The 144,179-nt window shown below is 40.1% G+C and overlaps 3 protein-coding genes and 7 long non-coding RNA genes across 12 annotated transcripts in view; all 10 read right to left on the bottom strand.

Moving 5' to 3' along the window:
• Positions 1–1,900, bottom strand: part of LOC109503730 (uncharacterized) — a 3,768-nt gene extending 1,868 nt beyond the window's left edge. The window contains exons 1-2 of the long non-coding RNA XR_003113865.1: positions 1,009–1,900; positions 1–139 (exon numbers count right to left, since the gene is read on the bottom strand). The exon at positions 1–139 is cut by the window's left edge and continues 1,868 nt beyond it. This is a non-coding gene — a long non-coding RNA (uncharacterized LOC109503730). The remainder of the gene's footprint in view (positions 140–1,008) is intronic.
• A 4,215-nt stretch (positions 1,901–6,115) lies between these two features.
• On the bottom strand, positions 6,116–6,885 carry LOC112589918 (uncharacterized). The gene is made up of 2 exons (XR_003113866.1): positions 6,505–6,885; positions 6,116–6,396 (listed from the first exon to the last, which is right to left on the bottom strand). It is a non-coding gene; the product is annotated as an uncharacterized LOC112589918 (long non-coding RNA).
• A 675-nt stretch (positions 6,886–7,560) lies between these two features.
• On the bottom strand, positions 7,561–10,291 carry LOC105181923 (uncharacterized). Its single transcript, XR_849666.3, has 3 exons — positions 9,450–10,291; positions 7,954–9,339; positions 7,561–7,842 (listed from the first exon to the last, which is right to left on the bottom strand). It is a non-coding gene; the product is annotated as an uncharacterized LOC105181923 (long non-coding RNA).
• A 9,071-nt stretch (positions 10,292–19,362) lies between these two features.
• Positions 19,363–21,016, bottom strand: LOC105181924 (uncharacterized). The gene is made up of 2 exons (XM_011139010.3): positions 20,091–21,016; positions 19,363–19,975 (listed from the first exon to the last, which is right to left on the bottom strand). Exons 1-2 carry the CDS (start codon positions 20,157–20,159, stop codon positions 19,706–19,708), a joined length of 339 nt encoding a protein of 112 aa, XP_011137312.2. The 5' UTR covers positions 20,160–21,016; the 3' UTR covers positions 19,363–19,705.
• A 1,306-nt stretch (positions 21,017–22,322) lies between these two features.
• Positions 22,323–31,447, bottom strand: LOC105185098 (uncharacterized). Of its 3 annotated transcripts, XR_002162841.2 has the most exons (5): positions 31,027–31,447; positions 29,469–30,001; positions 22,940–23,025; positions 22,478–22,701; positions 22,323–22,359 (listed from the first exon to the last, which is right to left on the bottom strand). It is a non-coding gene; the product is annotated as an uncharacterized LOC105185098 (long non-coding RNA). The 3 variants fall into 3 exon arrangements; XR_003113851.1 differs by lacking the exons at positions 22,323–22,359; positions 22,478–22,701; positions 22,940–23,025 and adding an exon at positions 29,108–29,355 and having other exon boundaries at positions 31,027–31,445; XR_003113852.1 differs by lacking the exons at positions 22,323–22,359; positions 22,478–22,701; positions 22,940–23,025; positions 29,469–30,001 and adding an exon at positions 30,660–30,914 and having other exon boundaries at positions 31,027–31,445.
• Positions 31,448–38,492: 7,045 nt separating this feature from the next.
• LOC112589911 (uncharacterized) lies at positions 38,493–40,447 on the bottom strand. The gene is made up of 2 exons (XR_003113854.1): positions 38,851–40,447; positions 38,493–38,740 (listed from the first exon to the last, which is right to left on the bottom strand). It is a non-coding gene; the product is annotated as an uncharacterized LOC112589911 (long non-coding RNA).
• Positions 40,448–44,227: 3,780 nt separating this feature from the next.
• LOC112589910 (uncharacterized) lies at positions 44,228–45,163 on the bottom strand. Its single transcript, XR_003113853.1, has 2 exons — positions 44,586–45,163; positions 44,228–44,472 (listed from the first exon to the last, which is right to left on the bottom strand). It is a non-coding gene; the product is annotated as an uncharacterized LOC112589910 (long non-coding RNA).
• A 465-nt stretch (positions 45,164–45,628) lies between these two features.
• On the bottom strand, positions 45,629–46,589 carry LOC112589912 (uncharacterized). Its single transcript, XR_003113855.1, has 2 exons — positions 46,204–46,589; positions 45,629–46,090 (listed from the first exon to the last, which is right to left on the bottom strand). It is a non-coding gene; the product is annotated as an uncharacterized LOC112589912 (long non-coding RNA).
• A 6,166-nt stretch (positions 46,590–52,755) lies between these two features.
• On the bottom strand, positions 52,756–72,540 carry LOC105185196 (L-lactate dehydrogenase A-like 6A). The gene is made up of 7 exons (XM_025304922.1): positions 72,388–72,540; positions 67,519–67,707; positions 63,732–63,855; positions 63,172–63,345; positions 57,048–57,221; positions 56,681–56,922; positions 52,756–53,037 (listed from the first exon to the last, which is right to left on the bottom strand). The coding sequence occupies exons 1-7, from the start codon at positions 72,538–72,540 to the stop codon at positions 52,861–52,863; spliced, it is 1,233 nt and encodes a 410-aa protein (XP_025160707.1). The 3' UTR covers positions 52,756–52,860.
• Positions 72,541–74,023: 1,483 nt separating this feature from the next.
• Positions 74,024–140,674, bottom strand: LOC105185198 (L-lactate dehydrogenase). Its single transcript, XM_025304981.1, has 9 exons — positions 140,335–140,674; positions 86,552–86,690; positions 86,251–86,375; positions 85,976–86,128; positions 85,784–85,901; positions 80,566–80,904; positions 79,459–79,576; positions 79,253–79,385; positions 74,024–74,923 (listed from the first exon to the last, which is right to left on the bottom strand). Exons 3-9 carry the CDS (start codon positions 86,341–86,343, stop codon positions 74,738–74,740), a joined length of 1,140 nt encoding a protein of 379 aa, XP_025160766.1. The 5' UTR covers positions 86,344–86,375; positions 86,552–86,690; positions 140,335–140,674; the 3' UTR covers positions 74,024–74,737.
• Between the last annotated feature and the right edge of the window lie 3,505 nt (positions 140,675–144,179).

Raw genomic sequence — 144,179 nt, 5'->3', positions numbered from 1 at the left:
TCACCGTGGATACTGTTGCTCGTGAAACTCTAAGCAGTTCAGCTGTTTTCGTCACAGACGCTCTCGTTAACCGAGCACTCACGATTTGCCCTCTTTCGAAGTCTGACAGGTTGCCCATTTCAGCGTCCGATTGTTGAGACTGTCGCAGAATAAAACATGTAATACATTAAAATATAAACTAGAAAGGTTAGCACGTGAACTGCGCTATCGCACCGTTTATATCTTAGCAGAGTTGCCAATACAAACAAATGTGAAATATTTAGCATGGTGTCCACATTATTTTGTCCAACATTTTATACATCTCCTACTTTTCTGTCATTAGAAAAACGAATTCCTTCAGGTAAATGCAGTGGCGGCACTTTTTGTTTATTGTATTCTTTCACACAACTAACTTAATTTTATGAAAATTGTATAAAACGTTTATCACGTTTATACAATTTTCGTGATAAACATTTTACAAAATATCTATTTTAATAGAAAAGTACTTGATAAATACAATGTGCATACGTCTTTGTGTCGTCTAAAGTTGACATTCGTCGAGTATTGGCATCGGCTAATTTAACGAAGGTAGAATTTTAGAAAAATGTGGTCTGACATTCATGTAAGACGTACATGAGCAGCTTTTTTATAAAAGAATGTAACATGATTCTTATGCGACACTTTGAATTGATATACTTCACCGCAATTTGCCAAATATTGATATACACAACTAACAGTAAACCTGACGGTTTAAAAAGTGAACAATGTCTTCCACATACGCACAATAAATTATAATCTAATAATATTGCTATCGTTGCATTGTTGGACATTATTAATATTCGTCTCATTTTACTAGTCATTCTTCTCGATTTATCCTTGAATAGTTTAGCGATTTACGCTTAGCGACTTTCGTACCTCTTAAAATAAAAATTATATTCCACCAATAAAATAATCAAAGTATTTATGTCTCATTGTTAAGCTGTCATTATCTTTAACAATTATTTATGAAAATAACGAAAACTTAATTACCTTAGTGAATGAAATTATTCTGCTACATCTCTCATCTTTCTCTTGCCGTTGATTTTCTGGGCTTTTAATAGATCTGTCAATTTTGATATATCTGAATATCTGGAGATTTTGATAGATCTGGTAAACTTATGATTTGAGTACGAGTTATATTCGGTAAACCAGAATGTGTACTATTCCATACACCACCCCGTGGATCTTTATGGTCTTCATCTTTACAAATGGTTGGCGATAAAACGATCAAGATTAATAACGCCAGCGCGAACTCCATTTTCATGAAAAACTTCATTTTAATGTCGACATCTCGATGAAGCGTTCGATCAGCAGAATCGACACGTCATTTTCTTAATCGAAAATCACAAATGGATGTTACAAGATCAACAATTCACTGAAGTTCGTTACATACTGCCACCGACGAATCTGCTATTTATATCTTTCTTCAGACGATTACGCAAGCAGTTTTTTTATCGTAGCTATTGTATGTGAAGCAATTTACAATATTTGTGTGTGTGTTCTGAGATATGAGCAATGATCGACGAAAAAGACGTTTCCCTTGAAGATTATATCGCGAATAAGAAAGTTATAAAAAAATGGTGTCCTTAAAATCTTGTAAGAAATAACGCAATGGTCTTATTTATGACGTAAATTAATGTCGTCAATCATGGCATCATCTTCTCGAAATTGTATGGATATGCACTGTAATTTCGCACGTCTTTCGTGGTCCGCAATAAAACGTTTGGTTTTTAATATGGAATTTAAAGTTTTCTTTTGTCGGGAGAGTATAATTATATTTTAAACACCTCCTACTTTCTTGTTAAAAAAATGAGATCGTCAAGAGAGATGCGGTGATGGCATTTTTTATTTATTGTATTCTTACGCACAACTAATTTAATTTTATAAAAATTTTATAAAACATGTTATAAACATTCCGCAAAATATTTATTTTAATAGAAAAATATCTGATATAAAGAATGCATACGTTCTTCTGTCGTCCAAGGTTGACATTCGTCGAGAACCGACATCGGATAAATTAACGAATGTAAGATTTTAGGAAGATATCGTTTGATATACGTATAAGACGCATGAATCTTGAAGGACAGCTTTTTTATAAAATAATGCAACAACATGATTCTCATGCGACACGTTGAATTATACGTTGAACAAATAATGTAATAATATTATTGTTTATTATGTAAGTTAACGATGACAATTATAGCATCATCTTTCCGAAATTGTATAGAAACTGACTATAATTTAGTAACATTTTCTTTAATTCGCAATAAAACGTTTAGTTTCTAATATAAAATTGAAAATATAATTAAACGTTGTTTCTTGGGGTATAATTATATATTTTAAACATCTCCTACTTTCTTGTCATTAGATAGAAAAACGAGTTTGTCCGAGAGGAATGTGGTGACGGCACTTTTTATTTATAGTACTTATACACAACTAATTTAATTTTATAAAAATCTTGCAAAACGTATTATAAACATTTTGTGAAATATCTATTTTAATAGAAAAATGATAAAGAAACTTGATAAAGATAATATGCACATGTCCTTATGTCGTCCGAAATTGACACTCGTCTAGTATCAGCATCGGGTAACTTAACAAACGTAGGATTTTAAGAAGATATCGTCTGATATATATATGTAAGACACATGTGGGCGATTTTGCTTGTCATCCTTTATCTCTGAATAGACAATTATAGTCTCTTAGCGATTTTCGCTTAGCGCTCTTACTGCTCTTAAAAAAATATATATGTATTATTATATTTTATGAACAAAATAATCAAAGTATTTGTGTCTTACCATTCAACTTATCTTTAACAATTATTCGTGAAAGTAATGAAAACGGAATTACCTTAGTAAGTGAAATTATTCCATCACTCGACATTTTCCATCTGGGCCCACCCGTTGATTCTCTGGACATGGTGGTATATATGGAAAAGTTATGACATAAGGATAACCACTACCACCACCCGAATATGGCTGATCTTTGGTGTTTTGACAATCTGCCGGTCTGTGCGGTTTTGATAAAACGATCGTTAATAATGCCATCGCGAATAATATTTTCACGAGAAACTTCATTTTTAATGTCGTTTCGATGTTTCGAATTAATGGTGTTTCGATGAAGCGTTTGGTTGGCGGAATCGACGCGTTATTTTCCCGGTTGAAAATCACGAATGCGTTACGGATGTTAAAATCTCAACGACTCATTGAAGTTCGTTACTTTCTGCCGCGTTCCTCTGACATACCCGTTACTTATAATCATCCTCAGGTGATTATGTAAACAATCTTTCTATTGTAACTTGGGGCAATTCACATGTTTATGCAGTTTAGAATACGACATAGAAAACCGACTTAATTATCTTTGAAGATAAGATCGCGAATAAAAATCAATCCTATCAATTAAGGAAAGGAATTACAAAAGAATCGGACATTTAAAGTCTTGTAAAAAGTGACGGTATATTCTTATTTCCTTGAAAATTACATTGCGGATAAAAATCTATCATATAGGTCAGGGAAAAAAGTGATAGAATAATCACGTCTTTAAAGTCTTGGGAAAAGTAACGTAATAATATTCTCGTTTGTTATGTAAGTTAACGACATCAATCTTAGCATCATCTTTCCGAAATTATATGGAAACTGACTATAATTTCCTAATATCTTTTATGATTCACAATAAAACGTTTAGTTTTCAGTATAAAATTGAAAGTCTTTTCTTGGGGTATAATTATATATTTTAGCCCTTTTAGTGCCGATTGAAAGAATTGTACCTAAGCGAAGAATACTGAACCTAGTTGATGTAATTTAGAAAGTTCGAGGAAAAAAGTAAGTAAAACATAAAAGTAAGAATGATATTTACCAAATTCCAAAAGGAACATATTACAAAATAAAGGGAGAATAAATTAATGCCAACAAATATTTCAATATTTGTTGAAAATCATACTAATAATGTTTGTTCAAAATCATTAGGAAAAATGGAAAAATCAGTTATTTTTTATAAACAGTATCTGCAAATAAAAAGAATCGTCGTTTGGTCATAGTTTAATGTAGAACACGTAGTATAAAACATAAATATTGCATTATCAATTATTTATAACAAAATTATTAATATCAAAACACAAAACTAAATGATAATCCCATAATGCGCAGCAAGCATCACAGGAGCATCGCGGAATATAACAGAAAGTTAAACCCATAAACAATTTTTTCAATTCGTGGAACATCTTACATAGGACTTCTGAAGAGAAATTTAACCATTTATAATGTTTTATAAATTTATTTTGAGACAGAGTTCTCTCACGATGCGAATAGTAAAGCACCATCGCATGCGCAACGATATATCGTTGGTTCTTTTCGCAAGTGTTATTAACAACGATATATCGTTGGTCGGCGCTATAAGATTTAAACATCTTTTGTTACTTTCTTATCATTAGAAAAACGAGTTCGTCAAGAGGATGGCGGCACTTTATATCTATGGTATTCTTACACAACTATTTTAGTTTATTTTATTTTATTTTGTTTTATTTTATTTTATTTTATAAAAATCTTGTAAAACATTTTATAAACACTTCGTAAGATATCTATTTTAATAGAAAAATATTTGATAAAGATAATGTGCATATGTCCTTGTGTCGTCCGAAGTTGACACTCGTCTAGTATCAGCATCGGATAACTTAACGAACGTAGGATTTTAAGAAAGTATCGTCTGATTATGTATTAGGTGTGTGAATTAATTCGATCCATCTAGCAGTCAATTGCTGTACTATGTAATTTTCTAACCTCTAATGTCTGCAACAGGCTTTATTTTTTTAGTTTTGATACCTAGCAATAATATTCAGTTGATAAACGTTTGGATTTGTAACAATAACATCGTGTTTATCTGATTCGAAAATGTCGAAATTCGAGCCAAAAAGGTATCATTTCCGGGAAGTTCTCATTTTCTGTTTTCATTTGAAGAAAACAGCCGCTGAAGCTCATCGAATGCTCGTAGAAGCTTATAGTGAAAGTGCTCCCACCGATAAATCATGTAGAGAATGATTTCGACGTTTCAAAAGTGATGATTTCTGTGTCGATGACAAATCTCGTCCAGGCCAGCCGAAGAAGTTCGAGGATGAGGAATTGCAGGCGCTAATCGATGAAGATTCGTGTCAATCGCAACATGAACTCGCGCAATTGTTGAATGTTGATCGATCAACAATTTCTGTGTGTTTGGCAGCCATGGGAAAGATTTACAAAGAAGGAAGATGGGTGCCATACGAAAATACTGAAAGAAAGAAACATCGAGAGGCGAAAAGCCATGTCTGAAATCTTGCTTGTCAGGCAAAAAAGAAAAGGGTTTTTGCATCGTATTGTGACTGTAGACAAAAAGTGGATATATTTCGATAATCCCAAACGAAGGAAATCCATTAGCGACCTAGGAAAACCATCCACATCGATACCAAAGCGGAATATTCACGGCAAGAAAATAATACTCTGTATATTTATACATTAATTAATTACATTTATACATTATAATTATAATTATACATTAATTAACTGTATAATATGATGGGACCAGAAGAGTGTAGTGTATCATGTACTATTAAAACAGAGCCAAACCATCACTGCCGAACTTTGCCAACAACAATTGATCCATTTAAACAACACATTGAAGAATAAGCGGCCGGAATATGCAAAGAGACACGACAAAGTGATCTTCCAGCACGATAACGCTCGGCCACATGTTGGAAAGATTGTGAAGGCTACCTTGAAAGCACTTGGCTGGGACGTTTTACCTCACCCGCCGTATTCACCAGACATTGCTCCATCCGTTTATCACTTGTTCAGATCGATGGCATACGGGCTTTCGGACCAACACTTCAACAATTATGAAAAAATAGAGAAATGGCTTATTGAATAGATTGCTTCGAAGGACGAGTCGTTTTTCCGTCACGGAATGCAACAACTGCCAGACAAATGGGAAAACATAATAGCAAGCGATGGCAAATACTTTGATTAGTGTACGTTTTCATGTTATTTTATACTAAAGTCTTTTTTTGGAAGGAAAAAACGGACCGAATTAATTTGCGCACGTGGGCTTGTAAAATAATGCAACAACACGATTCACCTACGACACTTTAAGTCGATATATTTCACCGCAATTCGTCAAACATTCATACGTATAATTGTGAGGTTGACAGCTTAAAAAGTGAACAATAACTTCTATGTACATAAAAAAAATAAAGTATAACTATAAAATAAAATATAAAGTATAACCTCATAAAATTGCCATCGTAATATCGACATGAGTAATATTTGTCCCGTTTTGCTCGTTATCCTCTCAATTTATCCTTGAATAGCCAGTCATTGCTTCTTCGCAATTTTTGTCAAACAGATTCTGATCCTTTCAAAAACAATTATATTTTAAGGAATGAAATAACCAAAGTAATCATGTCACGCTATTAAACCTATCTTTAGCTATTACTCGTGAAAATAATGAAAACGGAGTTACCTTAATGAGTGAAATTATTCCATCACTCGACAATTTCCATTTTGGTCCTGCCGTTGATTCTCTGGACATGGTGATTTATATGGAACATTTATGAGATAAGGATAACCACCACCGTATTGGTTCGACGTGGATGGTTGATCGGTGCTTTGATAATCCGCCGGTGGGGTCGATTTTGACAAAACGATCGTAAATAACGCCATCGTGAATAACATTTTCACGAAAAACTTCATTTTTAATGTCGATGTTTCGATGAAGCGTTTGATTGGCGGAATCAACGCGTTATTTTCTCAATTGAAAATCACGAATGCGTGACGGATGTTAAAATCACAACGACTCATTGAAGCTTGATACTTTCTGTCGCGTTTCTCCGACGTACCCGCTTATTTATAATCATCCTCAGATGATTATGCAGGCGATCTTTCCGTAGCTTGAGGCGATTTACTTGTTTGCGCGGTTTAAAATACGACGTAGTAACTTAACCAAGTTATCCTTGAAGACTACATCACGAATAAAAATCAATCGTATTAGTTAAGAAAAGGAATAACAGAAGAATCATGCATTTAAAGTCTTATAAAAAGTAGCGAAAAATAATATTCTTGTTTATAATATAAGTTAAGGATATCAATGGTCGCATTATCTTTCCGAAATTGTATGGGAACCGACGGTAATTTCGTAACATCTTTTATGATTCGCTATAAAACGTTTAGTTTTTAGTATAAAATAGGAAATGAAAATGAAAGTTTTTTCTCGGAATATAATTATATAATATTTTAAATATCTGCTACTTTCTTGTCATTAAGAAAACGAGTTTGTTAAGAGGAATGCGGTGGCGGCACTTTTTATTTATTATACACAACTAATTTAATTTTATAAAAATTTTATAAAACGTATTATAAACATTTTGTAAAATATCTATTTTAATGGAAAAGTATCTTATAAAAACAGTGTATACGTTCGAAATCGACATTCGTCGAGTACCGACATTGGCCAACTTGGCGGACGTAGGATTTTAGAAGGATATCGTCTGATAAAAATGTAAAACGCATATAAGTGCGCAAGCTTTTTTAATAAAAAAATATAACAATAACATATAACATGATTCTCATGCGACACTTTGAATCAATATATTTCATTGCAGTCTGCCAAATATTGCTATACATAACTGACGGTGAATCTGATGGTTCAAAACGTGAACAATGTCTCCCACATAGACACAGTAAATTATAATCTAATAAAATTGCTATCGTAGCGTTGTTAGACATTATTATCACTTGTCCTGTTTTGCTTATCATTCTCCTCGATTTATCCTTGGCAATTTATGCTTAGCCAGTTTCGCACCTATTAAAAAAAGTTATATTACACTAATAAAATGATCAAAGTATTATATCACACTGTTAAACTATCGTTTTCTTTAACAAATATTTATGAAAATAACAAAAACGTAATTACCTTAATGAATGAAATTATTCTACTTCTCGATATTTCCCATTTTTGTATAGCCTTTGATTTTCGTGATATTTTGCCATAATGGAATATTTAATACGACATGACTAGGTCCATTCCCAAAATCATCATCTGTTCTATTCCATATACCACCCCATGGATCATTGTAGTCTTCATCTTCCGCGTCTTCACAAATCGCTGGTGATAAAACGATCAAGATTAATAACGCCAGCGCAAGCAACACTTCCATGAAAAACTTCATTTTTAATGTCGATATTTCGATGAAGCACGTGATCGGCGGAACTGACACGTTATTTTTTTAATCGAAAATCACACATGGATCGCAGACGTTACAATACAACAACTCGTTGAAGTTTGTTACATTCTGCCGCATTCCACCGATATACCTGTTATTTATAATCTTTTTCAAACAATTAACGTGCAGTGCTTTTTGTCGTAGTTGACGTATATGAAGCAATTTCCTCGTATGTATTCTAAAATATGAGGGAAAATCGATGAGGAAGGAGACGTTTCCTTGAAAATTATATCGCGGATAAAAATTTATCATATGGGACAGGGAAAAAATGATAAAAGAATCGCATCCTTAAAATCTTGAAAAAAGTAACGTAATAAGATTCTTTTTCATTATGTAAGTTAACAACAATCAATCTTAGCATCATTTTTCCGAAATTGTATGGAAACCGACTATAATTCCCTAATGTCTTTTATTATTCGCAATAAAACATTTAGTTCTTAATATAAAATTGAAAGTACAGATTTTCTTTTGGTGAAAGGGTATAATTATATTTTAAACATCTTCTACTATCTTGTCATTAGAAAAACGAGTACGTCAAGAGGAATACGGTAGCGGCATTTTTTATTTATTATACTTCTATACACTACTAATTTAATTTATAACAATTGTATGAAACATGTTATGAACATTTTATAGAATGTCTATTTTAATAGAAAAATTGGTAAAAACAATGCATATGTCCGAAGTTGACATTTGTCGAGTACCGGCATCGGCTAATTTAACGAACGTAGGATTCCGGGAAAATATCGTTTGATATAAGTGCAAAGTGCAAGTGAGCAGCTTTTTTATAAAAGAATGCAACATGATTCTTATGCGACACTTTGAATTGATATATTTCATCTCACTTCGCCAAATATTACTATACACAGTTATACACAGTACTATACATAATTAACGGTGAACCTGACGGTTTAAAAAGTGGACAATGTCTTCCACATACGCACAATAAATTATAATCTAATAAAATTGCTATCGTTACATTGTTGGACATTATTAATATTCGTCTTGTTTTGCTCGTCATTTTTCTCGATTTATCCTTGAATAGCTTAGCGAATTACGCTTAGCGACTTTCGCACCTGTTAAAAAATTATATTCCATCAATAAAATAATCAAAGTATTTATGTCTCACTGTTAAGCTGTCGTTATCTTTAACAATTATTTATGAAAATAACGAAAACTTAATTACCTTAGTGAATGAAATTATTCTGCTACTCGACGTTTCTCATCTTTCTCTTGCCGTTGATTTTCTGGGCTTTTATTAGATCTGGCAATTTTGATATATCTGGAGATTTTGATAGATCTGGCGAACTTATGATTTGATAACGAGTTATATTCAGTAAACCAGAATGTGTACTATTCCATACACCATCCCGTGGGTCTTTATGGTCTTCATCTTTACAAATGGTTGGCGATAAAACGATCAAGATTAATAACGCCAGCGCGAACAACATTTTCATGAAAAACTTCATTTTAATGTCGATATCTCGATGAAGCGTTCGATTAGCGGAATCGACGCGTTATTTTCTTAATCGAAAATCACAAATGGATCACGGACGTTACAAGATCAACAACTCACTGAAGTTCGTTACATACTGCCGTATTTCACCGACAGACCTGCTAATTATACTTTTCTTCAGACGATTAGCAAGCAGTGTTTTTTATCATAGCTATTATATGTTAAGCAATTTACAATACTTGTGTCTGTGATCTGAGATATGAGCAATGATCGACGAAAGAGACGTTTTCCTTGAAGATTATATCGCGAATAAAAAAGTTATAAAAAAGTTGCGTCCATGAAATCTTGTAAGAAATAACGCAATGTTCTTATTTATGATGTAAATTAATGTCGTCAATCATGGCATTATTTTCTCGAAATTGTGTGGAAATCCACTGTAATTTCGCACGTTTTTCGTGATCCGCAATAAAATATTTAGTTTTTAGTATGGAATTGAAAGTTTTCTTTTGTCGGGAGGGTATAATTATATTTTAAACATCTCTTACTTTCTTGTTAAAGAAACGAGATCATCAAGAAAGATGCGATGATGGCATTTTTTATTTATGTTATTCTTACGCACAACTAATTTAATTTTATAAAAATTTTATAAAATACGTCATAAACATTCTGTAAAATATTTATTTTAATAGAAAAATATCTGATATAAGGAATATATACGTTCTTCTATCGTCCACGGTTAACATTCGTCGAGTACCGGCATCGGATAAATTGACGGATGAAAGATTTTAGGAACATATCGTTTGATATACGTGTAAGACGCATGAATCTTGAAGGACAGCTTTTTTATAAAATAATGCAACAACATAATTCTCATGCGATACGTTGAATTAATGTATTTCATTACGATTCGTCAAATATTTACACATATAACTTTGAGGTTGACAGTTTAAAAGGTGGACAATGTCAACCGTGCACATGCAATAAAGTATAATATGATAAACTTGCCTTTGTAACATTGATATGATTAATATTTGTTCCGTTTTGCTCGTCATCTTTCTCCATTTATTCTTGAATAGTCAGTTATTGTCTCTTGGCGCTTTTCGTTTAGCGAATACTGTTCTTTAAAATAAGTAAAAATATATATTTTATGAACAAAATAAACAAAGTATTTATGTCTCACCATTAAACTTATCTTTAGCAGTTACTCGTGAAAATAATGAAGACGCAGTTACCTTAGTGAATGAAATTATTCCATCACTCGACATTTTCCTTCTTACTCTGACCGTTGATTGTTTGGACATGGTGATCTGCATGAGACACTTAAGAGATAACCAGTGTCTTCGGTCAACGAAGAACAGTCTTTAGTGTTTTGACAAATCGCCGGTGACAAAACAATCGTTAATAACACAATCGCGAGCAACATTTACTCGAAAAGCTTCATTTTTAATTGTCGATATTTCGATGAAGCGTTTGTTCGTTGGAATCGATGAGTTGTTTTCTCAATCGAAAATTACTAATGTGTTATGAACGTTACAATCTCAACGACTCATTAAAATTCATTACTTTTTGCCGCGTTCTTCCGGTGTATCGGCTTTATAATTATCTTCAGGTGATTATGCAAGCAAGATTTTTATCATAGCTTGAGGCAATTCACTGGTTTGTGCGGTTGAGAATATGACGTAGAAAACCGACCAAGGTGTCTTTGAAGATTACATCGCAATTAAATATGAATCATATCGGTCAAGAAGAATGACAAAGAATCGTGCATTTAAATTTTTTTAAAAGTAACATAAAAGTAATAACGTTCTTGTTTATGATATAAGTTAAAAACGATAATCGTAGCATCATCTTTCCGAAATTGTATAGAAACCGATTATAATTTCGTAACATCTTTTATGATTCGCGATAAAACGTTTAGTATAAAATTGAAAATAAAATTGGAAGTCTTTTCTTGAGGTATAATTATATAATATATTTTATGCATCTCCTGCTCCTTTGTCATTAAAAAAATGAGTTCGTCAAGAGGAATGTGGTGGGGGCACTTTTTATTTTTTTTTATAATACTTTTTATATTATTTTATATTATGTATATATTAGGTGCTTGAATTAATGCTCGCTGTTGACTAATAGAGGTCAGTAGTTGTGTTATTTCAACATGGCCGAAAGTGACCGTTGGTGTATATGAAAGTGCTGTCAGTAGGCTTTAATAATAATCAGTGTATGACATTAGATCGGAATGCAAAGAACACAATTTTGTCTTGCATTGAATATGTCGGGTTTCCTACCAAAAAAGAGTATTTGCGGGTACTTTTCTGCTTTCATCTCAAGAAATCTGCTGCTGAAAGTCATCGTTTGCTAGTGGAGGCTTATGAGGAGCATGCTCTATCTGAAAAAACTTACAGATATTGGTTTAGACGACTCAAAGACAACGATTTTGACATGAACGACGAAAAGCGCCCTGGTCAGCCGAAAAAGTTCGAAGATGGAGAATTGGAGGCATTACTGGAAGAAGATTCATATCAGACGCTCAAACAGTCGTTGGAAACATTAAATGTCGATGAGTCAATCGTTAGCAAACATTTAAAAGCAATGGAAATGATCCAGAAGCTAAGAAACTGGATCCCACATGAATTGTGAGAAAGAGATATTGCGAAATGTTTAACCATTTGTGGATTGCTGCTTCAAAGACCAAAAGGGAAGTCGTTTTGCCATCGAATTGTGATTGGCAATGGAAAATGGATTCGTTACAACAATCCTAAGCGCAAGAAATCATGGGTGCGTCCCGGCGAACCATCAACATCAACGCCACAACAGGATATTCATGGGAAGAAGGTCATGCTGTGCATTTAGTGTCGGTAGTGTATTATGAGCTGCTGCAACCGAGTCAAACCATTAATACTGAACGCTACCGACGACAATTATTCAATTTAAATCGAGCATTCAAAGAAAAACGCCCGCAATATGCTGAAAGACATGACAAATTTATTCTTCTTCATGACAATACTAAACTGCATGCTGCAAAACTAGTGAAAGAAATTTTGAAGGCACTTGGATGTCTTATCCACCCGCCTTATTCATCAGACGTTGCTTCTTCAAATTACCATTTGTTTCGGTTGATGCAGCATGGCCTTTCTAAACAGCATTTCAAATCTTTCAAAGATATCAAAAAATGGCTCGATGACTGAATCGCCTCAAAAGAACCTGAATTTTTCTACCGCGGAATCCATATGTTACCTGAAAAGTAGGAAAAGTATATAGCTTCCGAAGAACAATACTTTGAATAAAATATAATGTACTGTTCTGTTGAAACAAACATGAATTTTTGTTGCAAAAAACAGCGAAAATTAATTCAAGCACGTAATATTATTTTACATTATTCATAGTACTCTAACACAATTAATCTAATTTTATAAAAATTTTATAAAATATGTTATAAACATTTCGTATATCTATTTTAATAGAAAAATACTTGATGAAAGCAATGTGCATATGTCGTCCGAAATTGACATTCGTCGAGTATTGACATCGGCTAACTTAACGAAGGTAGGATTTTAAGAAGATATCGTCTGACATGCTTATATGGGCAGTTTTTTTATAAAAGAATGCAACAACATGATCTTCATGCGACACTTTGAATCGATGTATTTCACTGCAATTCCAAATATTGCTATACACAATGTGAGTCTGACAGTTTAAAATGTCTTTCACATACAATAACTTATAATCTAATAAAATTGCTATCGTTGCATTGTTGGACACTATTAATATTTGCCTCATTTTGTTCGTCATTCCTTTTGATTTATCCTTGAATAGCCAGCCTCTTAGCAATTTAGCGTTTGGCAAGTTTCGCATCTTTAAAAAAAAATTATATTCCACTAATAAAGTAATCAAAGTATTTATGCCTTACCATCAAACTACCGTTATCTTTAACAATTATTTATGAAAATAACGAAAACGTAATTACCTTCGTAAATGAAATTATTCTAGTACTCGACATCTTCCATCTTTGTCTAGCCGCTGATTTTCTGGGCATTGTGGTATGTGTGGAAAAATTATGATGGTACTGTCAATAAAACCTACCTTCCCGGAAATAATATTTAATTTTCGATATGTTCTGTTCCGTACAACAACCGATTGATCGTCGTAGTTTTCGTAGTCTTCAATTATTATGTCTTCACAAATTGCTGGTGGTAAAACGATCAAGATTAACAACGCCAGCGCGAACAACATTTTCATGAAAAACTTCATTTTTAATGTCGATATTTCAATGAAATGTTCGATCAGCGGAATCGACACATTATTTTTTTAACCGAAAATCACAAATGGGTCACGGACGTTACAAGATCAACAACTCACCGAAGTTCGTTACATACTGCCATATTCCACCGACGAACCTACTATTTATAACCTTCTTCAGACGATTACGCAAACAGTGCTTTTCATCGTAGCTATTGTTTCTGAAGCAATTTACAATACTTATGTGTGTGTGTATGTTCTGAGATATAAGCAATGATCGACTAAGAAGATATTTTCCTTAAGGATTAAGTCACGAATAAAAATCAATCATGAATCAGGGGAGAAAGTGATTAAAGAATCGCGTCCTTAAAGTCTTGTAAAAAGTAATAATATTCTTGCTCATTACGTAAGCTAACGACATCAATCGTAGTATCATTTTCCGAAATTGGAAACTGACTGTAATTTCTTAATATCTTTTATTATTTGCAATAAAACGTTTAGTTTTTAGTATGAAATTGAAAGTCTATAATATTGGAAGTCTTCTCTTAGGGTATAATTATGTAGGGTGATTTAAAAGTCTGGAAACGGCTAATTATCTTTGAAAGTAGCGATCCTGTAGGAAAATGTTTCAGACAAAAGTTGTGGGGTTTTAAATAACGCATTACATAGTAATATTATTACGACCTTGAAGTGTGTTGTCATAGTCACATAAAAATCACTTTGAATTTTTTAATCAGAAATCTCCATTTTTTATTACATACTCTTATAACTTACTTCAAGAGCTTTCCAAAACACTATATTTAAGTCATTTTTCATGAAGTACTTTCCGAATTATGAGGCTTGAATGTTACAGTACCGCCGCGGTATACCTTGGATAATTAACATTATCCAAGGTATACCGCGTGGAGGTTGCACGATCGGATTTACACCTCTGTTGTGTGTATTGTGTATGTGTGTATGCGTACGTGTTGTATATGCTACGGTTAAAATGATAAATTGGTTATTATGCATAATAACCGGTTATTATATATAATAACCAACAGCTTTGGTTAATGTGATAAAATACATGCAATTTATTACTTTAACCAGTTATTTTACATAACCAAACTTTATTGGTTAAAGTGATAAATGATACTTAGAAAATGATTTTGGAGAAACTTTTGAAAACCGTTTATGTCCAATTGTCATGAATATTGACAGAAATGCTCCAAACGATATCAAAATGTTACAAAATTATGAACAATTAAACCTACGCGTAAGTTGCAAGTGCATTTTGCATTGCGCGCTACGAGCACGATTGTTGAAACCTACGCGTAAGTTAAAAGCGCGTAAGCTGCACGCGCGGTTATTAAAACTCACACGTAATTGGGTGTGCGCAGCGCGCGATGCAAAACGCACTTGCAACTTATGTGTGGATTTTAATAACCGCGCGTGCAGTTTACGCGCTTTTAACTTACGCGTAGATTTCAACAACCGCGCGCGCAGCGAAACATTTTTTTCGAGTAGTTTACTCTTGTAGCCAGCACACGTCTATAGGCTATTTCCCCGGCTATTTTTAACATACCGATTTTTGGCGAAACGTCTGGCGCATTAAAATCAGGAATAAAGCAACAAATTAGCAACAACATCATAGTATAAAAATATGTATTCGTTTTTAGCTTTTTATTCTATTTTTCGAATGGCTGTGCTAACTTTAATGTTAAGCTAGCACAGCCATTGTTTTCTTCGAAATGGCTGGAGCAATAAAATCGGGAATAGAGCAACAAATTAGCAACAGAAAAGCACTAAATTTCTGTGCTAGTCCTATGCGATTGTGCTGAAATGGCTGTGCCAGCTTAATAGACGTAAATGTGTATTCGATTTGTACGATAGCGCTGAGGAAAGAAAAGCGAATTCACATGAAACTTACACTGAAACAAAAATCAGAATTTATTTGTCAACCCAATATATCAAGGTTAATGTCATTGGTGTATAGGCCCGTCTTTCAAAATATTAAATTCGAACTTGCGGAAACATGAGATTTATCACTTTAACCTAGAGCATGTTGGTTATTATTCATAATCACCGGTTAATGTGATAAATTTTACAAAAATATGAATAATTTATCAAATTAACCAAAGCTGTTGGTTATTATGCAGTAACTGGATTTATCACATTAAACGTAACATATTAGGTGTATAGTACAAATGAATAATTCAAATTATTTTAAGCAGTTATGAAATCAATTTTAAATTGAATAGATTTTCCCGCTCTTTTGTGATTATATAATGTTGACATATAGCTATTAAAAAGAACATATAGTTTGGCGAAAGACCCAATATAACCTTCAAAAGCATTCAGTTCAGTACAGTCGAAAATGGCAACAGATAAGGTGCATATCCGACACTGCATTCTTTACGAATTCCAACAAGGAAAAAATACTGCAAGAGCATGCGAATCGATTTGTTCGTTTCTCGGCGAAGGTGTTGTATCGTATGATGTGTGCGCATTTTGGTTTAAGCGGTTTAAAAGCGGTAATTTCAGTCTAATCAACAAATAACGCCCTGGAGGCCCTCCGAAGTGCGATAATGATGATTTGGAACAACTGCTCGCTGAGAATTCGGCACAAACACAAAATGAGCTTGCAGAACAGTTGGGAGTAACACAACAAACGATTTCCAAAGGCCTACATGAGATGGGAAAGATCCAGAAAGAAGGAAAATGGGTTCCGCATGAACTCACTGAAACCAACAAAAATCAACGAGTGGCAGCGTGTCTTTCTCTTCTCAATAAGCAACGTCGAAAGTCTTTCTTGTGGAAAATCGTTACGGGCGATGAGAAATGGATATTCTATGACAATCCGAAACGCAGAAAGTTATGGGTAAATCCCGGCGAATCATCAAAATCGGTCGCAAAACCCAATCGCTTCAGAAAAAAGGTTCTTCTCTGCATTTGGTGGGATATCAAGGGCATGCTTTATTATGAGTTGTTGGAACCGGGTGAAACAATTACTGCGGACTGCTACCAACATCAATTAATCTGCTTGAGTCAAGAATTGGAACGAAAACGCCTGTGTTCTGGCAAAGGAGAACGTCCAGTGAAATTGTTGCATGACAACGCCAGGCCACACATTGCTTCCAATACAAAGCACCATAATGAGTTTTGGCTGGGACGTCTTGCAGCACCCGGCGTATTCACCAGACATTGCTCCTTCCGATTATCACTTGTTCCGGTCGATGCAACACTCCTTGTCCGATATACACTTCCAATCAGTGGATGAGATCCGAAAATGGCTTTATGGAAAATTGACGACTTTATCGTGTCCAAAGACGTAACATTTTTTCGAGATGGAATTCATCAGCTGCCTGAAAGATGGCTTAAAGTTATAGAAAGCAATGGCGAATACTTTGATTGAACAATTTAAGTTGCTTTCTTTTAAAATAAACCTTGAATGTAGCTGAAAAAATTGGATTATTCATTTGTACACCTAATACATACCGATTGTTAAGATTTCATGAATCTTTTAAAAGAAATGAAGATTATTTGATACTTCGTATTATTACACGAAAATATAATTCTTGTGAGAATTTCCAATTACTGACAAAACGTTTAAGAAAGAAGAAGGTTTGTCATGATAATATTGGGTGAGTGCAAAAGTTCGTGAGGAGTTTGTGAGTAAAAGTCACACAGTGATTAGGCAAACAAAAATCTTTATTCAATCAATGATATATTCTCCATCGTTTTCTATAATCTTTTCCCAACGTTCTGGTAGCATACGGATGCTTTGATCATAAAAACTGCGCGGTTTAGATTCGAAGAACGAAGAGACGCCGTTTTTTAAGGCCTCCAAAGAGTCAAAGTTTTTTCCATTTAAATAATTTTGCAATGACCGGAACAAGTGATAGTCAGATGGTGCGAAATCAGGAGAATACGGTGGATGCGTTAAGACATCCCATTTCAGGCTCTTCAGTTTGCGCAGCGTCTTTTTCGAAACGTGTGGTCTGGCGTTGTCGTGATGAAAGACGACTTCCTTGCGATTTGACAAAATCGGACGTTTCTCTTTTATTTCTCGATTCAGATTAGTTAATTGGCGACAGTACTTGTCCGAATCAATCGTTTCGCCAGCGGGGAGAAGCTCGAAATAGATTATGCCCTTGCAATCCCACCAAACAGAGAGCATCACCTTCATCGGGTGCAAACTGGCCTTTGGCATTGCGTCACCATGCTCACCTGATTGTTTCCATGTCCGTTTGCGCTGAACATTGTTGTAGAGGACCCATTTCTCATCGCCCGTCACTAGTCGATCCAAAAACGACTCGTTATTGAGCCGCCCGAGTAAAGAAACGGCTGCAGAAATTCGCTTGATTTTGTTCTTCTCGGTCAGCAAATGGGGCACCCATATATCGAGCTTCAAATCGAATCCCATCTTTTTTAAACGCCGAAAAGCGGTTGATCGGTTAACGTTTAGTGCTGTAGCAACTTCTTCTGTTGAAATTCGTGGATTATTGAGCACTAAAGTACGCAAAACATCGTCATCAATGTCAGAAGGTCGACCAGAGCGTGGCTCGTCTTCAAGGTTAAATTCTCCGCGCCGAAATTTAGCAAACCATTTTTCCACAGTTCGTTTAGCTGGTGCTTCATCCTGATAAACATCCTGAATGTTTTTTACGGCTGCGGCAACGTTTATTCCCTTCCGAAACTCGTAAAGCATAACATGCCGTAAATGCACCTTATCGATACTCATTTTTAAAGTGATATTTCTCGAAGCAGTTTGTATGAAAACAAATGATCTTTTTTTTAATAACAGCTGAAGACGTCACCTTTCCAACGTTATATAATATGTAGATGGAAGTATTAATGACAACACTTTACGACGCTTATAACTCCATCTATTGAAACTCCGCACGAACTTTTGCACTCACCCAATATAATTCATATAATCGATACGCTAAGCTCAATTGGGACAACTCAGGATAACAGATGAGATGTTTTGCTATTTTAATACAGAGTTCGCACTTCGCTGCTGCTTTCCCCTCTCCAGGCTCCGGGCTAGGTTTTGGGGTCCGCCCCTCAAAACGTACGCACACACACACATAATACACACACGGAGGTGTAAATCCGACCGTGCAACCTCTACATGGTACACTTTGGGTAATGCTAATGCTGGTGGTACTGTAACATTCAAGCCTCATAACTCGAAAAGTACTTCATGAAAAATAACTTAAATATAATAACTTAAATGTTTTGGAAAACTCTCGAGGTAAGTTATAAGAGTATGTAATATAAATGGAGATTTTTAATTAAAAGATTCAAAATGATTTTTATGTGACCTTGACAACATTCTTCAAGATCATAATAATATTGCTATGTAATTGGTTACTTAAAACCCTACAACTTTTGTCTGAAATATTTTCCTACAGGACTGCTACTTTCAGAAATAATTAGCCGTTCTCAGACTTTTAAATCACCTTGTATATTTTATACATTTCCTACTTTTCTGCCATTAGAAGAACGAGTTTGTCCAGAAAAATGCGGTGGCGGCACTTTCTATTTATCGCATTATTACACACAACTAATTTAATTTAATAAAAATTCTATAAAACATGTTATAAACATTTTGTAAAATGTCTATTTTAATAGAAAAATACTTGATAAATATAATGCGCATACGTCCGAAGTTGACATTCGTTCAATATCGGCTAACTTAGCGACCGTAGGATTTTAGGAAGATATCTCTGATATATGTGAAAAGTACATGTAGGCAACTTTTCTTATGAAAGAATGCAACAACATAATTCTCCTGCGACACTTTGAATCGATATATTTCGCTCTAATTCGCCAAATATTGTTATACACAACTGTGAATCAGATGGTTTAAAAAGTGAACAATGTCTTCCACATAGACACAATAAATTAAAATCTAATAAAATTGTTATCGTACCATTGTTAGACATTACTGATATTTGTCCCGTTTTGCTCGTCATCTTTTTCCATTTATTCTTGAATAGCCAGTTTCTTAGATATTTACGCGAGTTTCGCACCTTTAAAAAAAAATTATATTTCACTAATAAAATAAACAAAGTATTTATGTCTCACTGTCGTCAAAATATCGTTATCTTTAACAATTATTTATGAAAATAACGAGAATGTAATTACCTTAGGAAATGAAATTATTCTACTACTCGACATCTCCCATCTTTGTCTAGTCGTTGATTTCCTGGGCATTGTGGTATATTGAGTCGACGAAATATTATCATACGACGATTGCTAGGAGGAATTTTAGTTGCTGGTAAATATATTACTAGTTTACGTGTTCTATTATTCACACCATCCCATGCATCTATGTAGATTTTATTTTCACAAATCACTTGTGATAAAAGGATCAAGATTAACACCAGTACGAGCAACATTTTTATGAAAAACTTCATTTTTAATGTCGATATTTCGATGAAGTGTTCGATCAGCGGAACGGATACGTTACTTTCTTAATTGAAAATTACAAATGGATCACTGACGTTATAATTATAATATCAACACCTCATGGAAGTTTATTACATTCTGCCGCGTTCCACTGACGCACTTACTACTTATATTCTCCTTTAGACGATTATGCAAACCGTACTTTTTATCATAGTTATCGTAAGTGAAGCAATTATTTACTTGTATATGTGTCCTGAAATGAATCACGGGAAAAGATCGACTAAGGAAACATTTCCTTGAAGTTTATATCGCGATAGAAACTTATCATATGAGTCAGGGAAGAAAATGATAAAAGAGTCACGTCTTTAAAGTCTCGTAAAAAGTATCTTAATAATGTTCTTGTTCATGACATAAATTAACCATGTCAATAGTAGCATTTCTTTCCGAAATCGTACGGAAACCGATTACAATTTCGTAACATATTTTATTATTCTCAATAGAATACTAAGTTTTTAGTATAAAATTGAAAGTAATATTGAAAGTCTTCTCTTGCGGTATAATATAATTATATTTTTTAAACACCTCCTACTTTATTCTCATTAAAAAAACGAGTTCGCCAAGGAGAATGCGGTGGTGACACTTTTTATTTATTGCACTCTTACACACAACTAATTTAATTTTATAAAAATTACGTATAACATGTTATAAATATTTTGTAAATAATATCTCTTAGTAGCAAAATATTTGATAAAAACAATGTGTATATATCGTCCGAAGTTGACATTCGTCAAGTATTGTCATCGGCTAACTTAATGAAAGTAGAATTTTAGGAAGATATTGTTTGATATACATTTAAGGTGTGTGTAAGTAAACAAGCTTTTTTTATAAAAAAATTCAATAACATGATTCTCATGCGTCACTTTGAGCCGATATATTTCACTACCATTCGCAAAATATTGTTATACACAACTGTGAATCTGACAATTTGATAAGTGTTCAATGTCTTCCACATACAATAAATTATAATCTAATAAAATTGCTATCGCAGCGTTGTTAGACATTATTAATGTTTATCGCATTTCGCTAGTCATATTTCCCGATTTATCCTTAAGTAACCAGTCTCTTAGCGATTTACACAGTCTGTCCCAGATCCAATGAGACTGGTCTAAAAAAAATACAAAGCGTTTATTATTTTGATTTTTTATTCTTGTTTATTCAAAATAGTCTCCTTCTGAGTCAATACAGCGCTGGAAACGTTCAACAAATTTTTCGAAACATTTTTTATACTCATCGGCTGGAATGGCTTTTAGTATGGCGGTCGAAGTCTTTTGGATGACCAGGATGGTATCGAAACGATTTCCTTTCATCGCCAATTTCAGTTTGGGAAATAGCCAGAAGTAGCACGGAGCCAAATCAGGTGAATACGGTGGATAATCGATAACAATGATGCCTTTTTTGGTCAAAAATTCACGTACCATGATGGCTTTGTGCGATGGTGCATTATCGTGCAATAAAAATCAACTGCCTGGCTCTCGATATTCCGGTCGAACTCGTCGAATTTTGGCCCACAATCGTTGTAGAACTCCCAGATAATATCTGGATGGCTTCGAAGCGGTCGCTTCGAAGAATTTCTTTGACTTTCTCGATGTTTTCTTCATTGCGAGTGGTTTTTGGCGGCGGTGCTCGGTTATCGTCTGCAAGGTACCCGTACACATTTTTTAGCGTTTCGTACGTTTCGTACCACTTTTACCCAATTTAAAAGTTCGTTTTTCGACCGACGTACACAAAGTGACTTTACATAAAATGTTAAACCACAATAAAATATCAACCGAATTCACTCAAATTTTGAGGTTAAGTAGATGAAGGGTAGAACATTCACCTATCATCATTCACTCATAGATATCGCTGCGCTAAGAACTTTGATGGAACCAGCCTCATCGTATCTGGGACAGATTGTGTACGCTTAGCGTACACAGTCTGTCCCAGTCTGTTTAAGTTTCGTGTCCTTAAAAAAAAATTATATTCCACTAATAAAATAATGAAAATATTTATATCTCACTGTTAACCTATCGTTATCTTTAACAATTATTTATAAAAATAACGAGAACTTTTACCTTAATTACCTTAGCAAATGCAATTATTCTACTCGACATCTCCCATCTTTGTCTGATTTTATTGGTAAAATAGACCTGGAAATATAGCAGAGAATTGCCAAGCCAACCAATTTTCCACAAACTACTCTGGGAATTTAGAGTAATCGGTGGATATTCATCTGTAATATTCAATATACAATTCCATTCATCTTGGTCTTCTTCATAGTCTCCAGCATTCACGTCTTCAAAAATCGCTGGTGAAAAACACCAAAATTAATAACGTGTGATCAAAAACGATGATCAAAATTAATAACGGCGCGAGCAACACTTTTATGGAAAACTTCATTGTTAATGTCGATATTTCGATGAAGCGTTCGATCAGCGGAATCGACACGTTATTTTCTTAATCGAAAATCACAAACGGATCACGGGCGTTACAATATCAACAACTCGTGGAAGTTCGATACATTCTGTTGCGTTCTACCGACGTACCTGCTACTTATAATCTCCTTCGATTATGCAAGCAGTGCTTTTCATCGTAGCTATCATATATGAAGCAATTTTCTTGTTTATGCGTTCTGAAATATAGGGAAAAACCGATCAGTGAGTCGTTTCCCTTGAAGATTATGTCATGAATGAAAATCAGTTATATGAGTCAGAGAAGAGAATGGTAAAAGAATAGTATCCTTAAAGTCTTCTAAGAAGTAACAAAATAATGTTCTTGTTTATGATATAAGTTTATGTTAATAACGACAATCGTAACATCATCTTTGCGAAATTGTATGGAAACCGACTGTAATTTCGTAACATCTTTTATTATTCGCAATAAAACGTTTAGTTTTTAGTATAAAATTGAAAGTACAAGTTTTCTTTCAGGGGAAAAGTATAATTATGTTTTGAACACATCTTACTTTCCTCTCATAGAAAAACGAGTTTGTCAAGAGAAATGCGATGGCGGCGTTTTTATTAATTGTACTCTTACATATAACTAATCCAATTTTATAAAAATTTTATAAAGCATGTTATAAACATTTTGTTTAATGTGGGTCATTCTCTGTCAAATCAGACACCTCCCCTGTCCCAAAATTAAGGTCACCTGGAAAATTGCCTCGGGATTTGTAGCTATACATATATAGTTTTATTTGAGCTGTGGCCTTTTGAAAAATCAACATGGCGTACTTCAGTATGGTGGCCGAAGTCTGTAGGTAACGAGGTACAACAGATAGAATCATTATTTAGAAGTTATAAAACAGTTTCGATTTTCATAGAAATATGTGTTAATGGGTTTATTTAATAGGTAGCATTGAATCCATAAAAAAAATGAATTTTTAGTTTGTCCAAAATCAATAGCGGCCAAATTTTCCGTGAAATGCTAAAAAAAAAACTGTTTCGTTTTTTAAAAATTACAGAATTGCGTTTAATTTTCATGAAAATTTATCATGATATATTTTGAGACGTGTTCATAAATTAGCAATCGGGACATTGTATTTAAGTATGACGAAAACCAATATGGCGGCTGTATATTCGAAAAAATGCTAAAAAATAATGAAGCCGATATTCAAATCATACAGACTCATTCTAATTATTATTAATTTGTGTGTTACGATATTTTTCAGTTGCTGTTCATCAACATGAATGTTTAATTTTAATAAGTCGAAACCAACATAACGCTCAGTTTATAAATAAAATGCTGAAAAATGATTATCATATAAAATGAAACTCACGAACTTTGTTAAATTTTCATTAAAAAATTTTCATTAAAAAATTTCGTGTCCCTACAATCTTTTGGTCAGTAGTCACAAATTAATTATTTTTTCAAATATGGCCGGACACAACATAGTGACCAAATATAAATAATCTTTTATTATTCGCAATAAAAGGTTTAGTTTTTAGTTGACAAAATTAAAAATAATATTGAAAGTCTTCTCTTAGGGTATAGTTATATATTTTATACATCTCCTACTTTTCTGTCATTAGAAGAATGAGTTTGTCCAGAGACAGGAGGTGGCGGCACTTTTTATTTATTGTACTCTTACATATAACTAACTTAATTTTATGAAAATTTTCATGAAAACATGTGATAAATATTTTGTAAAATATTAAGTGTGTGAATTACTTCGGTTCGTTTTTTTTCCAAAAAAAGACTTTAGTATGAGAAACATGAAAAAGTACACTAATCAAAGTATTTGCCATCGCTTGCTATTATGTTTTTCCATCTGTCTGGTAATTGTTGCATTCCGTGACGGAAAAACGACTCGTCCTTCGAAGCGATCCATTCATTGAGCCATTTCTCTATTTCTTCATAATTGTTGAAGCTGGTCCAAAAGCCCGTATGCCCATCAATCTGAACAAGTGATAATCGGATGGAGCAATGTCTAGTGAATACGGCGGGTGAGGTAATACGTCCTAGCCAAGTAGTTCCAAGTTGGCCCTCACAATCTTTCCAACATGTGGCCGAGCGTTATCGTGCTGGAAGATCACTTTGTCGTGTTTCTTTGCATATTCTCGGCCGCTTATTCTTCATTGCGTTGTTTAAACGGATCAATTGTTGTTGGTAAACTTCGGCAGTGATGGTTTGGCTCTGTTTTAATATTAGGTTGTTGCAGATGAAATGGCCATTTTTTAATTTTTAATTTAAATTTTTATTCAACACACTTTATATATATCTCATCAATCAAAATGGTCTCTCTCCACCTCAATACACTTCCCCCAACGTGATACAAGCGCATCAATGCCTTTCACGTAGAAATTAGAAGAGTGAGTTGCAAGAAATTAGTTGAACGCATTTTTCACGTCGCTTTCTGTTTGGAATACCTTTTCACTTAAAAAGTTATCCAGATGCTTAAATAAATGGTAATCAGTTGGAGAAAGGTCAGGAGAATAAGGAGGGTGAGGGAGAACTTCGCATTTGTATTCTGTTAATGTTTTTACAGTTATTTTTTGCAATATGCGGTCTAGCATTATCATGGAGCAATAACATACCGCGTCTATTTAATAACGTCGGCTGTTCAATATGCAGTTTTTCCATCACAATGTCAATTTCTTGGCAATATTTGTCAGCATTTATAGTTTCACCCTATTTCAAAAACGAAAATGCACAATACCCTTGGCAGACCACCATACAGATACCATAACTTTACGTGGATGAAGGCTCGGTTTCGGCATGTATTTCGGAGCTTGATCAGCATCTAACCACTGGGCAGAACGTCGACGATTGTCATAAAGAACACATTTTTCATCACACGTTACTATTCGATTCAATATTTCTTCATTATTGTGTCGGGAAAGCAAAGATGAACTGATTTCCATACGGCGAAGCTTGTCTCTCTCAGTCAGTTCATGTGGTACCCACTTGTCAAGCTTTTTCACTTTCCCCATGGCCTTTAGATGTCGGGAAACAGTGGAATAGTGAACGTTGATGCTGTGTGCAATATCCCGAACTGATAAACGCGAATCTGCTTCAACCATGTCTTTCAAAACATTATCATCAATCATTGATGGTGCATGGCCGCGAGGCAAATTGTCGAAATTTGTATCACCAGACCGAAACTTTTCAAACCAACGTCTAATGCTTCGATCACTTACAGAACCTTCCCCAAAAGCAGTGTTTATGTTTCGCGTTGCCTCGGCCACACTATGACCAAGTTTGTATTCGTACAAGAATATTATCCGCATTTCCTTACTTTTCATGTCGAAGAGACAGCGATTTTCAACAATATAAACAATGTGATAAAAGTAAGGTTATGCGTGCGAATTTACGTGTGGGGCATATACTTTTCAAATATCACGCATGCAACAACAGCTGCATGAAAAGAGCAGAACTACTCGGCCGGGAAATTTGAATTTTGAAAAACGGCCATTTCATCTGTAACAACCTAATAGTTCATGATACACTACATCCTTCTGGTCCCACCATATACAGAGTATTACTTTCTTGCCGTGAATATTCCGCTTTGGTATCGATGTGGATGGTTTTCCTGGGTCGCTAATGGATTTCCTTCCTTTGGGATTATCGAAATATATCCACTTTTTGTCTACAGTCACAATACGATGCAAAAAACCTTTTCTTTTTTGCCTGGCAAGCAAGATTTCAGACATGGCTTCCGCCTCTCGATGTTTCTTTCTTTCAGTTTTTTCGTATGGCACCCATCTTCCTTCTTTGTAAATCTTTCCCATGGCTGCTAAACACACAGAAATTGTTGATCGATCAACATTCAACAATTGCGCGAGTTCATGTTACGATTGACACGAATCTTCATCGATTAGCGCCTGCAATTCCTCATCCTCAAACTTCTTCGGCTGACCTGGACGAGGTTTGTCATCGACACAGAAATCATCACTTTTGAAACGTCGAAATCATTCTCTACATGATTTATCGGTGGGAGTACTTTCACTATAAGCTTCTACGAGCATTCGATGAGCTTCAGCGGCTGTTTTCTTCAAATGAAAACAGAAAATGAGAACTTCCCGGAAATGATGCTTTTTTGGACGACGTTGAAGTTTGGAACGTTCTTCGAGCGAAAACTGAAATTAGCCTTTATTTAAAAAAAACTACTTCATATAAATATAAATACATATAAAAGATAAATTTGTGTTAAATATGAGAGAGTGAAAATTGTCAGTTTTTGACACAGAGCGCTGTGAGTGCCGAAAGTAATTATAATTGGTTTGAGTGTGGCGGTATGCACACAATTTTCGGGGAGAACGAAAATATTCCAAGACGCGATTGCTATTAAACTATTTTTTTTCTATTTTCCCACATACCGGAGAGTGAAAGTGCACTGTCAGTTTTTGGCACAATGTATTTGGATATCCTGTGGAAATTATCATGTGTATGAATGATTATATGTGCATAATTTTCGGGGAGAACAACTTTCTTATAATGTTATGTCATATTTAACACAAATTTATCTTTTATATGTATTTACATTTATATGAAGTGGCTTTTTTTTAAATAAAGGCTATTTTCAATTTTCGCTTGAAGAACGTTCCAAACTTCAACGTCGTCTTTTTGGCTCGAATTTCGACATTTTCGAATCAGATAAACACGATGTTATTGTTACAAATCCAAACATTTATCAACTGAATATTGTTGCCAGATATCAAAATTAAAAAATAAAGCCTTTTGCAGACATTAGAGGTTAGAATATTACAGAATATTAGAATAGTATAGCAATTGACCGCCAGATGGACCGAATTAATTCACACACCTAATATCTATTTTAATAGAAAAGTATCTGATAAGTACAATGTGCATACGTCGGCCGAAATTGACATTCGCCGAATATTGGCATCGACTGAGTTAACGGACGTACGATTCCAGGAAGATATCGTCTGAGATGCGTATAAGACGTACATGTACAGTTTTTTTTATAAAAGAATGAATTTTATAAAATGAATTAGAGAAGAAGAACAACATTCTCACGCGACTTTGAATCGATGTATTTCATTGCAATTCGCTAAATATTGTGCTATACATAATTCTGAGTCTAACAGTTTAAAATATTTTCCACATACACACAAAAAATTATAATTTAATAAAAATGCTATCGTTGCATTATTGGATACTATCAATATTCATTCCATTTTGCTCGTTTGCCGTCATTCTTAAATAGCTTAACGATTTACGCTTAGCGAGTTTATACCTTTGAACAAAAACTATCCAATAAAATTAAATCGTTGGTGATAAAACGATCAAGATTAATAACGCTAGCGCGAGCAACACTTTCATGAAAAACTTCATTTTTAATGTCGATATTTCGATGGAGCATGCAATCGACGGAACTGACACATTATTTTCTTAATCAAAAAATAACAAATGGGTCATGAACGTTATATTATATTAACAACTCGTGGAAATTCGTTATATTTTGCCGCTTTCCACCGACGTACCTGCTATTTATATTCTCCTTTAGACGATTTTTATTGTTCTATATCGTAGCTACGGTATGAGAGACAATTATTTACTTGTATATGTGTCCTGAAATGAATCATGGGGAATGATCGACCAAGGAAACACTGTCTTGAAGATTATATCGCGAATAAAAACTTATCATATGAGGGAAGAAAATGATGAAAGAATTGCGTCTTTAAAGTCTCTTAAAAAGTAACGTAATAATGTTCTTGTTCATGACATAAGTTAACCATGATATACATGGTAAGTTTACCAGTTAACATAATATTAGTAGCATCATCTTTTCGAAATTGTACGGGAACCGATTATAATTTCGTAACATATTTTATTATTCGCAATAGAATACTAAGTTTTTAGTATAAAATTGAAAGTAATATTGAAAGTCTTCTCTTGCGATATAATATAATTATATTTTTTAAACACCTCCTACTTTATTCTGATTAAAAAAACGAGTTCGTCAAGGAGAATGCGGTGGCGGCACTTTTTATTTATTGTACTCTTACACACAACTAATTTAATTTTATAAAATTCACGTATAACATGTTATAAATATTTTGTAAAAAATATCTTTTAATAGAAAAATATTTGATAAAAACAATATGTATATATCGTCCGAAGTTGACATTCGTCGAGTATTGTCATCTGCTAACTTAATGAAGGCAGAATTTTAGGAAGGTATTGTTTGATATACATATAAGGTGTGTGTAAGTAAGCAAGCTTTTTTATAAAAAAATGCAACAACATGATTCTCATGCATCACTTTGAGTCGATATATTTCACTGCTATTCGTAAAATATTGTTATGCACAACTGTGAATCTGATAGTTTGAAAAGTGTTCAATGTCTTCCACATACAATAAATTATAATCTAATAAAATTGCTATCGCAGCGTTGTTAGACATTATTAATATTTATCCCATTTCGCTCGTCATATTTCCCAATTTATCCTTAAATAACCAGTCTCTTAGCGATTTACGCTTAGCAAGTTTCGCGTCCTTAAAAAGAAATTATATTCCACTAATAAAATAATGAAAGTATTTATGTTTTACTGTCAAAATATATCGTCATCTTTAACAATTATTTATAAAAATAACAAGAATCTAATTACCTTAGCGAATTATTCTACTACTCGACATTTTCCATCTTTGTCTAGCCGTTGATTTTCTGGGCATGATGGTAGATTTGGAAAACTTATGATACCATCACCAACACAACAATTTTTCGACAGTGTATTCTCGTATTTTGAATATATTGTATTCGACACATCAGCCGATGGATCTTGATCTGTATGTATACAATCCCATTCATCTTCGTAGTCTTCGTAGTCTCCATCTTTTATGTCTTCACAAATCGCTGGTGATAAAACGATCAAGATTAACAACACGAACGCGAGCAATACTTTTAAGAAAAGCTTCATTTTTAATATCGATATTTCGATGAAGCATCGGCAGAACTGACACCTTATTTTCTTAATCGAAAATCAACAATGGATCACGGACGTTATAATATCAACAACTCGTGGAAGTTTAGTACATTCTGTCGCGTTCCACCGACGTACCTGCTATTTATATTCTCCTTTAGACGATTATTACTCTTTCTCGTAGCTACCGTATGTAAGACAATTATTTACTTGTATGTGTCCTGAAATGAATCATGGGGAATGACCGACCAAGGAAACACTTCCTTGAAGATCATATCGCGAATAGAAACTTATCATATGAGTCAGGGAAGAAAATGATAAAAGAATCGTGTCTTTAAAGTCTCGTAAAAAGTAACATAATAATGTTCTTGTTCATGACATAAGTTAACCATGTCAATAGTAGCATCAACTTTCTGAAATTGTACAGAAACCGATTATAATTTCGTAACATATTTTATTATTTGCAGTAGAATACTAAGTTTTTAGTATAAAATTGAGAATAAAATTTTTGTAAGCCTTTCTTGGAGTATAATTATATATTTTATATATCTCTTACTTCCTTGTCATTAAAAAAACAAGTTCGTCCGGAGGGATTTGGCAATAGCACTTTATATTTATTGTACTTTTACACACAAGTAATTTAATTTTATAAAAATCTTATGTAACATGTTATAAAAATTTTGTAAAGTATATCTATTTTAATAGAAAAATAGTTGATAAAAACAATGTGCATACATCGTCCGAAGTTGACATTCGTCGAGTATTATCATCGGCTAACTTAACAAAAGTAAGATTTTAGGAAGATATCATCTGATACACATGTAAGACGTGTGTAAGTACGTAAACATTTTTTTATAAAAAAAGTTCAATGAACTATGATTCTCATGCGACACTTTGAACCGATATATTTCACTGTTGGCAAAATACAAAATAATTATACACAACTGACGGCTAATCTACTAGTTTGAAAAGTGAACAATATCTTCTACGTAGACACAATAAATCATAATCTAATAAAATTGCTATCGCAGCGTTGTTAAATAGTTATTAATATTTGTCCCATTTTGCTCGTCATTCTTCCCAATTTATCCTTCAATAAGTGTCTTCACAATTTACGCTTAACAAGATTCGTACCTTTTAAAAAAAATTATATTCCACTAATATAATAATCAAAGTATTTATATCTTACTGTCAAACTACTGTTATATTTAATAATTATTTATGAAAATGACGAGAACGTAATTACCTTAGTAAACGAAATTATTCTGCTACTCGACATCTCCCATCTTTGTCTGGCCGTTGATTTTCTGGGCATTTCTGTGATATATCTGGAAAACTTATGATATGACCGTCAGTATAAGTTATATTAGGTACACCAGAATCTGTACTGTTCCATACACCACCCCATGGATCATCGTAGTCTTTGTAGTCTTCATCTTCCACGTCTTCACAAATCGCTGGTGATAAAACGATCAAAATTAATAACGCCGGCGCGAGCAACACTTTCATGGAAAACTTCATTTTTAATGTCAAATTTAATATTTCGATGAAGCGTTCGATCAGCGGAATCGACACGTTATTTCCTTAATCGAAAATCACAAACGGATCACGGGCGTTACAATATCAACAACTCGTGGAAGTTCGTTACATTCTGCTGCGTTCTACCGACGTACCTGCTACTTATAATCTCCTTCGATTATGCAAGCAGTGCTTTTCATCGTAGCTATCATATATGAAGCAATTTTCTTGTTTATGCGTTCTGAAATATAGGGAAAAACCGATCAGTGAGTCATTTCCCTTGAAGATTATGTCATGAATAAAAATCAGTTATATGAGTCAGAGAAGAGAATGGTAAAAGAATAGTATCCTTAAAGTCTTCTAAGAAGTAACAAAATAATGTTCTTGTTTATGATATAAGTTTATGTTAATAACGACAATCGTAACATCATCTTTACGAAATTGTATGGAAACCGGCTGTAATTTCGTAACATCTTTTATTATTCGCAATAAAACGTTTAGTTTTTAGTATAAAATTGAAAGTACAAGTTTTCTTTCGGGGGAAGAGTATAATTATGTTTTGAACACATCCTACTTTTCTGTCATAAGAAAAACGTGTTTGTCAAGAGTGGCGACATTTTTTATTAATTGTGCTCTTACACACAACTAATCCAATTTCATAAAAATTGTATAAAGCATGTTATAAACATTTTGTTTAATATATATTTTAATAGAGAAATATCTGTTATAAAGACAATGCATATGTTTCTGTGTCATTTAAAGTTGACATTCGTCAAGGTCTCGCATTGAATAAATTACGAACGAAGGATTTTAGGAAGATATCGTCTGATATCTTACAGGACGTATAGGATGAAGCTTGAAGGACAGCTTTTTTACAAAAGATTATAACAACATGATTCCCATGTGATATTTTTAATTAGTGTATTTCACTACAATTCGCCAAACATTCATACATATAACTGTGAAGTTAACAGTTTAAAAGGTAAACAATGTCTACCATGCACACACAATAAAATATAATCTAATAAACATGTCATTGTAACATTGACATGATTAATATTAGGTGTACAAATGAATAATTCAAATTATCTTAAGCAGTAATGATATCAATTTTAAATTGAATAGATTTTCCCTCTCTTTTGTGATTATGCAATGTTGACATATAGCTATTAAAAAGAACATATAGTCTGGCGAAAGGTCCAATATAACCTTCAAAAGTATTCAGTTCAGTACAGTCGAAGATGGCAACAGATAAAAGGTGCATATCCGACACTGCATTCTTTACGAATTCCAACAAGGAAAAAATGCTGCAAGAGCGTGCGAATCGATTTGTTCGTTTCTCGGCGAAGGTGTTGTATCGTACGAAGTGTGCGCATTTTGGTTTAAGCGGTTTAAAAGCGGTAATTTTAGTCTAATCTACAAACAACGCCCTGGAGGCTCTCCGAAGTGCGATAATGATGATTTGGAACAACTGCTCGCTGAAAATTCGGCACAAACCCAAATTGAGCTTGCAGAACAGTTGGGAGTAACGCAACAAACGATTTCCAAAGGCCTACATGAGATGGGAAAGATCCAGAAAGAAGGAAAATGGGTTCCACATGAACTCACTGAAACCAACAAAAATCAACGAGTGGCAGCGTGTCTTTCTCTTCTCAATAAGCAACGTCGAAAGTCTTTCTTGTGGAAAATCGTTACGGGCGATGAGAAATGGATACTCTATGACAATCCGAAACGCAGAAAGTTATGGGTAAATCCCGGCGAATCATCAAAATCGGTCGCAAAACCCAATCGCTTCAGAAAAAAGGTTCTTCTCTGCATTTGATGGGATATCAAGGGCGTGGTTTATTATGAGTTGTTGGAACCGGGTGAAACAATTACTGCGGACTGCTACCAACATCAATTAATTTGCTTGAGTCAAGAATTGGAACGAAAACGCCCGTATACTGGCAAAGGAGAACGTCCAGTGAAATTGTTGCATGACAACGCAAGGCCACACGTTGCTTCCAATATAAAAGACACCATAATGAGTCTTAGCTGGGACGTCTTGCAGCATCCGGCGTATTCACCAGACATTGCTCCTTCCGATTATCACTTGTTCCAGTCGATGCAACACGCCTTGTCCGATATTCACTTCCAATCAGTGGATGAGATCCGAAAATGGCTTGACGACTTTATCGTGTCTAAAGACGTAACATTTTTCCGAGATGGAATTCATCAGCTGCCTGAAAGATGGCTTAAAGTTATAGAAAGCAACGGCGAATACTTTGATTGAACAATTTAATTTACTTTTTTTTCAAATAAACCTTGAATGTAACTGAAAAAATTGGATTATTCATTTGTACACCTAATATTTATCCCGTTCCGCTCGTCATCTTCCTTGATTTATCTTTAAATAGTCAGTTATTGTCTCTTAGTGATTTTCATTCAACGGATACTGTTCTTTAAAAACGATATCAGGTGTAGTAAAAAGAAATCCATTATTTTTGCATGAAATTGAAGGCTTTAATTACCATAGTTAGAATGATCCGATTTAGATCAAATATGCGCCGTTTTGTTCGATAACTTGTTGCCATTTTGAAGGTAATTTCATTATGCCTCTCTCATAGAAGCCCTCGTCCCTATTGGCAAAAAATTGAGACAGTCGATTTTCACAAGCCTCTCTTGAAGCGAATTTTTCACCAGCAAAATTGTTCGCCGTGGACAGGAACAGATGGTAATCACTTGGTGCCAGGTCCGGACTATAAGGTGGATGCATAAGAACCTCCCAACCAAGCTCCCGGAGCTTCTGTCACTATCGATGTGTGTGGCCTGGCGTTGTCCTGATGGAACACAATTCCTCTCCTATTGGCCAAAGCTGGCCGCTTCTGGGCGATTGCTTCCTTCAGACGGTCCAATTGTTGACAGTACAGTTCCGAGTTAAGAGTTTTGCCGCAGGGGAGCAGCTCATAGTAGATAATTCCCTGCCAATCCCACCAAACACACAGCAAAACCTTCCTCTGGCCGTCAATCCTGGCTTGGCCACCGTTTCCGCCGGCTCACCGCGATTCGACCACGACCGTTTTCGCTTGACGTTGTCGTAAGTGATCCACTTTTCATCACCAGTGACCAACCGCTTCAGAAATGGGTCGATTTTGTTGCGATTCAGCAGCGATTCGCAGATGGAAATTCGGTCCATGAGGTTTTTTTGCGTTAACTCGTGTGACATCCATACATCGAGCTTCTTTTTGTATCCAGCCTTATTCAAATGGTTCCAAACGGTTTTTTGTGCAATCTTTAGCTCTTGGGCAATCGAAACAGTGCTTACATGACGGTCGGACTCGACAATGTCCATGATTTTATCGATATTTTCGACAATTGGCCTTCCAGTGCGTGGTGCATCTTTGACATCGAAATTACCGGAACGGAATCAACGAAACCAAAATTGCGCGTGATTGGCTGTTACAATATCAGGACCATAAACACTATTCACATTTTCAGCCGCCTGGCTTGCGTTTTCGCCTTTATCGAAGAAAAACTGTAAAATATAGCATATTTTCTCTTTGCTAGTGTCCATCTTTGACGCGTGCTTAAACAAAACTGAGTCAACTAATCACAAAACTGTCAGAAAAGTTTTTTTAGTACGAAATCTCATCTTTCTAACGCCATCTAGTGGAACCCGATCGGACTTATACAACGCGAGATACAGATAACTAAAGCCATCTATTGGAAAAATAATGGATTTCTTTTTACTACACCTGATATATTAGGTAAATCGGAAAGTTCCGTCCATTTAACGACAAGTAGCTATAGCTAGAACTGTCGTTAACCTCTAATGTCTAAACGAAGCTTAATAGTTTATTTTGACATCTGTCAATAACATTCAGTACATAGAAATATACGTTTGCATCAATAACATTGATTTTCACTGCATCGAAAATGTTGAAATTTGAGCCAACTAAGCGTCATTTGCGCGAAGTGTTAATCTTTTGCTTCAATTGGAAGAAAGCTGCAGCTGAAGCTCATCGAATGCTTGTAGAAGTTTATGGTGATAATGCTCCTTCCGATAAAACATGCAGAGAATGGTTTCGACGCTTTAAAATTGGTGATTTTGATGTAGAGGACAAAGAGCATCTTGGACGGCCAAGAGTATTCGAAGACGAAGAATTGCAGGCATTGGTGGACGAAGACCCATGTCAAACGCAAAAGCAATTTACAGAAGCATTAGATTGTGCTCAATCTGTCATTTCCGATCGTTTTAAAGCCTAGGAAAGGTTTACAAGGAAGGAAAATGGGTCCCATATGAACTGAAGCCAAGAGACATTGAAAGGCGAAAAATCACCTGCGAAATTCTGCTTACTAGGCAACAAAGAAAGGGGTTTTCACATCGTATCATCACTGGGGATGAAAAATGGATTTATTTTGACAAACCCAAACGTCGAAAAACTATTTGCAATCCCGGTCAACTCTCAACATAGACACCAAAGCGGAATATCCATGGAAAGAAGGCAATGTTCTGTATTTAGTGGGATCAGAAGGATGTGCTGTACCATAAGCTGTTGAAAAGTGGTCAAACAGTCATAGGGAATCTCTACAGAGAACAAATGATCTGTTTCAGTCGAGCATTACACGAAAAACGACGAGAATATGAAACGAGACAGCATAAGGTGATTTTGCTTCATGACAACGCTCGGCCTTACGTCACAAAATCTGTCAAGGAAGCGTTAGAAGCACTTCGCTGGGAAGTGTTACCCCATGCGGCTTATTCACCAGACTGTGTCCCTTCCGACTACCACTTGTGTCGGTCGATGGCATACGCACTTGTTGAGGAATGCTTCAATTCTTATGAAAACGTCGAAAAATGGGTCTCTAACTGGATAGCCTCCAAATATGATTCTGTCATTCTTTCACCGTGGAATTCGCTTGCTGACCGAAAAATGGGAAAAAGTCATCGCTAACAATGAACAATGGTCCATCGTTAAATCGTCGTTAAATGATACTTTGATTGATGTACTTTTTCATTTTGTTTCTTAAATAAAACCATACGTTTTGCAAGAAAATGGACGGAACTTTCCGATTGACCTAATATATATATATGGGACATTCTCTGTCAAATCAGACACCTCTCTTGTCCAAAAATTAAGGTCACCTGGAAAATTGATTCGCGCCTCATTTTATAGCTATACATATATAGTTTTATTTCAGCTGTAGCCTTTTGAAAAATCAACATGACGGACCCCAATATGGTGGCCGAAGTCAGTAGGGAATGAGGCAAGACAGATGAAATTGTTACTTATATGTTTTGTACATCTCCTACTTTTCTGTCATTAGAAGAACGAGTTTTCAAAGAGGGATGCTGTGGTGGCACTTCTTGTTTATTGTTATGTATCTTACACACAACTAATTTAATTTTATAAAAAGCATATATAACATGTTATAAACATTTTGTAAAAAACATCTATTTTAATAGATAAATATTTGATAAAAACAATGTGTATATGTCGTCTGAAGTTGACATTCGTCGAGTATTGTCATCGGCTCACTTAACAAAGGTAGGATTTTAGGAAGATATCGTCTGATATACATAAGGCGTGTGTAAGTGCACAAGCTTTTTATAAAAAAATGCAACAACATGATTCTCATGCAACACTTTCAATCGACACATTTCACTACCATTTTCAACATATTGTTATACACAACTGTGAATCTGACAGTTTGAAAAGTGCTCAATGTCTGTCACATACAATAACATACAATAAATTATAAAATTATAAAATAATAAAATTGCTATTGGGGCGTTGTTAGACATTATTAATATATGTCCCATTTTGCTCGTCATTCTTCCCGATTTATCCTTAAATAATCAGTCTCTTAGCGATTTACACTTAGCAAGTTTCGCATCTGTAAAAAAAGATTATATTCCACCAATAAAATAATGAAAGTATTTATGTTTCACCCTCAAACCATCGTTATCTTTAACAATTATTTATGAAAATAACGAAAACGCAATTACCTTAGTAAATGAAATTATTCTACTACTCGACATTTTCCATCTTTGTCTAGCCGTTGATTCTCTGGGCATGATGGTAGATTTGGAAAACTTATGATACCCCAACCACTAACATAATCATTTTTCAACAAACTATTCTCATATTTTCGATATGTTGTATTCGATACATTAGCCGGTGGACATTGATCTGTCTTATTCCATATACGATCACACTCATCTTCGTCGTCTTTGCAGCCTCCGGCCTTCACGTCTTCACAATTCGTTGGTGATAAAACGAAGATTAACAACGCCAACGCGAGCAACACTTTCATAAAAAACTTCATTTTTAATGTCGGTAGTTCGATGGGGCATGCGATCGGCGGAACTGACACGTTATTTTCTTAATCAAAAATCACAAATGGATCACGGACGTTATAATATCAACAACTCGTGGAAGTTCGTTACATTCTGCTGCGTTCCACTGACGTACGTGCTATTTATATTCTCCTTTAGACGATTATTGCTCTTTCTCGTAGCTACCGTATGTGAGACAATTATTTACTTGTATGTGTCCTGAAATGAATCATGGGGAATGACCGACCAAGGAAACACTTCCTTGAAGATCATATCGCGAATAGAAACTTATCATATGAGTCAGGGAAGAAAATGATGAATGAATCGTGTCTTTAAAGTCTCATAAAAAGTAACATAATAATGTTCTTGTTCATGACATAAGTTAACCATGTCAATAGTAGCATCATCTTTCCGAAATTGTACGGAAACTGATTATAATTTCGTAACATATTTTATTATTCTCAATAGAATACTAAGTTTTTAATACAAAATTGAAAGTAATATTGAAAGTCTTCTCTTGAGGTATAATATAATTATATTTTTTAAACATCTCCTACTTTATTCTCATTAAAAAAACGAGTTCGCCAAGGAGAATGCGGTGGTGACACTTTTTATTTATTGCACTCTTACACACAACTAATTTAATTTTATAAAAATTACGTATAACATGTTATAAATATTTTGTAAAAAATATCTTTTAATAGAAAAATATTTGAAAAAAACAATATGTATATATCGTTCGAAGTTGACATTCGTCAAGTATTGTCATCTGCTAACTTAATGAAGGCAGAATTTTAGGAAGATATTGTTTGAAATACATTTAAGGTGTGTGTAAGTAAACAAGCTTTTTTTTATAAAAAAATGCAACAACATGATTCTCATGCGTCACTTTGAGTCGATATATTTCACTGCCATTCGCAAAATATTGTTATACACAACTGTGAATCTGACAGTTTGAAAAGTGTTCAATGTCTTCCACGTACAATAAATTATAATCTAATAAAATTTCTATCGCAGCGTTGTTAGACATTATTAATATTTATCCCATTTCACTCGTCATATTTCCCGATTTTTCCTTAAATAACCAGTCTCTTAGCGATTTACGCTTAGCAAGTTTCGCGTCCTTAAAAAAAAATATATTCCACTAATAAAATAATGAAAGTATTTATATCTCACTGTTAACCTATCGTTATCTTTAACAATTATTTATAAGAATAACGAGAACGTAATTACCTTAGTAAATACAATTATTCTACTACTCGACATTTCCCATCTTTGTCTCGCCGTTGATTTCCTGGGCATGTTGGTAGATCTTGGAAAATTAGGATAGAACCGTCAAAGAGACCACTTCTCGGCAAACTATTCTGGGGTCTTGGAGTAGTCGGTGGATTTTTATCTGTAGTATTCAATATACGATCCCATTCATCTTGGTCTTCTTCATAGTCTCCAGCATTCACGTCTTTACAAATCGCTGGTGATAAAACGATCACGATTAACAACACCAGCGCGAGCAACACTTTCATGAAAAACTTCATTGTTAATGTCGACGTTTCGATGAAGCAAGCGATCGTCGAAACTGGCACGTTATTTTCGAAAGTTTCGAAAGTTATAATCGAAGTCACAAATGGATCACGATTATAATATCAATAACTCGTGGACGTTCGTTACATTCTGCCGCGTTCTATCGACGTACTTGCTACTTATAATCTCCTTCGATTATGTAAGCAGTGCTTTTCATCGTAGCTATATATATGAAGCAATTTTCTTGTTTATGCATTCTGAAATATAAGGATAACCGATCAGTGAGTCGTTTCCCTTGAAGATTATATCACGAGTAAAAATCAGTTATATGAGTCAGAGAAGAGAATGGTAAGAGAATAGTATCCTTAAAGTCTTCTAAGAAGTAACTCAATAATGTTCTTGTTTATGATATAAGTTTATGTTAACAACGACAATCGTAACATCATCTTTCCGAAATTGTATGAAAACCGACTGTAATTTCGTAACATCTTTTATTATTCGCAATAAAACGTTTAGTTTTTAGTATAAAATTGAAAGTACAAGTTTTCTTTCGGGGGAAGAGTATAATTATGTTTTGAACACATCTTACTTTCCTCTCATAGAAAAACGAGTTTGTCAAGAGGGATGCGATGGCGGCGTTTTTATTAATTGTACTCTTACATATAACTAATCCAATTTTATAAAAATTTTATAAAGCATGTTATAAACATTTTGTTTAATATCTGTTTTAATAGTGAAATATCTGGTATAAAGACAATACATACGTTCTTGTGTCGTTTAAAATTGACATTCATCGAGTACCGGCATTGGATAACTTACGAACGAAGGATTTTAGGAAGATATCGTTTCATATCTAATAGGATGAATCTTGAAGGACAAGTTTTTACAAACGAATGCAACAATATGATTTTCATGCGATACTTTTAATTAGTGTATTTTACTACAGTTCGCCAAACATTCATACATATAACTGTCAGGTTGACAGTTTAAAAAGATGACGGTTTAAAAAGAAAAAAGATAAACAATGTTTACCATGCACACGCAATAAAATATAATCTGAAAAACTTACCATTGTAACATTGACGTAATTAATATTTGTCCTGTTTTGCTCATCATCCTTCTTGATTTATCTTTAAATAGTCAATTATTGTCTCTTAGCGATTTTGGTTCAGCGGATACTGCTCTTTAAAAAAAAAAAAATATATATATATATATGGGTCATTCTCTGTCAATCAGACACTTCCCCTGTCCCAAAATTGAGGTTACCTGGAAAATTGCCTCGGGGTTTGTAGCTATACGAGGGTGGTCCGATAAGTACTTAGCCTACAAAAGAAAAACGAAAATTTTGGAAAAGTGGCGATTTATTTCTCAACATAGTCTCCTTTTAGCTCGATACACTTGACCCAGCGATGCTCCAACTTTTTTAACCCGTCTGAAAAATAGGTTTTCCCGAGGTCTGCAAAGTAGGCCTTCGTGGCGGCGATGACCTCCTCATTCGACTCAAATTTCTGCCCGGCGAGTGACTTTTTCAAGTTTGGAAACAAAAAGAAGTCGCACGGGGCCAAATCTGGAGAATACGGTGGATGGGGCAGCAGTTCGTAGCCCAATTCGACCAATTTGACCGTGGCGAGGGCGGAGGTGTGAACCGGTGCATTGTCATGGTGGAAGAGCACTTTTTTCTTCGCCAAATGGGGCCGTTTTTTCTGCTATTCGGCGTCGAATCGGCCCAATAATTCGGCATAGTACAGCCCTGTGACCGTTTTGCCCTTCTCCAGGTAGTCGATGTAGATCACACCTTGTGAATCCCAGAAAACGGTGGCCATCACCTTTCCGGCCGATAGGACAGTCTTCGCCTTCTTCGGAGCACGTTCGCCGGGTGAAGTCCACTGTTTCGACTGTTCCTTGGTCCCTGGTGTGTACCAGTGGATCCATGTTTCGTCGACGGTCACGAAACGACGCAGAAACTCCTTCGGATTGCGCTTAAACAGCGTCAAACACTGCTCTGGAGTGGTCTCACGGTTGCGCTTGTTGTCCGGAGTGAGCAAACGCGGCACCTATCGCGCCGACAGCTTTCTCATGCCCAAAATTTCATGCAGGATATGACCCACGCGGTCTTTTGAGATGCCTACTGTCTCAGCTATCTCGCGCACCTTCAATCGGCGGTCTGCCAATACGAGATCGTGGATTTTTGTCATGTTATCCTCCGTGGTAGTCGTTTTCGGGGCACCTGGGCGTGGTTCATCAAAAGCCGACGTGCGACCACGTTGAAACTCGTTAAACCAATTTTTGACGGTCGCCATCGAAGGAGAAGAGTCACCGTACATAGCATCCAAGCGCTCTTTGATTTCGCTGCGCGATTTCCCTTCCCAAAACAAGAATCAAATCCGATCGACCGATATTGCTCTTTTTCCATTTTTCTAAAATCCGCGGACACGCCCGCTTCCACACGCGGTCAAAACAAAACTACGAATCCGATTCGGCTGAAATTTCGACAGTAGCCGTCTACGAGAATGTACTACACGATAGTAAATTTCTCTTGCGATAGTGGCGCCATCGGGCGGTGAGGCTAAGTACTTATCGGACCGCCCTCGTACATATATAGTTTTATTTGAGCTGTGGCCTTTTAAAAAATCAACATGGCGTACTTCAGTATGGTGGCCGAAGTCTGTAGGTAACGAGGTACAACAGATGAAATCATTATTTAGAAGTTATAAAACAGTTTCGATTTTCATAGAAATATGTGTTAATGGGTTTATTTAATAGCTAGCATTGAATCCATAAAAAAAATGAATTTTTAGTTGGTCCAAAATCAATAGCGGCCAAATTTTCTGTGAAATGCTAAAAAAATAACTGTTTCGTTTTTTAAAAATTACAGAATTGCGTTTAATTTTCATGAAAATTTATCATGATATATTTTGAGACGTGTTCATAAATTAGCAATCGGGACATTGTATTTAAGTATGACGAAAACCAATATGGCGGCTGTATATTCGAAAAAATGCTAAAAAATAATGAAGCCGATATTCAAATCATACAGACTCATTTTAATTATTATTAATTTGAGTGTTACGACATTTTTCAGTTGCTGTTCATCAACACGAATGTTTAATTTCAATAAGTCGAAACCAACATAACGCCCAGTTTATAAATAAAATGCTGAAAAATGATTATCATATAAAATGAAACTCACGAACTTTGATAAATTTTCATTAAAAAATTTCGTGTCCCTACAATCTTTTGGTCAGTAGTCACAAATTAATTATTTTTTCAAATATAGCCGGACACAACATAGTGACCAAATATAAATAATCTTTTATTATTCGCAATAAAAGGTTTACTTTTTAGTTGAAAAAATTAAAAATAATATTGAAAGTCTTCTCTTAGGGTATAGTTATATATTTTATATATAACTATACCCTAATATATTTTATATATTTTATACATCTCCTACTTTCTGTCATTAGAAGAATTAGTTTGTCCAGAGGCAGGAGGCGGCACTTTTTATTTATTGTACTCTTACACATAACTAACTTAATTTTATGAAAATTTTGTGTTATGAAAACATGTGATAAATATTTTGTAAAATATTAAGTGTCTGAATTAATTCGGTCCGTTTTTTTCCCAAAGAAAAGACTTTAGTGTGAAAAACATGAAAAAGTACACTAATCAAAGTATTTGCCATCGCTTGCTATTATGTTTTCCCATCTGTCTGGCAGTTGTTGCATTCCGTAATGGAAAAACGATTCGTCCTTCGAAGCGATCCATTCATTGAGCCATTTCTCTATTTCTTTATAATTGATGAAGTGCTGGTCCGAAAGTCCATGTGCCATTGATCTGAACAAGTGATAATCGGATGGAGCAATGTCTGGTGAATACGGCGGGTGAGGTAAAACGTCCCAGCCAAGTGCCTCCAAGGTGGCCTTCACAATCTTTCCAACATGTGGCCGAGCGTTATCGTGCTGAAAGATCACTTTGTCGTGTCTCTTTGCATATTCCGGCCGCTTATTCTTCAATGCGTTGTTTAAACGGATCAATTGTTGTTGGTAAAGTTCGGCAGTGATGGTTTGACTCTGTTTTAATAATTCATGATACACTACACCCTTCTGGTCTCACCATATACAGAGCATTACTTTCTTGCTGTGAATATTCCGCTTTGGTATCGATGTGGGTGGTTTTTCGGGGTCACTAATGGATTTCCTTCGTTTGGGATTATCGAAATATATCCACTTTTCGTCTCCAGTCACAATACGATGCAAAAAACCTTTTCTTTTTTGTCTGGCAAGCAAGATTTCAGACATGGCTTTTCGCCTCTCGATGTTTCTTTCTTTCAGTTCTTTTGGCACCCATCTTCCTTCTTTGTAAATCTTTTCCATGGCTGCCAAACACACAGAAATTGTTGATCGATCAACATTCAACAATTGCGCGAGCTCATGTTGCGATTGACACGGATCTTCATCGATTAGCGCCTGCAATCCCTCATCCTCGAACTTCTTCGGCTGACCTGGACGAGGTTTGTCATCGACACTGAAATCATCACTTTTGAAACATCGAAACCATTCTCTGCATGATTTATCGGTAGGAGCACTTTCACCATAAGCTTCTACGAGCATTCGATGAGCTTCAGCGGCTATTTTCTTCAAATGAAAACAGAAAATGAGAACTTCCCGGAAATGATGCTTTTTTTGGCTCGAATTTCGACATTTTCGAATCAGATAAACACGATGTTATTATTACAAAACCAAACGTTGATGAACTGAATATTATTGCCAGATATTAAAACTAAAAAATAAAGCCTATTGCAGACATTAGAGGTTAGAATATTACAGAATATTAGAATAGTACAGCAATTGACCGCCAGATGGACCGAATTAATTCACACACCTAATATCTATTTTAATAGAAAAGTATCTGATAAGTACAATGTGCATACGTCGGCCGAAATTGACATTCGCCGAATATTGGCATCGACTGAGTTAACGAACGTACGATTCCAGGAAGATATTGTCTGAGATGCGTATAAGACGTACATGTGCAGTTTTTTTTATAAAAGAATGAATTTTATAAAATGAATTAGAGAAGAAAAACAACATTCTCACGCGACTTTGAATCGATGTATTTCACTGCAATTCGCCAAACATTGCTATACATAATTGCGAGTTTGACAGTTTAAAACGTTTCTCACATAGACACAGAAAATTATAATCTAATAATAATAAAATTGCTATCGTTGCATTATTGGACACTATCAATATTCGTCCCATTTTGCTCGTTTGCCGTCATTCTTCTCGATTATCCTTGAATAGCTTAACGATTTACGCTTAGCGAGTTTTACACCTTTTAACAAAAATTATATTTCATCAATGAAATAATCAAAGTATTTATATCTCACAGTTAACCTATCGTTATCTTTAACATATTATTTATAAAAATAACGAAAACGTAATTACCTTAGCGAATAAAATTATTCTACTATTCGACATTTTCCATTTTTATCTAGCCGTTGATTTTCTGGGCATTGTGATAGATCTGGAAAATTTATGATATGACCATCAGTATGAGTTATATTCGGTAAACCAGAATCTGTACTGTTCCATGCACCACCCCATGGATCATCGTAGTCTTCATAGTCTCCATCTTCCGCGTCTTCACAAATCGCTGGTGATAAAACGATCAAGATTAACAACGCCGGCGCGAGTAGCACTTTCATGGAAAACTTCACCATTTTCAATGTCGTTATGTTCAATGAAGCGTTCGATCAGCGTTCGATCAGCGGAATCGACACGTTATTTTCTTAATCGAAAATCACAAACGGATCACGAATGTTACAATATCAACAACTCATTGAAGTTCGGCGACGTTCTGCTGCGTCCTACCGACGTACCTGCTACTTATATTCTCCTTCAGATGATTATGCAAGCAGTGCTCTTTATCGTAGCTATCTTATGTGAAGCAATTTACTTGTTTATGTGTCCCGAAATGAATCATGAGAAAAGATCGACCAAGGAGACGTATCTCTTGAAGATTATGTCGCGAATAAAAATTAATTATATGAATCAGGGAAGAAAGTAATAAAAGAATCGCGTCCTTAAAGTAAAAAATAAAAAATAACGTAATAATATTCTTGTAAAAAATAACGTAATAATATTCTTGTTTATTATGTAAGCTAACGACATCAATCGCATCATCTTTCCAAAATTGTATGGAAACTGACTGTAATTTCGTAACACATATAATTTCATAATGTATAATTTCGTAACTTTTATTATTCGCGATAAAACATTTAGTTTTTAATATAAAATTGAAAGTAAAATTGAAAGTCTTCCCTTGAGGTATAATTATTTATTTTATAGATCTCCTACTTTTCTGTCATTAGAAGAACGAGACTGCCCAGAGAAATGCAGTAGCGGTATTTTTCATTAATTCTACTCTTACACACAACTAGTCCAATTTTATAATCCAGTTTTATAAAAATTTTAGAAAACATGTTATAAACGTTTTGTTTAATATGTATTTTAATAGGGAAATATCTGGTATAAAGATAATGCATACGTCCTTATGTCATTTGAAATTGTCTCGAGTGTCTCGTCGAGTACCAGCATCAGATAACTTAACGAATGTAGGATTTTAGGAAGATATCGTCTTATATACATATAAGATGTGTGTAAGTGCGCAAACTTTTTTTTTAAATATGTAACATGATTCTCATGCGGTACTTTAAATCGGGATATTTCACTGCAATTCGCCAAATATTACTATATATAACTGTGAATCTGATGGTTTCAAAAAAGAACAATGTCTTTTACATAGACACAATAAATTATAATCTAATAAAATCGCTATTACAGCGTTGTTATCACAGTTATTAATATTTTTCCCATTTTGTCCGTCATTCTTCTCGATTTATCCTTGAATAACCAGTCTTTTAGCGACCTAGGCTTAACGAGATTCGCACCTGTCAAAAAAATTATATTCCACCAGTAAAATAATCAAAGTATTTGTCTCAATATTAAGCTATTATAAGTTATCGTTAACAATTATTTATGAAAATAACGGGGACATAATTACTTTAGCGAATAAAATTATTCTACTACTCGACATTTCCCATCTTTGTCTGGCCGTTGATTTTCTGGGCATTTTTGTGATATATCTGGAAAACTTATGATATGACCGTCAGTATGAGTTATATTCGGTAAACCAGAATGTGTACTGTTCCATACACCACCCCATGGATCATCGTAGTTTTCGTAGTCTTCATTTTCCGCGTCTTCACAAATCGCTGGTGATAAAACGATCAAGATTAACAACGCCGACGCGAGCAACACTTTCATGGAAAACTTCATTTTTAATGTCGATATTTCGATGAAGCGTTCGATCAGCGGAATCGACACGTTATTTTCTTAATCAAAAGTCGCAAACAGATCACGGGCGTTACAATATCGACAACTCGTTGAAGTTCGTTACAGTATGCCTTTCTCCATCGACGTACCCGCTATTTATAATCTCCTTCAGACGATTATGCATGCAATGCTTTTTATCGTAGCTATCGTATATGAAGCAACTTACAATACTTGTTTGTATATACTTGTATATACTTGTTTTAAGATATAGGTAAATAAGTCGACTAATGAGTCGTTTTCCTTGAAGATTATATCGTAAATAAAAATCAGTCATATAAAACAGAGAAGAGAATGGCATAAAAAGTCCTTAAAGTCTTCTAAAAAGTGATGTATACGTAATAATGTTCTTGTTTATGATGTAAGTTAACAACGTCAATCATCATCATCATCATTAGCATCATTTTTCCGAAATTGTATAGAAACCGACTATAATTTCTTAACATCTTTTATTATTCGCAATAAAACATTTAGTTTTTCGTATAAAATTGAAAGTACAAGTTTTTTCTTGAGGGAAAAGTATAATTGTATTTTAAACACCTTCTACTTTTCTTGTCAATAGAAAAACGAGTTTGTCAAGAAGGACGCGGTGGCGGCACTTTTTATTTATTGCACTCTTACACACAACTAATCTAATTTTATAAAAATTTTATAAAACATGTTATAAACATTTTATTTTATATCTATTTTAATAGAAAAATATCTGATATAAAGACAATGCATACGTCCTTGTGCCGTCCGAAATTGACATTCGTCGAGTACTGGCATCGTATAACTTAACGAACGAAGTATTTTAAGAAGATATCGTTTGATATACGTGTTGGATGCAAATAAATGAAGAACAGTTTTTTTTATAAAAGAATGCGATAACATGATTCTCATGCGATATGTTGAATTAATGTATTTCACTACGATTTGTCAATTATTTACACATATAACTGTGAGGTTGACAATTTAAAAGGTGAACAATGTTTACCATGCATGCGCAATAAAGTATAATCTGATAAACTTTTCATTATAACATTGATATGATTAATATTTGTCCCATTTTGTTTGTCATCCTTCTCGATTTATCCTTGAATAGTCAGTTATTGTTTCTTAGCGATTTTCGTTTAGCGGATTTCGAAAACGAAAAAAAGTTGTATTTTATGCAACAAAATAATCAAAGTATTTATGTCACACTATTAAGTTATCGTTATTTTCAGCAATTACTCATGAAAATAATGAAAACGTATTTACTTTAGTGAGTGAGTTTATTCCACTGCTCGACATCTCCCATCCTTGTCTGGTCGTTGATTCTCTAAGCATGATGGCTTATATGCAAGTCTTACGATATGAGAGTCAACCGAAATATTATTAATTGCTGGTAGAGCAATTAAAAATTTAATTAGTGGAATCGTGTGATTTTCGATGTTTTCACAAATCGCTAGTAGTAAAACGATCAAAATCAACAATGCTATCGCGAGCAATATTTTCAAGAAAAACTTCATTGTTGATGATGATATTTCGATGAAGCATTTGATTGACGAACGAACAGAATCGACACGTTGATTTCTTAATTGGAAAGCACGAATGGATCGCGGACGTTCCAATCTCAACGACTGATTGAGGTTTGTTACATTCTGCAGCGTCTTTCCGATGTATAACCATTATTTATAATCATTTTCAGAAGATTATGCAGGCAATATTTTTATCGTAGGAACAATTTATTTGGTTATGTGCTTGAAAACACGAGGTAAGACCGACCAAGGAGAGGTTATCCTTGACGATTACATAGAAAGGAATGAATCACATCGATTAAGTAGAGGGAGGGGATAAAGGAATTGCGCATTCGAAGTCTGACAAAAAGTGACATAGTCACTCGTTGTTGACATTAATTAATATCGTCATTCGTTTCATCATTTTCCTCAAATTGTGTAAGAATCAACTGTAATCTCGCACATTTTTTATAACCCGCAATAAAATGTTTAATTTTCAATATAAAGTTGGAAATACGAGAGCTGTTTAATATGTCAGTGACTGAAATGAAAGATTTTGAAATGAAAGGATTTTTTTTTACCGAAATTCGGTTTATCTTTCGACATAGTCCTCTTTTAGTTCGACACACTTTGCCCAATTGTTTCCCAATTTCTTTAAACCTTCCAAAAAATACGATTTCTCAAACTCTACAAAATAGGCGTTTGTTTCAGTGATGGTCTCCTCGTTCAATGAGAATCTTTCTTCATTGAGCTGGTCCATTATCGTGAAAGAGAATTGGTTTCTTTGTCAAATCGGGCTGCTTTTCCACCAATTCAGCGTAAAATCGATCCAATAAAGAGGCATAATACTGTCCTGCGATCGTTCTTCTTTTTTCCAAGTAATTGATAAAGATCATGTCATATAAATTCCAGAGAATTATAGCCGTGACCTTTCCAGCCGATGGAACCTATTGTGTGTTTGGAGCACGTTCGCCAGCAGAAATCTATTGTTTTGATCAATCTCATTTCTGAAACGTAGTGATGAATCCATATTTCATCAACGGTTACATATCGCCGCAAAAACTCACTTGGATCGCTCTTGAACACGTTTAAACTGCTGTTTCGAAATGATCGCGCGATTCTGTGTTTAGTCAACTATGAGCAAACACGTTTTAATGATGGCTTTCTTATATCCAAATGTTTATATGCAGTTTATGTGAAAAATACGTTCGTCTGAGGTAGTTGCTCATCTACGCGATATCTCGCATATCTTTACTCGATGATCGTCCAACATAACCAAGGAACAGAGTCCTCAGAATTCTTTTTTAGCTTTTCTTCAGTTTCTTCAATGGTTTCTTCACACAAAAAATAGTGCTTTATCAGCACACAGAATCCACTTTTTTCTATTGCAGCAAAGAGACACAAATTTATCCGCTTTCGACAATGTCAAAAGTTTCTATTTGACAGATCTATTAGAGATATGCAAAAGTTCCCATTGTTCATGTATAAATGGCATTCTGAAATATTTACATGAAAATTGCGACGCGTTTTTATTACATTATATCAGTATTGGCCAATCTGCATAGAAACTGATGCAATAAGTCATATTTATTGACATAAATATCTTTAATTCATATGAAGATAAAAGTCGATAAGTCGATAAGTCGCATATTCGCCATTGTATGTATTTTTATTTCATCAGCGCAAAACAGTTGCCGGAGCAATCAGAATTATTTGCGAAATTTATGGTGAAGGAACGATAGCTGAAAGTTCATGTCGTGAGTAATTCCGGCCCTTTAAAAGTAGCGATTTTGACTTGAAAGAAAAGAACCGTGCCGGGCGACCGCAAGAGATGAATTTGGATGACTCGGAAGCGTTATTTCAAGAAGATTCGACTCAATCGAGTGTAGAACTTACGAAAAAGTTACATGTTAATCAGAGCACTGTAATTCGATTTTTGCATGAGATGGGGAAAATTCTGAAGGAAGGAAAATGGGTTTTCCGTGAATTATTCCAAGAACGCTATTGCCAGTCGAGTCATCATTTGCCTTTCACTGCTCAATAGACACAAATACAAATCTTTTTTGTATCGAATAGTGATCGGAGACAAAAAATAGATTTATCATGACAATCCCACTCACTAAAATCCCGGAGTGGGTAAATCCCGGACAACCTTTCACGTCACTACCAAAACGAAATATCCATAGTCATAAGGTTCTCCTGTGTATTTTGTGGGACATGCAAGGAATACTATATTGTAAGTTATTAAAGCCATCTCAGACTATCACCGCGGAATTATACAGTCGACAATTGAGGCAGTTGAATGAGCAATTGATCAAGAAACGGCCATATTTTGCGACAAAGCAAAGTGGTTCTTCCGCACGACAATGCCATGTTGCATTATTGACGAACCGGGAAACTTTAATGGAATTGTAGTGGGAAGTTCTACCACATCCGGCATATTCTCCAGATATTATCTCATCGGATTTTCACTTATTTCCTTTTATATAGCACAGTCTTCCTAGTATACGATTTTGCGATGTTGCGGAAATGCAATGATTCATCGATAACTTCATTCATTCCAAGAGCAAAGACTTCGTGATATCCATCTTTTGCGCGAAAGATGGCAAAAAGTAGTAGATAATGCCGGAAAATATTTCGATTAAAGATACTGTGTCATTTATAATAATATTGATAAAAAATATTGTCTTAAAAACGACGGAAACTTTTGCATACCCCTAAAATATGAAATTTTATATATACTATTGTGATCAAAAAGTATTCGAACTTTATTTTTTAAAAATCGCGGGTAAATTGCAAATCAAATCCGTTTGCTTTCTCAAGTTGGTACACATGTCCTTCACATTTGGTGAAAAAATCATGGCATTTCTTCAAGCCGTTTGAAAGTGTTGTTTATGTCAGTGAAGATTGTTATGCACGGCAATTTTTACGATGTCGAAAAATATGGAGCAAAGAATTTGTTTGAAATTTGTTGTGTTGCGAGCGAAATTTCGTTCACAAACGCATTCAAAATGTTGCAAAAAGCTTATGGTGATGATTGTTTATCGAAAACAAGTACGTTTGGGTGGTTTACGAAGTTTCAAGAAGAACGAGAATCCGTTGAAGATGACCCACGCTTTGGAAGACTTTCAACGTCAACGGATGACGCTCACATTAAGAAAGTGAAAGAATTGTTGCTCCAAAATCGTCGATTGACTGTGCGAGAGATAGCAGATGAAGTTGGAATATCATTTGGATCGTGCCAGCACATTTTGTCCAATGTACTGAACATGAAATGCATCGCGCTTGATTCTGAAAAACTTGAATTTTCTGCAAAATTTTCTCTAAAATCTCAATGAATGTCGCTTCGCAAGCACCGTATTCACCAGACATGGCCCCCGGCAATTTTTTCTTGTTTTCCCTACTGAAAAAACCATTTCGCGGACAGCGTTTCGAATCGATTGAGGAGATCAAAGAAAAATCGCTGCGTCAATTGAAGGCCATACCGTCTGCCGCGTATGAACGATGTTTCCAGGACTGGATCAAACGCCGGCATATGTGCGTTGCAAGCAATGGGGACTACTTTGGAGGAGACTATAAGAATTTTCATGATTGAATTATAATTTTGATTTTTAAAAATAAAGTTCGGATATTTTTTCATCACAGTATGTATACTTAATGTTAAAAATAAAATTAGACTTGCAATTTAAACGCCATCTCTTGTCAAAGTCATTGACTTATCAAACAGTCCTTGTACAAGGTTTCTTGAGATATAATTATATCTTATGCATTTATGCATTTATCAAAAAAACAAGTTCGCCAAGAGCGAATCAATGGTGGCACTTTTTATTTATTGTACTCTTACATTCAACTAATCTAATTTTACAGGAATCTTATAAAATGCTTTATAAAATTTTGTAACATATTTTTAATAAAAAGATCCCGTTCTTGAAAAGTACAGTTCGCGGGAATATTATTTCGAAATGAGAAGATGTTAGAGACTCTCTGATAAGAAAGGATAACAAGAGGAGGACGTTTATATAACGCTCGTACGGCGGAAGGCCGTGAGTCATGAGAATATTCGCAGCTGACAAATGAATTTTTTCCTGCTAAATAGCACGTCCGATCTCGCGAGTATCTCGGGAATGCTTCGTTACGCCGGCAGTTGTAGTGGCGAACGGAACATCTTAACTAATGTAGTGGATGGCAGAGACGAAAAGCGCGATATCAGCATACGTGAATTTTGTAACAAATTGGCGTATCGTTGACCGGTAAGGCCGCGCGAGACCGCCTCTCTTTATATTTATAATAGCGAGCCTTTTATCATCCTGATCGTTTTTCGCGGCACGGCTAACTGCTCCATACGCAGGGCAATTAATTATGAGTAGTCTGCATTAATCTTTGCAAATTGGAGCCGAAATCCTCGGAGTACGCCCCGCAATTTATAGCACTCCCTATACATCAGATCTCGTAACAAAACCAAACCGTCCTATAAAACAAACGCGCTTTTCTCCTTTTTCAGCCTTTTGCCTCCCGACTCAACCGGACGAGCCGGACAGAGAAGAGTAGGGTCTTTTGTCACAGGAGTGAGTATTACGTCCGCCTTGATCGTCTTCCTATGGAATTTCTTAACTGATGCAAACCTGCGCGAAACGGAACAAAATTCTGCTCACACGTGAACACTTCGAGAGCGAATAAGCAAGACGCGAATTACTCGTCACCTTTTTATTTCGCCACTTTACGGACACAGGACTGATACGACTGCTTTGTTTTTCAACGCTCGAGAGAACATCTAAGTCTTTGAATCTCACGGCCGAGTATCGCGATGCTACAAAAGCGTGTGCGACGAGTATTGCGGTCGCGTCTGTCGGTCACTCGATCTGGTCGAGAATCGACTTCTGCGTCTCGTAAATCCTCTGGCAAGATACCGTCATCAGTTCCTGCTCCCTGAGTGTGTACGGCAGACGAATGACCGATTGCACGCCGTTTCTGCCTACTACGCACGGTAATGACATGAAGATATCTTTCTCCATTCCGTGTCGGCAACCCTGAAATATGTTTCACGTTTCTTCACAAACGGAAAGTGCTTGCTTTACCTATGAAACTCAGGTTTGCACGAACGATACTAATTTACTAAGGTAAACGGCTCATTTTCTCACCCTGATCCATTTATTGACCCTCTCGATATATTTTAATTTTAGCTATTTCAGACATTTTGAATGAATAATTATCATTAAGTCTCTTGACTGAAACAGAGAGCCACGCTTTGAAACTGTTTTTCCGTTTTTTTTATGTAACCAGTGTCATGTGAGCCGTGTTATATTTTTACAGACTTTTATAAACATATGAGTATAAAATATTATAAAAGTTGTATGATTAAGTTCAAAAAAAGCAAAATGTTTGTTCTGTGTGTGACACGAAAACTTTTCTTTCGACATTGATTTTCCGACTAAAGACGAATTAATTAGTGGGTCATACCTTCGGGGCTATGTCTTATTCATTGACTATGAAGTTACTACGCATTAAAATCTGTCCCCATATCGATTATATATCTCAATATTCGAATATTATGAATTATTAAATGTAATTATTTAAATACAGTTTTACTTGATATTATATAATATGATATAATAATACAGAAATATTTTCTCACGTTCATATATTAGGTGTGTGAATTAATTCGGTCCGTTTTTTTCCAAAAAAAGACTTTAGTATGAGAAACATGAAAAAGTACACTAATCAAAGTATTTGCCATCGCTTGCTATTATGTTTTTCCATCTGTCTGGCAATTGTTGCATTCCGTGATGGAAAAACGACTCGTCCTTCGAAGCGATCCATTCATTGAGCCATTTCTCTATTTCTTCATAATTGTTGAAGCTGGTTCAAAAGCCCGTATACCCATCGATCTGAACAAGTGATAATCGGATGGAGCAATGTCTGGTGAATACGGCGGGTGAGGTAAAACGTCCCAGCCAAGTGCCTCCAAGGTGGCCTTCACAATCTTTCCAACATGTGGCCGAGCGTTATCGTGCTGAAAGATCACTTTGTCGTGTCTCTTTGCATATTCCGGCCGCTTATTCTTCAATGCGTTGTTTAAACGGATCAATTGTTGTTGATAAAGTTCGGCAGTGATGATTTGACTCTGTTTTAATAATTCATGATACACTACACCCTTCTGGTCTCACCATATATGGTACAGAGCATTACTTTCTTGCCGTGAATATTCCGCTTTGGTATTGTTGTGGGTGGTTTTTCAGGGTCACTAATGGATTTCCTTCGTTTGGGATTATCGAAATATATCCACGTCTCTAGTCATAATACGATGCAAAAACCTTTTCTTTTTTGTCTGGCAAGCAAGATTTCAGACATGGCTTTTCGCCTCTCAATGTTTCTTTCTTTCAGTTCTATCGCATCGTTCAGTTCAGTCGTATGGCACCCATCTTCCTTCTTTGTAAATCTTTTCCATGGCTGCCAAACACACAGAAATTGTTGATCGATCAACATTCAACAATTACGCGAGCTCATGTTGCGATTGACACGGATCTTCATCGATTAGCGCCTGCAATTCCTCGTCCTCGAACTTCTTCGGCTGACCTGGACGAGGTTTGTTATCGACACTGAAATCATCACTTTTGAAACGTCGAAACCATTCTCTGCATGATTTATCGGTGGGAGCACTTTCACTATAAGCTTCTACGAGCATTCGATGAGCTTCAGCGGCTATTTTCTTCAAATGAAAACAGAAAATGAGGACTTCCCGGAAATGATGCTTTTTTTGGCTCGAATTTCGACATTTTCGAATCAGATAAACACGATGTTATTGTTACAAACCCAAACGTTGATAAACTGAATATTATTGCCAGATATCAAAACTAAAGAATAAAGCCTATTGCAGACATTAGAGGTTAGAATATTACAGAATATTAGAATAGTACAGCAATTGACCGCCAGATGGACCGAATTAATTCACACACCTAATACATGAAATTGTGGGAATTTGTTTGTAAAATTACATCGTGACAGCATGAAGACTTAAAAATTGGGTCGGCAATGAGGTCAGAAAATGCGGTATCAGTGCTCTCAGAGAGTTAGGAACATCGACAGCGAGCTGGTATTTTTAAATAAATAATTTTATTGTAATTTCTATATCTATTTACTTGCAAAATAGATGTATCTTCTGCAGAAAACTTTGATTCACAGGACAAAACTATTAGAGGTATGCAAAAAAATTTCCATTGTTTTTAAGGCAATGTTTTTTATAAATGACATAGCATCTCTAATTAAAATATATTCCGGTATTATTTACTACTTTATGCCATCTTTCAAGCAAAAGATGGATACGATAAAAGAAGTCTTCGCTCTTGGGATGAATGAAGTTATCGATGAATCATTGCACTTCCGCCACATCGTGAAATCGTGTACCACGAAGATTGTGCTGCGTAAAATAAGTGAAAATCCGATAAGGCAATATCTGAAGAATATGCCGCATGTGGCAGGACTTTTCATTGCAATTCCATTAAAGTTTCCCGGGTCGTCAATGCAACATGGGTTCTAGCATTGTCGTACGGAAGAATCACTTTGTTTTGCTTTGTCGCAAAATATGGTCGTTTCTCGATCAATTGCTCATTCAACTGCCTCAAATGTCAACTGTATAATTCTGCGGTGATAGTCTGAGATGGCTTTAATAACTCACAATATAGTACTCCTTGCATGTCCCACCAAATACACAGGAGAACCTTATGACTATGGATATTTCGTCTTGGTTATGATGTGGAAGATTCTCCGAGATTTATCCACGATCTTTAGTGATTGGGATTGTTATGATAAATCCATTTTTTGTCTCCGATCACTATTCGATACAAAAAAGACTTTGTGTTTGTGTCTATTAAGCAGCGAAAGGCAAATGATGACTCGACTGGCAATAGTGTTCTTGGATAATTCACGGAATGATTAACATGTAACTTTTTCATAAGTTCTACACTCGATTGAGTCGAATCTTCTTGAAATAATGCTTCCGAGTCATCCGAATTCATCTCTTGCGGTCGCTCGACACGCTCCTTTCCTTTCAAGTCAAAATCGCCACTTTTAAAACGCCACTCACGACATGAACTTTCAATATTCGTTCCTTCACCATCAATTTCGCAAACGATTCTGATTGCTACAGCAGCTGTTTTGCGCTGATGAAATAAAAAAACATACAATGGCGAATATGCGTTTTATCGTCTTATTCCTTCTTCATACGAATTAAAGATGTTTATGTCAATAAATATAACTTATTAAGCATCAGTTTCTATGAAGGTTAACCAGTACTGACATAATATAAGAAAAATGCGTTGCAACTTTGATGTAAATATTTCACGATGCCATTTGTATATGAACGATGGGAACTTTTGCATACCCCTAATATTTATGATCAATTTCATCTTACCTTGCTTCCATAAATAAACAATAACTATCTTTGCTATTCTTAATGAATCAATAAGTGGGCCGTTTACCTCACACTTGCATATCGAAAAAGACTTCATCTCTCAGCAATCTGCGAAGGCAATATTCAAAAATCTCTAGTATCTCTACTTTCGTATTTCTTTCGGGCTCTTTTTCCGTTATGCAAGTCTCTCTGTCCCAAGCAAGATGGATTGGTATATCGCTAAACAAAAGCGTAGTAATTTTCAACAAATCTCATCGTTAAACCTTCATGTACGTCGAGACGGTGAAACAGGCGCAAGTATTGCGCACGATGGCGTCGACTACCTCGCTCGCGCAGATGCCCATCCCCCAGCTATGATAACCCTTTCTGGCGATCAGGTTGTTGTCAGTATCGATGACTTTCGTATGCAGATCGCCCCACGATTCCGGGTCCTCCTTCGTACCGATCTTTTTGTTTATTTCCTTCAACGGCAAGCCCATGCACGCAACGGTCGACCAAACTGGCACTGGTGCGTATTCGAATGCAAATGAAAGCGCAGACATTAGTGAGTAACGAAAAGACTAATTGAGAGAAAGATAATACTATACGAGGCAAAACGCTGCGATCAATTTTTGTCAACGCGTTCATTACCAGAAGCTGGTCCGCTCTCTCCGATGATCAACGCTTGAATCATGCTCGCTGAAATGCCAAGTTTCTGTGCGACAAAATATTGAAACCTGCAGCTATCCTGAAACGTTCCTATTCCGATCACGCGATTCGGTGGGAATCCCGACAGCTTCATGGCGACGTACGACAAGATGTCGACTAAACGAGGAAATCGGAAACGATTATTCCACATAAGAAGAACAAACGCGTTCATTACTGACTTGCGTACTTTTGTATGTGTAATATCTGTCTGTGATATAAATATTTTTTTAACGCAGGATTGGGAAATAACTCGTTACTCGTAACGAAGTTACAGTTATTTTTTTTGTGACTGTAAACTAACTTTGTTCCTTTTCTTCTATCCATAATTGTAACTTAACTTAGTTACATTTGTTTGATAATTAGTAAAAACTAATTTAATAATTACTTTAATAGTTACTTTATATATATCAAACCTAAGTTTCTGGCAGACCAGCACAATAATGCGACTTGCGATACTTGATATCCAATAAGCATATAGTTATTTTGGCTGCACTTGGAAAACGCTATTGCGTCATCTATCTTTATCGTTCATTAGATGTAAAACAAGAGTAAAATGACATAATAGCGCTGATAGTCTCCCCTCCAAACGCAACCTGTATTCCTTTCAAAAAAGTTGTATGCCTATTGGACATTTCTGTCGCGTGTTGCCAGTCTTTATTCGTTAACATAACCTGCTTTCAGCATGAAGTGCGCTATGTGGTTTCAGTTATATAAAAAATTCAAGCAATAAATAAAACATTCAATCTTCGGAGAAGGATTATAAAATGCCTTGGCCAGTATATGCAGAAATATTCGAGTTACAACTTCGAGTTAAAACTTGGAAACGAGAACAACTGGGCATTTCCTTGCCTAGTTGTTGTTAATAGTCTTAAAGAACAAATATGAATTGTTTACTTAAATTGCTTATTTAAATTAATGAATCTAATTTGTATAAATTATATACAATATGAGGAATATATAATAACACAGGCCTGCAAAATTTCAGAAACTTTATGCGTTTTGGATTTCAAAGGTCATTTCCTACGTAATTTTGTCCGCTGAATACGAATCCGGCCTTAGGATTTTTCTATCACGTCAGGTTTTCGAGATAATTACGTTTAAATAGCCAAAAAATGCTGTTTTTCACAATATTCAACCGATCACACCGATTAGGTTTGTATGATTTTGTGTTTTGGATGTCAAAGGTAATTTCCTATGTAATTTTGTCCGCTGAATACGAATCTGGCTTTAGAATTTTTCTATTACGTCAGGTTTTCGAAATTTTAGGTTGGCAAATAAGCTCGTTCGGTTTTTGTTGCAATGTAAGTTTCATGCGGATTCGCTTTTATTTTCTCACCGCTATTGTGCAAATCGAATACACATTTGAAAGATTATGTTTCACTGTTTATGTCGTGCTGTGTTTGGTTTGGCTAACATCAGTATTGTTTGCTGCGTAGCTGTGAACATGGAAATAAATAACGTGCATTACCGTCATATTTTGCTCTATTATTCTGAAAAAGGCAAACGAGCTGCGGATACTCATAAAAAGATATGCCGTGTATATGGAGATGATGCCTTAACAGAACGCGTATGCCAAAAGTGGTATGTCAATTTCCGTTCTGGGGATTTCGACGTCAATGATGCGCCCCGCTCCGGTCGCCCGACCGAGATTAATTCAAGTGACATTAAGGTTATAATCGAAGTAAATTCATCCCAATCGGTACGAGAGATTGCTACGACATTGCATATATCCCACATAAGCGTAGAAAAGCATTTGCGCCAACTGGGATACGTTTCTCGGCTTAATGTTTGGGTGCCGCATCAATTAACCGAGGCTAACTTGAGCACACGCATATCCATCTGCGATTCGCTACGGAAACGCCAAGAAAACGACCCATTTTTTAAACGAATGGTGACGAAAAATGGGTCATCTACGATAATGTAACGCGTAAAAGATCATAGGGGCTCATCAGCGAGCCACCGCAAACCACCTCCAAAGTGGGATTGCATCCGAAGAAAATAATGCTCTCCGTATGGTGGGATTTCAAGGGTGTCATCTATTACGAACTGTTACCGTCAGGTGAAACGATTGATTTAACTGTATACTGTTCGCAATTGACGAAATTGAACCTGGCAATTCGCACAAAACGTCCAGAATTGGCAAATCGCAAGGGTGTCGTCTTCCACCACGACAACGCCAGACCTCATACACGTCATTGACCATTCGGAACAAATTGCTTCAGCTTAGCTGAGATGTTTTGCCTCATCCTCCGTATTCACCAGATCTTGCCCCTTCCGATTATCATTTATTCCGGTCGCTGCAGAACTCTGTGAACGGAAAAACCTTCAAGGATGAAGAGACCGTTAAAAACTACTTGGATTGGTTTTTCGCCGATAAGTCCCAGACGTTTTACGCGGTATAATGAAGTTGAAGGTGGAAAGATGGTTAGAGGTCATCGATAAAGATGGCTAATATATAATTGATTAAAATTTATCTTGTGTATCAAAAAATTGTGTTTTATTCTACTCTAAAAAACCGAACGAACTTATTTCCCAACCCAATAATTAGGTTTAAATAGTCAAAAAATGCCGTTTTTCACTAGACTACCCAGCCACTGAAGACAAGGCTAAATGATCCAGCCATTGAAGGCAAGATTAAAAGGGTGCCCAGCCATTGAAGGCAAGATTAAAAGGCTGCCCAGTCATTGAAAGCAAGGCTAGATGATCCAATTACTGAAGACAAAAGCGAAAATGTTAATAAAAAAAGATTTTATTTATCCTTCACAATGGGGAGAAATAGAGTCAAAAGAGCATTTCTTGGACTTTTTACTATGAACCACATCAGGAATGTCTCGCTTAATACTCCAACAGTAATCTGCTAACATATGAATATCCCATTGACCCTGATATCTTTTTTCCATCTCTTTAATATCCTGATAAAATGTTTTCCTTTGTTCCTCGCTTACGCTTCCTAAGCTACATTTAGGGAAGTAGTCAAGATGGCTTTTCAAAAACTGTATCTTTAGATTCATATTGCATTCTAATTTCATAAACTTTTCAAGCATGTTATTCACCAATTCTTCATAGTTAGGATCCTTTTTGTTTTCCAAGAAACCCAGAATCACTTTCTTCAATGAAACCCAAGCTTCTCTTTCTAAACAAGTCATTATTTTTTCAAATTTCTCGTCTTTAGTAAGTAATCTAATTTGAGGTCCAATAAAAATACCTTCCTCAATCTTTGCATCACTAAGATGAAGAAACTTTGTACAGAGGTATTTAAAACAATTTCCTTCCTTATGCAGAGCCTTCACGAATTGCTTCATTAAACCCAATTTTATGTGCAACGGAGGTAACAAAATTTTATTAAGATCAACTAACGTTTCATTTATTACATTTTTCACGCCAAGTTCCAAGCTTTTTCTTACTTTCCATTTTTTTCTGTCCAATGAAGTTCTCTGGCTCTATTATCCCATTCGCAAAGAAAACATGGGAATTTGGTGAAACCTTTCTCTTGTCCTAGAAGCATACATAAAATTTTCAAATCACCGCAAATTAACCAATTGTGTTGTTCATAGTTAATATATCCCAACAGTGTTTCTATGTTTTCATATGTTTCTTTTAAATGAATTGAGTGTCCAATAGGTACAGACGCATATATTCCCCTATTGTGAAGGAGAACAGCTTTTAGGCTTCGTCTTGAGGAATCAATGAAAAGTCTCCATTCATTAGCATTATAAGATTTTAATCCCAAAAAATGCATCAAGTCAGATACATTATTGCAGAAAACTAATGAATCTACCATAGAAAAAAGAGGAATAAATTCTTTTCCACGATGTCTGTACCAAGAAAACGTTGTTTCTGATTCTAACAAATGCCTTTCATTCAATCTGAATCCCAGTAACTTTGCACTTTCTTTAGATAGACCTAAATAAATCTCTCACAAGATCATTTAAAGCAGACTGATTGAAAGGCTTTGGACTATTGTCATCAACCGGATCGATTTCAAAATCTACATTGTTCTCATCAACAGGATCGTCGTTGTCTAAAGATGGTAAAGAAAGGTTCATTGGTGGAGAAGGAATAGGAATATCAGGTCCATGAAAAACAGGTCTTATAGCGCATGAAAGTGTTGTATAAGAGATGTTCTTCTTATTGCGAACATTATAGCCCGTGATTTGGCATGAGCAAAAGTAACAGTTAGTTATATGATCAATTGGTTCACGCCAAAGCATTGGAATACCAAATCGCATGCTACTTCTTTTTCCTTTCAATCAATATCTCAATTCTTGATAGCAAGTTGTACAAATTGTATAAGGAACCCATGGTTTATCAAGATTTTTTATTTCAATATTAAAATATTGAAAATAACATGTTTTGATATTTTGAGTTATAGGACTTTTTGCTTTTGCGGAACGTATTCACCAGATGTAGCAAAATTTATCAGGATCGTTTTTACACTTTCGCGAAGCCATTTCATTAAAAAAAAATGTATGTATTAAAGAGAACAAATGAAATATGTAAATATTTTACACACTTTAAATGATATGTTATAATAAGGAGGATATGTTATAAACAGGATATATGAAGTTATTATTGCAGCATAGTGTTACAAACCTAATACTGCATTAATTTCACGTCAGTTCTGTGAAGTTCCTACTTTTATCAATGAAATAGCATTAATTATGCAAGCAGTTCAGAATAATCAAGAGCCTATTGTCATAATTTCCTAAAAAATTTTCACCGTGTTAACGATGTTTTTAGTTGGTATATAATATTATAAAAATAACTTCCAAAGAATCCTATCTTTTTATTTTCACTTTTTTCTTACTGTGTACAATAGAGTATTATACTTTCTTTCATTTTATGATTTTAATTTTTTTAAATTTTAAGTTATAATTATCTCGAAAACCTGACGTGATAGAGAAATTCTAAGGCCAGATTCGTATTCAGTGGACAAAATTACGTAGGAAATTAGGACTAAAAAAAATAGGACTATTGAAATTTAGAACGCAAAATCATGCAGACCTGTGTAATCAATAAACTGCTTTCATTTAAAATTGAAGGAATTTACACAATTACGAAATTTAAAATAATAGCACAATTGTTGTGAAAGAGTAACTAAAAAGTCATGTCTCGTCACTTTTTAAATAACTATAACTTAGAAATATGCGAACTATTCGAATTCGAATCAAATCAAATCGAATCTAATGTAATTCGATTCGATTCGAAATCGAATAATTCGAATAGGAATCAAATATATTATCGTTTGCGTGCATCAGCTACAAAACGGGCCATCTGGGCCTGTATGTTTGAACTCTTAATTTGTAATTAACTTAACTTATAATTAATAACTTAATTATAAATTACTTTAAATATTTAAATATATATTTTACTTTAAGATGATATTATAATATCAATATTCCCTTTCATATCTTCCATCATTATTTGCATGTTTAATAGTCATGTTAAATTTTTTAATGATTCGATTCGATTTTATTCGATTCGATTCGAATTCGAGTGAAATTTCATAGATTCGATTCGATTCGAATTTAAAAAATGAGATTCGGTTCGATTCGACTCGACATAAAAATTCTTGATTCGCACATCTCTACTATAACTGCAACATGTTATTTTTGAAGGTCAGTAACTTGTAGTTGTAACCAGTTACTTTTTCAGTGAAAAAACTGTAACCAGACACTTTTACAAAGTAACTTTCCCAACCCTGTTTTAACGTATATATAAAACAGCTTGTTAGTTTTATTGAGTTGGCTAATAAGTAATGTCATATTTTTCTGTAAGAGATTGTTTCTATTGTTTTTAAAACAAAAGACTATTTCTAATCCATAAAAAACGCATATGTAGTATAAAAGCTGAAATCTTTTAATGTACCTTAAAAAAAAAACGTTCATTATATTTGGTTAGATCTTTCGGTTTATTTAAAAATGAATAAATAAATGGAATAAATGAAATTAAAGAGTTCTATGTGATATCGAATTTACTAATTGAAACATTTGGCACAAATGTCCCGATCGTCAATTTTACGAAAGGTTGGTTAACCCAGGGTCAAACGCGCGGTAACACGAAATACCTGGCCTGGAGAGGACCAGAAGAACGCTGTTCGGCGCGTACTTGCAGACATTCGGGATGATGTCCTTGAAAATTCGCAGATTGTGATCTAGATGATCCACCGGCTGCTGATGCTCATGAGACTGATTCCCAACGGTGATCACGCACACCGCGGCGTCTCGGGCGCAAGCGTAATCTATCGAAGAGTAATATAGCGCCGGGTGATTGATCATTCGGTGTAAAATAGTCGGTCTTAAACGGGAGTTGGTTTTTCCCTCTAGCGCAACGGTACCCAAAGGAAAGGCGCGCCCAAGCGCGATTGCGGAGACACTCGGTCAAAGGTCAAGGCACCGACCGAGGCGAAACTGGATTTTATTATCCAAGTAGACGTCGCGCGCGCGCAAGGACAGCGACCTGCGTGAACGTCGCCTTCACTACGATCTTATCACTAATCACGGCCGCGCGATATACTTATCCGGGCATTAAAGCGTCACTCGTTGCGAGATAATTGCTCGTTACCGGTGGCGAGCGTAATGACGGCCTCACCGTTTCCCTTCTTCCCTCCCTCTCTGCAGCCCTCACCTTTGGTGCCAATAATCTTCGGATCGCCGAGGTACACCGCCGCGTGGCTGATGTCTTCTGCTTCCGCCTTGGCGAGGTCCTCATTCGCGTCTATCAGGATGAGCTCGGAGGCGAGGCGCTGCGGAAAATCACACGGGGGATGAACGGGTAAGGGGAGACAGAGAGACGGAGAGAAAGTGAGAGAGAGAGGGAGGGGGGAGAGTAATTAGCGGCAGCCGTTGGCGTTGGCCAGCGGGCAGCGTTATTACGCACTTGAGATCGTTACGCAACGGACATCAGGCCCCCCCGGGAATCGCATTAAGGCACGCGAACGAGCGCGCGATCGATCGCGCCACTCGCGAGATCCCCTAATGCGAGAAATCGTTAGGATCCGACACGGCGTCTGTCAAGAAGCGCCGGCTGGGCGGACGAGTCATTTTCGGAAATCGTTTGCCGATCTCCGTCAACCAAGTCGTCGTCGTCGTTGTCATCGTCGTCGTCGTCGTCGTTGCTGATGACACTAACGGCGCTTTACGTAAGACGATAACTCATTCGTGAATAATTATGGGACCGGTGGCCGGCTTCTTCTCCGCCCGTTTCCCGGCCGAGGGACTTCTGTCCCTTCGGCAGCCGCCACAGGATTTAACCGTGGCCCTCTCCGATTCGTCACGGAATGCCAAACTGGCATGAAAGAACGCCTCGGCGACCGTTTGTCCGCAGATGCTTCATTTTTCTTCGACAATCGTAGCTTCCTGGTAAATTCTTTCTACTTTCTATACGACTTTATTATCATCGCTTGCCGCTTGACGTTTTTGTCCCTCGAAGAAGTTTATTTATATTGATATATTTATTTATATATATATATATATTTATTTATATTGATATATTTAGTTTATTGATATATATTAAGAGTGTGATTTAGTTTTTTTTTAAACAAATTTACTTAAACAAGATAATGAACGAATATCTTAATCAAAATATTTTCCTTCGTTTTCTACAACGTTTTTTCCCATCTCTCTGGCAAGAGATGGATTCCGCGACAATAAAAATATTCTTCTTTGGAGTTGATTCACTTTTCAACAAATTTTCATACTTGTTCGAAGTTATGAAAGTGTATATTCTCTTGAGCAGAGGTTCCCAATCGAGGATGCGAGAAAATATTTTTAGGAGTGCGAGGAAAAGTGATTGTAATTAATAATGATTAAGATGAATTCTGGAATAGTCTGGCATTTTTATCATCAAATTAAAAACAATGTTATTAAAATTATGTATGTTTTACGTATCTGTACGTATATATTCATTACGTAACACTATGCGAAGCTTGATACCATGGATAATAATTCAATATAATATTAAATTTTATAATATTAATATTATAATATTTTATAATATTAATTATAATATTAAAATGATAGTTAATTTCTATAGAACAGTACTATGTATATAAATTATTATAAAGTAACTTCTTACTTTAAAATCCTAACAATTAATTTGTACCATAAAACATATGAATAATTTCTTTTGTAGGGACGTTATTAACATTAATAAATTTTTAGGAGTGCGATTTATTATTATTATATTATTTATATTACTATTATTATTTATATTACTATTATATACGACACTCGTCGTATATAATATTTTCTTTATATCTGATTTAATCTTTCCTTAGCGAGAAGCTCCCCACACACTGTGTTGTATCGAAATAATTTTTCTCGAGTAAACTTTACCGAGTAATAAATTCAAACGCACGCTCAGGAGACAACCGTGAGCGCCTAAATCGAGATTACTTTCCAAGGTGGTTTCGAATCCCGTGATAGCCTTTGCCGCTTAAATATACTCACGCAGAACTGTCGTCCCACCGACGATCTCTCGGTGGGAGCCGGACTTAAATGCCTGCGTATTAAATATCGACACAGATTTGGCCCGAGAGATACGCAGATGACGTATCTCTCTTTCTTTCTCTCTCTCTCTCTCTCTCTCTCTCTCTCTCTCTCTCTCTCGCTTACTCTCGGCCGAGGGTTTTGTCCGCTATAATTTGCACAGCTTGATACGAGCGGCCCAGCGCTGCGCGTAGTGTCGCAGCGAGCGGCAACGGTAAGGGGAGAGAAAACAAGAGGAAGACGAATGTCTCGCGCGTGTAGGAACCGCTCGAGAGGAACGTGGAGAACGGTAGATCCGCGAGGTGGACAGTGGGCAAGCTTTAGTAGTCGTACGCGCTCGTACTCGGCGATCATCTCGTTGATGCGATCTGCCGAGTTACGACGCGAGGTGCAACAGCACGGCACGACCGTATCTTTTCGCTCTCTTCCTGCTCTCCTGCTCTCGCTGTCGGACTTTACGACGACGATCGCGGTCACGTTGGACAAGCGCCAGTGAGATTTCGGCTCTCGCGGTGATCCCGAACAAACGTTGGGAAGGTTCCACGCATCGCGCGCGTCGGCTTTAATGAAGGCCGACTGTCGCGCCGGAGGAAGCCATTCGTCAGCGTCGAAGAGGCCGAGGCAGCTCCGAGGAAATCCACGGCATTAATATGACGCGAGACACGCGCAATTTCCTTTAAAAACTGTTATCGTCCGCGGTAATGAGCTCTCTAATATCCTAGTTATCCTCGATACCCCTGTGACCTCAAGTCTCTCTCTCCCTCTCTCTCTCTCCCTCTCTCTCTCTCCCTCTCTCTCTCTCTCTCCCTCTCTCTCTCTCTCTCTCTCTCTCTCTCTCTCTCTCTCTCTCTCCCTCTCTTTCTCTCTCTCGCTCTCTCTCTCTCTTTCTCTCTTTCTCTCGTAACATCATCCGACAAGGAGGCTCTCGTCTCTGCCAGATACGCCCTCCGCGCACCAACGTATGCGAGCTCCATTGTTTGCCCTCGTAAATTTGCGGAAACCGAAACATGGAATTAGTCCCCCACGTTTATTACCTTCTACCGGAATATAACGAGTGTATGGATCGGTCGACGCTGCTGCGCACCCCCTTGTAACCTTATAACTTCACGCTCCGTCCATTTTGCCACATTGCACCTTGATAAAGCTAGTTAAGGTCATTAAGTATGAGATGTCCGATTTCGAATCAAAAGTTTGGTTTATTATACCTCAAACTAGAAATAGTACAATTAATCAGTATGCGCCTAAACTATCGACACAGTTCTGCCATCTTAACGGTAGCTTATTTATGCCAGCAGCGAAGAAGCCTGAAAAGTGGATGACGATGAAATTGCGGAAGGCGTTTTATACAGCTTGTTGAGAATTGAATATTTTTCCCTGCAAGAAGTGGTCCAGTATCTGGAAGAAGTGATAGTCAATTGGTGCAAGGTCTGGTGAATACAGTGGGTGACAGAGAGTTTCCAAGTCCAGCTTCTGTAGTTTGAGCAACGTTGTTTGTGCGACATGTGGTCGAGCGTTGTCTTGCTAGAGGATTGGCCTGTCTCCATTGACCAATCTCGGTTGCTTAATTGCAAGCATCCTCATTTCGTCCAGTTGGTTACAGTAGATATCCGTTGTAATCGATTAACCAGGTTTCATGAAGCTATAGTGGGTAATACCAGCGCTGGACCACCAAACAGACACCATTAGCTTTCTTTTGTGAATATTCAGTTTCGAACTGTGTTTCGATTTCGAATTTCATCCATGTCTAACTATTGTGCCGAACGCTTGCAATTGTCGAAAAGAATCCAAATTTCATCACACGTAACAATACGATGTAAAAATAGTTCGCCTTTATATCGTGATATTAAAGAAAGGCAAACTTCGAAACGATTTCTCTTCTGACGTTCGTTTAATTCATGCGGAACCCATCTATCCAGCTTCTTTACCTTGCCGATTTGTTTCAAATGATCCAATATTATTGGATTAGTAACGTTGAATCTTGCTACTAATTTATACGTAATTTGAGATATATCCGCTTCCACTACAGCTTCCAGTTCATCATTATCCACTTTGGTCTCGGGTCGCCCACGTGATTCATTTTCAAGATTAAAATCGCCAGAACGAAACTTCTCAAACTATCGACATATTCTGCGTTCATTAGCCACATCTTCACCAAACACTTCGTTGGTATTTCGAGTTGCCTGCACTGCATTCCACGACGGAACTCATGTTCGAAAATAACACGAACTTTTGACTTATCCATGGTTACACAAAAATTGCTTTAATAAAGACAGCTCGAAAGATAATCACAAACTAAAACATGCGTTTGGAAGAATGATAATATACCTTCGTAACAAAAAAAACCAAGAGCTGTAAAAATGAAATGTCAGAGATATCGACTGTCGAACTTGATACTTGAGAAAACTGAACATCTCATATTTAACGACCTAATAATACAAGAATGCGTGACCCCATTCGGGACGTAATGGAGAGCCCGGAATTTCCCCGCGTTTCGCATTACTCTCGGCTCGCAAGTAGGGTTGCCAGATGGCCGAGATTTCTGGGAATGTCCCAGAATTCTTAAGCCTGTCCCGTGTACAGGAATTTAAGTCTTCTCTCCCGGAAAGTGAGAATTTCAACAAAATCATAATCATAATATTCATGTTTCTAACTGGTACTAGATAGAAACCTGAGAGCGGTCACCGCGATTTATAGGATCGAATTTTTCGATCGGGTCACCTAAGAAAATTGATGTCAACTAAGCCATTCGCGTAGTGAAAAATAGAATCGCACGGTTTATGTCCAAACTTCTGTCTGCTGGTACCTAATTCACGCGTTAGTTTATCGCAAGTACACAGCGGCATCTCTTAGCCGTCTTACCCCTCCATCTCTCAAAGAACATTCGCAAAAAATGCTCGTTTTTCAGTTCCCGATTTCTTAATTGAATTTTATGCGAAATGATAGCCTATGATGAGATATTAATCATAAAAAAGTTTTACATTGAGCATATGATTGGTTTCGGAGATATGGAGGGTCAAAGTGGTCACTACCTACTAAGAAAGTATGATATTAATAACGCTTTATCGTACAAATTTTTGCGAAATCGGGTATCTATGAGTAAATTGGGTATTCTTTGAATTGCTGATTACGAATCTAATGTCAGATTTTTTAAATTCAAAATGGCGGATGTAACATGGCGGACACAAATAGTGAAACAATCATCTATCCCAAGTTAGATCACTGTACTTTGAGGTTCACGATACAACAATAAATAATATGGAAAACAATCAATTTCTTGGGTTCCCTCAGCTTGAGCTAAATTATTTATATTATCTTAGTCTTTGTCCATATCAGGTAAATAATTCCATCTCATATTACGCTGAACATCAAAACAAAGGAATCTTTCTTGTGCACAAGTTTGAACCAAATTCTAGATACCAATCTATTACTATTAATTATGAAAACTATGGTATTGTAATTGAAAATCCCTTACTTATCAAAGCTTATATGAAATCACGGTACCGCAACGGGAAACATCACATTTTTGTTCTCATCAGGACAAATCCAAATCCGAATGAGACTCAATAAGAGAATATTATTGTACGTACGAAAGTGGCGCTCGAACTATCGGCTGTTGCAGCTACGTTATGACGATAGTCTGGTACCTTGGATACGATCATTATAACGGAGTGCATATACCCAATCCCGGAATCTGCAATGTATTCATAACCATTCACAAAGAGTGAATTCGAAAATTAATTAATCTTGCCTTCACTGGCTGGATAACCTTTTCATCTTGCCTATACTGAAGGTAAACGTAAATCTGATAGAAAATTCGCAATTAGCTAGCCGAAAAAACCACAACATAACAGTTCCAATAAAAGTAAATGATTGTTTCACTATTTGTGTCTGCCATGTTACATTCGCCATCTTGAATTTTTAAAATCTGACATCAGATTCGCAATCAGTAACTCAAAGAACCCATAAATACCGAATTTCGCAAAAATTCGTGCGATAAAACGTTATGTCATATTTTCTTAGTAGATAGTAACTACTTTGATCTTTCATATCTTTGAAACCAATCGTATGCTCAATGTGAAACTTTTCTGTAATTAATGTTTCATCATAAGTTATCTCTTGACATAAAATTCGATTCCATAATCGAGGACCGAAAAACGGACAGAAAATCCACCCTTTTTGCGGAGGTTCTTTAATTTTCTAACAACCTATTTTTCAACCGTCGCCTAGAAAATGTCCCGGAAATAGTCACTTCGCATCTGACAATCCTACTCGCGAGGGTCAGTTACGCGCGCGAAGCCGCGAGGAACCTTCGCGGAATTCGCGGACGCTCGCTAGCCGTCGAAGCGACTGCGTTCTCGTGTGTAACGACAAACGTTGCGCGAGGACTGATAAATTTCCGCCGAGTTCCGCGTTACAGGCCACCTACTCCCCGCGAGCCAGCGATATAAATCAGTCGGTCGGTCGTCCCGCGGGGATGGCATAGTCGACGTGTAAATGCTCGCGTTACGACCCGATAACGAGCGAAAGGATGCGCGAGGCCCGCTCCTGCGTGGCTTCTCTGTCGCGCCCTCTTCCTCCCGCCATCCGCCTCCCGCCATACCCCGCACCTATATTGCCGAATTCCCTCTTCTGGTCTTCTGTGGGTCATTTGCATAATAGCCTTTTTGAGCCGGCACACTAACGAGCTTACATTCAGGACTTCGTCCTACGTAAGCCTGCACGTATACGTAAGCGCGCACGGAGCTGCACGAAGCGCCGCGCCGCGCCGGCCGACGTTCTCCCCGTCGTCCTTTGTTGCCTCTGCAACTCCGAGTTATCTCCTGAGATCCGGGCAACGTGTGTGCGCGCGCGCACGCGCTGTTGTATCGCGCTTTTGATTCGGCCGAACAAATACGAATTACCTGGCGGAGCCACGCGGACACGCTGTGTCTCGTTCATCGCGGAATCATCGAGGACGCGGCTTAGATTGACGTTCGGAACGCAGTAAGGCACGGATCGATTACGCGCGCGCACATTAATCAACGCTGAGACACGCGTTTCTCGCGCTGGCGAGACGGGGCTGTGAGCTGAGGTATTGACGCCGACACGCGCGCATCAGGAGTTTTATGAGCGGTTAACGGTGATACGCGCGGCATGTATCGCCGTCTATTCCGTGGGTCCGTTCTTTTCAGCTGAATTAGCGCTGCACTGAAACTGCATACCCAAAAAAAGTATTCTATCTGTAAAGTGATCTTTCCCATAGTCTCATATTCTAAGCGAAGCCTTTTACAGAAAGAGGATTCCTCTTTCGATAAAGCGATTAAAGTGAACCATTCATCTAAAATTTATTAGATATTATTCCAACTATTCTCCTCTGATTTCCAGAGGATTTCCTCTTACATCAGTCAATTTTCCTCTCATATGAAGAGGAATATGTTGATTTGAATGTCAGCTTCTTTCGTTCAGTCACGCTCTACCTCCAGACATGAACGAAAAAATAATCATAGGTCAGAATATTTGAAACGCTTTTTAAAAAAGGTATGTATGTTGCTGTAACATATAACGAAGATAATTTACCTATATTTGGTCAAATAAAAGTTTATAATCTATTGCAAGAAGTTGAATAATACATTCTTTCTTTTAACTATGTTCCATACAATTGATTATGATGAACATCTTTGTAGCTGTGAAGTCCATAACAAAACTATTTGGAAATTTATTTGTTATGATGATCTTATTTCATTCGTGCCTACCTATTGTAGAACTGGAGCCAGAAGTACATGTATATATATATATATATATATATATATATATATATATTACTTTTCGCTGTACATTATAATAATTTTTTTCAAATTAACTAGTATAACCAGTAAGAATAAAGTACAGTAAGAATAAATAATCCTCTTAGAAAAAGGTTAAATAATCTGTGTATAAGAGGAAATTTAAATTAAAATCAATAAGATTTGCATTATATATATAACGTATAATCCCTCTAACTTTAAGAATAATGTGTTTATAATATTTTCCTCTTAATCTTAGAGGAATCCTCTTGAGGACTCATATAAGACACATATAAGAATAAAATCCTCTAAAATTTAAATAATTCCGCTTGTTCTGAAATTACTTTTCTTTGGGTGTAGGATAGAAAAGAACGTCATAGTGCAGGAAACAACATAGTGCAACACGTTATTGCAACTGTTGGTGATTTTTCAGATGAAGATTTTATTTTACTTTTATGTACCTCTATTACATGAAGAATCTATCTGGGATTAAGGACATGGGACATGGGAATATACTGTTATTTCATTCGGCATAACTGATTAATATTAATAAAGTGAAAACTGCAGAAGTATCTAACAACCTGATAACTGTAGGTCTGTTCTTTTCAAATACACTGCCTGAACTAGTATAAATTTTGTCCTAGCAATGTACTAGCTCCAGACCTACAGCGAACTGTTGCACAAAGTTCTGTTGCACTGGTGGAGAGAACAGTAACATCTGACGTCATTTCTGCTAAAAAAAAAACACATCACGCTTCTTGAACTAGTACAGAAAGTTCAGCTGAAAAGAACAAACCCTGTGTTTTATACTCGAAGGTAAACGTGAGGTACACATAGAAATCCACATATCTGGGGTGCAAAATAACAATGACGCGCGTGATCTTTAGACGCGTGTGTCGATTCTTTGTCTGATAATAATGCAATCACGACGATGTAAGAAAATGACAGGAATCTCACGCAGAGGAGGGTTATGATGCATCGAAAACGTCAAAGTGACGAGCGAGAGAGGAAACGAAACTGCGCCGTGCTAACCTTGAAGAGGACCGCTATAGCGACCGCGACGCCTTTGGGCGCACTTCCGACGACGACGACCTTAATGCGATCGCCATCCGCAAGCTGTTCCGGCTGTTTGTTCAGCAGGAAAGTCTTCGTGTTGCCGGCGGTTGTTCTCCTCGATTCCGTCATACTCGGCACATCGATACTTTCTTTCCTCGCCTCGATGCGAAGCCACTGCTGACAGCGTTTTTATACGACGAGTCACACGCCGCCGCTTGACATCTCTCTGGCTGATACTCCGCGAAATTTTGCGCTCCGTTGAAAGTCACGCGAGACAGCCAGCCGGGAAAGAGCAGACAGTCGACATGAAAAAAATACTCCTGACAGGGAGGCGATGAAGTTGACGGCGGATATGTAGCAAGTAGCTTCACTGTCGATTCGAAATGGCTACGGTAAAATTGGATATGCGATAAGCCGGTCGAATTGCTTTTGCATCGCGTGGAACGTGAGAGAGCTCCTTCTTCCTCCCGTATCCCTCCTCCCTTCTCGCTCTGTCTCTCTCTTTCCTCGCCCGAGAGAGCCCGACGTGTCTTGTACGAGTCCGCGATGTACCGTACGTACATCGGAGATGTGAACCTCCGGTTATCTGCCGTAGCCGGAGATATACAATCCGATTAACACGTTCGATCGAACGAGCGAAAAGATACTATCGATCAATCCAATCGCGCTGTACAGAATCAATTATCGGGTCGGGAAAAAACGCTCGTTACGAAGTACAATGCGCGAAGGAGCGAGCGCGTCGCCCGCGCCGCTCGGCAGATGTAGAGAGAGACTCGCTCGCTCGCTCGCTCGCTCGGCCGACTCGTATCGCCTCGTCCTTCACGCGCTTTTTGTTTCTCGCCGACTAGAAGATCGCGGAATTATTGATCGACAGCTGTTCGATTCGCACACAGGTGGGACGCGCCCCGAAAGTATCCTGTTAAAGGATACTTTCAATTTCCGTTTCGACGGATACCCGAGAAGGGTATCCTCAGAATCGATTTCCATCCTCCCCCCCTGAATTCGAGCCAGTTCATTATCATCACGGATGCAACGATTTCTCAAAATATCGATAACGGTATTATCGTCATTCAGAACTATCAATAACGATAATATCGATAATTTTGAAAAATATCGATATTTATATGAAAAAATGTATGCATATAGGAATACATTTAGAGGTATGCATATGAAGGGTATGCACGAAAAATTTGAAAAGATCATTCAAAAATTTTTATCTTCGTATAATTTATTGTCGTATTCTTATTAGAAAATATATAATGAACCTCAGTCATTTGCCGGAGATCACCACATACACGAAGCAGGAGATTTATTACGGTTCAACGATTGAGGTGGAAATTATAAAAGTGAGCGAATTTACTAGACATCGAGCAATTACATAATACATATATATTCTAGTGAATTCACTCACTTTTGTAATTTTCATCTCGGTCGTAGAATCGTAATAGACCCCCAGAGCTGTAACTGAAAAATACGAAAATCAGCAAAATTCATATCGATACATCGATTTTATCGCAGACAAAAAGTATCGATAAATATTCGACATTCATCTCTCGATATATCGATATTTCGATATTATCGATATTTATCGTTGCATCCCTAATCACGGGCATATAATCCTATTTCGTCCGGACGATCGCTCGGACGACCTTCCGCGCTCTCTTTTCCGAGCAAAAGAGCGGAATGTCGAAACACGCGCGGGTCATATGCGAGCGCTCGTCTCGAGCACACTCGTGAGGATACACGCGCAGCGAACGGAACGTTATACGGGGAAACATAAAAGCTAATGTAGAAAAAAAGGTTGTAGCTTAAACGATCCAATCTCCCTCGCGCTGCCGCGGTCCGAGCGAGCGGCTCAGCTCGCGCTCGCTTCGCGTGCAACGGGGAGTGCATTTTCATCCGACCTCTCACCTTCCCGCCGTGCATCGCGTTCGGCTGCGTAAATCAAAATTCGATCGAGCGAGAAAAAGAGGTGCTCGGTAATAAGCTCCTCCGCACGCGTGCTACATTGTAGCTACGCGGCTTGAGCGTTGCATGTAGCAACGATCGATCGTGGGTAATCTTAGGAGAGCGCGGCCGCCTTAATTTTCCAGGAAGTCGAGTTTCACTGCTCGTATATGTCGTTTATTGTGACGCTCGAGAGCACGCGCGCGCGGAAACCGGTCGCCGGCTACGGAATCGCCGTTATTGCTGAAGAGACGCGCTTCTAAACCCCGTTGTGTCCTCTCCTTCTTCCTCCGATCCTCTGCTCTCCCTCGCCCTTGTGACTTCCGCCGTGGATCTTCCGCCTCTCTCGCCCTCCCGCCTCTTCCCCGGCTCGCTCTCGTCACTCCTCAGTTTCGCAAAAAATGCCGCACTCGCGCAGCACAGCGCGAATGTTGTCGGCGCACCGCTGCACCGCCGCCTTCTCGTGATCGTTTAGGTTCTGCCGCATCTTGGCGTACACACCCTCGCGGCCGAGAACACAGGGCACCGACATGTACACGTCCTTGTCGGTCCGGTGGGAACGGCTCTGCGAACATAGACTCCGTCAGCTTGCTCGCAGCCCTGTCGAGAGTAGGGTTGCCAACTGCCCGGTTTTGACTCGGACTGTTAAGTTTTCAGAAGTCTTGTCCAGTGTCTGGTTAATAAGTCAAACCGGATGTCATATGTCCGATTTTTAAGTTATTGCAATATATTCAACCAATGGAATGAGAGTTCAGAATTTTTAGCAACGTTTCTCCGTTTCAAGCGTCTACAAACGATCGAGCGCCACGAAAAGCCATCTAGTAGATGATCTGCCGATCCATCATTCCATATATATTAAAAAAGTAATAGTTTATTATTTTATTTAATCAAATCTTGTAAAATTGTTTGGAAATTAATATTGTAAATAAATTCTTGTCATATTTTATATTTAATGTAACGTTATGATTATTATTTCTGTCCAGTTTAGTCCGATTTGGGTTTGTTACCAAAGAAGAAATGTCCGGTAATTTTAACTTTTGGATTTGGCAACCCTAATCGAGAGCCGATCGACATATGACTCGGCGCGTCGCCGGCCGCGTTCGTCCAACGCGCGCGATTCTGTGTGACGCCAGTCCTGGAAAAGGACTGCACCAGGAGCCATTCGACAGTCGATCGAGCGAGAGTAGGTGAAGGCTCCAACATGTGGCTGCCATCTTCTTTTAATCGACATCGCGCGCGTTGAGGAAAAAGAAAAATTTTATTTCTAAAATTGGTTCAGTAGATTACGGTTTTCTCTCGCATCAACCGTGTCGCATTTGGATTTCCTTTGAAAAAGCATGTTAGTGGAGAGAGAATAATAATTTATGTAACACCGTAGAGTCGTAACACTCTGCCTCGTTTTCCGGACCAGATCGTCGATTAACGCATTTTCCCACACGCAGAAAAATATTTTGTAGTAACAACTAAAAAATGGTTCAACTAGAAAGTGGTGGTGAAGCGAGAGGGCGTTGGGGAAAATGTATTGAAGTGGATGGAGGCTATTTCGATTGACAAGATATGTATAAAGTATGTCGAATAAAAGTTTAAGTACACAATTAAAAAATAGCCATTTCATCTACAACAACCTAATAAAGGGTGTCCCAAAATTCACGCAAGAAGTAATTTTGATAGAAAACATAGGTTTATAATTAAAAATTGTAAATTTTTTATTGATTCATAAAGTATACAGTATAGGGTTATGTATGGAATACATATCGGGTAAATGGCTTCCACGACTTTGCTGGCACATATGCACTCTTTTGAAATTTTCCATGACCGTTTTGTATAAATGTGGCTGAATTTCGTTGATACAGCGCTCAATTTCCTCCTTCAAGGCGTGGATGGTCGTGGGCTTGTTGGCATAAACCTTAGACTTCAGAAAACCCAAAAGAAAAAAGTTCAACGGCGTTAAATCGCATGATCTGGGCGGCCAAATCTGATCACCAAACGGGAAATTACACGACGACGAGGAAATGACTCATGCAGTAATTGAATTGTTTCTCGGGATGTATGGCATGTGACACCGTCTTGTTGAAACCACATGTCGTCCATATCCATATCTTGCAGTTTAGGCACAAAAAACTGGATTATCATGTCGCGATAGCGAGCCCTATTAACTGTTATTGCCTGACCAGCCGCATTTTCGAAGAAGAATGGTCCGATGATGCATCCAGCCCAAAATTCACACCAAACAGTGACACGTTGTGGATGCATTTGTTTCTCAACAATCACTCATGGATTTTCTGAACTCCAAATGCGACAATTTTGTCGATTAACCAAGCCATCAAGATGAAAATAAGCCTCATCGCTGAAGATGATTATGTTCGAAAAATCAACATCCACTTGTTGTTGCTCCATAATCCATTCAACGAACTCTCTTCGCTGTGCGTAGTCAGTAGGCTTCTGTTCTTGAGTCAATTGAACTTTGTAAGCATGAAGATGCAAATCTTTCGTGAGAATACGTTGTAAAGAGCTTCTCGAAATGTCCAATTCTTGACCACGGTGCCAAATTGATGTTCCTGGACTCTCAACAACACTCTTACGAACTACTTCAATGTTTCGTGTTGAACGACTTGTTGAAGGACGGTCAGAGTGTTTAAGATCACTAATTGATCCAGTCTCCCTAAATTTTTTAATTAATACCTTCACAGTTGATGAAGTTAAATCACTATTCCGACCATATTTTGTACGAAAATTGCGAACTGCAGCTGTCAAATTTTCATTATTTTTCAAATATTGCTCAACAATGAAAACACGTTGTCCTTTCGTGCAGCACTCCATTTAAAAAACCCTGAACTGTCAGCTGTCACGCTGTCTTTTTTTTTCGTTGGCAACACTTTACCGCACAAATGGCGCAAAATTCAAATCTTGCGTGAATTTTGGGACACCCTTTATAAAAAGTATGATTTAGTTTTGAGAGTTTTGCAAGAGATGGCACTAATGTCAGTTTTCGTCAGATGTCGAAGACATTTCAATCACAGCTATTGTTTCTTGATGCTTTAATATTAATCCATTAACCAAGTTAATCATCGTGTTAATATCAAAAATCGTTAGTACGTAAATCGTAAATCATCGTGTTAATACCATCTTAGAAATGGAGCTTTCTAAAGAGCATTTTTAACAAATTATTGTTGATGATAATCAGCGGTGACAGTTTCATTCGGATTTCGAACGAAGTTCATAATACACAACATCTTTCTGATACCACCAAATACACAGCAGTATCCTTGAACCGTGAATATTGCGCTCCTCAAAGTGAACGTTGTTGGTTGACCTGGATCAACCCATATTCACTGTTTATAAGTATCATAAATATTGTATCAAAGGTAATTGGTGAGATCAAAAAGGTATTGTGTATTACGAGCTGTTAAATCCGAATAAAACTGTCATCGTTGATCGTTATCAACGACAATTATACAAATTGAAGCGAGCATTGGACCAAAACAATCACCAATTGTGAGTAAACGATGCAAAGTGATTCTTCTTCACGATAATGCTCAACCTCATGTTGCATTATCAGTGAAGCAAACGCTATTAGAATTGGAATGGCAAGTCTTGCTGCGTATTCTCCAGACATTGCTTTATCTGGTTATCACTTGTTTCGGTCGATGCAACATGCTCTAAAGCAGGGGTTCCCAACCGCGGGTGCGAAAAAGCATTCTTGGGGATGCGAAGGAAAAGTAATTGTAATTAATAATGATTAAGATGAATTCTGGAATAATCCGGCACTTTTACTATCAAATAAAAAAAAATGTTGTTAAAATTATATATTTTTTACATATCTGCACGTAGACATTCATTACGTATCACTATGTGAAGCTTAATACTAGGTAGATAGATAAGGTAGGTAGATAATTTTATAATATTATAATATAATAAATATAATATAATAATATAAATTATAATATTATAATATAATAAATAAATATAATATTATAAATAATTTTATAATATTAAAATGATAGTTAATTTCTATAAAACAATACTATGTAATAATAAATTATTATAAATTAACTGCTTACCTTAAAACTCTAACAACTAATTTTTACCATAAAACATACGAATAATTTTTTTTTATAGGAGATGCGAAGGTTCATTAATAAATTTTTAGAGGTGCGAAAGACAAAAAATGTTGCAAAACTCCGCTCTAGAGCATGTTGCATTGACCGGAACAAGTGATAATCGGATGAAGCAGGTATCGGATACACACTTTCATAACTTGGAACAGGTGCAAAAATTTGTTGAAAATTGGATAAATTCCAAAGAAGAATTTTTTTATCGTCACAGAATCCATCTCTTGCCAGAGAGATAGGAAAAAGCTAGAAAACGAAGGAAAATATTTTGATTAAGGTATCCGTTCGTTATCTTGTTTAAGTAAATCAGTTTTTAAGAAAGAAACCCTCAAAACTAAATGACACTCGTAATATATGTGAAGAAAAATGGAATCTCAGTTACCACGACCGAAATGGTTTATTTGAATTGAAATTGAATGCCGCTGCCGATGAGATGCGATTTTCAACTCGGCCGCGTAAATTTCCCTCTCCATTTATGTACACAGTGACGCTTTGTTTGTCCGTGTAAAGAACGGAACTTGTATTCTTGACAACATTAATGTTCGGTTCATGACCGAATATATTTCTGGGACAACCCCCTACCGGAATTTCTCTTGCTTTGCGAACGTTTCAGTTGATTCCTGAGGAAGGTTTCGGTTGCCGTAACTGAAATTCAGTTGTATCAACTGAATAGTTTTCTGCGTGTATGAAAGTAACAGCACCGTCAAGCCCTTAGAGTCCACAAAGTACGTTTCCGACAGATTTTCCCGGGACGTTCATCCCCCCCTAATTGTATCTCTTACATGTATGTACGTGGACACTGGCAACACTATTTTCGTGTTCCTGATTATAGCGTCGATGATTTCGGCGGTGCAGAAACCCAGAGCCCAACAGCCCGGCCCTTTGTCGTCTTTCCGGCGATTAAGCTCGGCGTCGCTGTAAACGCAACGCAACGTTTTACTACTTCCCTAAATTCTCTCAAGAACGTTCCGCGCTCTCGGCCACTGACGTTTTATTTACAGCTTCGGCGATGTCGCGCCACTTCTCAGGGTCGTTCTCTTGGCCCATTCTCGGGTTTATGTCGCATATCCTCGTGCCGGCCACGTTAACGCTTGACCATATGGGAACTGTGTGTGTGTGTAAAAGACATAGATGTTAAGGGCGAAGGGCAGTCGCCGTGGATTGTTAGGCGAGGTCATTTGCAGCACAGCGAAAATGCACACGATGCTTAAGCGCGCGATCGGTATTTGTCGGTCGCACGACGATAAAAGCTCTCCGGGCATATTTATGACATTCGGGAATGACGATGACGCGAATGGAAAATAGACTCGGGAGGCAAGAAGGACACTTATACCCATATTCATAGTCCTTCCTTATCTTAAAAATGGAGGAAACCTCGATGAAGGATTCTTTGAATCCCTAAGGTCACCTTATTTCATAAATGGATCTCGAGTCTTCCTTTCAGAAGGAAGGAAGGAAGGAAGGAAGGCTGCGTTCCGATATTCACTGTCAGTACTGAAATTCTATAATATATGTGACACGAGATATAGATTTTTAGTACTAGCAGTGGATATCGGAACGCAGCTATAACCTAGCATCAGTTTAGCAGTGCATATTGCAATATGGATAAAGCTAATAAAAGCGTACGTTATACGGAGCAAGAGCGAATGCTCTTGACGCAACTTATCGCTGAGAAGATTACCGAAAAGAAAAATCCTTTGTCAGAATCACTTAAAAATTCGCTGTCCATTGTTCTCTTTTTCCTTTATATATTTTCAGTTTGAAAGCGCGACATCACAAGTAAATTGCAATGGGACAAAGTAAGTGTTGTAGGTTATGTTTAATTTATTCTGCGTATCGTGCTAAAAACTTATTGCACTTTTGTGCATTAGTTCAGAAATGCAACGAAAAGGAACAGATGTAAGGTAACATTTCCTTCTCAAGGAAGCTCGTGACTTCCTTTGAGATAAGGGAGCCAGTAAGGCTCTTTGTTTGGTCGAGGAAGGTTTATAAAATGTAAAATGAGGAATGAGGAATCCTTATTTCTCAAGGAAGGACTATGAATACGGGTATTAGGTGTTCGCTGATTGGAATTAGCAGACGAGCTCTCACGTACCGGACGTGTCACCCTGCGCACCGATGTTCACGCAGCTAATTGACTTGCGCGCGACTCCCAACTTCTGGCTCACTAGATCCTGCAACCTGCAGCTGTCGAGCAAAGTCCCCGTGCCGAGTACCCGGTGCGACGGAAACTTGGACAACTTCCAAGTGACGTACGACATCACGTCGATCGGCTGACTTACAACCAGTAACACCGCTTTACCCGCCAACTTGGCGATCAGGGGGATGATCCTCTTAAACACGTCGACGTTGTTCTTCACGTCCAGCTTCTCCCCCGGCTTTTTCTCGCAAGCCGCGATTACCACCACCGACGAGTCTCTTATCTTGTAGATGTCTGAAACACAATAGACCGTCTTCGATGTTGGATCTCTCAGCGCGCATTTTCATCTCTCACCATCCCCCCTTTTCTCCCCATGCGGAAAGGGTAAATTATAACGGGAAATGAACTCCGTTAAGAATCGGATCTTCCGAGGAATCTCTCTCTCTCTCTCTCTCTCTCTCGTTTTTTGGAACTGCGCATCATCAGCTACTCGGAAGCGTGTGGAATACAAAACGACGAGATGGGACAAGAAGTTTTCTCCCCTTTCGAGGGAGGGAAGGAGAGCGAGATTCCGCATCGGCGGAGATGCGCCGATAAAGACGACGAGGAAGACAATTCAGAGCGGCTGGAAAAATAAAAAGTCCGAGGCAACACCTTCTCACCAAGTGCTTGTAGTAACACACAGCGGTACCGCGCGCGCGGCCATACGAAAGATACATTTACGACGGTGAGATGTTGTTACAGATAACTCTCGGCAAGCCCGTAAAAAAGTCGTCCCACTTGTTCCGGTAATTGCTACCTCGCACGAGACAAGATCGGGAAGAGCCGATTCCGCTATCCTACTTGTACCGAATAGCGGCCAGGTCGACTTTTGCTGCCTTGCTCGCAGCGTGCCGGAAAATTCACGACGAGGTCGACAAATCGAGGCTTTTCCGGGCTGAGAAATTCGCTCGACGGAACTCGACGCGAACGTGGAATCTCCTTATTCTGAGTTCGTCGCCGCTGCCTCGCGAAAGAATTCCCACGAAGGGGGTCACCGTGCTTTTCTAGGTGACAAACTCGCCCAATCGTCGGACGGGGCACTATGGGACGTTTACACCCTTTTTCTGGCCAAAATTGGTAAAATTCAAAGTGACTGTCCGTAACATCTAAACATTCTAAAAGTTTCGACAAATCGTCATAAAACATAAGAAAAAATTTGAGTCAATTTGTTCCACGATAAGCATGTTTTTTCTTACGTTTTGTATTCAGAAGTGCGCGCACAGAACTGTACACTAAAGTTGCGAAACGCTCATTTCTTTGAAATTTGTTATCTCTTTAACTATTAAAACCTTACGCATCACTGTTTTAAATACAATATTTTTTTAGCACAAACTAGTGCTTCAAAATAATAATAATAAATTAAACTTTGAATATTATGGATGAGAAAATCTTCTATATGAAGTAGAAGGAAATAAAGATTTAACCAGTTTCTAATATTTGAAGGACCAGAACTTCCGGATAACAACCGATAACAAACCAAATTTTGGCTCATATTTTAGATGGAACCTTAATCTTCGAACCAAAATCGTTTAGGAAATTTGCAGCTAGGCGCAACTTTGTGAAATATAATTTTCACAAGCAAAGATCATTTTAACCAGGTCACTGGTGAGCCGAAATCAACGTTTTGTGCCAAAAGTGGTAAGAGCGACTAATATCGTATTTTATATGTAAGCTTATCTATAAAAGGTTTTTTGAGTCGCTGATTACGAATCTGGAGTCGAAATTTTAAAATTCAAAATGGCGGATTCAATATGTGATTTCAAATGGCTAACTTTTATATGATATTATGGATATGTATCAAACTCGGTATACGTATGTTTTTTCGATCACAGATGACAAATAGAGTCGAAATTAAAAAATTAAAAGCATATAAAAAAATTAATAAAAACAGAAACAAAAAATTAAAAGTATATAAAAACAAAAAATAATATAAAAACAAAAAATAAAAAAAAATTAAAAGTAAGGAAAACAAAAAATAGAAAAATGGAGTGTAAAATCCTACTGTAGCCTTCACGTGGCGCACTCTGGGGTCGTGATATTTCACCAGCTAATATGGAGGTAAAAGTATATATAATGAAATATTATTAGTCACCAGAAGCAAAAATTTTGATCTGTCATTTTGGATTCGCCATTTTGAATTGCAGGTTCTTGATATCAAATTCAAAATCAACGACTATAAAAATTCCTTGCATCTCATTTCCACAAAAAACAAATAATTTTTACTATTTTCGACCGCCATATTGGATGTGCCATTTTGAATTTTAAGTTTTTAATATCAGATTCAGAATCAGCGACCCCAAATACCCCTGTGTATACAAATTTACCTCATAAAAATTAATCTTTATAATTTTGGCCAGAAAAAGGATACAAACGTCCCATAGCGGCGGGGTAAGCGCCGAGGACGGAAATAGAAAACCGCAGCGTGGAGAGTCGATCGTGGCCGCGATAAATAGGAGTGCACGAAATTTACGAGCGTGCCCGTGAAAAACTCCGGGGAAACGTTCTCGGCCCGATTGCAAGCGCAGGCCGTTGTAGATGAGGATCGAGATTAAAGAACGACTCCGAGGAGAATCCCGAGCCTCGAAACTCGCCGCGTTAACCCAAAACCCATTCCCCCCCCCGCCCCCTCTGGGCCGTGTTGTGCGCTGGGGAGCATAGTTTCTGATCCGCTGCACCGTTGACAGCGGCCTCTTGACAGCAGGTAACCCGACGGCTCGTCGCTTCGAATGGGCGTCGATCGAAGCCGGGCGACGATCACGACGCGCGATTGACGCGCGGTTGACGCTCGCCGAGGCTCATCAGTCCGAACGTATCAATCTGAAATTTGTGGAATTCGTGCCGGCCCGTGAACCAGACTGCCTCTCGTTCTCAACGCTCGGAAGGTTCGCCTCGTTGACGGCCGCTCACGAGGCGCTCTGATGCCGCGTAGGCTGTGAAACGGAGCGTGACGACGGGATCATTCGGAGTGTGAATCACTGCGACTACTTCACCATCGGCTATACTTTGATACGCGATGGACGGAGCTCTTGGAGAGTCACATGTGAGTTAGAGGTACGAGGGGAAAATATACAGAGTATATAAAAAGTACCGGGACGGCGAAATATATTTAAGCATTTTAGAAAAAAATGTTCCAGACGAAAGTTATATGGTTTCAAGGGGGACATAAAGCAATTATATCATTTTGTTCACAAATGTTTACAAATGTTGTTTACAAATATTTTTTTAAGCGAAAATCCCAATTTCCTATTATATCATCTTTTCCTACCGATTAATTTTATCAACTTTTGTCTGAAACATTTTTTTATTTGTCTACTACTTTTTATAATAAAATATTGTTGTTACAATAGAGCCCTAACTTTTGTTAATCTATCGACCATTGGAAATTTCCTAATCATCAAATTAATAAAAGTCAGGGCGCTATTGTAACATTATTATATTCTTGAGACTAAAGAGAGTAAAAAAGTATATCATTTTCTCTTTCGACAAATAATTAGCGAGATATCGTGAGTTAAATATTAAAAAAGATATCAAGTTTTCCTTAAATATCTCAAAAATATTAGACAAATAAAAAATGTTTCGAACAAAAATTGTTAAAATTAATTGGTAGAAAAAGATGATATAATAAAAAATTTGGATTTCCATTTAAGAAAAGTAATGATCGGTGAATATCTCGAAAGTGGCATCCTCTGTAAACAAAATGATATAGTTGTTTTATATCCTCTTTAAAACCATACAACTTTTGTCTGAAACATTTTTTTCTAAAATGCTCAGTTTTTGAAATATTTCGCCGTCCCAGTACTTCTTACACGGCCTGTATATTAGGCGTACATATTAATTCGGTGCTTTTACATTTAATATCTTGTAATTTTGGTTCAAATTAAAAATTTTTTCTCCTTCCATGATGATTTGAAAGTGCCAACTTTAAACTTTAAGGAACACTATTGCTACTTGACTCTTTGTAAATAAACTTCAAATTTCATGAAAAAAAAATACCAAATGTGCAATCAATGCAATATTACGTGTTTTGATTAATGTTAAGAGTTGACGATGAATGGATTGCTTCTAAAGAAAATTCTTTTTTCTACTGTGGACTTCACTTATTGCTAGAAAAATGAGAAGATATTGTAGCAAGCGGTGAAAAATATTTTGATTGAAATAATCTAAATAATTAACCGTCGCATAATGCAGCGGCTTCAACGGTTAACCCTTTGAGGCATAGTAGTAAGTATACTTATCACCTATTTATTCTCACATTTTCATGAAATATTTCATATTTGAGGGATTCTTGTCGGGTTTTTTGCGTTTTTTAGCTTCTTATATGATATGGGAACATACATGAAAAGTTGAAAAATGTTTTGCATAAGTTGTCCATTTATTATAAATAAACAAAGTGCGAAAAATACATTTTTACAGAAAAAAATCATTTTCCACGAAATTACGAATATGAGAGAATTTTTTGCTCAAAATCAAGATTTGGGGGTTTCTTGAATCGCTGATGACGAATCTGAGGTCAAAATTCCAAAATTAATTTTCCAAGATGGGGGATTCCAAATGGCGGATCATAGAATGTACATAAAATTAGCTAAAATTGTACTCTAGTTAGTTTTTGAGCTCGCTGATTACGAATCTGAGGTCCAAATTTTTAAATTTATTTTCCAAGATGGCGGATCATAAAATTTTTATATGATTAGTTGAAATTGTACTTTGGTTAGCTTTCAAAGTCGCTGATTACGAATCACCGATGTCACCAAAATTATCGCGATTTTTCATATTTGTGGCCGCTATCTTGAATCTGCCATCTTAAATTTTGAAAATCCGATAATGGATTTGTAATCAGCGGCTCCAAAAATCCCACAATACCCATTGTCACCGAAATTATCGTGATTTTTCATTTTTGCGTCCGCCATCTTAGATCGGCCATCTTGAATTTCGAAAATCTGATAACGGATTCGTCATCAGCGACCCCAGAAACCCTCGTATATAAATTTTCATATGATTCGGATTTTCTGAAAAATACGTGCCTCAAAGGATTAACGGTTCGTACTCGAAGACCCGCGTAATTTCTCGTTCTTCTCGTAGCGCGCGTTCGCGCTGCGAGCCTCGAGACTAATTGAAACGCGACGCAACATACCTGACGTGCCAGTCACAAGCGGGCATCCCAGAAACATGGAGGCGTGCTGAATGTCTTCGGCTTCGGCGGCAGCCTTGTCCAAGTTCTGATCGATCAGACAGACCTCGCTCGCAATTCGCTGAAAAGCACGCGAGACAAGATCATCGCTCAAACGCCGGTGGCTTCCGCATCTCGCTGCGCGGATATACTGACTCTCATGAGGAGCGCGATGGCGCAAGCCATGCCGACCTTCCTGGTACCCACGATCGAGACCTTGGTGTCGTGTGGTTGAACGTCACACGGGCCTAAATGCCTCGTTATCAAAGCGTTCGGCGTGGTAGTCGTCGTGATCGGGCTCTTGTCGACCTGTCGATTACCCCGCGTCAGACACAACGCAAACGCGGAGCATTCTTCCAAACAGCGCTGAATTTCTGCGCTCGAGCAAGCTGACGAAAGAAAAAAAAATGCCTCCTTTTTCCTCAACTCACGTCTTCGCCTTCATTTTCATCCTGAGTCGCCTTGCCGACGACCTCCCCTACAACGTCCTCCCTTCTGGGCACGTCAGAGCCTTCGTCAGCCATACTGCGGTCGTTACTGTTACCTCGCCGAACAGCTGCGCGATAGCCGTATGTTTAATGGAAGCGCGCTCGCGCCGGTCTATTTGCATTTTTTAGTCGTACACACGCGCGTCCCCTCCCTCCCCCCCCCGTCATGCTCGCACCTTGCCCCTCTGGGACGTATTAATGCCCTCGATACGTATCAGCCGCGGTGTTTCGTCACCCTCATTACCTGAATCGCGTGACTTCCCTCGGCCACGTTATTGACCACGCGGCCGCTCGTCAAGGTGGTCGCTACTTCTCAGGAAGGGGCTTAAATGAGCGGCGTGTGCGAGCGGTCGTTGCTTACGCTTATGCAGATCCGGATCGACCTACGCAGAAACGAGTCATCGGTTTTTCAGGTGAATCAGGTACCTCCGTTATGAGGAAGAGGGAACGTCCGGCGAGCGGGTCGGGCAGGGGGCGAAAGCGAGAGAGAGAGAGAGAGAGAGAGAGAGAGGAAGGAGAGGCAACTCTACCACGAGAAACTCTAGCTGGAAGAATAACGGCGGAACTTATCCGCACGGCTCGCTGTAAATTAGCCGCAGGTAGTCGTCGTAGAGAAACGCAGGCTACCTCCCCCGCCCCTCCCTCTCCCTCCGTCCCTCCCCCGCGACGTTGTGTTGTACGTCGGTAAACAGTCGCGGGTGTACCTACGTAAAACGCGGATCTGTCGGTCGGTCATGGCGGATGAATACGACTTTAACGACAGTTCCGAAATGAAATAATTAAGCCGCCGAGTCGAGCGCTAAATCATCCCTCCTCTTTAACCTCTTAACGGCCGGTGCGCGCGACTCGCGCAGGGAGAGACTCGTCTATCGATAGCTGTGGTGAATTTTTCCCCGAAGAGATCTCGCGTCTCAGCGACGAGCGACGGGGATAAATCTTTGATGGTTTACGACGCGGAAGCCATTAGCCGCGGTATGTTTTCAGCGTCTTCCCGTTCAATGCTGCGCGCGAGCGCGCTAATTAATAATCGCATTTATCTCCATATCTGCGCTCGTTAGCCTCGCTGATCGCAGCGCGACGGAAAGTTACGCGAAGCGGCCGACCTGCAATTTGACTCGCGAGAGCACTCGCGGCGGAGAATATTGCAGCGTGTACTTTCGGGGCGGATTATCAACGTCAAGCTGCTATATCATCTCGGAGTGTCTCGGGAGTCTCTAAAGACACTCCGGGAGAGCCGCGTGGCGAAACACGCGACGCCATATATAATTCGCCCGGCGCGGGGTGCGCGTTGAAAGTAACTCCTCGCGTCCGCGCGCGCGCGATATAATGCCCGAGCGACAATCTTGAGCATCTGAAAAAAGGGAGCAGCTGAAAGAGCAAAACTTTTCCATTTACTTTGCCGGCCGGCCGATAAATCACGAGGAGCAGCGCGGCCGGCGCGCTGCATTTAGAAGTAACGTAGCGAGGCGTTCCCCCGGTAGTTCGGGGGCAGCCGGCGAGGTTTTTTAGCACACATTCGAAGATGGACTGCCTCTCTCTCTCTCTTTCTCTCTCTCTCTCTCTCTCTTTCTCTCTCTCTCTCTCTATCTCGAGGAGTTCCGTTCCCCGCGATCCGCACACACGCGCGCGCAGCTCGGGCCTCTTGATCAGCGACGAGCTGGTCCTCCGCTCTCACACGGACGCATTCAATTTTAGCGTTAATAATCGCCAGGAAAAATGACGACCTTAAACGCGGCCATTCATCAGGGCCGATCGATATTGCGAATGCGCCTTAACGACGGAGAGATACCATCGACGCCGTCCGACGCTGCAGAGTTATTGAATCGCGTCAAATAATATACGAGCCAATAATGTATGAATAGTCCTGCAATTATGGCCCGCCGATCGTATCTAGAGGCGCGTTGTAATTTAGTAATCGTTCATTCTCGCTGCGCCCTCCCGGAGGACGGGAGGGCTCTCCTCGTTGGGCACCGTTGAATATCGATCGGCCGCGGTGTCGCGGATTTTTCACCGACGCCCGAAACTTTCGGCGAGATTCGCGCTGCAACGAGTCGCGCGCTGCCGTGAGTCGCGCTCGCTCCCTCCCTCCCCCTCTTGCCGGGCTGCGCCATAGGTTGCATCGGGATTGTAATAGGATAATAAGTTTTGCATCTTTTTTTCATGACCCCGTGACGCTCGAGGCCATTCATAATACCAGTTAAAATCGGTATCTACCAATTAAACGATTTCCTAATAACATCCACACACACACACACACACACACACACACACACACACACACACACACACACACACACACACGCACACACACACACACACACATACACACACACACGCCGGAACGAGAGGCTGAGGAAGTAATTTCGTGCCTGACATTTATAGCCGGAGCGCCGTGTAACGGCGTGTAAGGTGCGAACGAAGCGCCCCGCTTCCAGATAATTAATTCTCTGCCTTAATTAATCACCCCGCGAATTTTATCGGGCATCGAGGTCGCGGGACAATACGCGCGATCGATATAGCATCGCGTTGCACGCGCGAGCGAGTCCTCGACCCGATCAACGTCGATATCTCGGCGATCTTCGCGATCCTTGGCTCGTGCGTTCGGGATCGCTATTGTACCCGCCCGATGCCCAAACGCTGAGCGTACTGAAGCAGCAGAGAAAGAGTGGGAGGGAGGGAGAAAGGCCCTCGCGCAGGAGGACACGAATCGAGCGCGATAAAGGCGTGATTCGACGATAACGATGTCTCGTGGGGCAAGATTTAGTCGAGTGGATGGTGCAAACGAGCCTCCGTTTACCGCGAGGATAGTCCTCGAAGGTTGCTCGTAAGCAACCGATCTTCTGGTACCCAGACCCAGTCAACCGATCCCGACACTGGCTCGCGCATGCCTTCGGTGCACAATGGTTGGTGGTACTGCAGCTGATACAAGTATGTTCGCTGTGCAACCGGAATTTTAATTGGCTATTTGTTTGTCCGCTACACTTCGTGGAGCTGCTATTGTCCGCCCTGCCGCGGGAGAACGACCATCACCTTTCTTCTCTCTCTTTCTCTCTCTCTCTCCCCCTCCCCCTCCACCCCTCTCTCTCTCTCGCTCGCTCGCCCGCTCTCTCTCTCTCTCTCTCTCTCTCTCTCTCTCTCTTTCTCTCTCCTCGCCTCATCCCTTCCTCCTCCCCACCTCTTTCTCCTCCTTTGCTCCCGTTCCGCTTTTCTCATCGGCACGCTATTAATCTGCTTTTGAGAAAGGAAGCGCTCTTTCGACGGGGTCGCCCCTTCAATATGCTAGGATTGTTACATTTAATCCCTGAAATTAGGAATCTTTTCTCGGGCCAACAAGCCGGTGTGAGGAAAGAGCTGGAAATTAATTGAATTTTTAAGGTCAACACTCGCGCGCGCGCACGATTATTCGTCACGTTAAGTTGTCCACGGAACAATATTATAAGGGGTACATGTTCCCCGAGACCGTCCAGCTTTTTATTCTCGCTCCTCCCGGCGCGTCACTCTCTCTTTCTCTCTGTCGCGATATCAGTAATTATTTCCCCGACTTGTTCTCGCCGGTTATTCTCGTCCCGAGAACGAGTATCTCCCGGACGGAATTTAATTTAGCGTGCGAGTCTCGACTTTTCTCGGTAATGCGCTCTAATAAATTAGGAAGTTACAAGCTTGCCGCTCGGTTTAATCAACGGCGCAAGAACCGACACGGTTCAGTCGTCGCGTGGATTGCCCGAAGCGGAGCGGAGGAACGTCACTCGCCATCAGGACCGGGCCCGACGCTTTTTGCACTGTGTCCGTGATACTTATTCCAATTAAAAGCTTACCTCTATTTTAGGCCAGGTCGCTCCGACGGCACCTCGCCGGCGAGACGAGGCTCAGAAAGGGCACATGCCGTGACCGTCAGAGAAGAAGACGCCGTCGACGCCGTGAATCGGAGATTATGAACGCGGGATCGGTAGCTCTCCGACGAACATTATCGCTTCCTCCCACCCCCCACCCCTCGCACGCGTTGTACTGCTTTATAGCTCGCTGTTCGCGGGGAATGAACGTGTCGAATGACCGTCATTGCGCTCATAAGATTTTTCCTCGATGTGAAAAATACAGCAGCAGCCAGCTTTAGTTTGAGGATTTCTCGTTTTTCTCTGTTGAGAGGGAAAAAGCGGGTCTCTCTCTCATTCTATTAGAAGTATGATTTGGGTGTGAGGGTTTTTTTTCTCAACATTGATTTACTTAAACAAGATAATGAACGAGTACTTTAATCAGAATATTTTCCTTTGTTTTCTACAATTTTTTCCTATTTTTCTGGCAAGAGATGGATTCCGCAACGATAAAAAGATTCTTCTTTGGAGTTGATTCAATTTTCAACAAATTTTCGCACTTGTTCCAAGGTATGAAAGTGTGTATCCTCTTGAGCAGGGATTCCCACCGGGAGTGCAAAGAAACATTCTTGGGGGGGGGGGGGCGAGGAAAAGTGATTATATTTAATAATGATTAAGATGAATTCTGAAATAATTCGACATTTTTACCATCAAAATAAAAAAAAAACATTATTGAAATTATATATTTTTTATATATCTGTACGTATATATTCACTACGTATCGCTATGGGAAGCTTGATACCATGGATAATAATTTTATAATATTAAAATGATAATTAATTTCTAAAAAATTGAATATGTTTTTTAATTTTTAACTTCTTACCTTAAAATCCTAAAAACTAATTTTTATCACGAAACATTCGAATAATTTTTTTTTCTAGAAAGTGCGAAGGTTTATTAATAAATTTTTAGGTGTGCGAAATGCAGAAAAGATTGAAAAATCCTATTCTAGAGCATGTTGCATCGAACGGAACAAGTGATAACCAGATAGAGCAATGTCTGGAGAATACGCAGCAAGATTTGCAATTCCAGCTCTAATAGCTCTAATAGCATTTGCTTCACTGATAATGCAACATGAGGTCGAGCATTGTCGTGAAGAAGGATCACTTTGCATCGTTCACTCGCAATTGCTGATCGTTTTTGGTCCAATGTTCACTTCAATTTGTATAATTGTTGTCGACAACGATCAGCGGGGACAGTTTCATTCGGATTTAACAGTTCATAGTGCACAATATTTTCTTGATTCCACCAAATACCTTTGAACCGTGAATATTGCGCTCCGCTAAGTAGATGTTCCCGCTTGACTTGGATCAATCCATGATTCTTTTCGTGGGTTTATCGAAATTATCGAAATTATCGAAATAGATTCATCTCTCATCCCCAGTAACAATTCAATACAAAATGCTCTTCATTTTGTCAAGCATTTTGTCAACGATATGCAAATGTTCAATCAGTTCGCAATAGCATTTTCCGATAATTGATATGGAACCAATTTTCCTCCTTTGTGAATCTTTCATATATCATGTAAACATTTAGTAACTGTTGCACGATCAACATTTAATGCTCTAGCAAGTTCTGAAGTGAATTGTGTTGGATTTTCGTCCAATAATGCTTGCAAGTTTGCATTTTCAAGTTTTTTTGGTTGTTTCGAGCGATCCTTGTCGTTAACATTGAAATCGCCACTTTTGAATCGTCTAAACCAATATTCACCTATCTTAATCGATGGAGCAACATCACCACAAGGTTAAAGTCTGAAGGTCATAGAATTCTATCAGAATTCTATGACCTTCAGCCGCCGTTTTCTTCTGATTAAAAAGCAAAGGCAACGCATATTGAAAATGCTCTTTAGGAAGCTTCATTTTTAAGATGGTGTCAATACGATTTTTACTACTACTAAATATTGTTGGTAAATATGACCAGATATCACGGATTAATATTAAAGTACTAAGAAACAATAGCCGTGATTGGAATATTTTCGACAAAACTGACATTAGTACCACCTCTGTTGCCTCTAAAACTCTCAAAACTAAATCACACCCCTGATATCAGCGCATAGTCAAACAACGTGTGATGGCGGGCCGTTAAAAGTCCAGAGGTTCTCCTCCTCGCTAGCGATGACTGCGCTTTATTTTTCGTTAGTTCTCGTAGAAGGTCGGGACTCGGAGGTACCCCGGCCACGCGGCACGACCCCCGTGGCTCGCTGAAATATCGCGCGGAGGCCGGTTCATTTCGATATTCCTGGCCCTGGGGCCTCGATGAGAAGAACTCTTCTTCTCAGGATCGGGGCGGCTGCGGCGGCGGCGGCGGCGGCGGCGGCGGCGGCGGCGGAGGGCCGGCGAGAGACCTCTCGTTTTATTACATCGCATCGGCGAGGGGCGAGGCCGATGCACAATTGTTTATGCTCGTGTCCCGCCCTATCGGATGCATCGGACACATTCGAACGTACCTACCACGTATACGCCGGACGGCGAAACGGACGTCGTACGCGCGCGCTCGCACACCGAGCACCGTACAGCCGACCTCTTCTTCCTCCTCCTCCTCCTCCTCCTCCTCCTCCTCGTCCTCCTCGTCCTCGTCCTCGCCTCGTGCTCCACCTCTTTGTTTCTTCGTTCAGGCGAAGATTATTAATGGCCAGACCGAGGCCGATACCCCCGAGTGTCAGCCTCGTGACAATGACGAAGCTCGCACCTCGAGAGTCCACCCTCCCTCTCGCTCTCGCTCGTCGTTGGAGGGCGAGCGCGACTTGGACTTGACGCCGCCGTGGAAACCGCATGGAGCGCTTTTCCAGTTGGAATCGGCTCCCCCTGCGTTACGTTTCCTCCAGCCGAAATTCCACTCGGGAAGGATCCTCGGCCGCCGAGGTCGAGCGACTCTCCGCCGCCGCGGAGCGGATCCTCTCTCGCTTCCGGACGGAATTGCCCGATGAGTTTCATTCGAGATTCAAGGAACGAGGAAACAGAGGGACAAGTTCACTTCGCTCGTACGAGCGAAGGATCCGCTCATAAAGTTTCAGTGAAATTCACTTTGGCGACCTGTAAGATGGATGCTTTTGGGGCTCGTGGAAGGACTAGGTACACGCTCTTTCCAAAGAGAGAGAAAGAGAAAGAGAGAGAGAGAGAGAGAGAGAGAGAGAGAGAGAGAGAGAGAGAGAGAGAGAGAGAGAGAGAGAGAGAGAGAGACAGGCACGAGGACCAGCTGGCAGATGTTCCCAAATGATATCTGTATGAGCGAGTGCAATGTTTAGAACGATACCGGTGGGGCAGCAGGTGCTGCCTATCAGATCGCCGGACGGACTGATTTAGAGCGGATATATAGGCCACGCGGAGGATATAAAACCTCCTTAACATCCGTCTCTCGGCCGGCGAGCGGTAATCTCGCCATCGAAGTTGCGTCCTGAGGACCTCCCAGGATACGGCCGGAGGAGGGAGAGGAAACGCGGTGTCAAAGCGAAAAGGCGCGCGGCGAAAAAGAAGAAGGCTCGCTCGCTTAATTGGACTCGCTGAGGCAGGACGCGTAGGAAAAGCAAAGTTAACATGTAAAATAGCAGCGATTCTCCCCAAGACTCGTCCGCCCCAGGAGGAGGAACGCAGGCGTGAAACCGGCGCGGCCTCCGTCCGCGCGCGGACGATAATTAATGCCGAGATTCGAGAGCGCGCGGCGCGTTGTGTACCGCCGAGGCGAGGCGAGGCCCGCGAGAGAAAGAAAGAAGGTGAGGAGAGAAGATGAAAAGGTAGCTGCGAGTGCTGCCGAGACGAACGACTCGGCGAACTCGGCGAAAAAGACGCGGACGTAACCGAGGGGGGCCTCGCGGGAAGCGATAAAATCGCACGAGCGCGCCAACGACGTGCCAGCGCAGCGCGTGTTGCGCTATCTCTCGCTGCGCAGCGCAGCGCAGCGCAGCGCGACTCCGCGAGCCGTCTTCTTTTCGCCGGCTGTGTGAGTATCGTTCGCTTTCTCCGGCCGATCTTCCTCTCTCGTCTCTCCGGCTCGATTTCCGTCTCCGTCTCGGCAAGCTCGCCCGCTCCCTCTCTCTCTCTCTCTCTCTCTCTCTCTCTCTCTCTCTCGAGAGAGAGAGAGAGAGAGAGAGAGAGAGAGAGAGAGAGAGGAGGGGGAGAGGAAATTAATACTCGCCAAGTACGCGGTCATAAAGCTTCCCCGCGACGCGGTAATTATGTAGGGCCCGCGCGCGCATTATGCACCCTCGCCCGCGCACCGCGCCACGTTTCGCCGTGGCGAAGCCGCCGTCTGCTTTACGAGCTCCTGCTTGTAATAACAAAGCACCGCTGTACGATGACACGTTAAAAAGCGCGTCCCGCGCACTCGTAAGTCAAGGCCACCGCGCCGTGTCCGACGGGACACCACGTCGCTTCTCGTTGCGCGCGAGTAGCGTGGGCTTGCTTGACCCACTTTAATCCCCCGTGTCGCTTCTCCGTCGGTATGTATGTGTATGTGTGTGTGTGTGTGTGTCTTCTTTACTCTTTCTCTCCTTGAGCAGCTTTGGTGCATCGCCGGACCGGTGCGCAGGAGAAGATCATGTTGCACCGGAGTCAGTTCGGTGCGACTCATGCGTGCACCGAAATACCTCGTTCATGCGAGCGAGGGGCGATCGCCGAGATTAGCGCGAGATTAGCGTGTGGCGGTGAAGCAGACGCAGGACTGCGCGTTTTAATAAGTATCACGTGTTTGAAACATGCTGCAGTGACATTCTGGAAATTTCCTGTTAGGGTATGAACGCAAAGGAAGCAGGTTTTCTGCTTTCCGATAGCCAGCGCCGATAGGCGTCGATCGGCATTAAGAATATATATACGTCATCATATGAGACCGCGCATAATAAAAACAGATTCGGACTTGTCCGCGCGTGTCATCGGCGCGAGCGAATTTACCGGAACGAATTTTTAGTTTCTCCTTTCCGACTGTGAGCGCCGGTTGACTCCTGAAACACTGCAAATGGACATCGATAATTTAATTTCAACAATATTTGTAAGACCTCCTATTTGGGACAAAGGAAGTAAAAATCATAGTAATTAAAAGTTTCCAGAGTCATCGTTGTGTACTGGAAAAATGTTTGTTCGTCTCTCTTGAGATCATCAAATAAATTATGGTATTCACTATTATCTCTTCTGCTTTTATTTATTTCGTGTATACCAAATCTTTTTCTTTGTATTTTTGGTATAATATTATCCAATCAAAAAAGATCTTCATCGGATGAAGACATCTTTATTACAAGACATCAACTCAGAAACTGGCAGGTTTCATGCTTTAAAACGCGTTTAGTGTGTCCTTCTCAAGTGCCAATAGCCCGCGCCTATCGGAAAGCAGAAAACCTGCTTTCTTCGTGTTCGTACCCTTACATGCGGTTCTCTTGCAGTAACGGGAAATTCTCCTTCGCAAAAATCGAAGAACCGTCCACATCAACGACTGCTTTCGATTGGAGGAATTCAAATTTTCTGTCTCGAAAATATATTTGCCGCAGCAGAGTATTCAGCTATTCTCACAAAAGGCGTGGAACCATTATATCACACACGTGAACGAAATCTCAGCTAACACTGCAAATGGACATCGATAATTTAATTTCAACAATATTTGTAAGACCTCCTATTTGGGACAAAAGAAGTAAAAATCATAGTAATTAAAAGTTTCCAGAGTCATCGTTGTGTACTGGAAAGATGTTTGTTCGTCTCTCTTGAGATTATCAAATAAATTATGGTATTCACTATTATCTCTTCTGCTTTTATTTATTTCGTGTATACCAAATCTTTTTCTTTGTATTTTTGGTATAATATTATCCAATCAAAAAAGATCTTCATCGGATGAAGACATCTTTATTACAAGACATCAACTCAGAAGAGCGAAGAAAATCGTTTGAAGAAGTTGAATGGCGCTGCCACCAATATTGCGATTTTCAAGCTGACTGCTTCGTTTGCATTTCTGCTTTATTTTCGAAATATTTGGCCGTTCCGGGACTTTTGGGGCATTCTGTATTTCAGAAACCTCCTACTGAAATTTCTCTTGCGTTGCAGTCGAGTTTTCAGTTGATTCCTGAGGAACGAGGAAAGGTTTCGGTCGCTGTAGGGTAAGTTCGAGATAGATGGGCATAAGGGATAGATGGTCAATTGATGTAATTTTGTTAACATATAGTAGGCATCAGCGTTAATCAGTTGTGAGTTGGATGTATCACGAATAGATGTGTCTCTTCCTGTTGCACAAAAACACTGTTATTGTAAGTAAATAAATATTTTATGTTTCTAGTAACCTCCAAAATGTGTGTTTCACACGTCGGAAGAATACCTCGCGAATACGGTTTATTTTGTTTTGTTACAACATTAGACCTGGGCTTAAACGACTAAAAAAACATCGTATTTTCATATTTAATCTCGAAATTCGTCAGCGAGACTACGTTTCATGCGGTATACGCATCTTTACGCGGTCTCTTCAAACAGATGGTTCATTTTTTTCAGGGTTAGATGGACAGCCTACTCAGCGAGAAATAGCAAGCAAAGGACATCGGATCGATGTTTTCTAGATATATATATATATATATATATATATATTCGACCGTCATTTTTCCTTGAGTACCTAACATTAAATGCCAAACTTCGTACGTCGTGTCGAGTGAGAGGAAATCCATGCTTCTGCATTTTCTTTATGTGTTTTACTAACCTATCTATATGTTATATTATTTTATTTTATTAATAATGAATAAAAGGATTAATAAAAAGGTCAATAATTAATAAAAAGATGTGAAATATTAAAAAGATAAATAAGGATAAACGAGTTGCTACATTATTATAGGCATACCCAGCTATCTCTTCACATATAACTATCTAACCCGGATACCTAACTTAACCTATCCCTCGCAGAATATTTTTAATATTTTGTTATTATTGGCGTCCCATGAATTTTTTTCATAAAAATTCTTCTGTACCTAATGAGTGTGTTAATATGTTGTTGATTATTTCTCGCGGTAATACGGATGTGTTATTTCCAATTAGAAAAACTATGCCCATCTATCCCGGATTAATCCTGACTGAAATTCGGTTACATTAAGCGAATACACGTGGAAATGTTTCTTCCCGCGCGTGTACGTATTCGTATCAGCCGCACGCCGGCCATTGTGCATCTGCCGCGAGAAAGGCCCGTGTGATCCCGATCGGCCAGACCTAACCTCCGAGAAGTATCCTCCCGTGTAATTGTCGAGCAATGTGATGTATTAGATAGGAAATTTGAAATTAGGCTCGGCCGTCGCGGCACCGGGCGTTAATATTCCACGGGTGATGTATCGCTCCGTGTTAGCGTGTGCTCGAGGAGCTTAAATCTGTGATTAGGATATGGATGTGGTGAGGGTTGTAACGGTGTGTGATTTCCTGGCCACTGTTAACAGCCACATTGAATCACCGTGGAAATGTTTCTTTGTGGACATAGACGAATCGCCCGGGCTCTCCGGTAACGAGGCAGCGCGCCGCGCCGGCCGTTCTATAATGCACGTATGTTAATGACCAAGTATGAATCTCGTTACGGAACGTGCCTGTGCTGATACAAGGCATAATGCATCAGGACCGATACCTCACGGGGTGCCCGAGGATATCTCATGAAGACGTTAACGCGCGTGGAATTTGGCATGCGTGCTCTCGAATCGAGCTCTCGCCTAACCTCACCTGCGCTTCATAGCTTATCTTCTCTCGCGGATGTTTTCGGCAGGCGAGAAGGACTTTTGGAAGGATTCTCGGAAGTCGGGGCGAGTTAAGATGTAATGGTAAAAATCGATCCTCCCGGAAGAAGAGTACCGTCGCGAGACGCCCGGGCTATCTAGGAAACGTTCGGCTGCGTGACATTCAACCGTGTTTACCGCGCATCTGCCGCGAGAATGAAAAATGCTAATGTCCCATCAGGACTGTCCTTCGTGAGCGGACACAACAACGCCTTCCGTCGTCACTCTCGCCGTTCTCGCGCAGGCAGTTAGCCCAGGCCGCACGGACGACGCCGCGGACACTTTTATTTCTGTCCATAAGAAGCACACAACGTTTCGTTCTGCAATTTGCTCGCGTCGTGCTCAACTATTCCCTAAGCCACTTTGCATTTATATGAGCGCACCTCGTCCCCTCTCGCAGCGAGCGCGCTCCCCGTACGGCAAGACGCACTGGGCACAACGCTGCGCGTACATTTATCTCGTCGGAAGGAGAGAGAGAGAGAGAGAGAGAGAGAGAGAGAGAGGTGCAGGGAGAGAAAGAGAGACGGGGAACGAGAAAGGGTAAAGGCACGAGCGGAAGAAGACATGCTGTGGAATGAGAGAACGCGCTATGTGTGCATCGGATTCGCGGGTGCAGCGCAAACGACAACGACGAGGACGCGAATTGAGTGCAACTAGGGGTCATCGAAAGTTTCGAGGAACGACAGAATCGGGGAGGAGAAAGGATAATGAAACATAGGACGAGAAGACCTATATAAAGGGTGTCCCAAAATTCACGCAAGAAGTAATTTTGATAGAAAACACAGGTTTATAATTAAAAATTGTACATTTTTTATTGATTTATAAAGTATACAGTATAGGGTTATGTATGGAATAGCATATCGGGTAAATAGCTTCCACGGCTTTGCTGGCACATATGCACTCTTTTGTTGAAATTTTCCATGACCGTTTTGCATAAATGTGGCTGAATTTCGTTGATACAGCGTTCAATTTCCTCCTTCAATCCTGGATTTTGTTCGAAAAATCAGCATCCACTTGTTGTTGTTCCATAATCCATTCAACGAACTCTCTTCGCTGTGCGTGGTCAGTTTAAAAACCCTAAACTGTCAGCTGTCACGCTGTCTTTTTTTTCGTTGGCAATACTTTACCGCATAAATGGCGCAAGATTCAAATCTTGCGTGAATTTTGGACACCCTTTAGTAGGAGTGTGATTTAGTGGATATTTCCTTCTCGAAAACTGTTTTACTTAAACAAGAGAATAAACGAAAGAACCAAAATAATTTCCTTCGTTTTCTACAACTTTCTTCCATCTTTCTGGCAAGAGATGGATTCCGCGACGATGAAAAGATTCTTCTTTGGAGTTGATTCAATTTTCAACAAATGTTCGCAGTTGATCGAAGTTATGAAAGCGTGTATCTTCCAAAGCAGGGGTTCCCAACCGAGGGTGCGAAAAACCATTCTTGGGGGTGTGAGAAAAAGTGATTATAATTAATAATGATTAAAATGAATTCTGGAATAATCCGACATTTTTACCATCAAATTAAAAAAAACGTTATTACAATCATATATTTTTTATATATCTATACGTATATATTCACTACATATCACTATGGGAAGCTTGATACCATGGATAATAATTTTATTGTATAATATTAAAATGATAGTTAATTTTTAACAATTTGAATATTTTTTTTAATTTTTAACTTCTTACCTTAAAATTCTAACAACTAATTTTTATCATAAAACATACAAATAACTTTTTTTTCTAGGAAGTGCGAAGGTTTATTAATAAATTTTTAGGTGTGCGAAATGCAGAAAAGGTTGAGAAATCCTGTTCTAGAGCATGTTGCATCGACCGGAACAAGTAATAACCAGATAGAGCAATGTCTGGAGAATATGCAGCAAGACTTGCCATTCCAGCTCTAATAGCATTTGCTTCACTGATAATGCAACATGAGGTCGAGCATTGTCGTGAAAAAGGATCACTTTGCATCGTTCACTCGCAATTGCTAATCGTTTTTGGTCCAATGCTCGCTTCAGTTTGTATAATTGTTGTCGATAACGATCAGTGGGGACAGTTTAATTCGGATTCAATAGTTCATAGTGCACAATACTTTTTTGATTCCACCAAATACCTTTGAACCGTGAATATTGCATTCCCCTAAGTGGATGTTGCCGGTTGATTTGGATCAACCCATGATTATTTTCGTTTAGGATTATCGAAATAGATCTATTTCTCATCCCCAGTAACAATTCGATACAAAAAGCTCTTCATTTTTTATTTAGCGATCAACGTATTCAAATGTTCAATCAGTTCGCAATGACATTTTCCGATAATTAATATGGAACCCATTTTCCTCCTTTGTAAATCTTTTCATCATATCACGTAAACATTTAGTAACTGCTGTACGATTAACATTTAATGCTCTGGTAAGTTCTGAAGTGGATTGTGCTGGATTTCCGTCCAATAACGCTTGCGAACTTGCATTTTCAAGCTTTTTTGGTTGTTTCGAATGATTCTTGTCATTAACATTGAAATACACCACTTTTGAGTCGTATAAATCAATATTCACCTATCTTAATTGATGGAGCAACATCACTACAAGTTTCTGTCAGAATTCTATGATCTTCGGCCGTCGAGTTTCTTTTTCTTCTGATTAAAAAACAAAAAAAAGCAATGCATATCGAAAATGCTCTTTAGGATGATCCATTTTTAAATGGTATCAACACGAGTTTTATTGCGCCTATTGTTAGTAAATGATTAAATATCACGGTTTAATATTAAAGCATTAAGAAACAGTAGTTGTGATTGGGATATCTTTGACAAAACTATAACATTAGTGCCATCTCTTGCAAAACACTTAAAACTAAATCATATTTCTAATATATATGTGTGTGTATAATATATGTACAGTCTGTAAAGTAAGAGCATGTACGGCATAAATGGCAGTTGACTTCAAATATCGTCCTAATTTTTTTTTAGCCGTATTGTGAGGCATATCTCAAACACAAGCTTCGAGGAAAAAGAATGTGCTCTTTGAAGTAGCTGACACGACAAATTCGTCTCATTTGGAGGTCTTTACTGAACGAATACGCAGTCAACTTAGTGGAAAGTATTCCTCGGAGATGCCAGGCAATTATCAATGCCGGTGGTGACTGGACTCATTATTAATGGTACAGCATTTTTCTTCTCATGGAGTACAACAAATCCATGTACTTAAAAATCATTAAAAATAAATTTTTCTACACATTAACCCGTACACGCTCTTACTTTACAGACTGTATATATAGAGAGAGGGAGAAAGAGAGAGAGAGAGAGAGAGAGAGAGAAAGAAAGAGAGAGAGAGAGAGAGAGAGAGAGAGAGAGAGAGAGAGAGAGAGCAGTGGAGTAGATGAATTATATTAAACGCCTGTTTAAATATGTCTTGGTCTAGGCATACACGCATACGCCACTTACGCGCTCCCCACTTTTCCCTCCCCCATTCATCTTCTCGATTTATACGAAATTGCCTCTCGGATTACTCGACAACGGCCAAACCACGCCAGAGTTCGGCGCTCGTTCCTCGTGTCTTCGGTTTCAACGAGGATATTCAAATGCCATTTTCGGCTGGATATTCACTTACGCGCGCGACGTTTCGTAAAACGACATTCCGTCTTTCTGTCGGAATGGTCTTACTCCCAGGTGGGTGTCCATGAACGTTTAAAGGCTACATTCCTCGCCTGGACAGCCTGTTCTTCAAGAAAATTGTGGAATGGCTCGTGTGCGGCCTTGGGTTCTCGTCGTGAACTATGAACTACTCACCCAGCTCCTCCGACGTGCAGCTGACACGCGCTGCGGCCTTCGTAAGTTTCGTAAGTTGAGGTCATGAGGACGAGCGTCGCTTGTGAAACAAGTGGACGCTCCATATAGTACATCAGGATTTCCCAACCTTTTTTGTATTTCGCACCCATAAAATTTATTAATGAACCTTCGCATCCGCTATAAAAGAAATTATTCGTATGTTTTATGGTAAAAATTTGTTGTTAGGATTTTAAGGTAAGAAGTTAATTTATAATTTATTACTACATAATATTATTACTTATTTTATTATCATATTATTATATTATTAACTTATTATATTATTAATATTATTACTACATAATTTATTATTACATAGTATAGTTTTATAGAAATTAACTATCATTTTAATATTATAAAATTATTATTCATGGTATCAAGCTTCGCAAAGCGATACATAATGAATATATACATACAGAGATACGTGAAAAAATACATAATTTTAATAACATTTTTTTTAACTTGATGGTGAACATGCTGGATTATTTCAGAATTCGTCTGAATCATTATTAATTATACAATCACTTTTCCTCGCACCCCGAAGATTGTTCTTCCACACTCCCAGGGGGTGCGAGCACCTCCGGTTGAGAACCCTTGTAGTACACGATTATTCGTGACGTCTCGTAAACGAGAAATACGCCCATGCTTGCAATTATTACAACACGATGCGTGAAAAAAATTCTTCTTTACGATAAACCATCCTCTGCCGCCATATGTCGTATGCAGAAAAATATTTTGCAGTAACAACTAGAAATTTTCCACGGTTACATGAGGTTCGGTTGCAGTGACAGAAAATCCTCTTTCGCAAACTGAAGAACTATTCACGTCAACAACTGTTTTCAATTAAGGGAAAAAAAATTCTCCGTCTCGAAAATATAATTAGCGCAACAGAGAATTCGATTACCCTCGCAGAAGGCGCGATTATTCCGAAATATTATCGATTGTGGTTGGTCAACTTGTTTACGTCTTACAACTAACAACTTATTCTATAAAGCCTGGAAGAGATTCGTTTGAAGAAATTGAATGACGCTCTCGAATGATGCAATTTTCAGCCGCCGCGCAAGTGTTTTCTCCCTCCACTTGTGTGCGCAGGAACGCTCCATTTATCCGTGTGGAAAACGAAACTTGTACCTTTTGACAATATTTAAAACGGGGTTTACAATAGAAGGCGTGAAAAACCTAAGTCGTAATGTCGTATGAAAATTGACCAATCGCAAGTCGATTACTCTCCTCGCGGTCGAAGAATAATCGATTGTGACTGGTCAATTTTTTTTTCTTACACGTCTTGGAACTTTATGACTTTCATTGTAAACCTCGCTTAATGCTCGATTCAAATGACCGGATATACGAGGTGTCCGGGATCTTTTGGAAACGAAAAATTGAGAAGATTAATCGGATCAAACTTAAAAGAAAAGTCCTTCATCATTTTGCAAATTTTCAGATTATCAATTAACAACTATTGCGATTTTTGCAAAATGAACTTTTCTTCTCAGTTTGATCTGATTGATCTTCACAATTTTTTGTTTCCAAAAGATCCCAAAGAGCCTTGTATTTTTGGGACAACAGAGACCTTCTAACGGAACTTGCGTCGCAACAAAATTCTCAATTGATTCCTGAGGATCGAAAGGTTTCGATTGTCGTGGCTGAAATTCAGTCGCATCAATCGAATACACCGAAAAAAAAATAATTTCAGAACAAGCGGAATCATCTAAATTTTAGAGGATTTTACTCTTATACAGGGTGGGGGGTTATAAGTTTACAACCCGAAGTGTGAAGGTAGATTGGGTTAAGACAAACATAAAAGTCCCATACCGTTTTGCGAGATTCGCAATAATTATCGAGTTATTAATGAAAACGCCGCCAATAGTTACTGGATCGACTGGGTCGTGCTGCGGCCTAAGCAGCTGCAACGCTTCTCCAATCGTCTATGCCGGCGCGCTCCCACTCCTCAGATTTCTGTCATTAATAACTCGATAATTATTGCGAATCTCGCAAAACGGTATGGGACTTTTATGTTTGTATTAACCCAATCTACCGTCACACTTCGGGTTGTAAACTTATAACCCCCCATCCTGTATATATTATATGGCCTCAAGAGGATTCCTCTAAGAGGAAAATATTATAAACATATTATTCTTAAAGTTAGAGGGATTATATGTTTATTGTTATGTTAATGCAAATCTTATTGATTTTAATATAAATTTCCTCTTATACACAAATTATTTAACCTTTCTTTAAGAGGATTATTATTTATTCTTATTTTATTCTTACTGGTTATACGTTCCTTTATAAAGAGAGGAGAGAAAATTATTATGAAACTATCCAGAAAAAATTCTAGTTAAATTTTTTTTTTTACTTTCTGCTGAAAAAGTAAGGAAAAACATAAATTTGTAATTTTAAATATTCTAAATGGCATTTAATGTATTGTGCAACGCGATACAATAAATGGATATATGTATGTATTTACGCTAAAATATAGACCAGTATGTTTTTCAAGTCAATTTTCTCTAAAAATTCTTCCACTTCGTTCATGACGAAACAACATACACTGAATAACGATTTCTCTTCTTTTCTCCTTTGCTCTACGTTTCTCGACTAGGGATACCGATTTTAAATCGATTTAATCGAAGATCGATTCATCGGAACCTAAAAAATTGATTTCAAATCGATTTTCTGGAACTGAATCGATTCAAGGATCGATCTGTAAATTCTGAAAATCGCTAACACGATTTTTTCAATTTCTACTAGTAATATAGTTTTTTTTTTATTCTTTTTAGTTGTAATATTTGAACTCACTTAATGGCTGCACAATGCACATTACGTTGCCTTTAGGCCGATGTCCTATGGGCGAAAATTTTCAGCGGAACGGAACGCGCGAACCAATCACAGCCACTCCATATAATAGTATATCATATATTATATACATATATTGTATATATATATTGGGTGAGTGCAAAAGTTCGTGCGGAGTTTCAATAGATGAAGTTATAAGCGTCGTAAAGTGTTGTCATTAATACTTCCATCTACATATTATATAACGTTGGAAAGGTGACGTCTTCAGCTGTTATTAAAAAAAAAATCATTTGTTTTCATACAAACTGCTTCGAGAAATATCACTTTAAAAATGAGTATCGATAAGGTGCATTTACGGCATGTTATGCTTTACGAGTTTCGGAAGGGAATAAACGTTACCGCAGCCGTAAAAAACATTCAGGATGTTTATTAGGATGAAGCACCAGCTAAACGAACTGTGGAAAAATGGTTTGCTAAATTTCTGCGCGGAGAATTTAACCTTGAAGACGAGCCACGCTCTGGTCGACCTTCTGACATTGATGACGATGTTTTGCGTACTTTAGTGCTCAATAATCCGCGAATTTCAACAGAAGAAGTTGCTACAGCACTAAACGTTGACCGATCAACCGCTTTTCGGCGTTTAAAAAAGATGGGATTCGATTTGAAGCTCGATATATGGGTGCCCCATTTGCTGACCGAGAAGAACAAAATCAAGCGAATTTCTGCAGCCGTTTCTTTACTCGGGCGGCTCAATAACGAGTCGTTTTTGGATCGACTAGTGACGGACGATGAGAAATGGGTCCTCTACAACAATGTTCAGCGCAAACGGACATGGAAACAATCAGGTGAGCATGGTGACGCAATGCCAAAGGCCAGTTTGCACCCGATGAAGGTGATGCTCTCTGTTTGGTGGGATTGCAAGGGCATAATCTATTTCGAGCTTCTCCCCGCTGGCGAAACGATTGATTCGGATAAGTACTGTCGCCAATTAACCAATCTGAATCGAGAAATAAAAGAGAAACGTCCGATTTTGTCAAATCGCAAGGGAGTCGTCTTTCATCACGACAACGCCAGACCACACGTTTCGAAAAAGACGCTGCGCAAACTGAAGAGCCTGAAATGGGATGTCTTAACGCATCCACCGCATTCTCCTGATATCGCACCATCTGACTATCACTTGTTCCGGTCATTGCAAAATTATTTAAATGGAAAAAACTTTGACTCTTTGGAGGCCTTAAAAAACGGCGTCTCTTCGTTCTTCGAATCTAAACCGCGCAGTTTTTATGATCGAGGCATCCGTATGCTGCCAGAACGTTGGGAAAAGATTATAGAAAACGATGGTGAATATATCATTGATTGAATAAAGATTTTTGTTTGCCTAATCACTGTGTGACTTTTACTCACAAAGTCCGCACGAACTTTTACACTCACCCAATATATATATATGCATATAATAGTAAACGTGATTTCTTATTTAATAACGTTTAAAAACTTTTGATTGATGTTTAATCAAACTAATTAAATCCTTAGCATAAAGATTTAAAGATCTCTTTCTGTCTTGTGGCCACACACAACACAATCAAAAGAATACCATCTGTTTAATTTCTTTAATTTATGTTAAACTTTATATGAATTACACGGTCTACTTTAGAGTGTAGAAATTTGACAGATAGTATTTAATGAGTGGTTCACTTTACCGATGCACAACCGATTCAAATCGATTTTCTGAAATCGATTCTTTACAAACTGATTTTTTAAAGATTGATTTTTTTCTTCGTGATTCGAACCGATCTTTAAATCGATCTGTTTGAAAAAAAATCGGCATCCCTATTCTCGACGTTGTCCATAAAACAAAAGACAACGGCGACAATCGTCATATGCACAGAGAGTCTGTGTGCGAGTAGATGGAAGAGGAAAAACGCCGAGAGTTCCTCTTGATATAAAAGGAAAATTAATTGATACAAGAGGAAATCCTCTTGAAATAAAAGGAAAATAGAATAATATCTAATAAATTTTAGATGAATGGTTTATGTTAATCGCTTTATCGGAAGAAGAATCCTATCGTGACAAAAGGTTTCGCTTAGAATATGAGAGACTATGGGAAAAATCACTTTACAAATAGAGTACTTCCTTTTAAATATAGTCTTCAGCGTGTGTGTTGGCAAATGAGCAACATTTACAACGGCTCCGGCGCTTTCAGTCGCGGCAAATAGGTTAACATCAACACGTCCGGCCGGACGATCGACTATCATTTACCGATGGATCGTAATTCTCGGCTGATACGGTATACGGTAAACCTGCTAACATTCCAGCGTATCGAGACCCGCGTGTACGCGCACTTCTCGATGCACCCCTCGCGGAACATGCCTCATACCGAATCACTCGCTCAGAACTAGCTCGCGCGCGGCCGGCAACTATGGCTGTATCATACCTGGCCGATCACAGCTGATTTACTTTACGACTCGCGCTGAATAGCGGACGGTGTATAAGCCGCGCTCTTATAAGCGATCGCTGCGCGCGTACGGCACCGCGCGTGCGCGCGCGCGCGCGCGTGCGCGATATACGGTCAGGTGTGAACGCGCTTTCGCGTTCTCCCCGGGCAACCCTCGCGGAAGAGGAAACCTGAAATGCGATCCCCGGAGAACCGTGAGCTCTCTCGCGCCTCTCGTGTGTCTGTCGGTTTCATACGCAGGTGTACGGCTGTGATAATACGTATTAAAGCGGCGCTTCCGTGTGCAAATTGTTGCCGCTCGCGCGGAAATCCTTAATCTAGTTCCATTATAAAGACACCGTACCCGATGCTTCAACCGCGCCACCACCACCACCACCACCACCACCACCACTACCACCACGGGGGGAGGGTTTGCACCGGCCGCGCTCACGCACGCACGCACACACACACTCACGCACGCACGCACGCACGCACGAAAGGCAAGAAGGTTACCGGAATCGGGCCCGCTTCCTCGAGTACACGCGATTAATCAAGATGAAAATCGCGAGTTCGCTCTCGCGGTGTCTCGCTCGGCCGAGAGGCTGCTGGAACGATGCGCCGAGCGCGATATCGGAGCGCCATTATCCGTTCTATTAAGCGACCTATCTCTCTTTCCCTCGGCCCAACCCTTATCTAGATACATAGTACACCGGCGTAGCCTCTCCGCTAATAAACAGCACTCAGCAATGCCGATTCACGCAATCCGTCTCCGGCGAATCAAGCGCGGACGCGGCGAGCGCAGGTTGTGAAAGGGGGAAGGAAGGGGGGAGGATAATAAATAGACTTGGGCGTTCGTGACGTACCTCGCTAAAGCGCGTGTATAACGGGGTGGCCCATTATCCCTCAGTATATCGCGTTGCTCAGGCAAATAGACGATAAATATTAATTGGAATCGGCGAGATAAAACAAATGGATCCCTTTGCCACCGGTACGAGCGCCGGTCACGCGCTCGCCCGTCGCGGGAGCGACGGAGAGAGGACGAGGAACGCGAACGTCGGGAATCGCGGCTCGAATCGCGGAGATGAGAGAACCACGAGAGAACGAGAGGGAAGAGAGAGAGAGAGAGAGAGAGAGAGAGATGGATGGATAGAAAGACTGAGAAAGAGAGAGCGAGAGAGAAGGGGGGAGAGAGAGGGTGCAAAGAGATGTGTGTGCACACAAATCCGACGAGGAAGAACGCAGCGACGAGGCAGTACGAGGGGACGAGAGGGTGTGAGAGAGAGAGAGAGAGAGAGGGGGGGGAGACGGAAAGTGGTCAGGCAGAACGGTGCGGCGACGCGCGCGGCCCCGGCTGGTGATTTATACAGAATCATATCTCCATCTGAATGTCTTCATTTTTAACGCACTGCCGCGCAATGGGTCTCCTCGCTCTCGGCGGCTTCGTTTCGGCTCCTCATCTTTGCGCCCCCTCGTCGACCTTTCACGTGCCTCTCCGCCCCCCCCCCTCTCTCTCCCTCCTTCTCGCTCTGTTTCGTCTCCTCTGGAAATCGCTCGGTTCCTCGCTCCCGAGAAGCTGGACGGACGGACGGCTCGAGAGAGAGAGAGAGAGAGAGAGAGAGAGAGAGAGAGAGAGAGAGAGGGAGAGAGAGAGAGAGTGCGGCGCGTTTCTCTCCGACGCCTTGCCGGTGGTCCCTACGGTTTAATTTCTCTGTGCGCGCCGCCCCCTACTTCCCAACCCTTTGACCGAGAAGACGCGCGCTGTGAATTCCCGGTCGCGCCGTCGTGTGTAGGTGCGCGCGCGCGAGCGTGTGTGCGAGGCAAGGCGAGGCGAGGCGAGGCGAGGCGAGGCGCGGCGTGCGGGGCCGGCCAGCATGGACGAGGAAACGCCTGCGAGGGCTGAACGCGAGGGCAAGCACGATGATCTGGTAATTTTGTACGGAGCGCGGCCGGCCGATCGCGACCGGGGCGACCGGTCGATACGCCTGCACCGCTCGATTTCGCTCCGTTCGCGCGTGCATAATCGGCCGATTTTCGGCGCTGCGCTGCGCTGCGCGAAAGAAGCTCGAGCCCGTTACCTCCAAGAGTCGCGCCTTGCCGAACTCGCAAGTTGACGTTCGCGAGTCTTCGAGACGCCCATCGGGCCTTCCTGCGGATTCCCTCTCCGGGGAAGGCGAGTTCTGCGAGGATCGGAGAAGATAATTTCCCATCCTGCGTCGCAAATGGCGCGACCGTGCGAGGAGACGTGAACGTTTCGGATTGAGACCTAGAGGGGTATCTCTCCCCGAGGGGGGACCCGGCGGAGCCGGTAATTATTCACAGGTATCTAAGCGAGTGCGCGTGGAAGCGCGCGCGATTACCGCCGGCGCGAGGACGCGGCGTCCTCGAGGAAGGCGACCGCGCGACGGAGACGATAAGGCGACAGCCAAGAAGACGGAGAAGAACGCGACGCGTCTTGTAAGCGATGATCATTACGAATGGTAATCGTTAGGAGAATTCATGGCCGCTGTTTCGACGGCGCGAATATCATCCCGCGCGCGTTGCTCGCGACCTAAAAGTCAGCCACCTTGCCTCGGCTGTCGCGGCTCCTTCGAGAGGAGCGAGAAGAGCTCGAACGCGGGCTCCATTAAACAGCCGCGAGGTGGTCCGAGGCTCTCGAACGCGGCGGACGATGACGAGGCTGACGAAGTACCTGCGTCTCAAGGTGACAGAGGGCTACCAGGGGGAAGAAGGCTCCACGACATCCCCTGCGCGCCTTTTCATGCGCTTATTATATCCTCGAGGATCCTTGTAACGGGCCCTGTAACGTCGCGACGGCCCGGCGTGACGACTTCTTTCGAGCGATGACCGGCAAGATTCAGAGCGCGCTGACGACCGCCTTCGCGATCCTCCGCGCCTTCCGACACTCCCCCGCAATCGTTGCCGGCCGATACGCTCTCCCGCTGTCCTCCCGGAGGATCGGCGCGCAGCGGCCGCGCCTGCGGCTGCGATCGGACCCGTCCGATCGCCGCGCCGATGCGCTCGGCGGGCGTGCGCGAGTGTTTCCCGGGGAGAAGTCGAACACGAGGACAATCTCCCGGGCGAGGAGCTCGCCGCGGTAGTACAGAGAGCGAAGAGATCGATCCGGCAGATCGATCAGAGGCGTATTCTCCCGATCGGTCGCGTCGCTCTTCATGGCGATCTTGACGCCTCGTCGCAATTATCGGCACTGTTCGCTTCTCACGGGTGTCTCTAAACGAACGATCGATCTGCCCGCTCGGAGACGATGAATGAGAAACGACAGAGATCCGCGGTGTATCATATCTCCCGGCTGACCTCAACCGACAACAGCGGGGTAAAAAGCCGCGCCCGGCGCGGACGCAACGCTCGATAATCGATTCGCCTTTTTTACCGCGCAGCAAGAACAGGTGCAATTAAACTTTGCACCCGAGGAAGGCAAGCGAAGGGAGTCCGCGCTCGAGCCGCGTGCGAACGCGACTCCCGTCCGCCTCGCCACCTTCGCGCTTATCCTTATCGTCTGTCTTTCTCTTGCTCCTTCTCTCTCTCTCTCTCTCTCTCTCTCTCTCTCTCTCCTTCTCTTTTGCCTTCTCTCTCGCCTTCGGCCGTCCCTTAACTCGCTCGCGTCGCCGCGATATCACGTGGCCGGCAATAACGCATCTCGCAACGGCGACGGTAAGGTGCAGCACGCGGCCGTTGACTCGGCGAGCTGCAGTTTTGCTTTACGACGCGCTTGAGTGACATTTAATACCGAACGGCGCCCTTTAGCGCCTTTACCGCCCGTGAGTGGCTCTCGCCTCGAGTCGTCTCGGCGACCGTCGCGCGGCCAATTCTCCGCGGATTTCGCCGCGTGAGTCTCGAACACGCGCGCTATTTCGGTGCTCCTTCTTCTCGCCGGACTTGTCCCGCGACGACAAGCGCGTGAGCCGCTACGAAGCAATGAATAGGAAGAGCAAGGATTACGCTTCCGTGTGGTACTCGAGGTCGCGCGGCCGCACACGTGGAAAATCCTCTGAGAATCGAATCACACGCGCGGAAATCGCTATTTTCTCTCGCGTCACGTCGTGATATTTAATGTCCAATGTTATTGAATTATCCCTTTGAGGTCAGAGGATCTAACAAATTTACCTCGGGATAGATTCTGTTGTTGTAACAAACGTTTGCTGCTTAATAATTGTACGGGGAACAAATCAAAAACCATTACCACAACTAGTCACTCTTCGTTATTTGTAATTTTAATAAGTGTACATCGCTGGAGATGCAAATCATATCGTGTTTGTTGGAGATACAACTTCTAGTATAAGGAATAGCAACGCCGTGATAGCGTAATATATACAAGGTGTCTGAGATTTTTTGAAAACGAAAAATTGTGTGCGAGGAAAGGATAAATCAGATCAAATTGAGAAGAAAAGTCAAATACCGTTTTGCAAAAATCGCAATAGTTATTAGGTTATTAATGATTGAAAATGTCCACATTTAGGGGTTCTTTTAATCGATAACTTGAAAATTTGCGTACTTATTTATAAAATAGCAAAAGATTTTCTGGCAAAAAAATGGCAAAAAATTAATAATTATTGCGATTTTTGTCAAATCTAATTAACTTGACCTTTTTTCTCAATTTGATCTGATTAATTTTCACTATTTTTTGTTTCCAAAAAATCCCGGACACCCTGTATACATGTACATGACTCTTCTGTGGTCCATGTTCTCTGAACTCTCATATATAGATAAAAGCATCTCTAAAAGTGATTTATGAGCTTCTTTAAGTAGCTACGAACCACTTTTTTATCGATAAAAGTACGTTTGCAGTACGAGCATTCGTATATACGTATATTTCCCTTAATCTTACTTATAACCTTATCTAATAGTTTATTTACATAATACATCGCGCTAAAAATAAAGATTAATGTAACAAGTTACGTTGCTCTATTTCTCTCTCCGAATTCCTGCGAAACACACACACAGAATTATTATTTTGTTAACCCTTCTCTACTAATGTTTGATTAAGAGATGTAACGGAGTTATGTTTGAATCATCTGGTAATTTTGATACGCGTCTATATAGTATAACATTGCATATATATGGTTTCGTCGAGTATTTTACGTATTTTTACGTACCACATATTATACGTTGATGAAGAAGAGTTAATACAACAATACCAATAATACAATACAACAATAATAAATAATAATAAATAATACAATACAACAATACCATTTGTTTCCATTATAAAATTGTTGGTTAGAGCAACAAATCACAAGTAACAAATTATTTGTTACCACAACGAAGTCATTTGCTATCCCACATTAACAAATCATTTGTTGCGGTTATTAGTATTTTGTTAACCCAACAAAACCTTATTCCTCAGTCTGTGTGTCAGTATTTGTTGATGTATATTGAGTCTCCGGTAAAAAGGAGCAAATGAAAATATTAAATGTTATTATTTTCGTAATAAAAAATACACATTTATACCGTGTGCAGACTCAAATAGGCATTTTTTAGATATTTAGAAAGTATCGAAATAACTTTACTTGAACTTTTCTTAGGGGATTCTTTTTTATTAATAAACGAATAAAATTAGGTTTTACACGTACCACTCCTAACACAACGGCATAGAAGATCGTTGCGTCAGTTAATATTTATATTTCAATTCATTATTCTGATATAATTTGGCACTAAAGCTTGTGTGGTTGATGACGAACTGACTTAACAAGCGAGCAAATAAGCTAATAAGCAAATAAACAATTAAGCTATTGAGCAAATAAGCTGCTAAGGAAGCAAGCTAATAAAAAACAAGTTCGTTTTAGTTCGTTGTCGTCTTTTGCGAGCAAATAATGCGAAACTCCCACCCGAATTCTCGTCATCTTTTTAAAAAGAGAAAAAATGTTTCTCTCTCGTGACATGAGAAAGTAACAATCGATATCTATTGGAAATTTTCTGCTTGTAATGTCTCAGCGCGCAATTTGAATTGCGCTCGATTGTCAGGCGTAGTAAGTGTAAAAAAAAACAATGAATAATCACTGTGAAAGTATGAATAAATTGTCATTATCTTATCCTGAGCTATCCATATGTTCGTGTCATTAACCCGAAAAAGTTGCGTGAACGTAACACTCGTCATTCGCGAGACGTCAGCGGAGCGCGCCGTTGTTCGGTCAAGCGCGGCGAATGATCGGAACGCGGCTGCGAACGTGGGGGGATTTCGCGGGGGAGCGTTAAATTATTTCACACGTCTGGCGTATCGCGCATCACGGACATTTTAGCCCCGGCGATAGAATGATCTCGTCCGTGACATGAAATACAACCACGCCTCTCTGCGCAGGTTATTGCGCGTGCGATGATCGCGCCGCGATTCCTCGCGCCTTGGGCTCGCCGCTATTGCCGGGTGCGGACTTTTACGCGAAAAGAAAGCGGGAGCACGGGAGGGGGCGAAAGTATCGGTGCGAGACCTAAGCGCGCAATAAAGCAACCCCCGAGCGCGATTAAGCGTGAGCGTGCGAGAGATCGAGGAAAAACAATAAATGCAATTTTGCGAGCCGAGCTGGGCGCGCGTCGTCTTTCCGGCCGCTCGTCGACCGGAAGTCGCACGATACCGCCAACACGATCGGACGTTTACGGTGCTGCGAAGGCGTCAAGCGCGCCACCGACGACGACGACGACGACGTCGCGGCGTCGTATTCTCGGAAAACACCGGAGAGTTGCCGGTCGCGTTTTATGCTTCGCCGCGGCGTGCTGCGAAAGATATTTCCCGCCGCCCGACGTCCTCCCGTAAAGATCCTCCGGCGTGGTCGACCGTGAGCGTTTATTAAGGACGATTAAGGATTATTTATTCGACGATTAGGTGCGCGCGAGCACGCGTGCGTGCGTACGTACGTGCGTGCGTGCGTGCGTACAGCGGAATGCATCATAACACCCGTCGTAGATAAAGATCTCTAATAAAGAGTCTGGACATAGAAGCGATTTTAGCAAGATCCTTCGAAAGAGAAAAATGTACAGAATGAGGAGAAAAGGTCGGACACCCTGAGTAACTTTGGAAATATGCAAGATAAAAGAAAATGTTGAATATAGGAGTTGCAGGGTTTTAAGTGATGCATCACATAGCAATATTAGTATGACCTTGAACAGCGTCATCAAGGTTACGGGAAGGTCACCTTGAATTTTTTTAATGGAAATTCCCATTTTTGTTATATCATCTTTTTCTACCAATAAATTTAAACAACTTTTCTTATAAAACACTTTAATTTGCCTAATATCTTTTGTAATATTTAAAAAAACTGTTAATATTTAGCTTACGATATCTCACTATTTATCGAGAGAAAAAGTATTAGACTTTTTTATTCCATTTGGTCTTAATAATATATTGTTGTAATGGTGTACTAACTTTTGTTAATGTAATGATTTTGAAATTTCCGAAAGGTTATTCCGACGATTTTCCAAAGGTTTTTCTTCCGATAAATAGTTACCAAGATATTGTAAACTAAATATTGGAAAAGTTACCAAATTTTCCTTAAATATCTCAAAAAACTAGGAACAAATGGAAAAATGTTTCAGATAAAATTAATTAAATTTGTTGAATTTAACTGGCAGAAAAAGATGACATGATAAAAAATGGAGGTTTGCATTTAAAAAATACAAAGTGACCTTCCCGTAATCTGTTCCCGACGCTGTTCAAGATCATACTAGTAAAGGGTATCTCAAAATTCACGCAAGATTTGAATTTTGCGCCATTTGTGCGGTAAAATGGTGCCAACGAAAAAAAAGACAGCGTGACAGCTGACAGTTCAGGGTTTTTAAACTGACCACGCACAGCGAAGAGAGTTCGTTGAATGAATTATGGAACAACAACAAGTGGATGCTGATTTTTCGAACAAAATCATCTTCAGCGATGAGGCTCATTTTCATCTTGATGGTTTGGTTAATCGATAAAATTGTCGCATTTCGTCGTATTGTCGGGTTCAGAAAATCCACGAGTGATTGTTGAGAAACAAATGCATCCACAACGTGTCACTGTTTGGTGCGGATTTTGGGCTGGAAGCATCATCGGACCATTCTTCTTCGAAAATTGCGGCTGGTTAGGCAATAACAGTTAATGGTGCTCGCTATCGCAACATGATAATCCAGTTTTTTGTGCCTAATTGCAAGATATGGATGTGAACGACATGTGGTTTCAACAAGACGGTACCACATGCCATACAGCCCGAGAAACAATTCAATTACTGCATGAGTCATTTCCTCGTCGTCGTGTAATTTCCCGTTTTGGTGATCAGATCATGCGATTTAACGCCGTTGGACTTTTTTCTTTGGGGTTTTTTGAAGTCTAAGGTTTATGCCAACAAGCCCACGACCACCCACGCCTTGAAGGAGGAAATTGAGCGCTGTATCAACGAAATTCAGCCACATTTATGCAAAACGGTCATGGAAAATTTCAACAAAAGAGTGCCTATGTGCCAGCAAAGCCATTTACTCGATATGCTATTCCATACATAACCCTATACTGTATACTTTATGAATCAATAAAAAATTTACAATTTTTAATTATAAACCTGTGTTTTCTATCAAAATTACTTCTTACGAGAATTTTGGGACACCCTTTATTATGATACGTCACTTAACCCTACAAATTTTTTTAAATATTTTATTTTTCTTCTGCGGAAAAAAATATATATTTAACATTTATATAAAATACTATATTTATATATTAAAATATATAAAATAAATAAATAATAATAAATAAATAAATAAAAAATAAATAATATATATAAATAAATATATATAAAAATATATAAAAAGTATTACATTTATATATAAAAAAATATATTTAACATTCTTCGGAAAAGAATGTATTTAATATTTTTTTCTATTTTGTATATTTTCAAAGTTACATTCAAGAGATCCGACCTTTTTTTCTCATCCCGTATATTCCCGTATATTCTCTCTCTTTGATCTAACCTTTTCTGACGCGCTGACGCACGCGCTATAAAGTCACGCATGAGTACAAAATGTATGAAGCTGCTTTGAAGTTAAAAGTTAAAAAAGAATTGCAGTAATAAATGTGGTAATGTGCAGTATACTGTGGAAATATTGTGATATTATGGAAATTGATGAATATGCAGCACACCGTTTTGCGGTAGTTAGTCACATAAACATTATATCATGAAGATATTTCCTGAAGATTGGCATTAACTACAAGGAATTTCTTATATCTCTAACATATTTTATTAAATATATGTTACATGAACACGAATACACATTAGATTTTATTCCTTTGCAATGTCCACTTTTTATGTGTACTGCTTAAATACGTTTGTGTCAATGGTAAGGTTAATGCGATTCAAATATGAGCGGAAGTTGAAAAAAATTGCCGGACTAATCAGAACTGGCGCTCTTATGTCTAGACTCTAAAAGGTTTCTAGTCATAGGTACACGTTGGGATTCCAAAGAGTCTTCCGCGCTCGGCGGAGCGAGCACTTTGTGTCGTAAAGACACATGAGGCGTGTTGGTATCCGCAAGTATAGAAGGCGCGCCCGCACGGCGGAGTCTCGTCGAACGTCTTCGCGTACGATGAAGAGGTTAGTCGTCTCGTTTTATTAATCCGACGATTAACGATCTCGCATGAGAGCCTGCCCGGCCGGCCGACACCACAGGTGTTGCGCAACCGCAGAGCCAGCGCCGGGGGTGTGCAAGGTGCAAGGTGTGTCGCACGAAACGCACAATTCGCGCAGGCCCGTTCGCTCTGAAAGGACGATCCCGGACGAGTCGCTCGCAGCGCACCGGATCGTGGAATTATTAAAAGCGCTTTACATGGAGCAGTCAGCCAGCCAGCGCACGATGTCTTGCCGGTTACGAGTTAAATGTCCGTCTCGCGCGCAGGAGGTTGTCGGGAGAGAACCGGCCGACTACAACGCGCCTGCCATCGAATCATCCACTTCCGGACAATTTATACCCCAGTCAACTCGATTTCACGGTGCGCGCCAAGCGCAACCGCCGAGCAGCGATCTTTTCTCCAGTCGCCCGCGCGCGCGGTCTAACTACGCACCGATACGCACGCGGAGAAACGCGCGCCGGTGGTACAAGGTGCGTATGCGGGCGAGTGCGTCACGGGGTCTCCTCAGCCAATGAATATATTGACCCACGCGCGAGACTCGATCTCTCCCCGACGGTCCTCAACGGCTTCGGCTTTCTTTCGTCATTTAAATAGCCTTCCTCTTTCCCCTCTACCCCCCCTCTCTCTCTCTCTCTCTCTCTCTCTCTCTCTCTGTCTGTCCCTCTCTCTGTTCCTCTGGTCGCACACTCGCGTTTTCGCGCTCGCCCGGAGCGAATGCCATTGCCGTTGTTCCTCCGACCCGCGACTCGCTGCTTTGAAAGTGCAAATTGACGAATACGGTAATCCCATGCGCGCGTCGCCGGGAAGACACACGGACAATACCGTGGGCACGTGTCTCTCCGCGACGGCCGACTATTCCGGCGAACGTTGGAAAGATCTCGCGCGATAGCCGAGATACGGCGCTTCTTCCTCATGGCCGTGGCGCTTTGTTCGTTTTATCGCAGCCGCGCCGCGTAAAGTAATCGAAATCGATTTTAATTATGGCGACGTCTACGGCACTTTAACCCCGCATTGCCGCGATACCGCACGCTGAATTATCAGACGTTTACGAGTGTGTCCGTTATTCGATTTCACGCTAGCGACGGGTGGTAATCGCGAGTGCGATGCTGAAATTTGTTGCCTCGCGTCGCTATCGGCCGTTTGCAGCGTCTCCGTGCTGGATAACGTTCCGAGTAGGCACTTTCGATGCGAGAAACAAATATGGTTGCGTCCACGCCTCGCCACGCGCGAGATGAGGTGCAACTGCAATTAAAAAGATCGTCCGCGCGATATAAAAGTCCGCAGACTTTCGAGACATATTTTCGCCTACGTCATCAGCATTAAACCTATACAGCACAAAAGTTGCAGCAATATTTCTGTAACGTTGCTGCAACATTGCAACATTGTTGCAACATTGCAACAACGTTTTTTCAACTTTATGTGCTGTATGGGAAGCTACCATACACAAAAATTGTTTTGTAGTGACAATCAGAAATTTTCCGATCCGTGTGAAGAACGAAACTTGTATTCTTGACAACATTAATGCCCAGTTCCGGTGACCGGATATATTCCTCGACAACAGGAATCTGCTAACGGAATTTCTCTTGCGACCGGACCTTCAGTTGAGGAACGAAAGGTTTCGTGACTGAAATTCAGTCATACCAATCGGATAGTTTTCTGCGTTCGGACAGCAGAAAATGACCAGTTCGTAACTTCTCGTGAAAATCACTCAAACTTACAGAACGACACATTTGATAGGGAAGAAGGTGCTATTATAGTCCTCCATTTATATTTTGTATAACAACTTTATCACTAATTAATATTCTAAAACGAGAACAGAATAAGTTTATATTTGTCACAGTGTTGTTTAATCGATTATATTTTATCTATTTATTAGACTGAAATTTACGTAATGTTTATTATTTAGGATGTTGTTTATAATAAAATACGGCAAGATAACATAGTGGATCGGCGAGAAAATGGGATGATAATGTGACCTCCCACTAAAACTAATACAAAAAATTGATTTTGTTTAAAATAACAGAAAGTGTTTAGTTACAAAATTATATATTTATTCAAATTAAACTCTTAGAGGGGAAATAATAATGAATATAATTGTGAATTTTTAATGTGAATATAGACTTACTTGTACAATTTGCCAGAAAGACAGCAGTATAGCGCAACAGTGGACTACAAATTACATAGAACTTACCGAATAATTATTTTGGTATAAAAATCTCAAAAAAGAGACAATATTTATCAGTACTCTTATGGGACCACATTAGCAAAACGTCATGCTACTTCATTTAACTTTGCACAACTTGAAAGATATACAGCCGAATAAAACATCAAGTGACAAACAAAATACTCAATTGTGCATACATTCGAGCGATAATACGCTCAAATTTAAAAATAAAACGAGGAAACACGCCTGATTAAATGTTGAAATGCACCTTGAAAAGCACTTCGAAATGCTCGAAAATTAAAATTATAAAATAAAAAGTGCCAGCTATTGTGTATCAATATATTAACGTCACTGCGCTAACGGCGAACTGCTAAACAAACAATTCCATAAATAATAACTGGAATTCGCTACCTAATAATGGAAATGTTGAGAGCGGCCATAATACCAGCTTTTCCTCTACTCTTGACGAACGTCGACTAAAAATACCGAAAGGGTCAGACTTGCTGTTGAAACTCGCGTTTTAGCTGACGAGGGAATCGCGTCCACGAGCGTTCGATGATTTCACAAAGTTACGCGGGCGTCCTGCTCGAGTCTCTCTCTCTCTCTCTCTCTCTCTCTCTCTCTCTCTCTCTCTCTCTCTCTCTCTCCGGCTTCAGCCCGCGGCATGTTCGCAGCGGCGTTTTTCGCGGCGTCCAAGCCTCGCCCCGCGGATAACTCATAAGCAGACTTGTTTATTTTATTAAGAGCCTTTTGCTGTGCCGGGGCCGCGCGCGCTCGCTCTTCTCCTAGGCCTCGGCTGAGTAACGACATTTTCGAAATATGTACGTCCTCGTCGTTTTTCCAGCGGCCAGACGACAGAGTACCGCCGGCGTGGCGAGGCGCGCCGCGGCAGCTCGCTGCCGGCCTCCTCCTCCTCCTCCTCCTCCTCGAGAGAGAGAGAGAGAGAGAGAGAGAGAGAGAGAGAGAGAGAGAGAGAGAGAGAGAGAGAGAGAGAGCGGGCGGCAACAGATCGCGACGAGAGCCCGGCGGAGGAGTAGAAGAGAGCGTGCACCTGCAGCCTAACAAGGGAATCCGTGGAATTCCTCGATCGAGCGGCCCGACGTACGTACGCCGGCTACGATGGATGCAAAGCGAGATTACTTTTATGCGGCGTAACGACACCGGCGAAACGACCGTTCGCTCGATTCGTCCGCAGCGGCGCGGAATGAGCGTCCGCGAGCTGCGCGTTTTTAGGTTGCGAGCCGCGAGAGAGTCAAGAGGCACCGGAATCGCGGAAGACCGCGCAGCGGCTTCGGCGGCTGAAAAGTTCAATATGCGGCGTATGTTGCAATAACCTCCACGTCGGTGGAGCGGAATAGCGACGATGATGGCCTCTGCACGGTCAGAGTAATACTTTGAGTTCTGTGTCCTCACCCCCTTTCCCCTCACGTTTATGCGCGCACTGCTGGTTACAAAGTTTCGTTGACACGTGAGTTATCATATGATTCATCTTATAATTGCGAAGCGTGTATCGCCTATCGGCCGAGACCCCTTCGCAGGCAGCTGATAACTTCGACGCGGAGGAATTCTCTCTGAATGTATTCGTCGGAAATGTATTCATCACTTCGCTCGCGGTACATTTCGTTGGTCGAAGTGTATCCTGTCTGCAAGCATCCCTCGTTGCAGGTAACGCTTACGCGAATAAAAGCAATGTATATACCTTCTTTCGTTACATTAGGAGTTTAATTTAGTTCTGAAGGTTCTTTTTCTCAAAAATTGATTTACTTAAACAAGATATAATGAATGAATATCTTAATCAAAATATTTTCCTTCGTTTTCTACAATTTTTTCCCACCCTTCTGGCAAGAGATGAATTCCACGACGATAAAAGAAATTCTTCCTTGAAGTTGATTCAATTTTCAACAAATTCCCACATTTGTTCTAAATTATGAAAGGTTTCCCAACCTCTTTTGTATTTCGCACCCCCTAAAAATTTATTAATGAACCTTCGCACCCCCTACAAAAAAAATTATTCGTATGTTTTATGGTAAAAATTAGTTGTTTTAGGGTTTTAAGGTAAGAAGTTAATTTATAATAATTTATTATTACATAGTATTGTTTTATAGAAATTAACCATCATTTTAATATTTTAATATTATAAAATTATTATCCATGGTATCAAGCTTCGTGCAATGATACGTAATGAATATATATATACAGATACGTAAAAAATATATAATTTTAATAACATTTTTTTTAATTTTATGGTAAAAATTTCGGATTATTCTAGAATTTATCTTAACCATTATTAATTACAATCACTATTCCTCGCACTCCCAAGAATGTTTTTTTACATACTCAGGGAGTGCGAGCACCCCCGGTTGGGAACCTCTGTTCTAGAACATGTTACATCGACCGGAACAAGTGATAACCAGATAGAGCAATGTCTGGAGAATACGCAGCAAGACTTGCCATTCCAGCTCTAATAGCGGTTGCTTGACTGATAACGCAACATGAGGTCGAGCATTATCGTGAAGAAGGGTCACTTTACGTCGTTTACTCGTAATTGCTGCCATCGGTTTTGGCCCAATGCTCGCTTCAATTTGTATAATTGTCATCGATATCGATCAGCGGTGACAGTTTCATTCGGATTTAACTGCTCATAATACATAACACCTTTTTCATCTCATCAAATACCTTTGAGCAGCAATACTTTTCAACCGTTAATATTGCGCTCCTCGAAGATGCTGGTTGGCATGGATCAACCCACGATTCTTTTCGTTTGGGATTATCGAAATAGACCCATTTTTCATCCCTAGTAACAATTCTATAGAAAAAGCTCTTTATTTTTTGTCTGGCAATCAACGAAATGCAAATGTCCAACCGGTTCGCAATGGCATTTTCCGATAATTGATGTGGAATCCATTTTCCTTCTTTGTGAATCTTTCCCACATCGTGTAAATATTTAGTAACAATTGTTCACGATCAACATTTAATGCTCTAGCAAGTTCTGAAGTGAATTGTGCTGAATTTTCATTCAATAACGCTTTTAAATTTGCATTCTCAAACTTTTCTGATTGTCCCGAGTGATCTTTGTCGTTAACATTGAAATCACCACTTTTGAACCGTCTAAATAAATATTTATATCGATTTTAATCGATGGAACAACATCATCATAAGTTTCTACCAAAACTCTATAACTTTCAGCCGCCGTTTTCTTATGATTAAAAACAAAAGCAACGCATGCCGAAAATGCTATTTGAGAAGCTCTATTTTTAAGATGGTATTAACATGATTTTTACTGCGTCTATTGTTAGTAAATGACTGAATATAATGGATTAATATTAAAGCATTAAGAAACAATAGCTGTGATTGGACTATCTTCGACAAAACTGACATTCTTGTGCCATCTTTTGCAAAATCCTTAAAACCAAATGACACTCTTAATAAAACGATCTTATCTCGTAATAAGATATGATACGCGAAACAGAAATTTACAAGAGATTACTTCGCGATGATCCCGTGTGCGTGAAATTCTTTTGAAACATGTGTCCCGTGTGAAAGTTATAGATATCTAATCAACTCGAGAGAACATCAATTCGATAGCGATAAGACAGACAACTCGGACTTTATGTGCTGCAAAGGAATAGCCCAAGGATCCGAAGAAACGGTGCCGCGGCCGCCACGATTGAAACACGAATGATCGGTCGTTGCTTCCCGAAGAGCCCGACCACCGTGCAGAACAAGCAGCCGTCCTGTACAGCTGTGGAAATGGTGTCCACCGGACGGACAGGTTGAAAGTCCGAGATAAGATAAAATACGAAGCCGGATAATCTAACACGGACCTTCTCAAATTCCGACGATTTAATTTCAATTTCCGACGATCGGCCTGATCGTCCCCGGCCTCGCCGCTTGGACGAGAGCCGAAGCAGGCCGAGCACAGCCCGCTGGAGGAAAGCACGGTGTCTTATAACAGTCGTACTCTCCGGACGACTGATTAATTAATTAAGCAATAACCGCTCGATGTGCCGTATCCGTTTCCAGTTCGGTCGATGAACGCGCGGCATTACGACTCGGCCGGAATTTAGACAGCAGCGCACGACTCTTCAGGGTTGAAGAGGGTTACGCAACGCGTCGAGAAGACCCTACTGATATATTCTTCTCGGTAAATATGCAGTTTATACAGGGTATCCCATTTTAAAAAACACACCTCGATAATTCTCCAACGAAGCATTTTCAGCAAAAATGTTTCGGACAAAAGTTGTATGATTTCAAGGGGGACATAAAACAACTATACTATTTTGCTTACAAATGGCACCACTTTCGAGATATTCACTGATCATTACTTTTCTTAAGTGGAAACCCCAATTTCTTGTTACACCTTTTCTTTTGCTACCGATTAATTTAAACAGCTTTTGTCTGAAACATTTTTTATTTGCTTAATATTTTTTTAGATATTTAAGGAAAACTTGATAACTTTTTCAATATTTAACTCATTTTCAACTTTTGTTAATTTGATGATTTTGAAATTTCCAAAAGTCAGTAAGTTAACAAAAGTCAGGGCGCTATTATAACAATATATTCTTGAGATTAAATAGAGCAGAAAAGTACTATTTTTTCTTCCGACAAATAGTTAGCGAGATATCGTGAGTTATCAGGTTTTCCTTAAATATCTCAAAAAATATTAGGCAAATAAAAAAATGTTTCAGACAAAAGTTGTTTAAATTAATTGGTAGAAAAAGACAGTGTAATAAAAAATTGAGGTTCCCATTAGGAGAACTACTTCCAATGGTTTTGGTTGACACATATTATGGAACTCACCCTCCTGAATAACATTCAACAGGTTCCACCTGTCGCTCCTTGTTCATTACAAAGTTATTACCGAAAGAAGTTTCATAGATGGGGCCATAGATATTTCCGATATAGTATATATGAAAAAAATGTTAAACCGTATGAGCCGTGGGAAAGACTCCGTTCCTCCTCCTTTGCGTCTCCTCTCTGAAAAAAATCCTCATCCTAACGTAACCTAACCTAACCTAATCTAACCCAATTTATACATCTTTGCATATGATTGGGCGTTGGTTTTAAAGGGTACTCTTTAACATAAAACATTAATACGTTAAGCGTCGTTAAGCCGGTCTCTGCGGATTTTTCGTTTAGGCGACGTTGAACCTTGAGGACCAACAGCATCAAATTTAGAAAATAATACCTTATCATTCTTTAATGGGTTTTATTAAAACAGTTTAAACAAAGATACTATTTTGCCGTAATAGTTGGTTGTTAATTTCATTGACGTAAACGTTCTCTCATTTCGCGCTCTCAATATACACACTCGTGTTATTGACTGCGGTAATCAATCCCGTGAACCTTGCCGCGGGCATCCGTCTTCACGCGTACGTCATCCATGCTGAATAATAACACGAAAACGCACCGATAAAACGCCCGGGGAGAAAAATGCAGCCACAGCCACGGAGGGAAGAGAAATATCCGGCGTTTGTAACGTCGGCCACTCGCGTTTAACTCGTTCGTGATCACATTACTGTTTTTTCTTCTCTCCTTGTGGTGTCTCTTCGGCGGCATGAGAGAGAAACGAAGAGAGCGCCATGGAGACTTACTTGGAAACGAATACACGTGTCCCGCCTGCTCTAATTGGTAGAAAACCTTTCTACCCGCTTGCGGAAGAATCGAATGATTGAGAGACGAAATTCAGATGTTTCACTCGAGACATTCATGGAAATGTATCATATCAAAACAATTTTTAAGGGAGGGTCAAGTATCATCATCAGGTTTATTAGCTGGTGAAATTTTCAACAAAAAATTTCCTTTTTTTCTATACCAATATCGACGATATATTCTCTCACATATGAAGCACTTTTATGTTCATTTATTATACAAGGTGTTAGAAAAAGGAATTGAGGTTAAAAAAGATTTAGGACTTTAAGGGCAGATAGTACCTACAAAATGGAGGAAAAAAAATCCTAATAAACATGGATCGAAAAATTATTATATTGTTGGAGTTGTGAACAATTATTTATTTTAACACGTTAAGCGTTACGCCAGTCCCTGTGGACCGATACTGGACTTTTCGTTTAGGCGGCGTTGATCCTTGAGGAGCAACAGCATCAAATTTAGAAAATAATACCTTATCATTCATTAATGGGTTTTATTAAAACAGTTTAAACAAAGATACGGTTTTGCCGTAATATTTGATTGGTTGCCTTTCGCTTCGAACCAGTCTCAATCTTGATCATCATCGCCATTATTGTTTATATCTATATTGTCTCTTCAGCTGATCACAATACTCAACGACGTCGATTTTTAGATGGCAAAAATAAGTCACTCGTTGTATCACTTTCTGATTCTGTCAATCAATTTTAAGTTTTATGGGCAACAAATACTTTTCAAAATAATCGATAACTCGATATGTTTTATAGAACGCAACTTTACTATGGCTTTTGCCTAACTGACGGTTCGCTAGTCGACTCGGCGAGCCGACATTTTCCCACCCTGCATCTCGTTGTCTCTTGTTGAACGAAAGCTCAATCGAAAACGGCATAACGCTTAACATGTTAAATAACTTTTTGATAAAAAATGAGTGACGGCTGAGACTTGGTGAATGTTATTCAGGAGGGAGTTCGAGAGATCAATGATAAACGTCAACATCAGGACCATTGGAGGTAGATCCCCTAAACAGCATATTTACCTTCTCCTCTCCTGTTCTCCTCCTCAAACGATGCGGTACGCGCGATGCGCTACGCGATGCACGGCGACGGTGGCCTGTAATAGAGCCAATACAAGGAGCGAACAGATCTCATCGCTTGCGTATAACCGCTCTCCGCTTCTCTTTTCTCCCGTGCACGGAGATACGCTCTCTCGTATAACTCGTTGCTTCTCCATCATGTGGAGTTTTGGTCTTCTTCTCATCGTACATCCTACTCGACCCTCAAATTGGCCCGAGCCACCCAACGCTTCACATCTCGATCTTCTACCTCTACTTTCTCTCTCTCTCTCTCTCTCTCTCTCTCTCTCTCTCTCTCTCTCTGCCCTTGTTCTCCCCGCGTCTTTTCTCTCATCGCGCTGCCGTTTCTTCCTCTCTCTCTCTCTCTCTCCTCTCCTTCTTCCCTCGAAGGTCTCTCGTACGTTTTCCCGTTGCACCTTCTCCGGCAACGTATTCCGCGTCATTCGCCGCGGGATAGAGGAAGATAGAGAGAGGGAACGCGCGTATATAGTTAGGTCGATTGTTCGATGCGGACCGCGGATCGCGGGCCATTGTCGGGCTGCGCATTTTTGTTTCTCGTAATGAACTATTGATCGCGAACTGGCGATCCTTTCACGCCGCGACGCAGCGGTTGCCGCGGTACGACGAAGGGAGGGGGGGGGAGTGCGAGGGGCGAGAGAGCCGCGATGGTTAAGGCCATCGACAAGCTCGGTGGGGCCCTTCAATGGCAATGGCAGGAAGGGCAGAAAGAAAGCGTATAAGAGTGGGCGCGCACATTCACGGATCATTACGCGACAGTGACGAATTATAACGACGCGGCCGGTAATGCGTCTCCGTGTACCGGCGGCCAGGCGTTTTTGCCGCCGAAGGGCAGCGGGGATCGATAGGAGATCGAGCGGAGGAAGAACGACACGGCGCCCAAGGACGAAGAGAGAGGACGGTGAGAGAGAGAGAGAGAGAGAGAGAGAGGGAGAGAGAGAGAGAGAGAGGCGGAGGAGAAAGAGAGTGCAAGGATAGAGAGAGAGAGAGAGAGAGAGAGAGAGAGAGAGAGAGAGAGAGAGAGAGAGAGAGAGAGAGAGAGAGAGAGAGAGGAGGCTCCGCCACGGTAGTGCATCCTGCCTCGTAAATCTGTTCTTCTTTTCGCCGCCCGGGATCCGCTCTTATTTACGAGGGGTCTCGCGTGCCGCCGAATTTCCGATTCACCCGCGGCGTCGCGTCGCGCGCGGCGAAAAATCAGATGGCCGCGCGGCGTTATTTACGATCGCGATTCCGCGTACACGCGTCTCCGCCGACGCTCTCGTTCGGTTCGGCGAGAAGCTTCCCCGCCGACGCCGGAAAGTTTCCGCATTACGAGTCGATCTTATAGTAATTTGCTGACCGACGAGTGCGGCCGGCCGATAAATATCTGCGATACGAGACGCGTGCGTTATCGCGCGCGGAAGCGGCGCGCGATAATATAGTGCTCAGAGAGCCGATCGAGCCGACAAGAGCGCGCCACGGGAAGATCCAGAGGATTGATAACAAATGCAATATTGTAACATATTACCGCAACGCGCACTCGTATGTTGCGAGCGAGCGAGAGAGGGAGAGAGAGAGAGAGAGAGAGAGAAAGGGAGAGAGAGAGAGAGAGAAGGGGAGAGAGAGGGAGAGAGAGAGAGAGAGAGAGAGAGCGCGATATTACAACGTTACACGCGACAAACGGATTAAGCCGACTGAAATTGCGCGAACCGCGCGTGAACGACATCCGGACGACTCATCCCCGTTGCGCTGCTTCCCGGTTCGATCGCTCTTGTTCGCTGCTCGCTCATCCTCTCAAGGTGATCCTTTCGACGTAGAGCAACCGCAGCGTTACGTGATCGATCGCGCCCGGGGTCATAGACGGTCATAAATTATCATTGCTTAGCCGTTGTTCGGCTTTGAAGTTCCCACGTCGTAATGAGACCTTCCACCCTTCAACCGGGCCTCTCCTCTTCCCGCCCTTCCCCCGGGGACCAGGCCGACCCCGTGCTCTCCCCCCGCGCTCTGCCGGTTTTTCTCTTTTAGTCTGCGCGCGTGTGCGCTACAAGCACGACGATTCCGTCCTAGGCTCGGCCCGTGATTGCTGAAACGAGCGGTAATATATTACCCACTGATCCGATCGTTGCTGTCATTTGCGCCAGACGGCTGCGCGATTAATTAGCCCCGGCCGATACCCGGAGATCCCGCTCAGGCGACTCGCATCGCATTCGATACTTTCTTCTTCTTGCATGACCCGCCCCGCCGTCACTCCCGTCTCTCGCCTCTCTCTCTCTCTCTCTCTCTCTCTCTCTCTCTCTCTCTCTCTCTCTCGCAGTCTCTCAGCTTCCTCCACCTCCACCTCCTCCTCTTCCTCCGCTCCTGCTTCTGCTTGCGCCTCCCTCGATCCGTGGATCCACGGATCGTTTCTTCTTCCACGCACGACGCGAGCTGTGCTCCCATCTCGTCCGCAGACATATCGAGACGTCGTCGCGGTGGAACGCGCGTGCCTGATCGTCCTTTAGATCCGCCATCGATCCCCTTTCGCCGGCAATGCCCGCTGCCGGCCGCGCCGCCGCTGCTGCTGCACGAATGACAAAGAGAGGAGCGGGACGATGGAAACCGAGACGCTCGTAACTCAGTTTACTTGCGATCGTGGCGGCATGATTTGCAGCCGGCCGCCGAACCCCGCAGGAGGACGTATCGAGAGATCTACGTGGGCAAGGATATGCTGCCGCCGCGATTGTTTGACGCTCGAGATTCTCGCAGAGCGCCGACTGCGGATGATACGCGGGAAATTGTCTCTCGAAATTTCGCCAAAGGAAAAAAAGTAGAATTTGCCGACAGATTTGAGCGCGCAAGCGACCCTCCGAAGGATTCCCGCTGCTCATTGACAGGACATTTGGTAAATATACGAAGAATAACGGACTACTCTCCCACGATCTTGATGTTGACGTATATTATAGAACTAACCCTCCTGAGTAACAATCGAAAGGTTTTAGCTGTCACTCATTGTTTATTAAAGAGTTATTAAGAAAGAAAATGTACATTCAAAATATCGAGCGACTATGGAAAGATAATTGTGGAAATATTCCTCAATATAGCATCATTTTAATCATTATTTAGCAGAATTTGTCTTCAAGAAAATATTTGATTTTAATGAACGATTAAATGCTTTCTTTGATATAATGTCTATTATGTATCCCATATCTGAAAATATAAATTAATATACATATTTTATTGCACTTTTAAATCCAAATATGGTGTATACATAGAAATATAGGAAACAGTATATGAGCGGGAGAGGGCGAATCCCCTCTCTCGCACTCCCTCCCCAAAGAAATCCTAAGCTTATCTAACTTATCTAATCTAACTTATCGCATCTTTATGTGTTGTTGGGCGTTGTCGAAAAGATCTCTTTCAAATCCACAACACCGAATTACATGCATATATAATAAGTCAGGTTAGGTTAGGTGACAGATCTTGAGAGAACTTTTTCAATAATGTCCAACGATATATAAAGATGCAATAAGTTAGGTTAGGATTTGTTTCGGGAGGAAGTGCGGGGGAGGGGCTACATGTACTATTTAACATTTTTCAATGTACATTGTGTCAAAAAAATAGGCTCTATCTATAAAATCTCATTTGTTTATAACTTTTTAATAAACAATGAGCGACAGCTAAAACGAACGACGGCTCCTGTTACTTAGGCGAGTTAGTTTTATAATATACAAGTCAACATCAAGATCGTGAGAAGGTGCACAGAGAGAACGATTTAGTTGAATCTAACAAATGCTTATTTGGAATAGTCCAAATAAATGTTTTGATTGATCGAACAAAGTTTTGTTTGACGCAACAAAAACATTTCGTTGGAACTAAGCTGCAACAAAATATTTTTATTGCGTCAAACAAAACTTTGTTCGGTCAACCAAAAAATTTATTTGGACTATTCCAAAGCAGCGTTTGTTAGATTCAACTAAATCGTTCTCTCTGTGTGGTGTCTGTTATTCCGTATATTTACCGGACATTTTTATCGAGCTCCGCAGCAGCTCGACGCAGAAAAGGAAACGGAAAAATATCGGCGACCAGCCAGCCCTCACGGAAAAAACACTGAAATTTTTGGTGTTTACCGTCAATTTGAATGTCAGTTGAAAGTTTACCATCAAGATTGGTGTTATTTCGAGTGTTACCTTGAAATAATTGGACGTTACCTTCATTTAGTATCATTTTCGGTGTTACTATCAAGTACATAAGCATCGATTGAATGTGGCTTTCAAGATGAGTGTAACTTTTTTTTTTGGTGTTACCTTCAAATAACTGGATGTGACCTTCATTTTGAGTGTAATATTTGGTGTTATTGTCAAGTAATTCAGTGTCTATTGAGTGTGACTGCAACTTATGGACCTACACACACACACACACGCACACACACACACACACACACACATAGGAAAGTATATATATAAAAGTTGTCAATAATTATTCATATGTAATGATGATTTATATATAGAAAATTAATTATTTGCATCCAGAGTTCATTGATGTATCTCTATGCATAATCGTTCGTAATTTGTAACTCTTTCTATTTGGTTATAGTCAAAAACATTCAAAAATTATAATTTCAAAAAATAGCCAAAAACTAATTTTGCCATGTGTTGAGATTTATGAATATATATCTCAATAAATAGCAAAGTTACTTTGTGACAATTTTCTCAATTGTTTAACTTTTTTGGCGGTTTGACTGTAAGTGAAAATTGTATTATAAATAAAACGAATAGCACTGCAAACAATTACTAACGACTCTATCTTGAAAAATATCAGTTAATTCTTTTACTCAAACTCAATTGCGAACCATTATTTCACATTTTTTTTTATGTTTTAAATCCATCGAACTACAAACACAATAGTAACATTTTTTGAATGAATTCAAAGGTAATATTTTTATAAACCGTCATTAACTTCATAGAAATATTTCAGGATCAATCCTCGTTTACGGATTTCCTTTATTTAGAAGTGACCCTATTTCAGGATATACCGCTATTTGAGGATACTCCCATTTGAGAGTTACACTCATTTGAGAGTATCCTCACATGATGATTCTTTTCGTAGTTAACCTTTATCTGCGTGTTGACCACCAATTGAAGATCCGAATTTACACTTATCTATTGAGGGTTTATTTGAGGGTATTTTCACACCCAATATTAGGTGTTTTTTTCTTGAGGGAGGAGCACTCATTCCCGCGCGGTCGCGTCCGCGGTGTTCTCGTCTCTCTCGAGACTTCCTTATCACGTCACGTCGAGTCTCGCGCGCGCGGTCGTTGAATAATCGCGATCCCACTGGTCGCTCGTATCTTCCGCAGCCGGAGAGTCGCCGGCGCAATTGGTAGGACAGCCGGTGTAACGACCGCCTTGCCCTCGCGCTCGTCCCTTTCGGCTGGCAGGGCTCGAGGGAGACCCGGCGACAAACGCGTTGGCTTAAGTTACCGGCTCCCGAGCCGTTAATACGTCTCGATCGAGTGCCTAGATAAATCGACACGTCCTCTCGCGGACGCGCTCGTGCGTGGCGACGACCACGGGGGGAAAGATCCTCGAGACGCTGCGCGTCTTCTTCGCGCCTTCCCGCCGGCCGGCGAGCGCGAGGCCCTCAGATGGCGGATAAGCCATCCGATATCCCGCTAATGTCCGAGATAAATAACAATTATTTGATAATTAAGCGGCCGAACGTGGCCAGTAAATACACGTCCGGCCCGTCGGAAGAGGAACACCTCTCCGCCGGCGTAGGAAACTGCTCCCCGCAATCCGACACCGGCCGTTGCCGCTCATTCATAAGACGCGAGACCGGCATCGATCAACCTCGCCTTGACCGACTCGGCGGCGATCGTTCGCATCGGCCGGATCGAGTGAAACGTCGGACGGCACTTACGCGCTTAATTGATCTAATCGAACGAGCGGCCGAGAGGGCCGGCTTTTCCGTCGACGAGCCGGGCTCGCTCCTCGGCCGATCGACCGATCGTTTGACATGCTCATCGACGACGTGTAATTAATTCTACCGACAGAAATCGGGAGGCGATATAGATGTAGGCCTCCGAGCCGAGCTGTAAAATTGTCAAGTGCGCCCCGACGCGGCGCGACGTACAGGAAATCGCCGCCGTCTCCTCCCCGCTGGGACTGCGCCGGGACACACTGTTCTTCCGAATCTTAATCAGGAATTATTGAGAACGTACACGAGTGCCTACTCATTAGGAGTTCATAATCGTGCGTCCAAGTCCCCGCTGGTAACCTCGAGATACTTGAAGAATGTAACGAGACTCGGGAACTACCTCGCGGAGCTTATAAACATGTTCTCGGTTCTCCGCGCGAGCAGGGGTTCTTAGCTCCTCTCGCACGAAGAATTCCTTCGGCAGCCCGAACGAAAGACAGACAGAGAGAGAGAGAGAGAGAGAGAGAGAGAGAGAGAGAGAGAGAGAGAGAGAGAGAGAGAGAGAGAGAGAGGGACGACCAAGGCCTACGGGCCCTTCCGCAGAATCATGATTGCAATTGTCGAGCGAATTAGCCAATGCCTGCGAAGCGAGCCAATCGCATCGAAGCGCATCCGCCCGTCGAGACGTTGCGAGGGAAAGCACGTTTTTCCGAGCTGACAACTCGCTCCGTGTCGGCGCTGGGCACACAGCACACCGACGCACAGATAAACCTTCAACTCGGCCGCCATGCGAGTTCACGGACCATCGAGATCTATCCGAGCTCAGCCTCGGGCCAAGAGCCACTGATCCGCACGGCCGAATCGACCGGTAGGGATTCATTAACGAGCCCGACGGAGAATTGATCTGGTGTGACACGGCGCTCTCAGATTTCTCAACGTCCCCCCTACGGCCCCCTGCCTCCTCGGTATCTTCTCTCTCTCTCTCTCTCTCTCTCTCTTTCTCTCTCTCTCTCTCTCTCTCTCTCTCTCTCTCTCTCTCTCTCTCTCTCCCCCTCTCTCTCTCTCTCCCCCCCTCTCTCTCTCTCTCTTTCTCTCTCTTACTCTTTGTCCGCGGGCGTCCGCAATGTGCGTCCACGTGAAATAAGATTCGACAGGGTCGTAAAGCGGCCCTCCCGCAGCAAGTTACGTCCAGCACGTACGCATAAAGCCATTATATGCCTTATACCGTCCTGTAATACGCCATAAAATCCCGCGTTGTATATCTAAGCGCGATATCATCTGGGTTAGGAGCACCCGTAGAGAGAGCGGTGCTCGCTTGGTTTCCCCACCGGGAGCCTCTTCAGCCTCCGACGGTCACACACAGCGTCGCGACCGTGGTGGAACAACCTTCCTCTCGCTCGAGGCGCATCCTCGTGGAACTACGTTCTCGCCGGCGCTGTCTCTTTCAGTTTCTCGAACGGCCGCGGCCCGACCATTATTTTCCACCCCCGGCGGAAGGGAGGCTGCCTCCCCTCGGCGGAGATGGTTCCTCGCCTAACTAAATCGCGAAGATGCGAAAAGATAGCCGGCGTTCTTCTCGTCGTAATTCATGCAGACACGTTCAGCCGGCATAAATCACGCGCGAAGGAGGAGGCCGTTGAAGCGGAGGAGGAGGTGGCGGAGGAGGATCCTGTGACCGAGCCTCCCTTGTTTTTCGCTCGCCAAAGGACCCCTTCTCCGGGATTCGGTTACCTCCCGGACGCTCGCTCATCCGCCTTGCGAACGCTCTCGCGTCCGAATGATGTGGCGTATGTATCAGCGCTTCCACGCCACAATGAAGTACGACGGCGCGCGCGGAGATGGTAGAGGCGGTGTAACATTACAAGAACTCCCGTGTGTGTCGCTGAGTTTACGAGCCACGGAAGCCCCCCGTGCTCTCTCGTCGGCTACTGAACCCCCTCCGCGTACTTTCGCAGCGCGCGCCGCTATTCCTAGCGCAGCCATATTCCGCCTCTGGCACGCACTTCAAGATTTTTGACGAGAAACGCGCGTCGTTCCGAGTTCCAAAGTGCCACTCTGCCTCCCTTCGTCGGTGAACACGCAGCGGCCACATCGCGTCGTTCTAACAAATCTAACCGATCCCAAAGAGCGTCAGAAGGAAACACGAGATACTTGTTCGGTCCCGGTGCTTTAGACCCTTAAAAGTTATCATCAAATATCACCTCAAGCTTATAGCAAAGTATTAGGAGGTTGCATTAATTCCGCTGGCAACAGATAGTTCTAGATGTTACTTTAGTTCGCGCCGTAGCCGTTAGGTTTTAAAGGTTATGCATCTCGTCATTTGTAAGCAACATCCAGTCAACAAAGGCCGTTTCTGTGTACAGAAAAAGATGATGAAGAGTGAAGCGATTGTGGGACGCGATAAAGTGTTTTTCCAACATGTGCTTCTTCATTACTTTGACTTGAAAAAAAGTGCAGCTGAAGCTTATCAATTGCTTCTGGACACTTATGGCGAAGCTGCTCCTTTAGAAAGAACGTATAGAAAATGGATGCAACGTTTCAAAGAAGATGATATTGAAGTTCAAAACAAGAAACGCTCGGGGCAGCCGAAAAAATTTGACGACGAGGAACTGCAGGAGTTATCGGATGGATCCGGCACGGACGCTAAAAAATTGTCAGTAGTCCTCGGAATTGACAAATCAACTGTTTCGAGGCGACTACATGCCATTAGGGAAAGTTCACAAGGAAGGATGGGTGCCTCATCAATTGTCAGAAAGTTCAAAGTTGAATCGCTTAAACATTTGCATTTCCTTGCTTGCTAAACATAGGAAGAAGAGCTTTTTGACATATCGTGACTGGGAACGAAAAGTAGATGTACTAGGATAATTCGAAACGGAGCGACTCTTGAGTAGACCCCGATCAACCTTCAACATCGACACCAAAGCGGAATATTCACTGAAAGAAGATAATGCTATGCATTTGGTGGAACATGGAAGGCGTAGTGTATTATGGGCTTCTGAATCTCAGTGAAGCAGTTAATGCCACCCTTTATCAACGCCAACTGGAGCGATTGAACGAATTGATGCAAAAAAGGCCGTTAGTATCCAGTAATAGGCGGAAAGTGATCCTTCAACATGACAACGCTAGACCGCACGTGGCAAGAACGGTTAAAGAAACACTGATGGGCCTGGAATGGAAAGTTCTTCTGCACCCAGAGTATTCCCCCTCCCGACCTTGCTCCTTCCGATTTTCACCTGTTTCGCTCCATGCGACGCGCCTTGAGAGACACGCACTTCGCCAACCTCGAGGGACTCCGAAAATGGGTCGATGATTGGATCGCTTCCAAAGGCAGGTCCTTGTTTCGACGAGGGGTCCAGCTTTTACCAGAAAGATGGCAAAAGGTAGTCGACAGCAATATATGCGAGAATTGATCGGTTTGATTATATTGTCGTCGCTACTGAATAAATGTCTATAAAATTAGTATTGTCAGTGTGATTGCGTTTTTTAATATGATGAAACTCCACCCATGGTAGCCTTTAAGGATTAATCTTTCACTGTACAGTAACAGGACTGCGAAAGAAGGGAATGAAAAATCAGCGATATTGGCCCAAACTGCAAACCTTTAGAACCTAACGGATTATCTTGTATGCCACAATAGTAGTTGTAAGACAGTATTTTTTAACCAAAAAAGTGACGAGAACATGACAGAAATGAATCAAGAAGGTCCAAATATTGGCTACTTAAGGTAATGAATGGACAGACTTAACCCATTGGATTTTATGCTCAGACTACGTGAGATATTATCAAAGTAACGTATATAAAGGAAAAAGAATAATATGAAAGTCATGTAAAAGTTCAAGAAAGAGCGATTGTTCAAAAAAAATTTTTTAAAGACAGAGTTACGCGACTCCATTATTTTCGCAGTATTTTACGACTCCAAACTCCTTCCTTATGCATGTTCAAGGCTTTAGATGCTTAGGCGTGGGTATAAGTGTGGGTGTGAGTTTACGTGCGTGTGTGTGTGTATGTATGTGAGTGGGTACATGCGTGTACGCACTAATTCTCGACCAGCGATTTAATTGCAAACAGTTTCCATCGGTCGTTTTCACGGCCACCTTTCGTAGTGTATTGTGTTCAAGTGCTTCCGAAAAGTCGTTTCCACGACTAAATTCTCGACCGGCAATTTAATTGCGGGCAGTTTTCATCGGTCGTTTTCACGGTCACTGCTCGTCGTTTAAGTTCTGATATATTCTAACAGTCGTTTCTGCGATTACCTTTTGAACGACAGTTTTATATATGCATAAGAGTTTGGAGTCGTAAACTGCGAAAGTAATGAGTGTGGAGTCGCATGATTCTGTCTTTAAACATTCTTTCTTAAACAATCGCTCTTTCTTGAACTTTTACATGACTTTCATATTATTCTTTTTCCTTTATATACGCGTTACTTTGATAGTATCTCACATAGTCTAAGCATAAAATCCAATGGGTTAAGTCTGTCCATTCCCTGTCCATTACCTTAACCGTTTCACTGCTACGCGGCGCAAAAGCGCTGCGTTCATTTGTCTCGAAAACCGCGATGCAGCGCTTTTGCGCTGCGAGTTTCAGTGTGTCTTTGTTGCTCCGTGGAAGTGAACGTAGTCTGACCTCACGCGTACTTTGTAACACGAGTGCATTCTAAAATAACTTTTTACCGTTTTTATATATTATTTTTAAAAAATAACCATGTCACGGGCTATTATTTCGGACGTTGATTCGATTGCTAGTGATTCTGAGGATGGTGAAAGAACAGACACAAGTAGTGATGATTATATGATGATAGCATTATTATAACTCATCAAAGAAAAAGACTGAGGATTGAAAGTGAGTCTTCTATCTCATCTTCATCTTCAGAAACAGAAGAAACACCAACTTTTACGAATATTCCTCCGACAAATGTGTTTTCCAAAGCAACAAATAATTTTTTCGAGACTCCTGGACCACATCAAAAATTATTGACGATATCGAAAAGGAATGGATGAATCATAAAAATAGCGTGTCAACACAACCATCTTCATCAACCAAAAAATTTGCGCTTGAAAAATTATCGGGACGTAACTTACGACAATGTGCGGTGTGTAGCAACAGAAGGAGCGGGATCAAGCGATCCCGCCTTATTTGCGCTTGTTGTAAAAAAGGCCTTCACGCTATTTGTGCGGCAAAACATAGTTGTTATACATAAATTTTTCATGTAAGAGTCAGTGATCTTCCCCTAATCAAAATGATCCTTTACGTGCTGATCATAAGAGAAGATCAATAAACTTTAAGTTATCTTTTTATAAATTTTAATTTTCAAAGAAAAAACAATTTAATGTTTATTTTTTCTTATTCACAATCACAATTAATATTGTTTCTTTATAATACGAAAAGAATTATTAAAATTGATTGATATTTGTCTAAATGAGAGTGTTTTATTTGACAACATCAAGTCAAAATATGTCCCGCAGTTTTCGTGCGTTCTTGCAAGAATTGCTTAGCAGTCAAACGGTTAAACAATCGCTCTTTCTTGAACTTTTACATGACTTTCATATTATTCTTTTTCCTTTATATACGCGTTACTTTGATAGTATCTCACATAGTCTAAGCATAAAATCCAATGGGTTAAGTCTGTCCATTCCCTGTCCATTACCTTAAGTAGCCAATTTGGACCTTTTTGATTTATTTTTGCCACGTTCCCGTCATTTTTTTGGTTAAAAAATACTGTCTTACAACTACTACTGTGGCATACAAGATAATCCCGTTAGGTTTTAAAGGTTTGCAGTTTGGGCCAATATCGCTGACTTTTTCACTCCCTTCTTTTCGATGCGCTGCAGAATTGATTTTCGGGCGACGTCAGTGCACGACTCACCGACACATGCGGGTGCGCGTGCGTGCTACGAGCGAGGTGTACGATTACACGGTACAACATGACTCTCGATGAGCCTCCCAGCGCGGCCAGGCATCGGCGCGGCGCGTCGCGCGTCTCTCGTGTGTTTACACGCGGCCTCGCTGCGCCGCGACTCGCGCGGGCTTTGAATAGGGGTGGATGCTTGATCGCCAACGAGCCGGGGGAATACATACGTCCCGGTGTACGTGTGTGTTCCTGAGAGACGTACAGTAATCACTCGTCGGCGGCGTGGACCACCGTGAGTCGCGATGTACACGGTGTATATCCTAGAAGAGCCGCTCGCGCGAGCGCGAGAAGGCCTAGAGGCGATCGCGGACCTTATCGGGGACGAGCACGTACGTTGTACATAACTGTCCGGATATAAGCGGATAGTGTATTAATTTATAGGATTATTGCGGTCCAATCTGCGATTCCGAAGATATGTTGCCCCATTAGCGGAATTGATGGCGCGCTATGCAGATTGCGTAGCGTAGTACGTCCGGTATTGCTCGTTGCTACACGGCTCACATTTAATTACGAAGAATATCGCCAATCGCATTCCTCGCATTTTCCGCCCCCCCCCTTCCCTTCTCCCTCCTGCGCTCGATGATCGACAGCGGGGCGAGACAATACGGGGCGCGCGATGTGTTGTGTTCCGTCTAAGCTGTCTGCGCGCCGGCGCGGCCGATGTGTGGATTCAATTATATTCAGATTACAACACTCTCGCGCGAGCAAATTCCCATGACGACGGCCATTCAAAACGCGCTCCTTTGTGTGTCTTGCAGCGATTTTTTCAAACGTCCAATTTCACGCTGGCCCGAGCGAGCGAGCGATCGCTACATTCGTTCGCGGGAGAAAGAGAAACAGAAAGGGAGAGGATGAGAGAGAGAGAGAGAGAGAGAGAGAGAGAGGGGGGGAGGAGGAGGTGAGAGCACCGTTGCGTCGTTTAATTTGTAATAATGTTGCCATACGTTGCGTTAATTCCTCGGGCACGGAACCGAAGATGTAAATCCATGCATGTCTACATGCATGAAGATCCGAATAATTACGGATGACAGTTGTTCATTAACTACTCATTAACAGGCTCGCGAGGTGCTCGCCGACGCGCGGGCGTGTGAGAGCTTTGAAAATATGTAATTACTGCCTTTTCCACGGTTATTACGATCCCGTACGGACTTCTAAGATGCGCAATGTTGTGCGCGGTGATGTATGTTTTCAAGGATATTACTGTAAGCGCTAATGTACGACGGTGACCCGTTAGTACGACTTATAATAACTCGTTAGAGAGAGCGAGCGGGCCTTTACCGCGCCGCTCGTGTACGTTCAAAAGTGACGTGGCCACAAATAGGCTCGATAATTCTCTAATGATTCAGCATACGCATTACTTCCCGCAAAATATAAACGTTAATGGCGGGATTACATCCCGCGCGTCCGCGTGAACGCGGCTAATAATCTCCATATCGTACGTAATAACGAGGGGAAAACACATATTGACAAAGGAAAAAAAAGAAAGAAACAAAACACGTTTCCTCGCAAACACCGCGAAGCTGGAATTTGCAATCTCCGCTAGGGGACTGAACGTCCGTCATGATTCAACGGTACGAAAAGAAAGAAAAACATAAGATAAATCTGTTGTTTGGAGAAAAGACCCACCTCCAATAGTCTTGATAATTAGATAACCAAGAAAGTTCATGCCCGGTCTTGTCACTGTCAAACTGCGCATGCGCACCAATTAAAAGTATGATTGTGTGATTAACCGGTGTGTAACACTCACGGAAATTTATTATTTATCTCTATTGATTAAACGCCACGAACTTTCTTGGTTACCTGATATATTATAGAATGTTACTCACCCTCTTCAGTAACATTCAAGAGGTTTTAGCCGTCGCTTATTGTTTGTTAAATAGTTATTAACAAAAAAAGCTTCACAAATAGAGCCTATTTTTCCAACACAGTATATTAACTTAAAAAAGTTAAATGGTAGACTTTGTCCCTTCTCTTGCGCCCTTTCCTAAAAACCTACCTAACCTAATCTAAACTAACCTAACTTAATCCAATTTATACATCTTTGCATATGTTTAGATGCTGTGGCTTTCATTGCTCACAAAATGACATAGATGCAAATGCATAATATAAACCCATCTCGACCAATGAGCATCTGGGGAAAAAATTGCCACATTGATTTACAGAACATAACATAACTTTTTTCTAAACGGTCATTGGTCCATATGATTTTATGTTATATATATGCATTTATGTCATTTTGTGTGCGAGCTCTAAGACAATGCCCAACTGTATGTAAAAATGTATAGATTATGTATAAGTAAAGGTATAGGTAGAGATATGCGAATTAAGAATTTTTATGTCGAATCGAATCGAATCTCATTTTTTAAATTCGAATTCGAATCGAATCGAATCTATGAAATTTCACTTGAATTCGAATCAAGTCGAATGAAATCGAATCGAATCATTAAAAAATTTAACATGACTATTAAACATGCAAATAATGATGGAAGATATGAAAAGGAATGAATGAAAGGGAATATTGATATTATAATATCATCTTAAAGTAAAATATATATTTAAATATTTAAAGTAATTTATAATTAAGTTATTAATTATAAGTTAAGTTAATTACAAGTTAAGGGTTCAAACATACAGGCCCAAATGGATCGTTTTGTAGCTGATGCACGCAAACAATAATGTATTCGATTCCTATTCGAATCGAATCGAATTACATTAGATTCGATTCGATTCGATTCGAATTCGAATAATTCGCATATCTCTAGATATAGGTTATGTATATGCATAGGCATAGGTAAAGGCTAGGTTTGGTTTCTTTCGGAAAGGGAAGGGGCAGAGTCTCCCTGCTCATATATACTGTTTAGCATTTTTTAATATATATTTTAATTATATGTTGCAAACATAGGCTCTCTTTGTAAAACTTCTTTTGTCAATTACTTTTTAACAAACAATGAGCGACCTTCTTGAATGAACCTCCTTACTCAGGAGGGTAAGTTTTATAATATATGATTGGGTCGCTCATTGTTTTACTGAAAAATTAGTCAACAAGAAAAGGTTTATAAATAGAACCTATTTTTCCGACACAGCGTACATTAAAAATATAAAAAACAATACATATAAATACGAGGTGCTTACCTAACCCTTAAACTTAGTTTAGGTCCCCTAAACAGCATATGTTGAACAAACACAAAAACAGTCGTGTATCTGAGACCATAATGCGATGTAACATTGCAAAAGTCACAACACAATGCAGCGTAGATTGCGGCACATCGATGATACGCGATCGCGGCCGAGAGAATCCGATCGACCGGCGGCTGTTGCAATCGCGCGCACACGCGAGCGACAACAATGCGCGTCGCGCGCTCGCCGCGCCGGCGGCTTCGCATTGGCGCCTCGCCGGCAAATGGACGGCTAGAGAGAGCCGGCGCAGCAGTATGCTTGATTGCCAACAAGCGGAGAACGTATAGTTACAGCGCGAATGGTATACGTGGCCGCGTCGCGTGTAGCAATCGCTCACGGTGGTGGCCCCGAAGGGACCACCGCGCGTATGACGAGCGTATGACTCGCGCGACGCCCTTCGACCGTTCGTAATGCCCCCCCCCCCCGGCGCTCGTCTATGCGACGTTTTCGCACGCGGACAAATTGACCGATCTATCACCCCGCGCGGGCAGCAACGCTAATCCAATTTGTATGCGCCGCGCGATAGCCCGGCGGGGGACACCGTCCATCGACGAGACACTCGCACCGCCCGGACGCGACGTCGCCGTCGTTGACGAATGGAGAAGCGTGGCCGACAGCCGCGCGTGGAGCCGGGGGGGTCCGCGGAGTCGGAAGTCTGGCGAGTGTTTGAGCGGTGTGATCGAATCGCACGGTAGTGAAGGTTGCGTTCACACCGCGCACCCCGAAGACGACCTGGGGGGCAAGACGAAGGCGGAGTATGAAAGGATAAACAACGCGACGGTCGGAAGGCGATTCTCGAGAGTTGACACAGTAAAGGGCGCAGGGCTGACGAGCCGGGTGATGAAGTGACGACAGGGCGGTGGAGAGCATTTCGCGCGTATCCACTGTGGGAGCTATATGATAATGGAGAACCGCGCGACATTCGACTCCTGCGCGCGCAGGACATGTTTGCACAAGATCCGCTCCAACGAGCGGGCACGCTAAGTCTCGGTAGGAAGGATCGATTCGCTCGTGTTTACTCATACGGTACAGCGATACGTTCGTTAAAGACTTCCGCCGAGCGAGACTCCGAGTCATTAATATTCATTTGAAGCTCCTTTCTAGGTCGGAGCCGACGAGAGCGTTCGACGAGCGCGCGAGAGCTGTCCCGGGCAACTCTAAGCAGCAGCTCTTCGACCGCTTCGAAGTCTTTTCGGTACCGTGGGATCGGCTTACAGCCGTGAATATTATCTGCGGGAAGGATCGCGGCGCGCGTGTGCGCGGCTCGCCCTCGCGACCGAGCGAGGTCGCAAATTGGACACGTAGGTGTCCGGCGTCGCGGTCGCGACGGGGAATTCAGGACACGCGTAAGTAACTCGGCGACGGTGGTACAATGAAGCCACCGTGCACGCTGCGCAACCGAGTCGCGAAACCGTGAAGCCATGTATGGTAAACGACGCTGCGGCAGGCAGGTACCTCGCCTCGGCGAAACCCCCCATAGGGAAAGAGGAAAAGGCAGAGGACCCGGAGGGGCGAAGGGGACGGAGGCAGAGAGAGAGAGAGAGAGAGAGAGAGAGAGAGAGAGAGAGAGAGAGAGAGAGAGAGGGGCTGACGTTGAGCTGCAAGGAGCAAAACACAATCGGAGCGACCCGACGAAAAACACCCGAGTCATCCTCGACTTAATAGCTAATTATCAATTAATTAAGAGAGCCGACGCTCCGATTGCGGAGCGCAACACTCGGACTCGCCGGCGTAACGGTCCGCGGATTCCTTTTACAGAGAATTTGCATCTCATGGACATTATCGAGTCGTTATAAGGCGGGACGTGCGCAACAATGTATTGCATCAGCGCCACGGCCTGCCCCGTGTACCGTAATGAGTTTTTCGATGCGCCCTACGCAATAAAGGAAGATGGATGATACGCCGTCGCGGTCGGGGAGCGCGGGACCTTGACATAGGCATTTAATCGCTGCGCAAATGGAACCGTTCGATTGATTCTCCGAATATACCGGAGAGGGCGCGGACGCGTCGTGGGGCGCGCAACGCGGATGTGTCGTGTCGTGTCGTGTCGTGTCGTGTCGTGTCGTGTCGTGCGAAGAACCGGCCGAAGCGGACGTCAGCGCCGTCAGCGGAGCACTCTCGGCCTCGTGCCGCGCAATCGTAGCCGAGCGCGCTCCGGATTTCGACACGTCGCTGCCGCGTATTTCACGAGCCACCGTTTTTCAGGCCGTACATTCATCATAAAGCTCTGACGTTTCATCTATGCGCCATACGCGCTCAACGGACCACACCGTCAGACTCCCTCCCCCTCTCTCTCTCTCTCTCTCTCTCTCTCTCTCTCTTTCTCTCCAACGTCCGTGTACCTCTCGCGCGAACGCGAGAGCACGCGTCTCTCTGAAGCGTCGCCGATGAAATCCGCGATAAGCGGGATAATCGTCGAGATCGAGGCGAAACGACCGGCATATTCACACCCGCAGTCGTTGACGGTGAAAATTGTTCGATCGGATGTATTAGGGGTGCGATTGAGTTTTGAGAGACTCGCAGGAGATGATATTAGGTGTGTGAATTAATTCGTTTTTTTCTCCCAAAAAAATACTTTAGTATGAAAAAACATGAAAAGGTACACTAATCAAAGTATTTGCCATCGCTTGCCATTATTTGTTCCCATTTGTCTGGCAGTTGTTGCATTCCGTGACGGAAAAACGACTCGTCCTTCGAAGCGATCCATTCATTGAGCCATTTCTCTATTTCTTCATAATTGTTGAAGTGCTAGTCCGAAAGCCCGTGTGCCATCGATCTGAACAAGTAATAATCGGATGGAGCAATGTCTGGTGAGTACGACGGGTGAGGTAAAACGTCCCAGCCAAGTGCTTCCAAGGTGGCCCTCACATCTTTCCAACATGTGGCCGAGCGTTATCGTGCTGAAAGATCACTTTGTCGTGTCTCTTCCCGTTCTCATATTCCGGCCGCTTATTCTTCAATGCGTTGAACGGATCAATTGTTGTTGGTAAAGTTCGGCGGTGATGGTTTGGCTCTGTTTTAATAGTTCATGATACACTATACCCTTCTGGTCTCACCATATACAGAGCATTACTTTCTTGCCGTGAATATTTCGCTTTGGTATCGATGTGGATGGTTTTCCTGGGTCGCTAATGGATTTCCTTCGTTTGGGATTATCGAAATATATCCACTTTTCGTCTCCAGTCACAATACGATGCAAAAAACCTTTTCTTTTTTGCCTGGCAAGCAAGATTTCAGATATGGCTTTTCGCCTCTCGATGTCTCTTTCTTTCAGTTCTTTCGTATGGCACCCATCTTCCTTCTTTGTAAATCTTTCCCATGGCCAAACTGCCAAACGCACAGAAATTGTTGATTGATCAACATTCAACAATTGCGCGAACTCATGTTGCGATTGACACGGATCTTCATCGGTTAGCGCCTGCAATTCCTCGTCCTCGAACTTCTTCGGCTGACCTGAACGAGGTTTGTCATCGACACAGAAATCATCACTTTTGAAACGTCGAAACCATTCTCTGCATGATTTATCGGTAGGAGCACTTTCACCATAAGCTTCTACGAGTATTCGATGAGCTTCAGCGGCTGTTTTCTTCAAATGAAAACAGAAAATGAGAACTTCCCGGAAATGATGCTTTTTTAGCTCGAATTTCGACATTTTCGAATCAGATAAACACGATGTTATTGTTACAAACCCAAACGTTTATCAACTGAATAATATTATTGCCAGATATCAAAACTAAAAAATAAAGCCTTTTGCAGACATTAGAGGTTAGAAAATTATATAATACAGCAATTGACCGCCA

The sequence above is a fragment of the Harpegnathos saltator genome, unplaced genomic scaffold (genome assembly GCF_003227715.2).
Source record: "Harpegnathos saltator strain DR-91 unplaced genomic scaffold, Hsal_v8.6 scaffold659, whole genome shotgun sequence".
In the NCBI taxonomy this organism is placed as follows: Eukaryota; Metazoa; Arthropoda; class Insecta; order Hymenoptera; family Formicidae; genus Harpegnathos; species Harpegnathos saltator.
This window is presented reverse-complemented; position numbering and strand designations above follow the sequence as displayed.

Coding starts and splice junctions, on each gene's coding strand:
- LOC105181924 (XM_011139010.3), bottom strand. CDS start 20,159: ATGCCCAGGAAATCAACGACTAGACAAAGATGGGAGATGTCGAGTAGT. Junction 19,976..20,090: donor GAATAATTTCATTTCCTAAG/GTAATTACATTC, acceptor TTTTTTTTAAAG/GTGCGAAACTCGCGTAAATA.
- LOC105185196 (XM_025304922.1), bottom strand. CDS start 72,540: ATGACGGAATCGAGGAGAACAACCGCCGGCAACACGAAGACTTTCCTG. Junction 56,923..57,047: donor AGAGAGCGGACCAGCTTCTG/GTAATGAACGCG, acceptor AATACGCACCAG/TGCCAGTTTGGTCGACCGTT. Junction 53,038..56,680: donor CCGTCTCGACGTACATGAAG/GTTTAACGATGA, acceptor AACATATTTCAG/GGTTGCCGACACGGAATGGA.
- LOC105185198 (XM_025304981.1), bottom strand. CDS start 86,343: ATGGCTGACGAAGGCTCTGACGTGCCCAGAAGGGAGGACGTTGTAGGG. Junction 85,902..85,975: donor CCATCGCGCTCCTCATGAGA/GTCAGTATATCC, acceptor CGTGCTTTTCAG/CGAATTGCGAGCGAGGTCTG. Junction 79,386..79,458: donor GCCGAAGCTGTAAATAAAAC/GTCAGTGGCCGA, acceptor TTGCGTTTACAG/CGACGCCGAGCTTAATCGCC.